The sequence below is a fragment of the Varanus komodoensis genome, unplaced genomic scaffold (genome assembly GCF_004798865.1).
Source record: "Varanus komodoensis strain SLA01 unplaced genomic scaffold, ASM479886v1 scaffold1, whole genome shotgun sequence".
Lineage (NCBI taxonomy): Eukaryota > Metazoa > Chordata > Lepidosauria > Squamata > Varanidae > Varanus > Varanus komodoensis.
In genome coordinates, this window is record NW_025335268.1 from 137,962,310 (window position 1) to 138,106,488 (window position 144,179).

Genomic DNA, 144,179 nt, shown 5'->3' on the forward strand with positions numbered 1-144,179 from the left:
GAGATTCTTTTTGAGCCTTTAGATCTGGAATCCTGAGCTGGACTTTTGTAAGGGTTCAAGGATGGTAAGTGTTAGCAACATGTCCTTCCCATTGTTATTAACCTCAGCTATTGGTTCAAAGCACCCCTTTTGGGGGCTAAGTGTCCTTTGTTCCCCAAAGTTTCCAAATGTGTGCTGTACATTTTCTAGAAATGGGGCCATACCACGCACCTCATGGATAAGATGTGTGTTTGCTAGCATGGACTGATCTATCACTGAGGAGTACCACGATTAGCTGCAGGGTGACTTGGACTCACTTTTTCCTTTCTGGCTGGAGGCATGATGGGAACAGATGAGGACATGGACAGTTGATGCATTTTAGTGAGGGCCACACCTTTACACCACCTATTTTCCAGGAATAATTTTATGGGTTGGGTCAATCCTGGATCTAGGCTTTAGAGACCTTCACCAGGACACTCTCCATGGCTCCCTCCCCCAGCGAGCCTACCTTCTCACCTCCAGCTACTATTGCTACCCGTCCTCTTTCTCACCATTGCTACCAGTAGCTCTCTTGACAAGCAGAGAGCCAGGGAGCAGGTAAGCAAGGGCATCTGCAGCTCCTTCTCATCTCAGCCACTGTCTAGGCCAGAATGAGAGACAGGTGAATGTGCAGGTTGCAGTGGTGAAGAGGAGGAGCCACTCCAGGTGCTCTTGCCAAGGGAACCTTGCTGAGGTGTGGGCCCTCAGCAGGTGCCCCATCATGTCTGCTCTTGCGACAGCCCTGGGCAGGGTTGACCGCTGAGCAAGGATGCTGACTAGGCTTTGCTTCTCCCATGACACACCAACTCTGTCTATTTTCATCCCATATACCAGCAGTATATTGGTATCAGCACAGAGGCACAGTACTGACGTGCTTCAGCTCTATCGGTGCAAAGAAACTTAATATTGATCTTTTTCTCACCCAGTTGGTGAAAGGCAAGTATAAGATTATGCTGCAAATATGTTTAAATATCAGCTCAATTTCATTACATCAAGTATTGCTTCAAGACAATTTTCATGATTCATAGCATCACTCTTCATGGTGTGTCAAGTGTTCGTGTATTAACATGCTGCTGAAAAGGAAATCCTCACACATTTTGAAAATAAAATTGGCAACTGTAAAGTAAATAATTTTCATTCAGTTTCATACTGTTGAAATAATTTAGCAGGCAGTCTTCTCACAATAAAATACATGGATCTAAACGTTTATAAAAATAAAATATATGCTGCATTAATCTTAGCTGTATTAGCCGCATTGTGGAAACTGAAGTTGTCTCTTTCAGTGTCAAGATGCCTGATAAATTTTCAATGTTCTTATAATTTGAAAAATAATAATCAACAGGGGTCAGTGCAAGTGCATAAGAGGATATGGAGGCAAGACTCTGGGAATGTAGTCCTGTCCACTTCTTACAGTCACACAGTGCTTGACAAAAACTAAGCTCAGAACAAAGCAGATACTTAGAAGCTAAGGCACTATCATATACAGAGTTAAACAATCAATGCCTTAATGCTGTGTTGGCAGTTTTCCATATTTCCCACTTTGAATAATGAATCTGGAGCAGGAGCAAAAGATAGAAACATAGAAACAGAGTGAATCAGAAGGGGCCTCCCGGGCCATCTCATCTGACCTCCAGCACCAGCTGGCTTCACTCATGACATGCCCACCATGTGGACGTCCAGCTTATCCTTGAACACCCACACCGATGGGGCCTCAGCGAACGCTCGTGGAAGCCTATTCCACACCCTCGGGGTCCTGACTGTCAGGAAGTGCTTCCTGGCATCCAAATGGAACCTTGGCTCCCTGAGCTTTGCTCTGTTGGAGCACGTCCTGCCTTCCTTTGCAGGGGAGAACAGGTCTCTGCCCATCTCCATGTGACATCCCCTCACATACCTGTATGTCGCCAACATATCCCCTCTGAGTTTCCTCTTCTCCAGGCTGAAGAGACCCAGTTCCCTCAGTCTCGCTTCATATGGCATCCCCTGCAAACTGGTCACCAGCCTTGTGGCCCTACGCTGCACTGACTCCAACCTGGCTATATCCTTTCTGTAATGAGGGGCCCAAAACTGAACACAATACTCCAGTTGCGGGTGCACCAGAGTCATGTAAAGTGGTAGTAATACCTCTCTTGATCTAGAAGCTGCACTTCTGGCTATGCAACCAAGGGTGGCATTCACCCTCTTGACCACCGCATCACACTGCTGACTCATGTTTAGCCTGCAGTCAACCAGCACCCCAAGGTCCCTTTCACAAGTGCTGCTCTCCAGCCACTTGTCACCTAACCTGTACTTATGACAGCTATTCCTATGCCCCAAGTGCAAGACCTTGCACTTATCCACATTGAACGCCATCCTGTTGTCTCCTGCCTACTTCCATAGTCTGTCCAGATCCTTTTGGATCTGGAGTACCTGTTCCTCAGTTGTGGCCACTGCTCCAGTTTTAGTGTCGTCTGCAAATTTGATCAGCAGACTGTTCACCCCTTCTTCCATGTCGTTAATGAAAAGATTAAACAGGGTCGGCGCCAGGACAGAGCCCTGGGGGACCCCGCTTGTCACTGGCCGCCATCCCGATGATTCCCAGCCAATGGTTACCTTCTGCTTTCGGTCAGTCAACCATGCCCTAATCCACCGGACAGTGCTTTGGTATATCCCAAAACTCCTCAGTTTCTCCACCAGGATATCATGGGGCACTTTGTCAAAGGCCTTGCTGAAATCCAGGTAAACTATATCCACTGCATCCCCTCCATCTAGCCATCTTGAAACCTTGTCATAGAATTCCACAAGGTTTGTCTGGCAGCACCTGTTTTTGCGGAAGTCGTGTTGTGTGGCTGTCAGCCTCCCTTCCCTATCTAGCATCACTAGATCTCTCTCTATTATGAGCCTTTCCATTGTTTTTCCTACAATGGACGTAAGGCTAACAGGTCTGCAATTCCCCATGTCCCTTCTACTACCCTTTTTGAAAATTGGGACCACTGATGCCACCCTCCAGTCCTCTGGAACTTCACCCGTTCTCCACGAGGCCTCAAAAATGGAGGCCAGCGGGCGTGAGAGAACCCCTGCCAACTCTCTAAGTACTGTCGGGTGTAACCTGTCAGGGCCTGGAGCCTTTGTAATGTCCAATGCCCTGAGGAGCCCCTTGACTTCAAGGGGGGTGACTCTAATCTGTGCCCCTAAGTCCCCAGCCTCATCTAATCTATGCGGATATCCCCCGTTCTGCTTTGGGGAGAACACAGAGGCAAAATAGTCATTTAGCATCTGTGCCTGTTCCCTCCTATCAGTCACTGGATCTCCTTCCTTCTTATTTAGTGGTCCCACCATAGTCTCCCCTTCCTCTTCCTATTTACATGCTGAAAGAAGCCCTTTTTGTTGCTCTTGATATTCTTGGCAAGTCTCAGCTCGTACTCAGCCTTAGCCTTGCGAAGAATCCTTCTGCAACGGGCATCCTCCTCCCGGTATACCCTTTTGTCTATTTCAGACAACCCAACAAACCATGGCTATTTGTTTGTTTGTATCATTGCTAATAAGTTGTGTTGTCTGAACCTAGTCATGATATTTCACGGTTGTATGTTTGCTCTTTGGAAACAGAAAAAATGGTTTGTTCCACAGTTTCTCTGTATCACAGTAGTTTGTTGTGTTTTCTGAACCAAGAGTTATTTTTGTAATTGTCATGGTATACAGCTATCACAGAGTCCTTTGGAAAGAGTGGCAACTGTAGGACCCACTACAGCTAAGCAGCTATTCTCTTTGTGTGGACCAGTGAGGAAGAGGCAGGAGGCGTAGGTGAGGAATGGTGCACCTTGGGATTGAATCTCAAGCAAGTTGGCTGATTGGATGCATGCCAACAGTTGGAGGACTGAGCAGGGTCGATGGAAATAATGATAAAGCAGAAACCACTTCATTGGCTGTCTACCTGATTATGGTTAAAAAAGAAGAGCCATGGTGACCTCACAGGATGCTTGTATCATTGTATGAACTCCCCGCTTCTTAAAAAAAAAAGGGAAAAAAAAGAAGCTTCTTTTCTTTTTTGCACTTATGCAGAACTAAGGTGGGAAATGCCAGTTTTTTTTTTTTAAGGGCCATTTCCCTAGGCCCATCTCCTTTCCATCTCCTCCTATGACCATATTTGTGTGTGACACAAGTTAACACTATCAACACAGTGGAAATGTATTCATTAGTATGTGTTCCTAGAGTGGTAAATCCATTTTGCATCAATACCATGATAGCGAAGTAGCTCTAATGTAGATTCCACCTTTAGTTTTCTTGCATCAAATAGTTTCAGGTTTCTAGCCACAATTACCAAATGAATTGGTTCAGTAGTATTACGTCTTGCATAAGTTCACTTGAATAATCATTTATTTCCATAGTTTAAATGTTTGCTTTAGTAACGACCATAACAGGAGACAATAAAAGTGCTCACTTAACTGCCAGGGCAGGGTTTACATTCAGAAGGATGGTGCCTGTGGGATGCAAAGTGAAAACTCTAGATTGACTCTGATATAATATTGCTTCTCTACACTGGCTGAATACCTGCATCAAGCTTTGAGGTGAAGGTCAGAAAAGATTAGTGAACTTGAATAGTTAGTTTATGGAACAAAGCCATTTCTCATGTGCAGCAGAGAGTCTTTTGGCACCTTAAAAACTAAGACATTTATTCTGGCATAAGTTGTTATGGACACTGGGGAGAAATTTAAATTGATGCATGATACAATAGTCGCCCGAAATTCGCGGGGGTTATGTTCCTAAAGCACGTGCAAATTGTGAAAAACCGCAAATTTGGTGCCGAGGATGGGCGCCGGCCACCAAGGCAGTGCGGGTGGGAGGTGCCGGCCGGGCAGGGCTGGGGGGCGGGCGGGCGCGCGCGCACAGAGATCGTTTTCTCTGAGTGAGTCCAAACTCGGAGGGAACGATCTCCTTGCGAGTAAGCTGGCGCATGGTGAGGCGCCGGCTTCTTTGCAAGCAGATTGGCTTGGACTCGCTCCGAGAAAAATCCCGTGAAAGCCTGAAGCTGCGAATGCTGAACTGCGACTTCACGGGGGTATAATGTGTAGAGAAAGTGGAGAAGGAGACATTTTCCTGGCTCTCCCAAAGCACTAGAACCCGGCGTCATCCCATGAAGCTGACTGGGAGTTTTAGGTCTTCTGCAAACAACTATTTATTTATTTATTGCATTTGTATGGCTTATGGGAAGTGGTGATGGCCACTTGGACAGCTTCAGAAGGACAAATTCATGGAGCAGGAGGTACTAGATGGGCTGGCTATGTGTTCCCTCCTTTGCCAGAGGTGGCACGCCTGCATTCACCACTCGGGTATACGCAGATCTTGTATCTGTGCTTCTTGTGGAATCCTGTGTTCAAGCTCATTTCCACTGTGTGAGCAGAGTGCTGAACTGGACAGACCTCTGGACTGATCCAACATGGCTTTTCTGATGGTGTTATGGTCCCAATAGTTGCCAGGATTTTGCAAAGTTTTTTTCCCATTATAAAAGGTTGAAATACTTCTTGTTGTTATTATTTTTCATTTCATTCCCAATAGCCAAAGGTTTCTCCCATTGCAGAGCAGGAGAAGCAGTGGGAGATACAGAGTGGGAGACCCTTTGCCTCCTTACTCCCCTTGCTCAACATTCTTGCAAGATGGTGATCTGATTATGATTTCTCAGGGGAGGAGGAAAGAGGCTGCGGCAGGATACTTTGGTTCTTGGCTTCAGGATACTTTGTTCCTTGGCTACCCCAGTCTCCTCCTCTCCCTGTCCCCTGAAACACTTTCCTGACCTCAGAGAGCAATTGGCCATTCTTTCCACACCAGCTGCAAGGGAGCTAGCTCGGATTCCCAACTCCAAAGTCAAGGGACTTCAGAGCTGAACATCCAACCTCCTCCAGACTACCGCCATAGGAACATTCCCATTCTAGTTTCGGACACACACTGTACTTAAAAGTGCAGCTACCATACTATATGCAGGAAAAATGCAGTGTTCTTGGTGATATAAAAATGTGGGTTTGAATTCTGGAAAATTCTACCATGGCCAAAACATGGATGGAATACTGAAGGAAGAACAACAGAGATACAGTATTGAAGAAAGTCTCATGATATGGTAGGTTTATGCTATGGCAGTTATGCTATGACAATATTAACCAGAGAGCAACTAGGAAGTGCTCTCTCCTCAGCCACAGACACTTCCAGTATTGGACTGGAGTACTGCCCAGCCATCTGTGTTCTTATTTTGAATTGCTTACATAAGCACAACTTGCACTTGAAGTTGTTGTAAGCTTCCCCGCAAGCTGCACAACAACACCCTAGATGTGTTATTGCATAATTCTGTCACACCTGTTGCGGTGTCCGTATGCCAAGTTGTGTCGTATGATCATCTGTTGCTAAACACAAACATTATTTGCTTGCCCTGAGATCCCAGCCTCACTGCTGGGAGGAGTGTGCCATAAAGCCAAATTAAATCAAAGCCTTTGCTAAACATTAGAATATTTGCTTTTCCAGGGCTCCCACCTTCACCACTGGAAGGAAGGTTTCATAAAGCCAATTAATTCATTGATTATGTTGGAGCGTACCATGTTAGTCTCTAATCAGAAGGTGAGTAAATAAGTATACATCAACAAAAAACAGAGGTAGAGAAAACTTCTTTGAAATCCTCCTAAACTCAGTCATTGATATATCTTCCATACCCATAAAGGGGATAGCCATAATAGCACATAGAAGACTTTGTCACCAGTCTGGGATGTGATATCATAGATGTCTGCCTTTCTGTTCCCCATATGACTAATAGAGGGGTGAAGAAACAATATCCAGATTTCTTATTCATGATAAGAAAGCATCTTATTCATGCTATTCATTCATTAAAGCATGACAAAATTGAAAAAGCATCCTCAAATATACACAGGGATTGAGATGGATATAGAAACTGAGGTGTGCATGGAAAGAAACATACTGCAGACCTCAAATCAGTTGTTCTTGTTTGCAGCATTAGCATCAAAACATCAGAAAATATGAATGGGGGGATGAGGAAAGGATAAACTCTCGTGGGGGAATGGTAGGAGAAAAAATGGAACATGCTGAGCCAGAGAGATATATGTAGTCTTTCCTAGACAGAAACAGCTTGACTGCAATGGTAGGGGCAGTAGTGGATTACCGCAATACAGTCTGTATGGGGCTACCCATATGGCTGGTCCAGGAATTGGAGCTAGTGCAGAATGCAGCAACTCATCTGTTATCAGGAACTTTCCCCTTTCAGCATACACAAAAAAAAAAAGTTCCTCTTTGCCGAGGAACTGCACAGGCTGCCTCTTTGCGGCTAGGTTTAAGGTTTTAGTACTAGTGTACAATAGCACAAAGGCACCCGTCATCAAATAAATGATTCTGGCACATAAGTTGTGTATCCCACACAAGGCACTGGCCTTGTCTAGTAAAAAGAAAAATAAGTTAGATAATGGACAGACTGAGTTCTTGGTCATATTCAACTTGAATATAGATACTAGGAATAGTTGGCTACTTACATGCCTTGGTTGACTAACAGCAGAACCCTAAACATGTTTTCTTGGAAGTAAGTCCCATTGTTGTTCCGTGGTGCTTATAGCCTTCAAATTGTTTTTAGGATTGCAGCCTAAATAAGCATTAAGCACAGATGATTGGAAGGAACCAGCCACTATCCATTCGCAAATTAACTTCCCACTGTTCTGCCAGACCAAATTAATCTATATAATGTAGACTGGATAATTAAAGAAAACACAATAAAGACTCTTCTGGCTCCTTCAAGGCTAACAATCGATTGTGGCATAGACATTCTTGGACCAGAATGAAGAACTCACTTAGTCAAGTGCAGGAAATATTGTTCTCAGCTGGCACAAACAAACACATACTGGTTTAGACCATTAAAGAACGGAAGGTGTGTTATTACAGAGTATGGCCAGAGGCCCAACAGTGCAAGAGAAAGGAGCACACACAAATACTGTAGTCTGCACTCCAATGTAGTACACCAACCTTCAGTATTCCTGAGGCTTTGGCTTCACTTTGGAGTCACATTGCCCTCTGTCATTGTGTGTGTAAAATCTTCCAACTAACAAACTCAGCTCTGCCCACCTGCCCCACATCTATAAGCCTTTAAGGTGTGCTTGCACTCTTTTGCACCAACCAGCTTCATAGACCATAGTGCATCATGAAAAGCTGGCAAGAGCAAATACGACCGTGTATGATCCTCAGGATCCTCAGGATCGAGACATTTGTGCCTTCAGGCACAAATCTAGCCACCTGTACCCATATACATCATGCAGAGAAGGATAATACGTGTCAGTTTTGCCCATAGTGTTCTACTGAATAAGCATTTGGCCAAATCATGCCTTGGGGAGTGAGTCAGTACCACTACATTTTACAATTTACAATGGCAACGGGTCTCTCCCTGTCATAAAATTAGTGGTGCTGTGGCTCCCCACAATCTCATCTAATACATTTCATTTTGCTTGTTCTCTTTGGCAGAGTTCAGTAAGAAGCAATGTTTGTTTGCCTGCCTGCCTGCCTGCCTGCTTTCTTGCTTGCTTGTCTGCCTGCCTGCCTGCCTGCCTGCCAGCCAGCCAGCCTTCCCGCCCGCCTGCTTCTCTCCTTCCCAAGAGCCATCATCCTGCAGAGGAGTTGCTGAGGCAAATGGGGCATAACATTTGTGGACCACTGCCAAACCAATGCATATCTTGTGAAAATGCCTGTAAAGCTAGTTTCTTTTCTTGCCTTGATCTTGAAATACATGTTCCTAACTGAATGTATTCAGAACTCCATGAAGTCAATGAGTTGCTTCCTCTGTACTCCCTCAGGGAATCCATGTGAGCATAATCTGACTCTTTTTTCTGGCCTTACTTTCAAGCTCACCTGTCTGCTCTTGCAGTTTAGTACAGACAACTTGGATTTAGGGCACAATCCTATGCATGCTTGGACAGAAAAAGTCCTATAACTCCCTGCATAACTGGCTGTGGCATGCTATGAGCAGTAGGACTTCTTTTCTGTCTAAACATGCATAGGATTGCACTCTAAGTCATTTTTATCCTTCTGTTCCTGCTTCTATCCTGTTAATTATCCCTGAACTTTCTCATAAATACAGTGGAATTTTCTAAGATGTTAAGTCTCAGGTGGACCTATTCAGGATTCCTCCCAGCCAGACAACCATCTTTCAAAATATTCATTTTGATCTCTCCTCCCTAGATTTTCAGTTTCTCTCTCTCAAAAAATAAGCCATTATTCTGGCCAACTGAGCCAACCAGCCATCACTGGGTGTTTTGGATTCCCCATCCTTTTGCAGGAGGAGGTCTCCTTCATTATACTTCTGTAAGGATGGGATTCCTACATGTCTGTTGATAACAACTCCCTCCTGCATGAGTGGCTGGTGGCTTTGGCTCCACAAGATCCACAGTTGGAGAATGAGTTCACTACTCAAACACAGGATTTACTTAACATTTCATTTCCAGATTTCTGATGTACAGGGACAGGTTACTTGCCCCCACCTACATATCCACAGCTATGCAAGTGCTGCATAAAAATTGAACTCCTACCAAGTGTCACAACTATCCAAGCCCTCTTCTTACAGAAGTATCCTTTGAACCGTCTCTCCTGTTCACTTAATCTGACTGCTGCTGTTTTGGCAGCAGTAAATAGTCAGGATGAAAGAAAACCTCTCCCTTTTCTGGTGCCTGGCAGACTATACAGCACCGTGCCATGCATACATGGGGTTAGCTGGCATGGGGCAGAGGTTGAGGTGGCTGATGCATGAACAACTGGTCCTTTCCATACCTCTGAGTTTCTACCAAGGGATGTAATCAGCCAGCTATCCCTGTTACTGAATCAAAGCTAAGTTTGTTTTGGGTCCCACCCTTTACATTTTCTCATTTTATTTTTCTTTTAATCAGATGATCTCTACCTTGTGTGGGGTCTACTTGCACCTGGTGCAAGTAGCCCTTGGGAAACGTAAATTCCATATCATTAACACACTGCAATTTCAGGTGTATATGTATATTTAAAACTCCCTGACGAATGTGTCCTTGCTCTTATGCAAGGCCAGCTCTTGCATTTCTCTGGTGTTTTTCCCAAAAACTACAATGCAATCTTAAGCATGTTTACCCCAAAATTTATCTATTTTTATTGGGTTTACACATAGTGCCTGTAGGATTGTAGCATCTGCTGAAAATAACAGCATTTCGTGTGTCTTACAGCACATTCATTAGATGACAAATGGGATTTCTTACTGTTGCTCTTGGATCAGGGTTAACATAATTATAACCCTACAGACAAAATCTCCTCTTTTTATTTGTTTGCAAAGGCCTTCAGATGGTATTTAGATTCTAAATACATGCTCAAATATTTTCTTTTGTTGTTCTAGGAATTATATTTCTTTGGAAGAAAATATCCACTGATTTTTTTTTCTGACCCATCCCTCCTACCATTGCTTCCTCCTTCCTGCTGCTTCCCTCTGTTTTCCCTGGAAAAGGCTCCAGGGTAGGGTAGCTCACAAACAGTCATGGCTTTCAGTCACCCGACCTTGGAAACTTTTCAAAGAAAATAATAGAGGTACTACCCCCAGGGCCTGGAGGGTATCTTCTACCTACTTGCTACTTAATTACCCACTGGATTCACACTTCTTGATTGCATCCTCCATTTTAACTTTTAATGCCTGGAAGTACCTTTGGGATATTCCTTTACAGGTGGAACACACCTTTGTCCAGTCTTACCTCCATCCCCCAAACAAGTCAACCCATGTCCAGAAAGATAGAGTTGTATTAACTTGGGCTAGAAATGCTCCAATGGATCCTTTACTAAAATATTCTTCTATTTGCCCTAACATATATTATACATAAGCAAGTATCTGTAGATTCCCCAATTAGAGAGGTTTTGACAAGTTGCAACTCAAGATCTCAAGTCCTTTGGCAGAAAAATGGGGCCAGCAAGACCTGTAATTGCAATCAATGCCTTGGCAGGGCTGCCAGAAACACAGAAAAATGCTTTGAACATGCCTTGTGTTCAGGGTGTGTCTCTAGTTTTTAGGGCGTGCATCATGACTCACAGCATTATCACGTTGGACCGAGTGCACAACATGTAGCATATGTGAGTCTGAGCACTTGAGCTGTGGCTTCTTTGAATTCTTTCAGCGGCTCACTTCCCCTCTTGCTGCCATAATTTTTCATGTTTAAGGCACTTAAAAACTTTGTATAATATAATATTGCTTTCAAAAGAGCTGGAAACAAATATTTTCAATGGCTATTGCTAGCAGCCAAAGAAGCAAAAATTCAACCCTGAGTTTAAGCCCCACACGTGACTGAATCAAGAGCTCATCTTTCACAAATTCAAGGGTGGTGGGGGGGGGGGAATCCATACAGATTGGAGGGAAAAAAGGGTCCTTCATGTATCCCATCCATACAGAAAATATGGAGTTGGTAGAAATGCTGGAAAGATATTTATTTACGGCAGCATGTAGAACTCCCTGCCTCAGGAGATCGTTTCTGTCCTCTTGGATTACTTTTCAGTGCCTCTTGAATACATCCTTGCAGAAGTCTTTAAATCTATCTGGAACATTTGGTTTTATCTCTGATATTCTGCCTCCCTTGTTTTATCAAAATTGTATTTTAATTGTGTGATGCTACACCTTATTTTGGTCTGTTAGTCACCATGGGCATCTCTGATGTAAAAGTAGAATACGATTTAGCAAAAGTTAATACATATAAATAACAGTTTGTAGGTCCCTGGTACCTTGAACTTTGTTCAAGCCTTGCTCTTGTATACATGGATTTACTCTTTCCTATTTTTAGGTATGTATACTAATGAAGCAATAGCATTTTCCTTTTTAGTTCATCAACTAACTTACTTTTTAGGGCCAGATGTGTACACACAGACACTCCTTCTTGCATTCAGTAAGTTCAGTAAGGGTGAAACATTTAACCCTAGAATGAAGCCTGGTGACAGCAAAATCTGAATCCAGTGTCTCATGCTGCCATGCAGCTATTGAAGTAAGAGAAAATCCTATTTAAATCAGGACCTGGCAGCCCTATTCTTGTGGTGTCTGTTGCCCTCAGTTTTCTTTGCTGCCTTGCTGGAGAATTTTTGTGGCATATAGTTTATAAAGTATGTTTCCAAGCAAATTTCTGTAAGATGAGCTTTCCTTTTGCTTTTAATATTAGAAAAGAAAACATGGAAAAACATGGAAACAGAGCAAGTCAGAAGGGGCCTCCTGGGCCATCCAGTCTACCATGCACATGCCCAGCCTATCCTTGAACACCCTTACCAATGGGGCTTCAACCACTTCCCGTGGAAGCCCATTGCATACCCTTGGGGTCCTAACTGTCAGGAGGTACTTCCTGGCATCCAAATTGATCCTTGGTTCCCTGAGCTTTGTTCCATTGCAGCATGTCCTGCCCTCCTCCATAGGGGAAAACAGCTCTCTACCCACCTCCAAGTGGCACCCCTTCACATACCTTAGTTTAGATAAAAAATGTTCTTAACCTTCTAACCCTTTTTGTCAGTAGTGCTATTCCCAGCTCCTTTTGGCTAGTGACCCAAAGATTTTGATGCTTCTAGCCTAGCACCTGTCTTAAATTATCTGTTTATTACATTTTTGCACCATAGCTGAAGCTCACTGAGTAGTTGTGAACTGCCTGAATTACTTGCCTGGATTGCTCCCCTGAATCATCTCGAGTTATTTGCTCTGCTAACTCTGTTGTAAATTGTTCAGCAAAATACTTCCAGACACAACAGAGAATGATCCAGATTCTGTTGGATGATCTATGTAGGAAACCATTCCACCGTCCAGCCATGAATTAGGCTAGACAAGGTGTCCTTCACCTGCATTATTTTAAGATGTTACACTTTTACTAGAGCAGACTAAAGATTAGAGCAAAGTGACAGTGGTTACATGTGAAAATAGATTACAGCAACATCTGGAACTGATAGAGCTGTATATATTGGAAAGTTTTATCGCTTATGGTGACCCTATGAATGAATCTGGTCTGAAAAGTGTCTGGTCCTTCACAGCTCTGCTGTGTAAGCTCTTGTAAACTCAAGCTCTTGTAAACTCAAGGCTGTGTTTTTTGTTTTAAAAGGGAGCCATCTCATAGTGGGTTTTCCTCATCTTCTGCCTTTGACTTTCTTCAGTAAGCCCTGCCTTCTCATGATGTACCTGAAGCCTCATCTTCCTCACTTTTGCTTCCAGGAAGAGCTCTGGTTTGATTTGATCCTCTTGTTTTCCTTTCTGTCAGTCCAAGGTATTTGCAGAGCTCTCCTCCAATACCATGTTTGCAATGCATCCATTTTCTGCTTGTTGGCTTTCTCCACTGTCATGCTTTCACATTCATACATAGTGATCAGATGTAGAATAGGAAACACACACATACATCTAGTAGATGATACTGGCTTTCATTTCCTGTGAAATGTTCTTGTACTTGATGATCACATCATATGCATTGTATTTCTATTAGAGATGGCCATATACAAATCAGAAAAACTTCAAGGCTCATCAAGGTTCTCCAGATTCTATCTTGAAGCTCATTTGAACTCATGTCCATTGAAGATGGCAAGCATTGTTCTTTCTCCTTTTGAACAAAAATCAGTGTATTTTAATGCACATTTCCATAAATATATGCATCAACTGGGCACTTTTAATTATGCATTCTCCCCTGTTGATTTAAGTATGCTATCTTGTAGGTCTACCTCTGTGTAAATACTGCAATTATAAGAACTAGTAGATTTTGCAGAAACTTTTCATTTTGAGTGCCTATATGGATCTGAATTTACTGAAATAAACAATTCAACATTTAGCTTCATTGGAAACCCATTTACTTATTGTTTTCACCTCTTTACATGCTGCTCTGAGAATTCTTTGGGATGAAGTTTCAGGATATAAGTACCTAAACCAAGAAAACATAGAAGAGAGGAAAGACTGGTAAGGCAAGAATAAAAGGATTTTTAAAACTTTTTGCATATTATCAGACTGGGACACAATGCACTTTGATGCTCTCATACTCATTGTCAGCTTGCTCACCCATTCATGAGCGATGATGTTGTTTTATGAACTTTTCCCCCAGCTTGATCTCTTCAATTCTGGAGATTATATTTACTGAAAAAATAAAGTCCATTCCTAGGCAGTAGAGAGCTTATTTTTATTCATCAAAAGGAAAGAGATAAAAGACAGAAAAACAATAACTTTGCCATTGGAGGCAGGGTTTTTTGTGGCTGTGTGTTTTTAGAAAGCCTTTACAAAGATCTGTAATGCCAACAGACACATAGCTAAGGTTGACAACACACAGAGTCAAACATACTGGCATTTCTGGGTCTGCTCTAGAGAAGGCTGTGGAACTGGAATGTTCTCAGATTAGGAGCACACAGTGGCTTCTTTCCACAAAGCATTTCTGGTGTGTTTGTGATTCTACACATATAGTAGTTTACACATGCTCTACACAACACAACCCTCTTCCTCCATAACTTCTCCCATTTTTTGCCATTTACATAGCATTAGGTGTGCTATTGTATGGAAATGGTCAAATGAACCAGAATGAGATCCTTCTGCATGTGTACAATTCTGTTATACTGATATATCACCTAGCTGTGTGTAAGGTAATATGGAGAAAAGCAGTGAAAGAAAAACTCTGGAAAAACTATGTGGTCAAGAGCCAGTCTCAATTCCATGAAGAATCTAGAAGCAGAAGCCTCAGTAAAGTGGGAGGTTAAAAGCCTCATGCAGAGAATCTCAGTGCACTACTAGATAACTACCCGGCCAGTGAAGAAAAAGGAAGCTACAGCCCTTATATCACTTACAAAAAGGAAGCTACAGCCCTTACTTCAGTGGTAAGCAACTTAGTCCTTCTAGATAGTTTGGCCTTGTTGTTGTTAGTCGTGAAGTCACGTCCGACCCATCACGACCCCATGGACAACATTCCTCCAGGCCTTGCTGTCCTCCACCATCCCCCGGAGTCCACCTAAGCTCACGCCGACTGCTCCAGTGACTTCATCTAGCTACCTCATCTTCTGCCATCCCCTTCTTCTTTTGCCCTCAGTTGTTCCCAGCATTAGACTCTTCTCCAGGGAGTCCTTCCTTCTCATTAGGTGGCCAAAGTATTTGAGTTTCATCTTCAGTATCTGGCCTTCTAAAGAGCAGTCAGGGTTGATCTCCTCTAGGACTGACTGGTTTGATCACCTTGTGGTCCAAGGGACTTGCAGGAGTCTCTGCCAGCACCACAATTCAAAGGCATCAATGCTTCAGTGCTCAGCCTTCCTTATGGTCCAGCTTTCACAGCCTTACATTGCAACTGGGAAAACCATAGCCTTGACTGTACACAACCTTACCATCGGTTATGCTGGCTAGGGCTCATGGAAGTTGTAGTCTAAAACATCCAGATGGCCACAAGTTGCCCACTGAAGAGTTGTTGCTCCTTAACCTCAGGATTGTGGCTGCTTTTCCCCTCCAGTTGCATCATGACATTCCATACTCCTCTGCTGTCGAGCAACTAAAAAGCCATTTCATCTGTTTTCTTACTCGGCATGCTGCATGGCAGCAACTGAAGCCCTGTACTAATTTTTGTCTGCACTGGGAATATGATCCCACAAACTTTGAGAAAAGTTGTTAGAATCACCTCTTGCTTTTCCAGCCATTCATGAGCCTTGAATGTTGCTTCAGCTAAAAGGGCAGATTACTGTGACCTTTTGCTCATGAATTGCTCTTTCCTTGTAGGATACAGTCTAATTCTTCCTAGTTTTGCTGGCCTCTTAAGGGACAATCCTCTGCATGTTTACAACAACAAAAAAAAAAATCCTACAACACCCAACATGCTTCAGCCAATATGCTCCAGCATAGCATTGTGACCTAAGCAATAATTTGGACCCTAAATCTATCGGGGAGAGATTTCTCTATTCAGAGTAATTGGATAGGATGGGAGATTCAGGGAAGCCACAAACCCCTGAAAAGTGACCTTGTTTATCCCTGAAAACAATAGGTCTGAAATTATTTTGTGCATTGGCAAATAAATGGCTGATTCCTAACTACTGACATCATGCAAAGGAAAGGAAAGAGAAAAATGGTGCACTGAGGGGGGAAGCATATTAACAAATTGCAATAAGAGAAAGCTGGCAAGAGGGCCAAATCCCCATTCAGACTGTTGTTGGTGGTGTTTTATTAATCAACCATGTAAAGCCAAAAAGAAAATGATTACAGGGGACACAAGTCCTTCTCTAGCTCAGGACTGGTCCTTCCAAATCAGAAAGTGCGACAGCTGCCGTAGGCAGTAGATGCCAGGCAGCTGCCCCCACATGCTTCCTGAGCCCCTTCCACATGTGAGTAATTTGTGGGTCAGTGCACCAAGGGGGAAGAAGGCCAAAGCATGCACAAAACTACTACATTTACTGTATCTTCTAGCATATATTATCTCTGGTCCCACCTGACTTCTTTGGAATCTGAGGGTTATGGAAAGATGAGACAGGCACCATAGTGGTCTGGGCTTTGTTGGTCCTCTCTATGGATCTATAATGGTGGAAGTGTGTGTGGGGATCTGTTGCTTTGCCTCAGCAGCCAAACGCCTCCAGCCGGCCCTGCTCCAGCTGTTACTTTTGTTGCCTTGTTCTCTCTAGCTGCTACCTGCCCCATTCACCTGCAATGGCTGCCTTCTTACTTCCAGAGAAGCTCTGAGACAGCCAGCAGCCCTACAGCACCTGGGCGAGTGCCTTATGCTGCTTTGGGATCTGCAGCCCAAGTACAGCAGTGGGTGTGTGCACAGACATTAGACGGAAGGCTGTATATCCAGTCTAGCCAAGGGCGTGCCTGATCACTCACACACCGGAGAGCAGAGTGTGGGGAAAGAGCAGCTGTCAGCAGAGGGACGTATGGCAAGGAGGGCTCCCTGACGCTCTTCATTAGATCAAGAAATTTTGCTACTGCTGTTTTTGCTTTTGAAGTTCCAGAGGACAACAGGCAACATCCAACCTCACCACTACCCCATCTCTGCAATCATGCTTCACTCTCCCTCTCCACTGAAAACAGCACTGGCATACGAGTGCTTCCAGGATCAGGCCAATTCAACTCTAGCATTGCCCTCAGATCACAAGCTGAAAATGAGGGGCACAGGAAAGCAAAGGGTCCAGGAGCAGGTGATGATGACGGTGAAACGACAGAAGCAAAAGTCCTCCCTTTCCTCGGGGTCAAATGTGGCAGGGCTCTCCAACCGAGGTAAATTCCGACCACAGCACTGAATAACGAAGGGTGCTCCTTGTGTGCGATAAATTTGCCATTACAGGGGCTGGTTGCCCCATCAGGTGTCTCTGTGCGCTTAAAAATGGGTGGTTTTCTTGGACCTTCGCCCGCCTTAGCCATCTGTTTGGTTCTGTCTGCAGGATTCTGTTGTGATGGTGGAGACTTGCAATTAGTGAGCCTTGCAATGAGGCTTGCTAAGTGCCTGATCAGGCATTTGGAGACTACAGTTCTGTAATTTAGTAGTGATGATGTGGAGAAAGTTAAAGGAATTTGATTTGATTATGAGGGTTGATTTAGAATGGTGCTGGTGCTGGTGGGGCAAAGTTTAGATGCTTTTGGTTTGAGGATCGGTGCAGATATGGCCTGTGGCATTTCAGCCTCAAGGTTCTGTGATTTTAATGTGATTTTGTTCTGATGAAACTAACTGGGAAATAATAGGACTCCCCAGACAGAGATAACCACCTTTAAATCTCCCTGATTTCAACAGCAGCACAGAGTATTCCCATTTAAAAGTCAAGCACCTCTCTTTGGAATAATGCAATTTATAGAACTGAAATCCAAGAGTGTGAGATTGTCTGTCTGGATTCCCAAGCAGCTTTTCTAAGTCTTGGAAGGCTGTACAGTTGGAATTTTTGGATGTGCATTGGCTGTCAAGATGAGAATCTTGCTATTACTTATGCCTGCCACTAAATGACATACTCAGTAACTTTCCAGGTTTTTATTTTACAGCTCTTGTGTCAACTTTTCTATGATTTAATCTGCAAATGATCTTAGGGATGGAGGGGTGCTGGGGTGAAGTGTATTATCCCACTGCTACAAATTCTTCAAAGTTTGCAGCTTTGTGCTTTGGCTGTGGCTGTGGCTGTCTTTCTACAGTGCCCTAAGATTATTCAACAAACCTGAATGCCTGGCCTCTGAGCCCCCAGTGAACCAGCCTGGCTAAAACTAATTTTTTAAATGCAGCTTAGCTATTTATGAGTCAAGTCTTGATGAATTTGTACTCAAAGCAACTCACAACAGGTAGTGAAAAGCAACAACATCAGTTAGGAATGAAAACATGAAACGGCAGACTAGACAGCTGCACATAACACCCTTGGTGGTCCTTATGGACAGCCCGGAAGACTTGCTGCCGCTGCCTGAAGAATGCAGAAGATTTGTAACACTTCCCTGGACATGGAATAGCCTGTATCTCAGACCTGACAGTCTTCTGTATGCCAGACTTGTAGTCTTGTACGTTTAAATTCTTTTTGGAAAGGAAAAAGAAAGCATTTCTTTAACTCTTTATGGGAACATTAGTCACATTCTTTGCTATCTGTTCCTTAAAATCCGGGACTTACCTGATCAAAATGACACAGGTTTCTTGAAAGAAAGGTTAATATTTATGGAGGAAGCTGTTTTGCAAATGAGAGATTTTAGAAAGGCAAAAACATTTGCTCATGGTCACTCAATAAAGCTATGCAGAACTGATCACAGTAAGTTTGTCCATGTTCCATACTTGGACCTCCAAGCAATCCTTCCAGGATGAAATAAGCTGGTTGCTCTGCTAAAAGTGTGTTCTCTGCCATTCAGTTCTTCTGAACCAAATCTTCCTGTTTCTCTTTGAGCAAGATCTGAGGTGGGTTTTGTGACTGGTTAAGTGTTCTTAGAAAGCAACTTAGCCAATTTTCAGGGAAGTGACTACTTTTATCCAGGGGCTAATTGGAGCATATGCACCAGTCACTTGTAATCTGGATTTCACTGTTGAAATGAAGCCGATTGAGTCTCTTGCTTTCTTTTTAAACAGTGACAAGATTTATTGATTTTAATTATTGTTAGGGCTCCTTTAAGAGACATTTTTCCTCTAAAGAAAACTCTGAAGAGACTAGAAGGAGATAATTAACATTTAGCAAAACAAAAATTGATATTAACAAGGGAAATAAATATCTGTTTCTTTTGTTTCTCAGGAGTATTTTTGCACATGTCCCCTGTTGGGACAATGAGACAGATATATTTATTCTTGATATATGCACCAAGGAGACAGTGCCTGCACATTTAGTTACAGACACGATCATTTACATTGCACTGTTTCCCCAACAAATATATTAATCCCTGTGCTGGAAAAGTTATACTAAGTGTCCTTCAGAAGTTTGAGGTACTTGATTGGCTCTGAAGGGCTTGTACAAGCCTGCTGCATCTTCATAATGAAGCAGCTGCAGACGGCATCAAAGATCGGAATCCCTCAGCACTGGCTTTGGGTGGCAGGCAGATCTCGAAAAAGCATATCTTGTGATGTGTTGCTTATCAAAGGGACATAGTTTCATGTCTCCTTTTCCCTGTGTTTTTAAAAAATAAAAAGGGTCTTAGAAGGCTACAGCAGGGAATGGAAGAGCTACTTCACATGCCCTGATCAATCCATTCCTCTTCTTTTGTAGAATTACTTCCCAAGATGCTTTTCCATCCAGTGAGGAAAAGTTATAGGGGAAAGATTATCCTAAAAACTACTTCCCTCTGCTGATTTATCTATTTTTTGTTAGATTTATATCCTACTTTTATACTGAACTCAAAACGAATTACCTCATTCTCCTCCTCCTGCCCCCAGTCTTATCCCCACAACAACAACAACCCTGTGAGGTAGGTTGGGGTGAGTGTCTGTGCCTGGCCCAGAGACACCCAGCTGGCTCCATGGCCAAGCAGGGACTAGAACGAAGAGTCCCAGACCCACGCTCTTAACCACTACACCACACTGGCTCTCGATGGTCCCCATAGGAGCCAATATACAGAATTCCTGTATTTTTTTCCTAGTGGAGTTTGGGGAGGACACTAGGCACAGAGGGAATTACAGACAAGGGATGGGTAAGCAACACTTCCCTCATCACTCTTCCACTTCCAAATGTAGCTTTGCAAAGCAGCTTTATTTATTTATGTATTTATTTTGGTTTTTTACCACCCAATAGCCAAAGATGTATCTGAAAGGTAACTGTCAACATTCTGACATTCCAAAATGCTATATCTGATATTATATTGGGAAGACACACCTAGTTTTGGTAGATCCTGACAGTCTTGTTAGCCCAAGCAAACTTGTATTCTTCATGGTTTAAATTAATAAAAGGATGGACCTAGCCTACAGACCTAGCTGATAAACCTACTTTAATTTTTAAGAAATCCAGTTGTTGTGATACTGATATCTTGGGAAAATCCTTTAACTGAAATTTTCCATGGCGTAGGATTGTGCTTCGCTAGCCCCCCACCCCACAATGTTTTCCTTACAAACAGTACCCATTCCAAATCTGAGTGAGTCCTTTTTTCCTCACCACTGCTCAGTCACTTGTCTTCTCCGTCTGGCCCCCATCTGCCCAGCTGCCCAGAGGGAAAGAGCCAGTGGAGAAGGACATTTCCACTCCGTATTCTTGTCTTCGCTTACATGCCTGGTTCTCAAAGATGACAACATTAAGGAGGAACAAGAACGGAACCAGAGTACTCTAGGACTCTGAAGTGCCCCCCAGAATTGACGTGGGCATTGATAGCTGCCCACCAATGCTGACTATTGATGCCGGACCCACTTCTGCATGTCTTGCTCCAAAGAAACATTTTAAAAAGTCTTGATCTTTAGCATAGAAATAGCTCAGGTAACAGAGAAGTATGTGTCATCTTTAAAACATCAAGATGCTAAGCAGGCAAGGTCTTTTCAAATTAATTGTATGCTATAAATGTGAGATATGCAGCAAAATAACATGCATGTAAACATCATAGAAGTATTGCATAAGTAAAGGGGTTCTTGGGAAAACTGACATTTGAGCAGCAATAAGTTGCTGAAACCAGATGGTAATCTCTTGAGAGTTCTGATGAAGCCCAGATAAGTAATTAAAGAGAAATAGCAGCCTGCCTAAATGAAAAAGTCGCTAATATATTTCCAGTAGGTAAAGAGGCAGAAGCAAATAGTCCTAATCTGAGTATCTATCATCATGGGGAAAATTATAGCAATAGGCATAGATGACTGACATTGTTTTATAAAAGGAAATAACGCAGGCTATAAATGTTAATGGGCCAATAAAATCCTTTCATTATGGTTATGTTTTCGGAAAGCTCTCATACGCTTCCATAAACATTTAAGAATGTTTGCATAGTCCTTGGGCAATAGACCCCACTAAACAGACGCCCTCCTGCATCCATCACTTAGTATATTTCCAGAGGGATGGCAATGCAGAGTTTCCAGTTGAAAGTCATCGTGACACTAATTCTACTTTCCATCCTAAATGGATTTGTTCTGGCACGGAAAAAGATAGATGTGGCAGTGGGAAAACATGGGGAGGGTGAAGAAGATAAGGATGTGTTCAGTCCATGAAAAATTCCAGGAATGAGGCTGTGCGACAACTCAGTCAGCCTGTGTTCTGGAAGTACCTTCCTCATTACAAGCAAGAAACTGAGAAACGCACCACAATATTCAACAATATCTGTCTTGTTTGACACATCCTGAAAAAAGGAGTGGTTGGGAAATAATTATGCTTGTTTAAAGCCCATGAAGTAAAACTATTCATTAGTTAAACTCAGCACTGATTATGATACTTTTAATGAGAGACTCAAAGACTGGCAGCTTTTGGCAGTTCAATAGCAAACAGGGTGCGTACAATGTAGTAAATGCAAGATATGGAAATCTAAAATATATAATCTTGACTGTGTTTATATTTGCTGAAGTTTATTTTTTATCGGCTTTGCTCTTGTGCACAATCTGTAGAAGAAAGTAAGATAGTCCTCTGCTGAGACGTGCATGAAATATCTGCAGAGAAAATGTGGATTTGTCTTCAGAAGGCATCAGTTTTTCACAAAGGCAGGAGAGAAAAACAAGATTATGTATGGTTACAGCAAGTAAAAGATGATCTCAGGTTAAGGAACAACATGAATTGATGCTAATAATAATAACGATAATAATCACACAAGGATTGTGCAATGTTCTTTGATCTTTTTATGCTGAGAAAGACAAAATTTGGGGAAAATGCTTCCTTTTATTTTAAGGTGCTCACTATCATTAATCAGCAGACTCTCGGACCCACTTTATGCATTACACTACCTGGCAGATGGGTGTTTCACCAGTGGTCCATCTTGTCTTCCTGAAGCATGTGCTCATATCAAGCAAGTGTTAAGCACGTATCTGATCACAGAAATAAATGGGGGTTAGAAATGCTCAAGACTCGTTCGATCCTTCCCAAGAAGTGTAATAAGGCCCTTTACAGCAGTACTCTCTTGTGCTAACCTGGCTCCACCTTTCCCAGTGGAGCCCTATCTTGCCTCTCTGCAAGAGAGAGCACACCTAAAATTCACAGATGATATCACAGAATAAACTGGAAATTGCTTGTACTTATGCATGAGATGAACATTTTCTGGGGGTGGGGGGCAGTTCTGTGTTGTAGAATAGATTAGATTAGTATGTTTTAGGAGCTGAAGGATAACAGCGCCTGCTATTCTTACATACATAATTTACGCATATAGTTGTGCTTCTTTAATTTGAACAGCTGGGCACCAAATGAAGACCTTCCAGATCAACTGGGAGAGAAGAGGAGGATATACTAAGCCTTTATTTGTGGTTTGCAATGTTTAATATTGTGTATGTACAAATGTGGTGGGTGACCATTGGCTAATAGCATCCTTTAGTTGCTTGCCATAAAGACCAGCTGCTAGGAGGCCAGCTTGTGGGAAAAACATCTGCATAACATATAACTGAAGCTGGGAGTCAAAAGCCAAGGACCAAAAGTAGAAAATTCTTTGATTTGTTAAACATTTAAACAAGGGACCTAGTCTTTTAGGGTATGACACATGCATCAAAATTCAACATAGTACAGGTGCTCATCACATCACATCAGGTGTGCACAGCTGACTTAAAGGAGAGAAGGGCCATTTTTGTTGTTGTCTCCCCAGTGGTGAGGATATATTTTCTGCCCTTCTTCAAATATTTTGCTATCAGAATGAATTTTAGGCTCTTTTGGCAGCGCTCATTGCAATATTTTCCTTTTTTAATAGTAGACAAAGCACATAAGAGTAGACCACTGAGCAGAAGTAGAAAAACAAACTGCAGAATTGTAACTTTTGGAGAAGTAGGGTTATGTCTGTATAGCAGCATGTCTGTTGATTAACAGATCTTGCATTTCATTCATCACACTTCTGCCCAATAGCCAAAATTATTTGGGTGGTTTATAAAAAATAAAACCTTACAAATACAATATTCTGCATTTGTATAAAACAGTTTTGCTCCCAACATATAAACACACATATATACATACAAGCATGCACATATCCAAACAATATTCCATGCCCTGATTAAAAACCAATCACTGTTGACTGCTTGGGAATATCCGTTCAAGTCAAGCTCCTTTCCTACTATTCTAAAGAAAACCTATTTGCCAAAGTAGAGACAAATTAAAATTGTTCTGCAGTGCATACACATCTAGTGTTTGGGACATGAAATAGCGCCGTATGTTCATTCACTGCATTGCACTTGGGCTGGATGCAGTGCATCCTAGTCATGCTCCTCCAAATCAGGTGCAATGCAGCAAGTATTGATCCATATTTGCCCTATTTGCACCCAGGTATTACAGCAAGTTCATGAAGATCAGGGCTAGGGAAGGTGGGGCTGAGGCACTCATTCTGTTATATACCCTATGGATGAAGTATGAATTAGCCCTCTGCATACAGATCACTTTGTGTATTCAGTCCATTCAAGTGTACATTTAGACCAGCGATGGGGAACATGTGGCCTTTCAGACGCTTAAGCATTACACTTCCCATCATCCATCACCATTGGCCATCCTGACTGGGGTATACAGGAGATGGAGCCCAATAATAGCTAAAGGGCTATTTTCCCACCCCTGAGTAGATAAAGTAAGATCAGAAATTCACCTCTCCATTTGCTTCTTTGTATTTTCTGTCATAAGGCTATAAAATAGTTGATGTTTAAAATATAAAATTATAGCATCAAAAGCAACATAAAATATAACATGATACAAAATTTTCATCAACATCAAAATTTAAAATAGAGATTTTAACACTGAGGTGCCGAGAATATACCAGTTATTTTAAAGGCCTGGGGAAACAAGGAAGTCTTTACCTGGTGCTGAAAATGCTATAGGGTTGCTGCCAGGGTTGCTGTGTTTACCTGGGAAGGCTGTGCCACAGCTGCTGGTATGTTACTACCAAAAGGGCCCTCTTCCAAAAGTGGTTGCCATTCACATCACTTCAATCAGAGAAGGCACTCAGAATAGAACAACTGAAAAAGATCTCACAGTTCAGGTAAGTGCACATGGGAGAAGGGGACCTTTCAGGCAATCTGTTCCCAAGCCATTTAAGATGAAAATCTCTGCATGTTTAGACAGAAAAAAGGCACAAACTCCCAGGATAGTTGACCCAGCTATGCTGCCCTTTCATTCAGTGCTTTAGTGTTCCTGGATAGCTGATTTATTTCCAGCCATAAATTTGGCCATAAACTTCTCTGTGTGGTTTTGCTTCCCATTTCAAAGATCACGTTAGCATTCTTAGTAGACACATATCTTTTTTAAACAACAATAACGCAATGTACACACACATGCAAATGCTGCATACAATTTTTTGTTTTCAAAAATGTTGCCACCTTGAGCTTATTACATGTAGAAGTGTATGCAAAGTCTCTTTCTCTGAAGAGTAACTTTAAAAAAAAAATCAAAGGGATTCAAGTGAGGTGGGCCAGCCCTGCAGCATTTGGAGCACCCCCTCCCCTCCTCTCCCCTCATTTTGCTCAATGTAACGCTGGACCTCTGCTTTCAAAGCCTTACCCTGAATACAGTGCTGCAGTTCTCTAGGGAGCTGGTGGCCCTGTAGGCATTGCAAGGACTGAAAGATGGGGCGAGGGAAAAACAAGAAGCTAAAAGCATCAGGAGGGGGTTGATCAGCCTAGTGGAAGGGCTTGAGTTCTTCCCTGGGCTGGCTTCGTCAGATGAGTGGCAGTGAAAGCGTAATCAATATTCACGTGTGCATGCTTAGCTCCTGTTTCTGTAATTCCTGGTATCCAGAATGGGCCCTGGATGCCTGAAGGAGCACTTTCTTTCCTATATGCTGGCCCACCCCTTGAGATCAGAGGCAGAGACCCTTCTCTGGGAGCCCTCTTTGAAGGAAGTTAGGAGGGTAGCAACCCGGAGAAGGGCCTTTTCAGTGGTGGCACCCCAACTTTGGAACACACTCCCCAGGGAGGTTTGCCTGGCGCTGTCACTTTATTATTTCCTGTGTCAAGTGAAGACCTTTTCTATTTTCCCAATATTTTAACATTTGATTGTTTTTATCTTTGATTTTATCATTATGGTTGAATGCAGTGTGTTGTGTGTTGTGAGTTGTATGCGGTTGTTTTGTTTTTTGTTTTTTGTAAGCCGTCCAGACACTTTAGTATTGGGCGGCATATACAAACTTTAAATATATAAGTAAGTGCTTGCAGTTTCTGGGTGGACTGATTTGGAACAATTGTCTTAGGTTGCACCAAAAATGAATATAAGAAAAACAAGTCCTATGTCGTATTGGCATGATTAAAAAGTTTAAACAGGTAATGTGATTATGAATTAGTCTGAGTGATCTGGTATGAGTAAAATGATTAAGCACATAAGGTGATTATAAATTAGTCTGGGAAGTTTGGTTTGGCAATGTGGGAAAGAGGGCCTATCTTACTGCTATCTTGGAAGCAAATGATGGTCACAGAACTACTGCAGGTAAAATGACAGCATTGTTTCTCCTGTGAGGACTCAGGCTTTCGGGTATGTGTAAGGCCTGTTGCTTGACATGTGGAAACCTGAAGAAATGACAGGAAGACCAGTGAGTAATTACAGTATGCTTATAAAGGAAGCATTTACAATAATGCTACCTTGTAAAAGTGTTCCCAGTAGACTGAGGAAAAGAAATCTGTAAGTGTAGTTTGTCATGCTAACCTATTTATAGTACATCTGTCACAGAAGAGAATCGTGAGGAGAAAATGCCCCCAAAATCCTGTGCCGCTGTGCTGAATTTATAGCAAAGAAATTTGCATTTGGGGATCATATTCAGTAAATACTTGGAGCCAATAAACTGTAAAACTGTTGCACCAGTAATGCAAGAGAGTTTCGTGTGTTTTCACTTCCTGATGAGTGGATAGGGAGACATTTTCCTCTCTCTTCCATAATGCTAGAACCCAGGGTTGTTCCATGAAGTGTGGGAGATTCAGGACAGATAAAAGGAAGTACTTCTTCACACTGCACATACTAATGAAATTCACTGCCACAAGATGCAACAAGGGCCACCAATCTGGACAATTTTAATTGGGTTAGGGGTTTAATTGGACAAGTTCATGGATAAGAAGGCTATGAATGCCTACCAGCCTTGATGGCTATAAGCTTCTTCTGATATCAGAAACAGAACATCCGTGTGCTCCAGTTCCTGGAGAACTTGGGCAGGATGGTGCAGTTGTACTCATATGCTGTTGTGGGGTCCTGTGGGTAGCTAGTTGTGAACAGAATCCTGGACTAGATGGACCACGGGTCTGATATAGCAAGGCTCTGCTCATGTCCTTATGAGCCTGATGCTGTTCATTTGTGCAGCAGCATCTGGAGAAGAACGCTTAGAACAGCATCTTGACAACAAGCCTGTGAGATAGGCCAGGGTCCCAGTAAGAGATAGGACAACAACTAGTTTATCTGCTGGCTTAGTCACTTAATGGTTTGTGTTGCACTTGTGCTTGTTATACTGGTGTTTGCTATGCAAATACATAAAGTGTGGTGCAGATGCATTTTACTAAGCACTTGGCGTGTGCACACTGTGTATGTAAAGGCATGCATTTCTTTTTCACACTTCCTGGGTTTACTGTAGCAAGCAAAGCTTTAATCTTGTTGTATGCTAGACAAATATGCCTACCGCATAGATTGTGAAGCAGGCCTTCTTTGAATTGTGTGTTTATTTCATAATGTTTATGTTCTATCTTTCATCCATGATTCCAAGGTAGCTTCCATGGACCTCGTTGCCAGCAGTCTCCCTTCCAGGCAGCACCCAAAACAAGGCCATAGCATCCTGTGCCCTCAGAGAGTAGAAACCTTTCCCAATACATAAGCATTTCACCATTCCTATCCCCAAGCAGCTGGGGCTGGTGATAGTTATAGTCCTACACATCTGGAGGGTGCCAGGTTGGAGAAGGTTGCTCTGTTTGGCTACGATTCCAGCACAGTCCAGGCACTTTTCGAGTACAGCAACCTGGGCTTCCTTTTTCTGGGTCGCACTTCTAATTTCAAAAGGGGTTTTCTTAGTCTCATTGAGCTAAATAATACATGTTCAAAAAGCAGTTAGAAAAAATGCTTAAGGCTGGGGAAACTTGCTAAGCTGGTAATTAAAGCTAACCTCTCCTTCCTGTTCTAGGTTAAGAGTGTGCTCTAAGCCATAGAACAACCTCACAGGACAACTGTGTGGCTAGAGGTTTAATTAGATTAATTTTTAAAATGATGACTATTTATCAGGAGCTGGGAGTGCAATCATGGAATTTCCAAAAAAAACCCAACAGCTAGCACAGAAAAGCCCTCACATCTTAGCCCCACACCGCCCTAACAAACTCTGTGTGGATGCCTCTTCAACTCACCACAAACACTTATCTGTTTGGGGTGTGTCCATAAAAGTTTGTGTTTTGTGCATCTCTAGAAGAAATAAAATAGAGAATGGAATAATTGCTGTGCATCACATTCACAATTAGCTTGATTGCACAAAGATCTGTGCATTGAGTCATCACTTTTCCCATAGATTCAAAGATAAAATTCTCATTTGTGTTGAGAATTTATACAAAGTGGTAAGTTTGCCATTTTTGCACCCGGAGTGAAAAAAATAGGTTGTTTAGACCCTCTTTAAGACTCTCTCAGATGTTTTAAATAAATAAATAAATAAAAATAAAATATACTTAAGTCAACCTTTATCCTTCTTTGAGTGGTTTGACCTTAGAGTGGTCCCAAATTGATCTTCCTTTTCTAGCATGCTTTTATATGAAATAACAACTGGTAGTGAACTGAGATTAAGAGTGCAATTTTGCACATGTCTTCTCAGAAGGGAGACCCATGGAGTTCAGTGCTTACCTCTAGTAACTAGGCACTGTATCACAACCTCAGTCTCATATTCAGGGTTTCTCCATACCTTATTTCATTGCTTATCCTTGCAACTTGATGACTATGGTCAATTTTTGGCTTCATGCATGCTTCCTCTGATGCATTTATTGCGCACCATTATTATAGAGTTCTAAACAAGGAAGAGTATTTCATGTAATCCAATTGATGTTTGTGGAATGGTATAGAAATGTATTTAGTATATTATGTTTTAGCAGTATTTGCTCTCTGAATCCTTTTATTATTTGCTGCTGGTTACACACCATTTTATTAGGAACTAATCTATCCTTCCCCAGCCACTATTTTACAATGTGCTTCTTCATTGTAAGCTACTTTTTATTGTTTTATTGTGAAGTTCTATCTTATTTTTAATTTGCCTTATGCATTACTCAGAAAACGTTAGAAATTTGACTGTCTAAATATGTAATTAAAAGACAGTGTAAATGCACAGATAAAAATAAATGGTGAGCTTCTTGCATACATTGTTGAAAACAAGGATGCTTGTGTCACTGCCATCATAGGTCAGATTGAATTTTAAGGTGCTGCAAGAATGTATTTCATTTTCTTTTGGCTGATCTACAGTCACATGACAACTGTCCATAATTTGTCAGATAAAGGTGAAAACCTTTGCTGATGGAGATCACTGATAAGAAGTAGAAGTGGTCAGAAGGCTGACTACTTCTTGCAGCAATAGAACTTGGACCTCTAAAATATAATTGCCTTGTCTGTCTTTATGTGTTTTTCTCCCTCTGGAAACATCTTGCAGAGGACCCTCACTCATAAAACTGTAGGAAGGGTTCAATAAGATGGGTGCAACCATCAAATCTTATGTTGATGCTTGTTGCTACAAAGGAACCTACAGCTTTGCTGCAAATTACCTTTAAGTCTTATCTTAAATTCTTTCTGCTCTCTTAAACGAACTCTTGGGCATCTACTGTTGATGCATCTAACGGTAGAGAAAATTTTGTAGGACAAAATTTTCTCATCATTTTAGACATCTATTGCCTTCTGCATTAGAGATTAAGAATTTGATAACTTCTGACCTTTGTTGCAGAAGTTGGTAAACAAAGCCTTGGTGACTAATTGTATACTATGCAAACATTCAAAGGAAGCCAAGTGAGAATACAAGCTCAAAATTAAGGTGGTTGGAAAAGATTCCATGAGGAGAAAGTTTTGTTACAAACTTTGTGAGAGAGCAATGTATACAATTCTGCTGCTCCATGTTCACAAATTAAGGGATTGGGTTAGGGTTAGCCTCCAGAGGAGAGGAATTTCAGTGCTTTGGGCCAGCCTCTAAGAAGACCCTCTCCCATGTTCCCACCAAGCATGACTGTCAGGGTGCTGAGACAGGGCCTCCCCAGATCTTAGTGCCTGGGCAGGCTCTTATAGGACAACAGCCTTTCAGATAGCCTGGACACAGGCAACTTGGATTTTATATGATAGCGGTGATATGAGCAATTTATATTGTTGCATTTGCTTACCCCCATCCAGTATCTTATATTTAAAAAAATAATACGAATAATAATTTGCCATCTTTGTCATGAAACGAATGGTAAACTGAATGAGTTTTCTAACTATCAAGTTGAAATAATACTATTTACAAGCTCAAAATCTGGTAACATTTCAGATTCAGATTCAGCTTTCTGAATTCTTCATATTTTACCAACTGTCTTAACCCAACAGGAATCAGATGAATTGGGTTTCACATGCCAAATCTACTTAGTGGGTCCCTTATAGCCCTATCCATAAGGGAAGCAGCGGTCTTCTCCTTGATGTCCATTAATCTTATTGCTCTTTCACCAAATATGGAGGAGAAATAATTATTTCCCTGAGAAAGTAAAATGATTCACTTGAATCAGGGTTCAGAACTCTCCTTTTCCACACCTAATACTGTTGCTCTGCTTGCAGGTTCCATGTATGATGGCCTGGCTGATGGTTACAACTATGGAACAGCCCGTGGTAGCTACTATGCCAAAGCTCACACAGGAAACAACTGGGGCCATGCGGTAAGGTTCTTTCTGAAATCCATATCATGGCACACCAGTGGGGTGCATGTGTGCAGGGGAAGGGGAGCCGTTCTGTTACCCTAAAGCAGGGTATTGATCAAGCCCTGCAGTCCCTATTCAGCCTTCTGGGATTCTCCAGCTGACCATGATGTTGAAGCCTCTACCATATTTTTCCTTTAGTTCTACCCTTCAGCACAACCACTGAATGTGTACAGAAATAAGTCCCAGAACAGAATTTATTTATCCTACATGGAAAAGGAAACTTACCTTATCCCCAAGGTGCAGTTAGCTATCAAAGCTGACAGCCTGATGAAGGGGTTTGTAGTTTACAGTAGCTGAGGAAACAATAGATATTTTATTCCTAAAGTTGCTATAGGATTATTTTAGGCTTAAATGTTCTGGGATGAAAATGTGTGCTCCTTTCTGTTTTCATTTTTGTATATCTTCTCCAGGAGATCTCTGATATATGTGACTGAAATTTTCATCATCCATTCTTAGAGTGACACATATGCTCACACAAATATGGCAGCAGAGAGTAGTTGATCATATACATTCCTTCAACAGGCCATCAAGTCACTAATCCTGTATCAGATTCCTAGATATCAGCTGTTGCATTTAGCCAATTCCATCCAAGCCATTCTAGCAAGTCAGACTGCAAACTGAGTTCAGATGATTTCCTTGTCCCCTATTAAGGTAGCAAAATGGTTAGCATCTCCTACCCAGACTCCAATGGGTAATACTTTCCAAAACATGAGGAGTGTTTCCATTATCAGGAAAATGTTACCTTTAATTTACACACACACACAGACACACAGACCACAGCCACATCTACACAGATAACATTTCTAGGGCTTTTTAAAAAATTAGAAATAATTAATTAGTCATGAAATATCCATTGTTGAAGCATGTCAATGCTTTTGTAAGGAAGGGAATTTGCAGGCTGGATATACAACTACTCATTGCAGAGTACACACCCAACAATGTGCTATATAAACTCAGATCAGGAGGTGCTACAGACAGATTCAGGCAAAACTGAGAGAACAAACATGCTCAACAAATAATAAATGGGGACAGAAACAAAAAGAATAATAGAATCCATTGGGTGTTGGTTAAATCCATTTCTGTATGATTTTCTTGTGACCCAGGTCATGGTATGGAGCTGCTGTTTACTACAGTTCTGAGAAAGAAAAAGATTTGGCAGTATTTTCAAATGCCCTTCTCCTAAAGGCATAGAATGGAAATCCAAATGCAATCTCTTTCATCCTCTCTCTCTCTCTCTCTCTCTCTCTCTCTCTCTCTCTCTCCCTCCCTCCCTCCCTCCCTCCCCCCCCCAAGTGTGTGTGTGCATGCGTGTATGCTTAGATAAGCATTGGCTACCCAGAGGTTTTCCCAGGTTACCCAGGAGCTACCCTTTGGGCCTTGGTCTGGTTGGGACTTAGGACCATAGCATGTAGCCCACACCCCAAAATTGGTATAGTCAGAGATGCATTAATGCAGGCAATGAGGGGCAGACTGACTGCTGGCTAAGCCACCATTGCGGATCTGGAGCTCCATGCAAATGCACTACACAGTTAAAAATGAAATTTGGATTGGAGAGGGCACTATACCACAGTTTCACCTTGAGCCTTAACTCATCCAACCAAATAATTCAGAGAAAGGCAAGGAAACCGAGGGAAGAGAAGAAAGAAAGTAGAACCAGGAAAATATTGTGGGTTCCTGGTTCAAGTTTCCATGTAAACCTAGCACACCACCTTCGTCTCTCAGCTCAGTTCTGGGAAGAATAAAACACAGTGTTTAACATCAGCAACTTGTAGCCATCATACTGCTTTCCCTCATGCCAAGGTTCCCTCATGTTCTGAGGCCACTGCACCCTGTATTGCAGTTGTGTAATCAATATGGAAAAACCCTTGGAGGTCCAGAGAAGAGAGCTTGAGTTCAAAGTGGGCTTGAGCTGCCACACTGAAATGGAACTGGTTTGTTTGCAGCAACGCAGGTTTCTGAGTTTCCCAGGCAGCGAGGCTCATAAGCAAAAGAGAAAAACCATGGCAATGTGGCTATGTCATCAGAGGAGGAGAGAGTGCATGCAAAGATCATAAAGAACTGGGCAGCTAGTTGGGTGAAACCTAGCCAGATCTAGCAGCTATGAGACAGATTGCCTATTGGTACAACATCCCATGATTTTAAAGTGCACGGGCTAGCTGGACTTAAGGATACCTACAGACTTAAGGTTGTAGGTAGATTGCAGGTAGATTGTAAGCAGAAACAATGCCTTTGTATGGGCTTAGAGTGAGATTGATGAAATAATAGATCAGTGTGGGTCTAGGGATGAATAGGAGATCACCTCTGGACCTCAGAGTCAAGCTGGTGCTCTAAGCATCACAAAAGCTTTATTCTAGGTAGAATAAGGTTTGCTAGCTGGTGCTTAATCTACTGTGATATAACCTGAGATGAAGGTACTTTAAAACTGGACCATGTGTCCTGCTAGGGCTTTAGATTGGCCTGTTTAAAGTTACCTTCATGGGTTGCTTGATCCAAGTGATCAGCTGGCATTTAGGAAGGAATGCATTATCTAGATTTTATAAGGTTTGTATATTACAAGTGGGCAAAACAGAGGACATACAAATCATGATCTTCGGTTATGACAGAAATGGGCAATTTCAAATGTTTTGGCCAACAACTTCCATTACACTCACCATTGGCTATGCTGGCTTGGGATAACAAGAACTGTAGGCTAAAACATCTGGAGGTTCACAAGTTGTGTGTCTCTGACCTAGAACAGGAAGAGCTATATTTAGTATGCTCACATTGCAGTGAAGTTTTTATGGAACTGGATCATGCAAAGAGTCAAATGCACACTCTGACTGCCAGCCAGGAATAACTTAGTAAACGTTATTATTATTAATAACAATGCTTTATTGGGACTTGTGTCAGATGGTCCCAATCAGGCTGTTCAAACACAGATCTTACTGCAAAACAATTAGAAAACTAGTGAGCATTCTTGAATCCATGTTCACATAAGACTATGAAAAAACATCTTCAGATAATTGATGAAGAGCAGAAGGCACATCCAATAAATAAATCCCAGATCTACTCTGTCCTTGGGAAGACTAGAAGGAATGGAATGCTATCAAAGACAATTTTACAGAGGAGGGCAGGAATATTTCCAACATGCAGGTTTTTCTTTTAGCACATTTTCCTCTTCCAGTTGTGTATAACAGGCTGCAGTGAATTAAATTTTCAAGATCAAGGGTGTGCACCATACATCAGCCAGGGTGGTACACCCTAATATTTTATTGCCTCGTTTTTTTCCCTCTGGCCTAAGAGACACTCCCTCTCAACGTGCTTGTGCAAATAAATAAATACATAAATTAATCACTCCAATGCCATCTGTACCTCTAGAAATACACCACAAGGGGTGTGTGCATGTTTTAATTAGTCAGCTCATTTGTTAAAAAGTTATTTTGCTAGCTGTAAAAATTAGAAACGCTGGTCGCTACATTCAATTTCCATCAAAGCCATTGTGCATCACTTTCTCAGTACTTGCTGACCACGTATCTAAAACCATAAAATGGAAAGTATATTATGCTCTTAACGGTTTTGTTAATCATTTTGCCATAAATTAAATTGCTGTAATACTCATTTGTTAGGGTTGTTGAGGGAGACTGAATTATAGTTCAAAAGTGGGGGTGGCTTGCAGGTGGCTTGCTGATTGGGAAGGTGTGCAAACCTGGATTTCTGACATTATCTATGAAACACTTTTGGGACCAAAGAAAAATATGATTGTTGTTATTATTATCTACATTTTCCATCTTCCCAGGCTAGAGTGCTTTAGGGACCTAACCAAGGTATGCTGATGTATTGCTGACATTATGACTTTAGCAGTGCAGCAGGAGTATTTGATTGCTCTGCCTGGATCTTCTTTGCTGGAGGAAAAAGCAGTAGTTTCACAAACCTGATCTCAGATTAGATTGAGTAAGCAAGTTGTGACAATGTGGATCCCCCATTTCAACATTTCTGATGCATTTTTTTGTTATTAGCTATATTCACCCATCATTTCTCAAAAAACTAGATGGATGCAAATAATAAGGGATATTTGCTTCTGGAAGTCATTGGAAATGGATACATATCTATAACTAAAAGTGAACTGACAAGCCCTGCATATTATTATTGTCATTCATAGTTTTTGTGACCTGAGATTAGGAACAGTAGGTATAGAGCTTGATCCTACACTCAACTCCTCCAAAGAAAATTCCTTGGCAACAGCGAATCATTATTAACTTAACCTGTCATGTAAATTCTCCCAAACATTTGTTTCACATCAAGCCGCAAAAGTTCAAGATATTCAACCTGCCTCTCTATTCTTTCGAGCATCCACTGTGCTACTTCAATGGTTATTCTAGTTCCACTGCTTGATCTTTCATCCTATCCCAAGCCACAGATTAGGGACTGGGACCAGTCTGCTCATCATAATTCTGAGTGAGTGATGCCTTGAGGCTGGTGCACCCAATTCCACTGTTACATTTCTACTGTAGTGTCAGCTTGAGAAATGAGCAGGCAACTCTGTGACTTCTAGATGCTGGTCCAGAGCTGTCCTCGCCTGTATCCAAATTAATTTTGGCTCTGTTCAAGGATGTCTCATCATGAACGCTTACCTTGGCCCTACTTTCTTTGATAGGTCAGCATTTGCTTTTATTTCAGCAAAAGATTATTAGTATTAGTAGCAGTAGCAGTAATAATAATAATGACATCATGATGATAGTAGTAGTAGTAGTAGTAGTAGTAGTAGTAGTAGTAATAATAATAATAATAATAATAATAATAATAATAATAATAGGCAGGGAGGACCCAAGGCATTTTCTGCAAACACAGACTGGCTGCTCTTTATGCATTAAAGACAACATATAATTTATAAGACTTATGCTTTCTTTTGCATTTATCTTATTTTATGTCTGGAAGGAGAATAAACTGAAATGTGTACAACATGTGTTTGTGTGCTCTGTTTTGTTGTGTTTACGAGAAGGAAATACCAACTTCCTTTCCTGCCGTGCATTTTGGAAAGCCAGACCACATTTCATTGCAATTGAGTTATCATAACATGTTCTTCCCAGTGAAGCCTGGGAATAGTAAATGACAAGTTATTTGCTCAGGGAAGCAGCAAGTCAGAGCAAGCACTGCTTGGGTGGGGTGAGACACACAAGACTTCTCCTGAGAAGATATGGAAAAACAGTTCCTTTTGTGTGAAAAGAAGCTCATGCTTAAAACCACTGCCTACATTTTCCTAGAATGTGGGACCTTGCTGTCACAGGGTTCTCCAACTTCCAAATTCCAAATCTTGTTTTTCCCCAAAATTCTAAGCATTGCACATTGCTATTTTATTCACAAACATCTGCAAGCTAAACATGAAGTCATAAATACTCTTCTGATGTGTTGTGGCAGGCAGCAGCTGGGAGATCACCTTTTCAAGGTTAACAGTAATGAAAAAGCTCTTTATTTTTCTCTCGCACACACAGAGTAACCCTGTACACATTGTCTGCAACATTCCTCTGGTGTATAAAGGGATAAAGCATGAATTAAGGTGCATTTTAACTAAAGACATATTCATCAGGGATAGATCTAAGGGAAACCACTCAATGTCAATGCTGTTAAGTGATGGTAAAGCAAATGTCTGCATGTGTATATAATATAATAATGATTATCACATTACCACTGTCAATTTACATATCCCTTTATGTATAAAAAGTTATTGGTAGCTATTCAGACTTGGGGAGGACTTGGATGGCATGCTGTCACTAGCGCTCCAGGCAATGAACTAGTGGAAACCAATGCTTGTTCTGAATTGGTTAGTGCAATTACTTCTTTTCACCATTTGATTCTTCCCTAAGGCTCCTGTCCTATACACACTTGCCAGGGAATAAGCATGTTATGACTAAACACATTACAAGTAAACATGCATAAGACTGTTCTGTAAGGCTGCAGCTTGGTGACTATAGATTTCTAAATGCAGAGACCAAATAGATACAGAACATCACCACAAGGAGGGAAAAATGGATGGAATTTTTATTGGAAAGTTCTTGCAATGTTGCACTGAACTTTGGCTAATATCTTTCTGATGAGACAGTAAGCTCTTGAGGTTCAAGCAAACCTGTGCTTTGGACAAATGTTACACGTGAGACTCTAGGCACAAATTTGTGTCTTTTATGAAACTCTTCTTCTGTAACTGGGTTTTAGAGATTAAAAAGTACATAAACTGGAGAGACTTCAGGATTTGACCCTCTCCCCATATGCATTCTTCCTCCCAGCTGTCAAAATGTTGTTCTCTTTCAAATACAAATGGTGCCCTATCACTTCGATTCCCTATTTTATATCTAGTGAGGGTTACTTTTCTTCTCCTTTGTGATGTTGAAGGGGTGGGGTAAGAATAAAAAAATGCAGTGCATAATAATGTGTAATGACGATGACAAATCCAGACAGTAACAATGACAAATTTCCAGAGGTGCTGAGTGATATGACCTGCTGCAATTTAGGGCTGATCCGGGCATAAGGGAGGATGAGACACCTCATGTCAGTAGCATGAATGGAGATGTAGGTGGGGGAGGAGAGGTTAAGGCAGGCACTCCTGGTGCAGCGACTCCCAAGGCTTCAGATCTATGCATACTCACCTGGGAGTAAGTCCCATTGAACACAACGGGGTTTATTTCTGAGCTCTTAAAGTGCTGGCCTTTGTGGGGATGGGAATCCTTGCTTTGTTACAGGCAGCAAAATGCCTGTCTGTCCAGGGGTGTTGCTAGGTCTGGATGCATGGGCATCCATCCCAGTCTCTTTCTTGAGCCCTGGATATGTTCCCCACAGCAATGAGTATCCATTCATGCCAACAGGAGATTTTCTTTTATGCTTAATTGCCCAGGGAGCATTTTTCCTATAGGGAGTGAAGAAAGGCGAGGTAAAGTCAAAAAGTGGGGATAAGACAGTAAACAATTGCAAATGAATGACACTTGGAGTGGAGCTACCAATTTGGGATAAAGCCAGGTGGGTTGTAAATTAATTCAGTAATTTATTTGATTTGCGATCTGGATGAGATATTAAATGGCTGTCCATCCCTTTAGTGAATATGAAATAAGTCTTAGTCAGGAGCAGTGCTAGGTACTAAAAAGATATGGGTTCAGGCCCACAGGAAAATATATATACACTGGTTTGCATATGCTAATTTCCATGTGGTCTAAAGTCAATCTCTCTCTCTCTCTCTCTGTGTTTAAAGTACCCTGTCTCCAAAGGACATCATTATTTGTAAAAGGACAAGGAAACAAGGACATTTGATTTCAGAAAAGCAACCAAAGCCCAAAAGATTCAAGTGCAGGGGGTGGGAGGTGTAGGAGGTGAAGCACCTGTTGACAAAAAGCCAGCTAAACCATGAGTTAAACTCAAATTCAACAGAGATAATCAGGCCCCTGCACCTTTATTCGGCAAGTGTCCACAGACAGCAGGGTGGTGGGGCAGAAGGCCTCCCAGAGATTCAGACCTTCAAATGATAGATTTGGGGCCCCAGCCCTTGTGGGTTGCCCTGAACATCACCTACCGACCTAGTAAGTATTTTTAAATTTGCACACACATATATTAGCATATACAAGTTTTACACAGTATTATGTCCTATGGGCTTAGACCTCCCATGTGCCTAGCATCCCCCGGGGTGGTTACATTCCTAACAAAGTAAATGAGCTGAATGTTATTTTTATTGGAGCAGTATTGGTATGCCTTCGGTAAGCAGCTGAAACCCCATTTGAAAAAGCTTTATTCATTTACTGTCCTATCCCTCAATTCTCCCCGTCTTCCACCTTCCCCAGATGTACAATGGGACCCTCAAAAGAGAGGCAGCAGAGAGCAAGCGCTACAGCTCCTATAGCCAAATGGATGGCTGGGGAAGCAGGAACTACAACAAGATCTGCAGTCCAACCAGTCCTGGTAGTGATTACTGCTTTTTGCAGCATATGAAGAGCAGTCGGAGCGAGCCAGATCTCTGCTACGACCCTCCACGGGGCACTCTGAGGAGAAACCAGAGTGGAAGCCGTGTGGGTAACAAGGCCAGTCTGAATCGTCACAGCCTGTACAGCAGCACATGCAACCAGCATGGAATTACAACCATGACAAGGACAAACAAGAGAGTTCCATTCCGCAGCTCCTCCTGCACCTCTGCTAACAAGCAGGATGTTCTCTATGCCCAGCCTGTCGCGAGCAAGCAGGATATGGTCTATGGTCAGGCTCGTTCCAGCTCAAAGTAAGTTCCTATGCAAGTCTTATCTAGCCAGTCTATTATTATTTCTTCTGTGCAAAACTAGAAACTAGTAACCGTCATAGTCTGGAAATAACTGTTTCCAAAGCATTTGTCAAAATCTATTCTGCTTGCCCTTAATTTCATCAGATCCTTATTCTGGCATTCTGATTTTTGACAACACTTCCCAATGGCATCTGTTGTTGTTGTTATTAGACATTTATATCCTTCCTGTCTTCCTTTTGCAAGGAACCCAAGGTTACCTGTCTCTCCATTTTATCTTCATAACAACAACCCTGTGAGGGTTAGGTTGAAAGCAAACCCTGTGAGGGTTAGTTTGACTGGCCCAAATTCACCAAGGGAGATTCATGACTGAGTGAGAACTAGAATACACACCTTCTAAATTCCAGTACAATGCTCTGACCACTACACAATCTTAAAAATAATTACTAAGGAATGCACCAAATTAGATACAATGGAGCTTCTGGGTAAACATGTGGAATGTTGCATGCTTTGGCTCTTGGTTAGGTGGGAAGAACACAGATCACAGCTGGTGACCCTCCAGATGTTTGAGCTTACAATTCCCATCATGCCACACCATAGTTATACTGGCTGACCAATGGGCTGATGGAGGGCTATAAGCTGCCCACCCCTGGAATACATACTTAACAACAAATGCAGATGTTGTTGACCATTTCTCTCTCATACAACTTGGCAGTCAAATATTCAGGACTGCATATAAATGCTTCAATGCAGTATCTGTTCAGTGATTTGGTTCTTCCTGATTCAAGACTACGTACAAAGATTGAAAACTTGAAATGGGAAATACTGGTTTTATTTTACCAGAGAACTGGTAAATTTTAAAATACTGAAACACAAGACTAGTACAATAGTCCAGTGCAAATTGGTATACTTCTATATCCCTCAGTTTTCAGCACTGGCTTGTTTTGTAGCGCATCAGCATAATATAAGAATGAATCTTAAAAGAATCTTAATGATAAACAAATTGATTATGGCATATGGTTTCATGGACTAGAGTCCATTTCATCAGACACATGAAGCATTATGCGATCTCTGTAGGTATAAAATTAAGTTTTGTATATACTTGCCAAGTGAAGATAACATTTTATGCATCTGATGAAGTGAACTTTAAGCCATGAAAGCTGATGTCATAATCAAAGTGCCACAAGATTTTTTAAACCATTTTTGAATATACTAATGCTGCTTCCCACTCTGCAGAGTAACTACTCCAAATTTCTTCCAAAGAAAGGCCAAATTATAGTAAAAAAAACTTAGATTACAGATCAAGGTTATTAAAAGTGCTATTTTAAAAACCAGCTTTGACTTCATCCCCAGAACAATTGTTGTATGGGAACATCCCCTGTGAAGCATCTCCTTCAGGAGTGCCCCCCCCCCACCCCGTAGCACCTTTTCTGATAGGGCGTGGTTTGCCTTGTAGAACTGGTTCAGAACTGGGAGTTGTCTGTCTTGGCACTGGGCCTGGCTGGTGATTCTTCCTTCCAGTAGAACTGGTTTTGGCTGGGGAGTTGTCACGTTCGTAGAAATGAGAATTTTGTATGGTCCCTGCATCACCAATTAGCACTTGATTTCAAAATACAGTTCTAACTAGTGACAATCTTCTTAACTATGAATTATGCCTTCTTACATGTAGAAAATACTTTTCTTTTTAATGTGGTCATGCATTTCAAATATTACTTTTCACTGAAATGAAAGAACACTAAGTGATACATTCACAACTCAGATATTGAACTCTAGAGGACTGTTTAACCGTAAAGAGTAGCTGAACCTCTCTTTTTTACTTATTTGTTCTATTGTTTACTTGTGTGTTATGCTCTTGTTTGTTCTATTTGCCAAATCAGTTAAAACAGTTTTCACTTTAGAGATTCTGCCTAAGATGCAGAAACACTTTGCCTTGGAGAAAAGACCATAATTGTCAGCTGCAAAAGAATTCCACCCTGACCAGAGATTGGACTGAATGTTCAAGTTCTGGGTTAGGCAGCATGTTTGTGAAGAATTACCAGATACATCAGAGTGTTCTAGCAGGTCATAAGCTGTACATACAAAGTTGCCTTATGAAGAATCAAAGAATTGGTCCATCTAGCTCAATGCTATCCTCACTGATTGAAAACAGCTCTTCAGGGTTCCAGACAGGTGTACCACTGAGCTGTGATCAGCTATCCATTATCCCTTAGTTTTCTCTGACTTGCATGGATCAGACCCTCTCCATCTCTCCACTAGCTAGTCCATGGAAACATTGAGCTCATTGGTCATGCCACATGATGTGCCATGCAAGTGCTGAAACATTCAGAGCATTGGTACAGGCAACTGTTTACACCATGCCCATCTGATTCTCTCCAGACAACTGAATCCAGCTGCAGAATGAGAAAATATGTGACAATCCGGACTCCAAATTCAAGTGGTGGGGTTTTTCTGAGGTTATCCCCCAGACTCCCCCCTCCCACTTCCCCCTAGAAGGGCATAGTTGGTTAGATAAATTGACTAACATTCAGGATAACATTCAGGAAGAACCTTTTCACTGGCATTTCAGAAAGGCTGAAAATTTTGAATTGTAGTCTCAAACCTTAAAAGGAAGCAAGCCTTTCTTTTTATAGTTTTGTCATTTGTTACTATGGGCAGAGTTGTCATCATTTTAGAACTAGCCTTGGTTAACAAGTTCTGCCTGAGCATAATGCTTTGTATGGAGCTGCTGGGCATGATCTCTCTGTGGGGTTTGTAGCAGGCGGAAGCACAAAGCTGGAGCCAGACAATCCAGTCACTGGTACAATCCCAGTTCCCAGCCTGGCACTTGGGGTAATGTCAGCATTTAGTGGTCCCACAACCTCTTCCTTCTTATTGTTGCATGTGCAGGAGAAATGCAGGCGTGATCTGACAACTAGGAAAGAACTTTTCTGAGCTGAAAAGTTGCCCCTTTGTTGCATTTTACATACATATATATAATGAATACAGTGCATTCACATAAATACCACACACTGACATACACACACAAATGCATACGCACAAGCCCCTTCTGACCTTCGGACCCTCAGCAACTGCCCTCCCATGCCAACTGTTATGCTGCTTCTGCAGTCATAATCGTGCCCCATAATTGTTTTTTAAAGTAACTTTCTTACTTGAAAAAAGAATGCTTACTCTTTTAAAGGGGGGTATAAATTTGCCCTAACCACAGACATTGTATGTGTTTGCGTTTTCTGGTGAAACACTGAAAGAGGGACTTGGGACAATGATCACTAGATAAATGTTCTGATTTCTTCTCTTTGGTGGATGGCTTGCTGCCATTCCTGCCTCCCTGGAAATCTATACATGTTCCAGCTCGTGCATTGTATAATAGACCACTATGCACCAATAGAATTGGGACTGGCTGGGATTGCCTTTTTTGGAAAATCAGTACCAGTTGAAACTTGAGAACAACTTTATCTGTGGATATAAAACATCCCAGGATAGGGAGTTATACCCATATTACCTGTCTGCATGCAACAGCAAGTCACCAGAGGTTAATTTATCCATGGAGCATGGCATTGCATGCCAGCTGCCATTTAAATTGAAGCCACAGTGGGGCTGCACTGCAACTTTTTCTATCACGTGAACTGGCATGGCTAATGAACCACCCATATCAGCAATGAGTGGTTTGATAGCCATGGCAACGACCCGCCCTGGCTGGGTTCACATGCCGTGAGAAGCCATGGCACACCTTCTCCGTGCTTGCCTTCTAAACATGGCAGCTGGCATGTGGTGACAAGCTCCACAGGTAAATGAACCAGTGTTATTACATGTGAACCAGGTCAGAGTATATTCCGTGTTCTAACACCTTCTCTGATGGAGCTGAACAGTCAGTTAATCTTCTGCTGGTAGACTTGCTTCTGCTTCAGAGTTTTTACAAGGCTGAGCAGAATGTTAAACCTTTAGCTTTTTTTCATTAGCCATTCTAAAACAGAACGGTGGGATGGGGAATAGTGGAAGCACAATTTTTTTTTTGGTGGCGGGGAGGAGGAGGGCTCCCGTATGTAGTTTTCTAGAGCTGTTTTCACATGGTGAATTTCTACCCCAGGCCCAGGTGTGCTGGCTCAGTTGTCTGGCACCCACAATTCACACAAATATAGGAAGTGCATTATTCCAAATCAGACTGTCTAGACCAGTATTGTGGATACTGACTGGCAGCTGCTTGCCACGGTTTCTGACAGAAGTCTTTCCTGCCTATGTAGAGATGCCAGGGACTGAGCCTGAGAACCTTTCCATGCAGGCGAGTTACAGCACACACACGAGCCTTGCGACAAACCCCGCCTGGCTAGGAACTCGCATGAAAGCACCCTCACATGGAGTGCTTTTCTCCCACGGTCCAACACTGAATGTAGCCACAGATGTGGGGCAGGTTTCTCTGTGTACAAGGATTTAGGGAGAAGCAAAGGAGCTGTGTTTATTGGGCTGTATCCAATACAGTCTTAAAAACAGGAAGAATGATTTCTCCTACTACTTAGGAACAGCCAGATTACTAAGGAAACATCATGGACAGGAAGGAGAAATGCAGACCTGGATGCACCAGTGAGAGGATGGCTCCTCGTCTTGCTAAGTCCTGGTCTCTCTCTCTTTCTCTCTCTATATCACTCACTCACTCACATGCACACACCCCATACTACCAGCAGCAGCAGCGGCAGCGGCATTACTGCCAACGTTACAAGGCAATGCTTAATTGCTAGGTTCAATCTTAACTTCAATCTTGAAAATTATAGTTTCTGTTTCGGGAGTTCCTTTGGCAGTGTGTGGCTGCTGGGTGTGATTATTCTTTAAGGAGGGAAAGGCAGCTTACTGGCCAGGTTTCCCCAGCCTGGTGCTCTCCAGATTTTTTCAGCTACAACTTCCAGGTTTCCTTGCAATCCTCACCAGGATTCCATGGTGGCTAGGGTTTATGGGACTTGCAGTCCAAAACGTCAAAAGAGCATCAGATGGGAAATGCAGCTTTTTGCTCAAAATCACTTGTTTTATCACTGCAACTGCCTGTCTTCCACCGCTGAGCCCTGATAGAAGAAGTCCTGGAAGCAGGACCTGTACCTTTGAAAAGCCCTGCTTCCAAGGAAGCTTGGGGTAAAGGACAGAAAGTTGTGATGAGCGTAGACAAGAAGTAGAGAGAATGGTCAGAAAAAGAAAAAAAACATGGAAAACGAGATGGAATGGTGATGGAAGTATTGGTTGGAAAGCAGGGAAAGAGAGGCCTGGAGGAGGAAAAGGGGCTCCTGCCCTGAGCTAGTGATCCAGCACAAGGGACTAATGGAAAATGGATGCTTGGCACTTATCCAAAATGTATGGAAATGTATAAATTTCATCAGGAATTTACAGACGTAATTAGATGCACGGAGGCATCCTTTCATTCATGTCCTGCATGTATGTTTCTGGAGGGCAGCTAGTGTGATGCTGTGTGAAAAGAATGCAACATGAGAACACAAGACAAACCTTATGTTCTGTCTACTCAGTTCTATGAGTTCTATGGTGTTTGGTCCCATGGTGCCGTGTATAGGAGAGCACTGCTGATGAATTCAAGCTACAAGTTGAATCATTTTGGTAAAAACTATGGGCACCCTTGATCAGATCAGAGTGCCAGTTCTTTGGCAACTATTCATCCAGGTAGGTAGGTACCATCTTCTTCACTGAGGCTTAGCTCTCCCCTTGAAATCATGTTGCTGTAATTACAAATACTTATGCCTGAAAGGTGGATGTGCTAATCATTTGCAAACAGAATTATACAGCACTGGCACTAGACTCGACTGTGCCATAAGTCCAGAGCTGCCACAGGTCCTGCCACTTTGCCACTGAAGTCCCCACCCTGCCACCCCAACCTCCCTTTGTCTCTTAACCTGGAGGTGGGAGGAAGGTGGCAGTGGCAGTAGCAGTGGCAGGTCCTTCTCCCCCCTCTCCCTTCCCCTGCTCTGCAGAGCACTGTGCAAAATGCTGTAGGGACTGGCCAGTCTTTCAGGACCTTGCATCTGTGTTTGTTTTTTTTTCCTTTCTACTTACCTTTTGAGTGGCAGCAATTTGCACCAGTCAGAAGCTGCCTTTCGGTAAGACCTGGCTACAGGAGTGATCTAATAACTGCCCTGTGCCATCATTACCATGTTGCCCCCCCCCCCACACACACATGCACAAAGGCAGTCCCATATTTGTTTTCAGATCATTTGCACTCAAAAGGTAAGAAAAATAAGGGCAAGGAGGATGCTGGCAGCTACAGCTGGATCTTCTGAACTTTTGGACCATTAGCAACCGCCCATCCATGTAGACCACTGACTCCAGATCTGGAGTCATTATCATGCTAACATAATACATTTTGGCTTTTTGGTAGAAGAAACCCAGGTGGATGATTTGACATCCTCTGCCTGAGGTTGAAGGCAGAACATCTGGGGCTTGTGACAAACATACCAGACAGACCTGCCTTTCCACCAGAAAAATTGTCCTCTTCCCTCAACATCCCACAGCTTCTGATGACAACTCTGAGTAGCACACATAGTTTCAAAGTTTGCTCCCACATTCAAACCAAGAAAATGGGTTTTTCCCCGGCCATGTCCATGTGTAGCTAGGCAACTCATCAAAATCTGGACAATGGAAAAAGATGTACAGGAAGTTGGGCAATAATGGAAAGTAGAGAATGGAATGGGTAGCTTATGTTATTAGTATTCTGCAAAAGAAGTCATCAAACAGTTGCCTTTTCTTTTCTGGAGGAGCAGCTTCCGGAGACAATCCAGCAGCTTCAGAGCCTCACTCGAAACCCTGCACCCTGAGATACTTTTATGATACAGAATGACTTACTAAAAGAAGCATTCACACCTTGGACAATCCTTCAAAAATGCCAGCTGTGTCCAAGCCTCTGCATTCCACTACACCCAGCTTTAATCAGTACAAATGCTTAGGAATATGGGAAGCTTCCTTATAACTAGTTAATTTTTGTTAAACCAAAAGCTAGTAATTATGAGTGGACGGGGAACCATATGGGGGTGGGGGTAATACTTTGCTCTGCTGCAGCCCCACCTACTTTTCACAAAGGGAGGAAAGGTTGCATGCAATGCTAAGCACTGAGGGAAAAGGAACTATGTTTGTTGGCCCTGTACCCTAATTGCTAGAAATCCCAGAAAGCCAGCTCCTGTATCTTTGGAAGTCTCACCAGTTCTTACCCATAGCAAGCCTATTTTCTCAGGTATAACTGCTACCCCATGCTTTTCTAGACACTAAAAGATGAGATTCCTGTGTTGCTGGACTCTCTGCTCAGTACTCAGTTGGGTGCCTTTCCTGTAACATTACACAACTGTGGAACACCCTCATTCTTGAAAACGTAGTTTCCTCCTTCTGTAAGAAAATGAATGGAATGGTGATCGCCCTTATGAATTGTGATGATGTTGAGAGGTACATGACTGTGAAAGCTGAGAAAAATTGATTCATTACAGCTAGATCATCAATACAACACAACATAATTAGAGGGATACTCGGTTTTTTTTTTTTTAATAATTTGAAAGGTTTTTATGTTGTTTTTAAGGACTGAACTTTCTCAAGTTGCCATATAACATTTAAAACAATGCAAAGCAAATAAAAAAACCAAATAATAAATATCCAAATACTATAAAATATATAACATCAATGAACATGGAGCCTGTGGACAATAGAAAGGGTACCGGCCTTCCTGAAGAGCAGCAGACAAACCCTGCTAGAAGCCAGCTCCAAGGGTGTGAGCTCAGCACTCTTCGTGCAGCAGTAGAAAGCCGACAGACTCAGCCACTGCATTAGCATGATAGGTGGATGCTTCCATGCAGAGAAGGTCTACCTGATAATACACTTGTTCCATTTCTGAAGTGAAGGCACCTCTCTTAAGAACTGGTTTTACATTGCACTTAGGAGTTCCTTTTACATGCATTCCATTTCCATAACTCTAGAAATTTATTTTTGATCATTGATCTGGTGGGTTGAGGAGGTGTGGTCTCAGTGCAGGTGCCCAACCATGCCAGCACTTGACATTGGCCCTAGTCATTTGGCCCTACAGCTCTCATTATCTTTTACCATTGGCTGTGCTGGCTAGGGTTGATGGGAGTTGTAGGCCAAAGCATTCAGAGGGCCACAAGTTGTCCACTCCTGTTATAGGAAATGCAATGGCCTCCATTAAAGCTGGATGGTCTGACTATATTACCTGCCTTAAGTATGGTTAGATAAGGTTGATTTGATTAATATTAGGGCAAGAATGGTTTTATACTAAAATGGAATTAAAAAAGAAACCAGGTTTAAGGAGGATACAATTGAGTTAAAGATTTGGTACAGTCCTTCCATGGAAGTAAACCATTTTCATAATGGGGAGTGGTGTTCTCCAAATATGATGCAGAAGGATGGAATGCATTTTTTGACAGGGAGGTAGTAGGAATTTTAATTTTTATGTAATTTATGTTGTTCTAATCTTAACATTTCACATGTTATATATTTAGAACTTTTATTGTTAACTCTTCTCTGTCATCAGAGCAGAGTAGAGTACCGTACTGTACCATACTGTACCATAGAGTTCAAAAGTCCTAGAGAGACATAGATCTAGTCATAGATCCCATCTGGTTTATGATGTTCTATCAGCAGAGTATATAATTATTCAATGTTATCAAGAAAGCGAATTGGAAAAAATATCTTAAGGCAGAGCTTGCAATATACAATTTTTGCCCTGTGCATAGTTCCTGTACCTTTCTATCAGTCTCTAAGCCTCTCTAGTGGATCTTATGCTATCTTGCTATGAAGCAACCAAGACACTGGTTGGTAACAATGCTGGTATGCTACCCAACATTGAGTTTTCTGCATTAATTGCAATAATATCAAACAAAAACAAAACATTGTATGCTGTAAAAATTCAGAACCAGCATACAATTAGGCAACAGATAATAAATAATAAAATTAGTCAAATTCAGTAAGATCTTCATGGAGCACAAGCAGATCTTAAAAACTGTAAACTCTAAATACTACAAGCTCATGCAACTTTTTGAATCTTCAGAAACCATTACAAAGTCAGCAAAAGCCTGATTTTTTTAAAGTCTTCATTTACCAAAAAAAAAGTATTACCACTGAGAAGGACTTCTGCCTGATAGCTTCCCATCATACTTCATTTGGTGGGAACAAAAGAAAAATGTCCTCCAAAGTTGTTCCCAGTCTTTTGGTGGAAATGTGTGGGAGGATATGATCTTTTAGGTTAATCACTTTATTCTATTTAGAGCAGTAAGGATTAAAGCTAGCACTTTGACTTAGGTACTGAAATGAAAAAGAAACCAGTGAGGAGATCAAAGCACTGGTATAATACGATTAAATCATCCAGTCCCAGTTAGTGATCCTGCTACCATATTTTAGAGCAGAAGCAGTTTCCAGATTATTCCAGTTTCCATTACACCCATCTTAATAGAAGTCTACCAGAGCATGGATAACTTTAGCAAGGCTGTCTCTGCCTATGTAGGGTCACAGCTGGTTTATTAGCCCAAGCTGATGACCCACCCATTATGAGCCACAGAGTCTAACCAAGCCTCCAACAGATAGTGTTGAGTCAGTCAGTTCACTCAAATTGTGAACCTTCAGGGGGAATCCAACCCTCCAAAGTGGAATGAAAATCAGTCAGGTGAGTGGATGACCCCCCACACTAACACTTCTTTGTTTTGGTTGAATCTTTGTTTATTGACCCTAATCTAACCCACTGCTATATATAGGCAGCAATTTAGAATGCCCACTGCTCTTCTTGGCTTTAAAAAAAAAGAGGAATAAACCTGGGTGTCCTCAGCTCACTCAGTGGTTTCATGTAGAAGTTAAATTGAATGGGGTAAAGAATAGAACTTTGCAGGACAATCGATATGGGGCTGAGCAGCATCTTCTAGAATCATTATCCCTATTTGGGTGGAACCAATACAGAGCAGGGCACCCAGGTCCAGACTCAGACAGTGTATTTATAAATAATGGGACTGAAAGGGACTCAGAGGCCTAAGACAGTACCAGGCAAGCTGGTGCCCTCCAGATGTTTTGGACTACAACTCCCATCAGCACCAGTCAGTGTGGTCAGTGGTCTGATTATGTGATTATTTTAAAATTGATCTTTTTTTCTTTCTGTATTTAGAATATGCAATGATGAGATTGATTATGGAGCAATGACCATCCAGAAAGCCATCCAACTCCTGTGTTCATCAGATGAGAAGTACCAGGCCATGGGTGCTTACTACCTGCAGCATACCTGTTTTCAAGATGAATCTGCCAAGCAGGAGGTAATGTTATCCTCAGCACAATGTTTCAGCTTTTTGTGGTTTTGTGGTGGATGCCTAAATATGTGGTATTATGTCAGAACTCATGTTTCCTGTTGCTCCAACAGAAATAGAAAGGGGCCAAATTGGGAAGAGGAATCTTGCCCTTTCAACAATAAGAGGTACTATAATACCTTGGCCTTGCATGCAATGGGTAGACCAATAAATACACTTCGAGTTACAGGAGCCTAATTTAGCTGTACTACTTACAACTGCTAAAAGCATCAACATCTTAGGGTAATTTCACATGTGACTATTTGAATTAAAACAAAGGCATTTATCTTCCACATGGAGAATTACATTAGTGGCTATTTTTAGGAAATGATGGTAACATATAGTTTTATTCATTTTATTATGAATTAATTCAACAAAAATCTTAAAATTTTGAATACATGAATTCTAAACTATTGGCAACTGTAACAAACCATAAGACAAATTCTGTACAGATGCATTCTTATATGTATTTAGACAAAATAAAATTTTAGACAAAAAGAAGAAGTCCTGGCTGGGGCATGCTGGGAGTAGTGGGTGAGGGGATGTAGGCCATTAACAAGCATAAGATTGTGCCCTGAATGTGTCAGCATTCACCTTTAAATTCAGTTTTGTACCTTTGAAGAAATTAGCTTAACAAGAGCCAGTTTTGCAAACCTTGCTGAAGGTAAATGAGGGTTTAGTTAAGCTCTCACAGAAAAGCTCAAATTATCAATATATGTTGACAACTGGAGCATGAGGGGAAAAATCCCATCAAAACAATTAGCTTAGCTATGTATATCATGCCAGAATAACATAAGCATTTTGTCTTCATGGACATATACCTTTTCTAAGATCTACTCAGGACAAACAGGTCAACAATTATCTGGCCCGGTTTAGGGAAAAAATCTGTTCTGGATGCAGATTTACTATCATCATTCTTTCCAGTGTGGAGCCATCAAACTTATCTGCTTGTTAGTAAAATAAAGCTACCTACTACAATGTAGTGGTTTCTGTTTACTTCTGGAACACTGTGTTTTCATTTTAGTATTTTTTCTTAATGAGCATAGTGATGACTGTTACCGTCAGGAAATGTTTTGAGGGCAGCAGCTGGAAGTGACTAAAGAAAAATGGCAGATGAGACAGAGCTTGAGCCCTTGAGATCTTCAGACATCCTAGGTAGAGGCAGAGAAATCTATCAGATCCGGGTTTTTTAAAGGTTTTTTGACAATGCCCCCCCTTCCTTGGTGAGACTACTTTCTGATCACCATTGCCACTAATTGCTCTGGCTCCTCATCCTCCTTGGCATCATTGCTCCCACTTGCCTGATGGACAAAGTGCCAGGGAGAAGCTAAGCAGTAGCATCTACTGCTCCTTCGCGGCTCCATCATTGTCTAAGCCAGAGCACAAGGCTGGTGAACACGCAAATTGCATGGGAAAGATGAGCAGCTCCATGACTCCAACTACTCTTGTCAGTAGTTCCCTGCTGGATGGTCCATCCTCAGCAGGTTTCTGGCCATGGCTACCTTCTATCTGGTGGAGAAGTAGAGCAAGGGGACGCAAACCATAAGCTGCATCCTATGGAGCATATCTCCAAACCCTCATTCCCCTCCCTCGTTGCCACCCCAAAGTGCCGCAGGTTTTTAAGGACTCTGACCACTTTGAAGTGAAAGAAACCTGATCTGAGGGGAGATGAACTAGGATTAGTAGAAAAACACTTTCTTTCCTTTGATCCTAACAAAGTCCCTCTCCAGAAACTTATTCATCTGTCAAGGGGGCAGAGCAGCTCAGAATAGCTTACAGGGATTCAACACTGTTAACACTCACGGGGTATATATCATGCTTTATGTTTAACTTTTAACATGGATTTTTTTTTAAATTGTAGAAAGGAACAACTGAACTTTCTATGGAGCCTTGTTTGATCAGTGAGCATTGTGATCCCTTCTTTCCTAGGTCTACCGACTGGGTGGCATAGCCAAGCTTATTGAACTTCTCCGTAGCCCAGATGAAAATGTGCAGCAGGCATCAGCTGGGGCCCTTCGGAACCTTGTCTTCAGGAATCCCACCAATAAGATAGAAACACGGCGGCAGAACGGAATTCGAGAGTCTGTGAGCCTCCTGAGGAGAACTGGGAACACAGAAATACAGAAGCAGCTGACAGGTACTTTCCCCACTGCAGTTCGACATCACAGAGGGTTTTGCTGCTACATCAACATCTGGTAATGTCAGTGATATTTTGGACATCTGAAGTTCTGGTGTTTAAAGTGAGGAAGGTCATTTATTAGGGTTATTCGTATATTTTTATGGTCTGTATGGGAGAGAGAGAACTGTCCTGAAGCTGCCTTCCCCATTTATATTTCTTGTATAAAGGCTGCTTTGCTGGAAGAAACAAAACTCTTTGTTTTATTGAAACAACTTCAGCTGCCTCCACTCCAACCTGGCCATGTAGCATAGGAAAGGGGATTAGCTTGTGCCTCAGCCTCTGGAGCAGTGCGGAAAGACCTCTCTAGCCTCTCAGCTTCGGCTTTGTTTTTGTTTTTACTTGGGATGAGGAGCACACAAGTATCCAAGTTAAGAGTCCCTTGGGGCAAGAACCATTGAATTAAAATACAACTCAGGGATAAGTGTCAGCTTCTGTTTGCATAATTGTTTATGATCTGCAGCCACTTTCCATGATCGTGTTCAATAAACTGCACATGACCTTTCAGACAAACCATTTTGTCCCTCCCTGATTATCCTTAGATCTAAACTCAGATGGTCTTGACTGAACAAGCCTGCGGGGTAATATACAAGCCTCTGAGCCTGCAGAAGTGAATGGAAATTGAGGTGCTGGTGGATCTCAAGAATCTATGTCCTCTGGCCCTCCTGGCCCACAGGCTCTCCCCAAAACACCCATTTGTTTCCCTTCCAAGGAAAAGGGGGCCACTGTAAACCTTAGGAGGAAGGCTGTGGGTGGAAAATCAGGTCATTGGTTTGGCAGTCTTGGAGGTATAAATCCACAGTATCCTAAACACCCTTAGAGAGTGTCTGAATATGTAGGATTGCTGTTTAGAACATTCATAATACTTACTAGTTTAACTATCTTCTATATCCTGATTTTTAGAAAAACACTGGCAGAGAACTGTAGCGTGTGCCTGTTGGCTTCTGTTCCTTCCCCCGTGCTGTCTGATATCTACATGGAGTGTGCTTTTTTCATTTGCTTTCCAGGATTGCTGTGGAACCTGTCCTCCACTGATGAACTGAAAGAAGATTTGATAAATGATGCTCTTCCTGTTCTGACTGATCGTGTTATTATTCCTTTTTCTGGCTGGTCTGATGGTGTTAGTAACAGATCAAGAGAAATGGTTGATCCTGAGGTATTTTTCAATGCCACAGGCTGCTTGAGGTAGGTTGGGGAGAAAAAAATTAAAGTTTCTTTGAACATATTGAAAAAAAAAACCTCAAGGTCCAATTGCTAGGGACATGTAGGATTTTTCCTATCCAAGCTTGCATAGAATAGTGCTTCAAGATGAATTTTGTAGCTTATCCTACAACTGCCTTCAGAAATATCTTGTTTTTGCATTTATAAACCTTTTATCAAACATTTCAAAGTGTTTTACAAAAACTGAAACAACAGTTTCAAAAAGCAATTTAAACAAAAGAGCATAAATTAACAAAGCATTAACTATATTTACAATACCAATGCCATCATCCAATAGATTGTGTTTTTTATTAAAGTGGGGGGGGGGGGCCTCTGGCCTTGGGGCTCTCCACCTATCCATTGCCCTGCCTGCAAGAGCTAGGCAGGACGGGAGGAGGACGGGGCTTATACCACCTCCTATTCTTCCATTGTTGTTCTCAGCTGTTCAGGTTTCTGAGCAGCTCTAGCTGTCTTTCCTTCTATAACTGCTCTGCAAAGAATGTCAAGGGCCTAGTGAATATGTATGTTTCTTACTATCTTGTTCCTGGTTGCTGCTGACCAGGAAGCCTTGCTGTTCTTCCATGGCTTTAATGTTATCGTGTTTTGATACACCACTTTTCTTTCTTTGTCTGTTTTGTCTTTTTATTCTTCTCCTCTCCAGAACCTGACTAGATATGGAGCAGTATACAAATGCCATTAATAAAATATTTAAAATAGCTCTAGGATACTTTTTTGTCTTTTTCTTGGGCTTCTTTAGAAATATCTATTGGCAGATAATCATTTCTTTAGAGTGGATATGTTTTGTCAGGGTACAATATGATATACACCATGCCATCTCTACAGATGCATTTGATTTCTAAAGAGAATCGGAGAGAATTATATTTAGACCTTGAATGTAGGCAGAGAATAACTACATGAGTTGCTTTGAATTCCCCTCCCTTTGATTTATTGAATATCTTTTCCTTGTAGAAACCTGAGTTCAGCAGATGCTGGACGCCAAACCATGAGAAACTACCCTGGACTGATTGATGCTGTAATGGCTTATTCCCAGAACTGTGTGGCAGCCAACCGACCCGATGACAAGGTACCAAAGACCCATACAACTATATTTGTATATGCTTCACAGCTGATATAGTTCCTGCTTAGTATTGGCAATAATAAACCCAGTTTCATTTTGACAGTGGTTGGTTGGATCCAAAGATTGCATGAGTAAAAGACCCCCACCCCCAAAACTGAGTGGGGAGAATCTTGCTCCATTGGAAGCCCTGCTCTCACATGGTTCTTCCACCTGATTTCAGGAGATTCCTCCATCCCAAGTACAGTCCCATACAGGAAAACTAACTGTGGTCAGTAGGTCCCTTGGCCCTGTGGAGACACTTTGGAGGGGGAGGGGGCACAGGAAGGTGCATGAGGGAAAAGATTAAAATGGGTTGAATAGTCTGCGTTCCATTCATGCAACCATTGGATACAACCCAACATCTTCCAAAGTTTTGAAAGTTACTAAAGTTACTATGTATGTTGTATATACATAGCCATGGGTCAGGAATTACCATATGCACAAATAATGGTCAAATTATAGCATTATTAGGTTCAGGTAAAATGTCATGAAATAATGAACATGATTTCAAGTTCTCCAGCACTTTTCTTCAGGCTGGATGGTAATCAAGCAACTACTATGATCTCTCTTGTAAATAGGTGCAATGCATAGTCCAATGCTGTGTGGAAAAATAGAGAATGTTTATTCCTTCCGAGGGACTGAATTTCTCATAATAGAAGAAACAGACTGGGAAGCATTAAATTCAAGGAATGTGAAAAATGCATAGGAAGGAAGGCTTCTCTGTTAGAACTGATATCCTTGTACTCAGCAATAACTTCTTATGTCATGATAGATGCATGGCATAGAATCAAATTGGGTGTAGGTATAAGCATTTATCTATTCTACTGAGCTTATCTAAAACTCTGACCTCATAAAGTTCTTTAACTGGAACTTGCTTTTTATGCATGGAGGTCGCTATTCAGCTCTAACCTCTTTGTATTGTGAGACCAGTCATCACTTATCTTAGTGCTTTCCTGAAATTTAGGAGTACAACTTCTATGAAGCAGGCTGGCTGTGGATGATGAGTTTTTGTCCAAAGCATCTGAAAAACTGACTTAAATGAATCACTTTGTCTCTCTCTCCCATATGGGAGTTACACAAAACATACACAGTAAACCATTTAGTATTAATTCCTAATATTTGGGGTAGCTCCAGGAATATGCTAAATGATCTTCTAGCAGGGAACTTGCAACGATTACTTCAATGGGACATCTATCCTTGGGGTAATGTAATTTAGTGCAACAAGGTTAGTCTTTAAACCAAGGTGGCCTCTGAAATATAAGGATGTAACTGCGGTGTGTAAGGCATATGTGTGCTAGTGGTCAGTTAAGATAGTGATTCTGAAGAGGGGAGGGAGAGGAGGCAGATATGAGGGTGCAAGTGAGACATTAATGGTTATTGTTGTTACTTTAGTCAGTGGAAAACTGCATTTGTATCCTGCACAATCTGTCCTACCGTCTGGATGCCGAGGTGCCCAATAAATACACACAGTTGAACCACATGGCCAGAAGCACCTACACAGACAAAAGCCTGACAGGTTGCTTCAACAACAGAGGCGGGAAACTGGAGGTAAGAACCAGAGCTTGGAGCTGTTTCGTTTACAGATTGCAGAATTCCCTTTCCTACTTCTTGGTATTTTATCAAGTCTCATTATAAAAATAACACAGCATAAAAAGACACTTTAAAGCAATAGGGAAATTTAACTATTCACAACCAGATATTTGGTAAAAACCAGTAGGTTCTTGGGGGAAATTACTATATATCCCAAGCATTATTATTATTACTATTATTTTCATTATTAAAGTATTATTATTGCATTTGGATACCATCTGTAGCCAAAGCTCTCTGTTTGGTTTACAACAATAATCATAGAATCATACAGTCAGGTCATCCATCCAGATTCTAACCAGGCCTGACCCTGCTTAACATCTGAGATTAGACAGGATCAGGCACTTTAGGCTATATGGAAGCTTATATATGTCTGCCATTTATGTGCATCTGTGCTTGCCTAATGGATGAATCTGTCCATTTGTTTCTCCTGCATTTATTTTTATTAAAACCTCAAGTTGTTTCTATCCAGATATGAAGATGTCCATGAATGCTGGTAACTTCTCATCACAAATAAGCTGAGCAAAATTCTAGCCCACTCACAAGAGCCACATTCAATAGGTATTGTTGCCCTCAACATGGAGAGCACTGCATTGTACCTGCCTGCTGTATATTCTCAGAAAAAAAGAGGGCTCACTAATCTAGCCCTGACATGGCTAAGTATGTGAGGATTCAAAACCAGACTTTTAAGAGCTAAGCTCTCCAAGCCCAAAACACAGATGGACATGTCTGTGCATTTTGGTTTCTCCAACATTCATTAAAAAACTGAATTCTATCCATCCCAAATATGAAGATATTTCCTAAATTTGGTAAATTCTTGCCCAAAAAATGAACTAAAATAAAATTAATACCCATCCCTATACTTTTTATCTTTTCACCAGGCAGGTACAAAGACACACGCTGATATTTTCCTGACAGGTTTAATCATCATGGGGTAATCACATCTGAATCATATATGTAATCACATATCTCACTGCCTCCACCAAATTGTGATGTATCTAGAAAATCCCCATAGGATTCTGATCCTTCACTTAGTTCAGCCTTTCTCCAGGACTCCCCAAAACACCAGCTGCCATCACCTATTTATTTATAGGCCTCTCCTCTTTACATCCTTAGCTGCGTGCTCTAAAATGATGCAGTTGGGTGAGATATACAAGTCAGACCAAAACAAACATTTTAAAAGATGTAAAATATATTCAGGTACAAAACATGTAAAATCTGGAATGCACAGTCACCGGATAAATAGTAATAAATACTAGTTCGAAAACCCAACATGGCACCTGTGCTTTCAATAACTCTCTGGCCTCCCTCCAACCCATACTCCCATCTCTCACACTGACTTTTCCAGTTGCTCTTCTCTCCATCTTTCATTTTATTCTGGCCCTGATCGCCAATCAGTCTTCCATTCATTCTTCTGCTACAGTTGTTCTCTTCATAAAGCTTCAGCTTCATTGGTGTCTCCCTTTTCTAATCCTTAGTATGAGGAGTATGATCTACCTCTTCCTGAAGAGGATTTGAAACCCAGAGGGTCCAGCTGGTTGTACCATTCAGATGCCATCCGCACGTACCTGTCTCTAATGAATCAAAGCAAGAAAGATGCCACTCTGGAGGCCTGTGCCGGAGCCCTGCAAAACCTGACTGCAAGCAGAGGATTGGTAAACAGAATATTTTCACCTCCACATTTGGGAGAACAAAGTTGCTCGCTTTAATGCAAAGACAAAAATGTGGAAATGAATCTGACAGCTAGTGTGATCAAAACCCAGCAAAATATGAAACATGTCTAGCCCTTGGTTCAGCCAACATACTGATAGAAATAGGGTATTTAATCATTCTGGCACAACTGTTCACTTTATTTAAAAAAAAATCAAAATTTGATCAGCAAAATATTCCATAGGAAGCTCAGTATTTTTCATTTACCTTTGTGCTTTTAAAAAGAGAATTTTTCATATAATGCCTTGGGTGTGTGCACAGTGTTCCCTTGAGGTCAGGCTGCATAACATGTCAAATATGATTTGCAGTTTCCAGAGGTGTAATTGTAAATTTTAGAGTGCAGGTACTCATCATGGCAGTCCCCATAGTTACACCCCCAAGAAGAATCCAAAATTCCAGACAGTTGTGGAATTTATGTTTCTATCTCCACAAGGAGCATATCTTTAATCGGATTTAATTGCCTAGTCAAGACTAAGCCATCCAAAAATACTCAATGCTACAACAGGGAAAAATGTACTATTGCTGGAAACATTAATTTTCTTGCAATGTTGTGAAGGTTGCAGCTAAACTCAAGGAAACAGGAAGTTTCAGGGATGGGGATGACAGAGAACATCAACACCCCTGCGAATCAGAAGTGCTGATGATACATCCCTGTGCATCTTGGCTCCACTATAGCACCAAGCATTCCCAACAGATATTTGATTGCTTTATTCATAAGGGAATTCTGGATACTCTACTCTTCTTCCTAATTTGAAATAATGTAGCTTTTCATTGGTTTCATATTTTCATGAGAAAGAAGCAAAAGCTCTGGAAAGTATTCTGAATGCCACTTTCTTTTTCTACTAGATGTCCAATGCAATGAGCCAGATGATTGCTTTAAAGGAGAAAGGTTTGCCCCGTATAGCTCGACTCCTGCAGTCCAGTAATGCTGAGGTTGTCCGTTCTGGCACATCTTTACTGAGCAATATGTCTCGGCATCCTATAGTCCACAAAACTATGGGTAGGTACCTTTAAAAAAAAAAATCCATGGGCATATCTGGAATCTTGTCTATCTTTATACACATTCTCCACTTCATAATATATTTTAAAGCGTACAAGTCGTACTGTGTTATTTGATATCCATTTTTAATATTATTGGTATCTTCTCTGTCAGAATAAGCATTTTAAAAGGAAAAAGTAATAAAACCAATTCAGTAGTCAGTGTCTTCCTTGTTCTGTCTTGCTCATTTTGCTGTTTGAAAACCTCTCCTTGCTTATATATGCCCTCTTTGCTCAAGATCAACTATCGTTTAGTGCTATAGAACTAGGGATGGGGAAGGAATTGGTTTGGTTTAATGTTATTGTGCGCTTACCTAATTTTGCAATTTTGAATTAGTTCACCAATCAAAAACTGCATTAAAAATGCATATGTCAGGGGAAATGATGTGCAAAATCTGCCATATTGGGAAAATGGATTGCAAACATGTATGTCTTAGCAATTCATACAAAAATGCATGTATTAGAAGAAATGTGCAAAAATGTTTATGAATTTTCATGTGGAGTTGTATTAAGACTGCAAAAATGTGAAACTGAGAGGAACTGCAATGGACAGCTTCTTCCATTCTTCTACAAAGCACACTAAACCAGAGTTATATAAGCATCTCTGGGTCATGCTGCCTCTATCTTATGTAAAATAAAGTTTCCAGATTTTGCAGGTTGGATGTAGAGTATGCCATCATTTAGGTCAGGTCTGAATTTCACCAGAAATGATACATAAACTAGTATGTCCATTTTAACATATGTGGAGCCACATTGCTTGCAGCCAAACCAGTCTCTGTTGTGAAAGCTCTGCAGATGACTAACATTTTCCAAAAAGCCTGACTCTAGACCAGATTTTGTCACAATAGTTTTATGTAGCTTTTTAATTTCATGGTAGTGTTGTTTCCTCTTTTTAGCTCACCAGGTGCTTCCAGATGTGACTCGTCTTCTAGCCCTCCAGGCTCCAGGTTCCAGCAACTATGGAGACATTATGACATCTGCTTGCTACACCCTGAGGAACCTACTTATGTCCAACCCACAAATGGCCAAGCCGTATTTGACAGGCAGCTTGTTAAATAATGTAGTAAGCCTGTGCCGAAATGGGTGAGTGATGGTGAGGATGAGTGGATGTATGGGAAACTAGCAACCCAATGAATGAATGCCCTCCAAAGTATCCTGTCTGATACCTCTGTTCAGTTTTTCCATACTCAAGAATGTGGCTTCCTCTATATTTGGCCTTCCTTTTCTTCTTCTGTCCCCAACTTTCTGCAGCATTATTGTCCTCTCCAGTGAGTTTTGCCTTCTAATTATGTGCCCCAAGTATGATACCCTAAGTTCATCATTTCCCAGGAAAAGCCCTGGCTTAATTCCATCCAGGACCCACTTGCTAGTCTTTCTTTCAGTCGAGGGTATTCACAAACTCTCCTCTACCACTATGTTTTGAATATATTAGTTTTCTTCCTGCCAGCTTTCGTCACTGTCCAACTTTCACACCCAGACATAGTAATCAGATCAGGAATACAATGCAGTGGATGACCTTGGCCTTCACTGCTGCCCTTCCAGTCTATGGTCTTCTTTTAGTTTCTTGGCCTTCTGGCAGCATTGCTCTCAGTTTCTCAGACACTCTCAACCACTCCCCCCTGCCACTTAGTGCTTAGTGGGACAGCATAACTTTAGTTAATGTAGATTCTCAGCTTACAATTTCTCTATTTCAAATGTATTTCAGAACAGTGTTTGTAATAAGCATTATATGAATGCTTACTATAAAAGCATAATACACATTTTAATATTTGTGGTTTTACATATTGAAGCAATGTCCTAAACTTTGTAATGGGCATAATTGGAGGATTATTAATACCATGGAATGGTGTCAGACCATGACTAATGACAACTTAGTAACGCTTTATAGTGCTTTATAGCCATTGGGTAACCTTGTAAACTAAGTTTAGTTTACAAGATGTTGTGAACAGCATCTGAATTGGATCATAATCATGATCAAATCATACACATCATAATACAAACATCGTAATACAAACATGTACAATTGACTAGATGCAGATGTAGGCATGCGCAAGAAGGCTGGTGAAGGTGGACCTCCTGCCCCTTCTTCTCCACATCAATCCATTTTGGCTCTCCGAAGATGCTACATAGGCAGCTGGGGGACCCTGCTGAATGGGATAAGCTGTGATGGATGGGGCTGAGGGGGACAAGAGGATTTTCAACAGTTGAATAGAACCCCTTTCCAGAAGTGGTGCTCCAGTCATGGAAGGTGCCTCTGACTGTGTGCCTTGGGAGCTGTCTGGAGAGGCTGCCACATGGAAGGGGGCAGGGAAATCTCCTTCCACCGGCCCAGATATGCACAGCTACCTCTGCATCCAGTTCCTTGCTTTTCTTATCCATTTGTAGTATTCAGTTGCTGAGTGACTGGCCCAAAGTTGCCCAGTGAGCTTCACAACTGAGCGGGCCCAGAACCTGCTTCTCTGGCTACCAAGTCCCCTGCCCTCACCACCTTGCCGCACTGGTTCTCATGAGTTACTTCCACCATTCTACTTGCAGTGATGGAGCCTGACATTATTACCGCATCCACCCAGAAAAAATGTGCTCACTATTCCACCTGTTGCTTTTTAATGTTCAGTGAAGATGGAATATAGATCAGAAGGAGGAGAGGAAAAAAATATCAGGGCTATTTATCAAAAGCACAAACAATCATCAGTAATCCAAGATGAACTTTTCAGTTTTAGCTAAGGGCCTTTCAAGTACCATTATGAGAGGCCTGGTTTATAAGATGTGCAGTGTTAATGCCAGCTGTCGTTTTTGATGATATTTGATGCATTTTTGCCTCTTTTCTTGTGTACAGATCCTACCCAAAAGCAGCTGAAGCGGCTCGTATGTTATTGTCTGACCTATGGTCAAACAGGGAGTTCCATACTATACTGAAACAGGTAAAAGAACAAAGTGCTGTTTTTCCCTGTTTTATTAGTAATAAAATAATGTGACAGCTGGACAACACCACCCAGTTAAATAAGAAGTTTTGCTAAACCTGTGGAGAATGTCTTCTAAAATAATGTAAACAGTATAGAAAAGAGGAGTGAAAGTGCTTGTAAGAGCATTTTTAAAATAAAGAGTCTGTTTTGCTTAGTTTCTGTACAGAATGCTTGCCACTGAACACAGAGAGGCATGCACCCCCATCCCTAAATATGGCTCCTGTCACATCCCATCATCACTAAAAGCAAGATAAATTTGTTCACACTAAGCTTTCCAGATGCCTTCCACTGAATTTTGGCTGCAAACCATCATTTTTTTTCTTTCTGTTTGCCACAATGTAGGAGGATGCAATCCATGCAGGTCCAAGGGGAGTAGAAATCCACCCCTGGACCACCTGAAGCTGCACTCACCTGCAGATATACCATTTCTTCAATATGTCTAATAAGTTGCATATTTCTGTACAATTTGTATATGCTCTGCTGCTTGCAGCATTTTCAGTGGAGTGTTTAGGGTACTGCTTTTTCTAGAGCCTTTTATGTAGAGTTCCTTTTCTCTGCAGATGAGAAGCCATGCAGAAGGAAAGAGAGTTCCATTTTTAATAGATTCAGGATGTCTGGACACAGTTAGTACATGAATAAAAGACCGTTTAGGCCTCCCATGTGTTCTAAGTTCCACCGCAAGAAAGAAAATAAAATGTAGCAAGTAAATGAAAACAATAATTACAAAACTGGGACTTTATGCATGCAGAAACTTCACAAAATGCTTGTGCATGCTTAGATGAGATCTACAGGTTAATGGCTTGAAAGTTCAAACCTTTCCCACAGTTGCACCAAGTGGTTTTAGAGAAATACAGCATACATAGCTTGCAAGTAATCCCAGATTTTCACCTTCTAGGGAAATGTTTCTTTTGGCTTACTAATATTAAGTGGGTCTTTATTTTTTCTTCTTCTTATCTGATCCACTACCTTTCTTGTTTCCATGGTTCCTTCTTCAGCAAGGATATGATAAGAATATGATGGGATCCTTAACAGGAAGCTCTTTCAGGACCCTGTCTTCCAGATTCTAGGAAGAGATCTTTGTTGCATGGTTTCGATTGCAGGTAAATAATGGTGCACATTTTCAAACTTGGAGAAAAGCAAGACTGGCAGCTATGAGAGACACAAGTCATACTTCAGTCATGTCTAGATTAAACTAGAATGATGTGCTATACGTGGAGCTTCCATTATGCAATGTCCAGAAACTGTAACTGCCTTAAAACATGGTGACTTGTGTGTTGTCTGATGTATGGATCATGTATACCAATTTTGCTACATCTTTATAGGCTTCCCGGGTAATTTTCAGTGATGCTTTTTACCTGGGCCCATGGTGCTTTAAGGACTCCTTGTTCCCATGTGACTTTACTTACCTGTTCAGGTCTTTCTTGGATGGTGCATGGCAATCCAGGACAAGGCCTTCTCTTCAGTAACACTGAAGAGCCAAAGTATTCTCTCTAGGGGAGTTTGCCAGGACAATGCACTTCTCTTCCAGATTGCCAGGATTATTTATTTATTTATTTAGAAAATTTGTAGGCCATCCATCACTGTCATCTCTGGACGGCTTACAACATTATTTCAAACCCTAAATAAAATAAATTAACTATTCCACAACTGATCATAAAACTAACCTATTTAAAATAAATTAAATCTAATGCAATTAAAATTACTTTATGTTAAACTATTGGTCAAATAAAAAGGTCTTGACCTGGTGCCGAAAAGCATATAATGATAGCACCAGCCTGACCTCTCTAGGGAGCACATTCCAAAAAGGATTACCTTTTTCCTGTTTATCTACTAATTAGTATTTGATCATATATATAATTTTAAATGTAAAACATACCATTTTTAATCAAAATGAGGTTTTAGTCAAAAGAGGAGAGGATGATGTTGGGGATTATGGTTTCAGAGGGAAGCAAGACCCATGATGTCCTTTGATGCAAATGCCATTGCACTTATTTTCCAATGGTATAGATGGTACAGTTTGTCCCAATAACATTGCTTTGCTTCAGATTGTACAATGGAATAGAGCTGCAAGTTCATTTTGGAAGCTAAAACACAACTGATAACTTTTCAATTGAATTGCCTGATGTTGCTCTTTCTTGTCCAACTGTAAAGAGCTCCCTGAACCAGCCTGCACTGCAATGTGATATACCATCCTGCCAAACGTATACACTTTTTTCTAATTTCTACATTTTCTACAAATGTATACTGTTTTCAAAGGCAGCAATTTAAACACATATTTAACTTTGGCATGACCTCGTCCATGTTCTTTCAGAAACCTCTTGTTTATCAGTCCTACTGAACAACATGGTTGCAAACATTGGCAGTCGCATGCCGCATTTTCTGTAGAGTGTATAAGAGCCATTTCTTGGGATAGAGTCTAGATGTGGATTGCAATTCCACTGAGGTTTGAGTTCATCAACTCTTTCTGAGTTTCACCTCAAAGCTAAGTCCATTGCTACCCACTATGGGATCCATGTGACAATTTGCTACACAAACTCAGACCAATTTTCCCAGGGTGGTTTGTTCATGGGCAACAAGCCCCCTCAGCAATCCCTGGGCTATTGCAGGGATTGAACCTACAAAGGATTATCATGCTGACCAAATCTGGATGACTGACTCCATAATGTGTGGGGGGAATCTGCTATGGAGCTGCTTGGCAAGGAGAACAAAAAAGCAGCAAGCGGACTGTGAGAGCCAGCGAGCTCCAAAGTGCCCAAGTGGCAATTTGAGGTGACTGGCACTGGGTTCCCGCTATACAAGGTGTTGGAGCCAGCAGGAAACCCACAGTGCAGCCAGAAACATGGGTGCAACTATGAGCAGAATGACAGAGAATTCCATGGAGAATTCCTCTTTTCTTAAGCAATTTCCCTGGCTGTACATAGGCAGCAGGAGCAATTTGCTTGTTAAGGACCTCTGGAAGGACAGGGGCAAGTAGCTGACTCAGGGGGCAGAGGGGAGTTCAATAGTCTTCCATTCTGAATATTGGCCAGTACACTGTCCACAACATGTGTGGCTGCACAATATTTGTGAGGACAGCCAAAGAAAAGAAGGCTCCACTGGGTCATGTGCCGCTGGTCCTCCCACATGCACAACTGGTCATTAAAAACCACATGTCAGAATTTTACAGTGCATAAGTAATAATCACATTGAGATGATTAATTTTGCAGATATTTTCCTTTTCTTTCAGAATTTCTAACTGGTTCCTGTCTGGAGACCTCAATCTTCAAGGAATTAGTTAAGACATTAAAAGACATACACAGTTTTGAGAGTTCAATTCAGTTGTAAGACTAGGCATGACCATTTGGTTTGCCTGATTATAAGGACCTTATTTTAATGGATGCGTTTTTTTGTTTTTTTCTTTTGTCTGGGGCAGGGAGGGAGGGAGGGTGGAGGTTAATGATAGGTGATGTAAAAATGTTTGAAAATGGGGCTTATGGAGGGTATGTTGGAAGGTATAAAGAACAAGTTAGGTGCCTTCCTCCCCAGGTGATATCAAATTGGTATATTGGGAAGAGTTTTAGGGAGATTGTGTCTAAAGGTTTCACAAATAATTATTTTTTTCCTTTCTCTATTTGTGTATATATTTAGTCATCATCTGTATAGAGCATGCTTCCCAAACCTTAGGTCACCAGATGTTGTTGGACCACATCTCCCATCATTCTTGATCACTGGCCATGCTGGCTGGGACTAATGAGAAGTGCATTCGAATCACATCTGGGGACCTAAGCTAGAAGAAAGAGAGAGAAATATGCTATCACAAAAGGCATTTCGGTGCCATATGCAGAGCTTTCCAATGTGTGTTTACATAGAAAGAAGTCCCACTGAATTCAGCGGGGCTTTTTCCCATGTGAAATGCGCACGGGATTGATGGCCTCAGAAGGCTGCAGTTAGGCATGCTGCCAGATAAACATGCATAAGGATGTGCTTTAACTCCTTTCCAGTCCTCCTTTTCAACAAATCATGTAAGATACTAACACCCAGCATGTTTATTTCATTGTTAGTGGTAATTTTTCATAGATATTTAGCATAATGCTCTTCTTTCAGATAGGGGTTTTTTTGTTTTTTGGTCTAAACTCTACTGGCATCATGGGTGTCTCTTCTGGATTAATTACTTTCTCAGGTCTGCTTCATATTCCACAATGCAGATTACTGCTAAGCATTTTTTTTCCCTTTTAGGCCACTTAGTTTCTAAATGCCAAGAAGCAAATTCATTTCAGGGATTTTTTTCCTGAATAGATTCTTGATAATTTTTAAAATCTTTATTTTTATACTGTATATGAATAACAGTTTGTGCAGAAAACAGGAAATTTCCAAGTAATGCTTTACTAAGGTTGCTTTACAGATGACTGCTTGTGGCTCTTAGAAAAGAAAAAAGAAGGAAAAAAACATTTACTTAATAAACATCACTAATCTTGCTTTTAAAAAATAAACCTGTCAGCTAAACAAATCTGTCAAGTTCAAAAGCTCAGAAAGTAGATAAATGGCCAAAGTACAGAATCAGAGTCATTTCCTAAGAGTTGTCAGTAGAAACCACAATACTATTATGAACAAGTAACCAATGGAAAAGAGCTGCTTATCTTAGGACAATTTCAAAATCTTGCTGCATAATAAGATTTGCTTCTCTTCATCTTAACCAGCGAAGAATGAACCCTAGAAGTAAAGATGCTCGTAGTTGTTATTAATGATGTTGTGGTTGTTCAAACTAACTACTAAAGCAGACTTGTCAATTGCTTTCCAAATATGATTTCACTCTTCATTCCTCATGGAAACATTCCATTTTGTACACTTTTCAAGGCTATTTTTTATCTGATCAATGTGCCATTTTTGCTCAAATTCAGGCACACAATAAGCCTTGAATAAAGAATGAAGGTAGGTTTTGTGAAAGCAAACTGCAATAGATGAAACAGGTGTTTTGTTGGAATTAAAAACAAAACAAAACCCAGAATCAGCCTCTAAACCTAAGATATTATGCATACTTTAAATATGTGTCTAGCAGTTACATCTTCCCCCACCATTTTTATCTTAGAGTATATACAGAGAACCCTAGTGGGGAGCCAGAGGGGGCTTTTAAGATCCAGATCTAAAGTCAACATGATAAAGAGATGTAACCATTAGATGCAAGTTTAAATAGATGTCTGTTCTGACAATAAGCTGAATTAATTCAAAGTGCAGGAAAGGAAAGTTTTCCATCACCTCTTCCTCGCTGCAGCCATGTGTGCCCCCTGAAAAAGTCTTTCTGGAAAGTCAGGCTTTCTTGAACCATGTGTTATGGAGCAGGATGTAGGACCAGCTGGAGGTGATGAGAATTGCCCTGATTTGGTGGACCTACTTAAACAGATATTGAGTAGACATTGAGAGGCAAAGCAGGGAACTAGGGAAGGGACAGCTGGGATGTGCCTGAGGTAGCACAGACTTAGGGAAGCAGTGGGGAATTGAGCAGAAAGACAGGAAAGCAAAATGATACACGATAGAGAAGAGAAGATGTTGAGAAATAAAAGCACGAGAGGGAAATGGATACTAGAAAAAAGAATGGGCAGAGAGAAGAGGTGTACGTGGCTGGGAAATGCAAAGGTGAATGATGAAATTTGCAAATTTGTCTGCAATAACCAGCTGAAATTTTGGCAGTTGGTTTCTAGTATTCTTCTGTCTTAGCTCTTCGAGAGATCACTCATGCTCATGACGGCTGTTACAAATGAGTCCAGCTCTACATCTTGAGGGCCTTTGACAAAATTGTCCTCTGCTGGGCCCTTTACATAAACTAGTCCAAGCAGTGGTTGCGAGAGTAGCAGGCAGCAGCAGCAGCTCTCTGAATAGAATTCAGGGATGCCATATTAATTTCCCACAATGTCCCTAAGGTAATATTCTGGGCATTGTGGGTATTTTAAAAAGTGGTAGATAGAGTTGATTCAAACCACAAGTCACTGGGGAAATATTTTTAAGTGGGGCCTGGTTCAGGGCATGCATCGGTGCCAGGGGACTGGGGTCCAAGCAGCTGATGATGCCAGTAGTATTTATCATTAGATACTTTGTAATAATAAGCTAATAATAGTTCTACTGGCATATACTTACATACTAACATTGAATGTCTGTATATACATTGGATTGGTCACATAGACAAAGCAACGGTGATGCCAAATTCCTTCTGTCTCTTTGTGTTAATAGCAGACTTTCATGCAACTAGTCAATGACCAATAATCAATTACTACCACTTATCTGTGCTTCCCATCTCCAAACAAGTTTCACAAATGTTTGACATATGGTAAAAGCATCATTTGGACCAGTAGAGCTGTACTATTTAGGAAGCCACTGGTTTTGAAGGGATATACATCAGAAATTTATTAGCCGCCCTGAGGCTTTTGCGAATGGGGCGGCACATAAATGTTCCAAATAAAATAATAAATAAATTATGTCAAAGGCTCTGTGATGGTTCATGTTCCCTGAACCATGTCTCCCAACCCATCTTGTATTACCCAGAAAAGAGCTCAGTCTGTCATATATATGGCTTCCTTGTGTATATCAGATGCTTCTGAAATAGTATTGGGGAGGATGGGCCACACATTCCTTTGGGCATCGCCACCTGAAAAGCAAGATGCGACTGTTATTTGTGTAGGCTATGACTCATGTAAATAAATAAATGCTACAGCTTGTTATGAGTTCGACCTATGGTGTGGTACTTTAAAAAACATCAGGGGTTGCTTAGTTTTATGGCTTGTAAAATGCTAGCCAAAGGATGTCATATATGCCCAATGAATAATTACAGAAGGCTTATAAACACAACTGGAAATGAACTTTTATGCCTCTGTTAGAGTACTTACTTTTTATTACTACCAATGTCACTAATTCATTTATGCAGAGCTACACAAAATGTTCTGTATGATATATGCACAAAAATCTCATGTCAACCATGTTTTTACTGTATTGTGTATTTGCTTCATTGGAACAGCTGAAACCAATAAAGTGCTGGAAGGTCTTTTAACCTGGACTCTTTGTGATTAATTCCTTTCTGTCTGCCGCCATGTATATCGATAATCATATACAACTTGCCTGATTAATTCAATGTTCTCCTTCAAGAGTCTCTTTTACTCTGATTAGCATCCAGTGTTTAGCAAAAGTTCAGTCCATTCCCAAACACAAAGTTACAAACAAGTATATATGCTAACCCAATGCTGAAAGGAGGAATGTCTTTTAAGAATACAGAGAGTGTCCCTGCATCTCATAATCAAGAATACTCTTCAAGCAGAGAGAAACCCCACAACGGGGCTCTTTACTTTCTGTACAGCTTACAAACTGTTCCTGAGACAGGTCTGTTGCATGACATTGTAAAGCAAGTAGTTTGACCATCCTCTGTAGAGGGGCTCCAGTTCTCCAGGAAAAGTGTTCATCAGGCTTCCTTTAGCTAGGCATCGCTTTCCTGAAGTGTAACTATTAACTGATCCACACATTAACTTTAAAACTAGAGTTGTAAGTACATTAACACCTACAGAAGGGTTGGGCAGTTTGTAATTTTCCAGGTATTGGGCTGCAATTCCCATCAACCTGAGCTTTAGCTATGCTGGCTCAGGAAGATAGGAGTTGCAGATGAACAGCATTGGGAGGGCCACATGTTGTCCACTCCTGCTATAAATGAAGCTGATAAAAAATAAGGGAAGCAATACATGCAAAAGAGAATAAGGGGCCCAGACAGTCCAACGGTGTCAGTGTCCTCCGTACTTCGTGGCAGCCTTCTCCCACCAGATGCCCCTTGGATATTTTGGACTACAACCTCATCAGCCCCAACCAGAATGGCCAATGGTCAAGAGTTCTGGGAGTTGTAGGCAAAAACTTTTGGAAGGTGCCAGGTTGGAAATTCTGTGGCTTCTCAACAAAAAAGTGCGATGGCGTCATTCAGGTGAGTGGGTGGTAAGGTAAAGAGAGAACAGTTCAGAAAAAGAAGGTAAGTTGTTACAAATGCAGCATCTTTTGCCTCATTCAGTAACTACATGTGAAGACAAGACAGCTCAACCTGTGGTTTCATGGCAAGCTCAAACATGATCCACATTCACGTCTCCAAGGAAAGGGCCCCATCAAATAAACAAGCACAGACTGCTTTTAAAGAACTGTGATCATTCCTGGTCTTGTCAAGCTTTTCTAAAAATGTCGCTTGAAATGGATGAATTGGAAGATACAGAGAGAATCCCTTGGGCTAAAATCTAGTGTACTCAGATATAGAAGAACAGATCCGCAGTCTTTAGTCAAGAGCAGTCTAAAAGATAGACTTGGGAAAAACAGCAAGTATCTTCGGGGCCAGTCCAGTCATGAGACATTATTAAGCAAGCACCTGGAGCAGGGAGTGGTGATGTGAGAGCAGAACAGAGACTTGCATGTTGTGTGGCCTGCTGTAGCCCTGCACACCTTGCACCTGAGCTAGCCATTTCTTTTGTTAAGGATGCTCAGACAAAGGTTGCTACCTGGGGAATGAGCACTGATCTTCAAATGCACAAATCAAGAAAGAACTCAGGGCGCTCCAGCCTTTTCCTCTCCCAGTGATTTGGTTCACCTTCCTCCTCCTCCTCCTCCTCCTCCATGTGTCATAGAGCCAACACCCACAACTGCAGGTGGAAAGGAGGGCAGACTAACATCACCGGGGGAATGATGGGCAGCCACTACTATCTCATCTTGTATGAAATAAGTGCATTTAAAGACAAAACCTTGCTTTGTGAGTTGCAGTGCAGGAATCTTGGGCCTGGCATTCACTCCAAGAACCCACAACTTGTGATATGCTTGATCTGCTGGTGACAGGAAGCTGTTAAATCATCCCAGGCAGATGAATTAACCCTGTTACCCACCCAGTTGGTGCTATCAGTAGCATCCAGGGAGCCTTGGTGATTGGGTGGTCTGAAAATGAAATTAATTAATTAAGTAACCTACTGAATCCCTCTTTCCTGCAAGGGACAGCTGCCACTCCAACAATGGGAAGGTTCAGTGCAGAAAGACTTGTGCATGCTGTGTATTCATTTCAGAAAGGAGTGGTGGAAGGCATTGAGATATGCTGTGATAAGAAACTGTAGCATTGGCATCTTTTGCAAAGGAGACTCCCCACATGCAAGCCTTCTTACCAAACTGGCTTACAGACACTAGTTGCTTGTGGAGACATGACCAGCTGAAACAAATGCATATGAAAACATAAATTAATGTAAGAAATGAAGAGTCCTCCATTCTGATTGGCCACTCTAATTTGCTCTAGATTGCATCTGGTTTCACTCCAAGGATAGGAGGGTATAATTGAGCTGAAGATACACCAAAGCTTCGAACTTGCAGCTGCATGTCTGTTGTGGCGAGGCAGATACAGTGAGAATGTCACAATTTCAGAGGGAGGTGTGAGTGAGCAAATTGTGTCAGAAATTCCTCCTCCTCCTCCTCCTCCTCCTCCTCCTCCTCTTCTTCATCTCAAATGAAAGACAAGGATAGCCAAACAGAGAAGCAGTAGACCGAGGGCTGAGACCTTGATTGAAATCCCCCTTAACGAGTTGCTTAGTTAATCAATACAGAATAATTGGTCTATGATGCATGTTTTTTCTATCACTTGCTTCTTGAGGCTTCTCATTATGGCCAAAGATAAGAAATTAACATATGTACTAATGCAATGTAGTTGAAAGACTCAACACAGATGAGTAAAAAATAAGACAGACTTACAATCCGAAAGACATGACATGAAAGGGAAAAAGGATAGAAGGAAAAGGAAGAAACCCAAATGATGGCAAAGTTGCCTAGTTCTTCTAACAGAATAGGAAACCATTCCGGTAGCCTGATGAAATGGCTGCTGCTAGGGAACAATTGAAGGGATCGAAGAGTCAACGGCAGATGGTCTCTGAGCAGAGCTGATGAAATAGCCCTGCACCCTTCCTTTCCCTCTCTTGCAATGGAATGGCATAGCTCCTGCCAGATGACTGCTGAGGGAGTACCAAAAGAGCCATTGGAACACTCTTTTACAGTGTCTGCAACATGTCACTTGCATTATCTTGCTGCAAATCTTTGCAGGGTCCTAGTAAGGTGGGTCGGTGTACCCTTCCATTCCTTCAGAAGCCAAACAATGAGAGACAAACCTGCACCTCAGAGAGAAGGCCATCTCCAAAGCCTTGGAGCCATCGCTGTAAAGGTCCAGCCACAGTTCAGATGTCCCACACTAGTGGAAAGCAGGACCTGATGTGAAGAGTGTGGTTGGTACGTGGCTTAATACAGAGAGTGTGAGAACTTTTCACAGATTTCTCTCCAACTGTTCATGATGAACACATGGAGAGGAAAGCAGAACTATGACCACTGGTTTTTTATTCCAAATGTATTGCAGCTTTGAGCTTTATATTGTAATTCTATCTATCTATCTATCTATCTATCTATCTATCTATCTATCTATCTATCTCATTGCTATACCACCCAATAATGTAGGGAATGACCCTAGGACCCCTAGACATTGTCTGAGGGCACACAGAACAGTTTGGATTTTCACATCCAAGGAAAGATTGGAAAAACAACCTTGCAGAAGACATAAAGGAAGAGATTTCAGAACGCAGCTTCATGAAGATGCTGCAGCCTCTTCCCCTGTGATGAAGAAACATTTTGGCTTGGTAGCTAAAATCAGTTATTTAGCAGAAAAGCAGAGCTGTAGGAGTAGCAGAGGTGAAGATCACCTCTGTTCTCCCCCCACTCTGCTATGGATGAGTATGAACCTCTGAGTGTGGGTGTTTATGCTCATCTCCATAGGATCGTGTAATTCACAAATGTATAGAGGAATATAAATTCTAAGGGGACCTTAGAACCTTGAAACCTATGCATTTAAGTTCTATCCCAACATGGAGGATCAATTATAAACCTGCCCAACTTCCTTCCCTTAAGAATAGCCAAATGCTTATGATCTTTGATGTGCAACTGTCTTAATTCTGTCCAGTGTATTCTTTAGTCAGGATTGGTCAGAAACAGGAGTAAAGACACCTGATTCTTTGAGTTATCTTTAGTTATAGCAGGACATCTATCACTCAGTCTTATAGTTCCACTGTGAATGATATAGAATTTATAAAACTCTGCTATTGTATGGTTGAAATGAAACCACTTTCATGATTTGAAATACTGTCAAGGTACTTGGATGTAAGCATTTGTATAGTTCAGTGTGATTCTCTGCAAAGTAACCCCAGAATAATACACTGATATTTTAGAATAGAGCAATTGCCAGTTTAATCAGTGCTGCACAACTTCAACCATGACTATATAATTGAAGTAAAGGTGAAAAATGAGACAAGACAGAAATCATCGTGCATTTTTTTCTGCTAGAAATGTTTTAAGAGAAGGCATCTATGGAGAATTACATGTAGTATACTTTCTTTCTCAGCCTGTTATTTATCCATAAATCTTAAGTAGCTCATCACTGGTTTATGAGAGGCTTTATCCAATCCTTCTGTTTTAGCTGAGGCACTGTTTGGGAGTTAAGACATGCAGTTAGGTTAAGGTATCACAATATCAAATAGGACAAGTACATAGAACATTTTACCATATAAAAAGTAAAGCCTACAGGCAGATATGTAAATAGGCCAGGACTGCAACATTTGTAAACTGCTGACATATAGATTAAGACAGCCACCCTTGGGTTGAAAAGCATATGATCAGATACTGTCAGTCGATGCTGCTAAGAGATATTAAATGCCCCACGGTGTGATGTATCATGTCCTACCAGTCCAGCTTCAGTGAATAAACCAATGGTGTGATCTTCCTCACCTGCAAGCATCCATGAAAGAGCAATTCCTAGCAGAAACATTCCCAGCCACAGGATTTACAGGAATTTAAACCCAAGATCTGCCTTCCATGAGAGGAATGGACCTTCTGTGAGAGGAAGGGCTCCAAGTCATGAAAGATCCTTCGGCTTAATTTTGTGGGATCCTACCTCCTGATGCCACAGCTCATTTGACAGGGTCAACTTGGCTTCTGTGGAACATTGCATTGGGCTGGAGAGGCTGCCATGGGAAGGAAGGGGTGGCAAAGTCCACTTGCACCACTGCAATTGATCCAGCTTTTATCCACAGAGGTTATTGGGAAGGGAGGTGAATCCAAAACAAGTGGATATATGAGGAGGTGTTCTTTCCTGGTCTGGGTCCCATTTTTGGAAAGTCCTTGGGCAAGACACCTTCAATGACGCCCCTCTCTCAGTGAGTCTACCTTCATACCTCCATTTTCATGAGCTACTCATTCTTTTTCCCATTATCTCTTCCACTTGTTTGCTTGAAAGATAGAGAGCAGCTAAGACAGAGCATCTACTGCTCTTTCTCATCGCCACTGTTATCTGAGCCATCAGGTTACAATGAGCAAGTACAAGTCCTCTTGTCATGGAAGCCTTGACAGGTCCCAAACCATGTCTATTCTTGGTGCCCACCTTGCTTCCCTGGTCACTGCAAATGGGAAACTGTACACAAATAGTACTTGCAGTGAAACAGATCTTATGTTATAGAAAAAATAAAAAGCAAGCTCAAAGGGTCTTTAACCTTAATGAATATCCAACAATATAAATGCTAAGAAGAATTGGGTTAGTCATTATCACTGGATATGCTTACTACATTAGTTGAATATGCATATTGATACACGTGGGGACGAGGTCATGAAGTGCAAACTGACTTACACAAGAGCATCACCGAGCATGAGATGCAGGGATTGCTGGGGGGGAATCTGGGGTTTTATGCTATTAACAAGATAATCTGTGAAACCATATCGAGGCTACTATGTGCCATAACCATGGACACAATCCATGGGGAAGTTCTGAGAAAGCAGACGTGGACATGACGTGCAGCTGCACAGAAATGGGATGTTCCAACAGAGTGAACAAAAATTTCTGTGTTAATATCTGGGAGCTCTCCATTTTACTCTGAGGAACTGTCATGATTATTTCCTTTCTCAACATGGAAAAGTGCATTCCTCTGCTCGGATGAGAGTTCTTTGAATGGAGAAAGAAAAGAACAAACAAAGGAAGGATCAAGCCTAGTTACAATTTAAGAATAGTTACCTCTTGAATTATGCAAAGAATTACTCAAAGTTGCCTATTGACATTTTTCAAGTTTCACTGAAGTGATTCTCCACTTATATCAATGCAGTCATTAATCTACAAGAACAGGTTGTATGTTTGAAGGCAGATGTTACCGGGTGGCTTCTAAAGGAAGAGCAGCCATGACTAACTTTTCACAGATTGTATGGATCCACACACCAATAACCCATAGTATGGGCTGAATATAGGTTGAATCATAGGTTGTTGTTACCCAGAGTATGGAATGAATAACAGAGTGTGGCTGAGTGTAAACCCTTCACTACAGTTTAACTGTAGGTTAAATCCATTATTCATCAACTATGCAGGATTCAATAAGAACCCCTGCTCTGAACTACTGTTATATGCAAACGAAGGCATCACAGGACTGATGGCATTTCCAGCATCTTTGAATGTTTTGGTTGTTATTTTTCTTTTTATCATCTAGTCTAATGAGGAATTCTGGACAACTTGAAATCCTGCATATTTTTGTGGAATTTTAGTTGGTTCTAATAAAGGAATTCCTTAACTGTTGATCAATTAAAACTGTGTCTGTGTGATTTCAGGGCTGCAGTTCAAATTGTTAGAAATAATTCCTAATGCAAGGAAGAATTTACAGCAAAAGAAGGGTTAAAAGACTACCAGGGGTGGAACAGGGGATTGTTATTACACTCTCTAAAGCTATGACTTGATGGGGTGGGGTGTTGCAGAACAAAAGACGCACCCATGTGGGCTTTATGTCTCAGAAACCAGTCCTGTAGGAGCTCTTGGAAGAGACTTTCATGTTCTTGCTGTGGTTACCTGGCATGGGAAACGGAGGGATAAAGAGGACTCAGAGCAGGCCCTGGCACAGATACAGATCCGGATGAATCACAGCCACACTTCAATCAAAGAGAATGTGGGAAAGCAACACACAAAGACAAGCCGAGAGCCTTGGCATTTGCCAAGTCAGCACTGCTTCCTTTCACTTAGACTGAGTTTGTTGATGCAGGATTAGACCTTTTACAGGGTGGCTATATGGGGATCTCATCAGCATGACAGCAGAAGGTCAAGTCAGACCCTGCCTTCCAGTCCCTTACATTGGGATACTGCTCACCCAAACATGGCCAAATAAGCAAGCACAAACTACTATGACCCAAATATTTTACCTGCACCCTGCCCAATTTCTCTACCCTGCCCTTTCCCCAGCACCAAAATGCCAAGAACTTTCTAAAGCCTCTTTCTCTACTCAACAATTTCTTAACTGTCAAGGTCAGTTCGATTAAGAATCATCTCACTGAAAATACCCAACACAGATGCTTTCCAGTCCTTTCCTGGTCGGGTACCTTACTGTTGTAAAGGCAGTGGGAAGAGTGGAGGTAGAACTGGCCGATGAAGCAGAAGGAAGAGGAAACATCTTTTGGCTGATTTCCTTCTGGTTCACCATCTAAATGACTGATTCCAAGTTGTTCCAGTGGTAACCCACTGAGCTATAATCCTGCCATTCAGTACCAGGTTGCAAACTGACAGGAGCACTGTTATCCACATGATCATGGATAAACAAGCTTACATTTGTGACTTAAACCTAGTTAAAATGGGGCGGGGGGGAGGGAAAAAATAGATCCCACTGTGACTGTCATTTTTCAAGTGTAGCACCAACCAAGGTTTGATTGATGGCGAGGTGACATCTCAGTGACCTATTGTGAATCCATCCCCTACTGAAGGACAACATCTGTTAGTCTCCAAGACACAGTAGCAGGACTGGTCTGAGATTCTGTTCATGCACAATCCACACCACTGCCTAACTGCCTCCATGCTGGAGCTAGTGAAGTTGGTTGTAGAGGGGGTGCTGGTTTCCAACCAGACCAGACTGTGTTGGAAAATTTCAGCAGTCATGCTAAGGCTCCATCATGAGCAACAGTCCAAAAATTCCCAGTTTCCATAGCAAATATGCACTTGCCCTGATTAACATCTGGCCCTCCATGTGGCAGGACACACACTGATCTGATTTTTGCTAGTCAGTGTGAAGGGGCCCTGTGGGTACAGGAATCTGAAAGTTATCATTGAAGCAGCACAGCCTAATACAGTGATTTTCAGGGATTCTCCTCAGGGATAGAAAGTCTTCTAATCTGGTTCATTCTCGGAGTCAAATAAATGCTGAAGGATCCCTAATATTCTGGGACAATTTCTCCATGTTACAAATGGAAGTCTTGCTGAAGCCCTTTTCTGTAGAATAGGGAGGCTATCTGGGCATCCTCTACTCGGGTGAAAAGCTCAGGTTTTCTTAGCAATGAAGCATCTGCATAGACAATTAGCATGATAATGGAGAAAAATTTGGGCCAAATATGACCAAACATAAAGCCCATGTTAGGTACTATTCCATGGCAGTGAAAAAGTCTACCTTCTCTGTTTCCATTGCATCAGCACCATGTTGGATACTATGAAGGATTGGATTTGGGTGAGTAAACTGAGCTTCAGTCTAGATACGTCAGAGATTTCACTGTACAGTGAGCAAATCAACCTGGGTTTACAACTGTTCTGGATGGGATGGCTCAGCTTCTTGAGTGTAAGGTTCACAGCTTGGGAGTCTTCTTGGATCTACCATTGTTCCTGGAAGGTCAAGTGGAGGCAGTAGTCTGATGTACTAGTACCTTATTCCAACTGGTGCCTCAGCTACCTTCTTCCTGGAAAAGACAACTCTGGCTTTCCATGTATCTTGAACTCTGGTGTTCCATGTATCATTTTTAGATGATTGTAATCTCTTCTATGTGTAACTGTACTTGAAAAACGTCCTGAAACTACATCTAGTGGAAATATGACTCTCAGACTGCTGTCAGCTATATATTTAACAGAATGTGTAACACCTGTCTTGAATGAGCTTTACTTGTTCTTTCTGAGCCCAACTCATGGTGCTAGGTCTTATCTATAAGGTCCAAACAATTTGGCTCCAGATTATCTGAGACCACCTCCACCTGTAAGAACTTGCCCTTACCTTACAATAATTCTCAGAGGTCCTGTTGTATGTCCCACCATTTAGAGACACTGGGGTGAAGAGTACATCACACTGAGCTAATCTTTTCTGTATCAGCATCCCAGTTATTGAAATTCCCTCCTAAAAAGAAAAGATTGGACCCACTCTTTACCATGCTTCAGATGGTCATAAAATCTATTTTTCCAATCAGCCTTAATAGATTTTAATGTTCAATCTCAGTTTCATCCTTAAGAAGATCCCCATTTTAAATTTTCAATTCATAGCTATAATGCCAGGCATAGCAATCCTATATTCTAGGATCTTTCTTATTCCCAGATCCAAGACTGGAAAACCTCAGGGGATGCATTGGTGCAGAGTCACTCTGAATGAGTAAAGGCAAATGTTAATGGGTGAAACTGAAAATGAAAAGCAGGCATATTGATACTAGGATGCTTTTTACCTCTTGTGTATTGCTATAATAAGTGATAAAAATGAAAATACTAAAACTTGGTAGTCCTTCTAACAGTAAGTGCTAAATCATATTATTAAAATGGAAATTATTACACATGTCCTTTAATATCATACAGTGATAAAAATAACAAAGGTTCTTGACATATAGTAATTTGTTTAATTATGCAGGGACAAAGAAACTCACACTGTCTTTACTGCTCCAAAATAAATTTCAAGGTATCTGAAGGTAATAACATCTCCAGGGGAAACTGGTGTCAGATGAAAGTGAACAGTTCAGTCCCATACATCAAAGCTAAGTCCCATTGAGTTCAGTGAGGCTTAAGTGAATGAGTCAGTGGATATAGGATTGCAACCTAAACTTTCTTCAGCAAATATGAGACAAAATCCCACAACTGATTCACTTTTCACTGCAGAATTTGCACAGCTGTAGTTGTTGCTATGTGCCGTCAAATCATCTCCAACTTCTGGCAACCCTGTGAATGAGGGCCCTCCAGAATGTTCTTCTCAGCTCCTGTAAACTCAAGGCTGTGGCTTCTTTTATGAATTTGAGCCCTCTCACATTTGGTCTCTCAGTTTTTCATCTCCCTTTAGTTTTCCTTAGCACTATTGTCTTCTCCAGTGAGTCTTGTCTTCTCATGATGTGCCCAAAGTATGACAGCTTCAGTTGCTTCCAGGGCAAGTTCTGGCCTGATTTGATTTAGGATCCGCTTGTCTGATTTCTGTCAGCCCAGGTTGTCTGCTAAGTGCTCCTCCACCACGATGGAAGAGCATCAATTTTCTTCCTGTCATCTTTTTGCACCATCCAGCTTTCAAACCATACATAGTGATCAGGAATACAATCATGCTGACCTTGGTCTCCAGTGAAACATCCTTATACTTGATAAGCATACATTTGATGATCTATATAACCCAATAAAATAATACCTCTAGGACATTATCATCTACACAATAGTAAACTGTGTCACCAAATTTCAGCCACTTACCATTTATAGTTTACTTTCTTAGTGTCTGGGGCATTAAATATCCTGGGAAATCCACTGAATTTTGCAATTGGAATACTCTTTTGTCCCAGTCAGTGGCAAGTGGTGCAAAATAAAATAAAATACAATAAAAAAGTGAAGCCAAGCCAAGCCCAAGAGACTAGTTTGTTTTTGTTTCTGTTTTACACAATAAGAGGTTGAAAATGAAGAGGAACACTCAGTACTGCCACTGTGCCTCATCTAGTCCTCCTGTGCCTGTGGGAACTATGTTCCAAGAGTACCACAAGAACTAATACTACCAAGAACAAATCATAAATTGTTGGGCACGTTAGCAGAACTCTCTTCTGGCAGCTCCACTGACCTACCTCTTCTTTCTAGCGGTTGTACTGCTTCCTATTACCTGGGTGCAAATGACACAGCACACAGGATATTGCCCAGATTTGCCAGTCAGGCAGCCGTGTGCCTACCTGAGCAGTACCATCCCCTTGCTACTCACTCATCTTCTTGGCCTCACCAGACATCCTGGTAACCTCCACCAAAGAAATCCCTGTCCTTTCCCTTTTCTTGCCAATGGTCCACAGCAACCTCCTCCTGACTGTGGCTCTGTGGTGGTCCAGCTGTGGTCCTGAGGTAAGCCCCCCTTCCCACTTCCAAGTATACCTGCACATCTGCAGAGCTTCCCAGTTACTGCAGTTCCCACAGAGATTTTTATTAAATGAATATAAACAGTTTTGCTGTGATTGCACCCTGCATTCTCCCTCCATGCATTTTTACACTGTCTCTGTTTCCAAAGTAACAGTCAGCCAATGACAATAACATGAGTATTGACTCATTTGTTGCTAGGGAACAGAAGGCAGTAGAGTTTGAATGCTACAAACAGCTGCTTCTATGGCTGCTCTTGTCAAAGGACTCTATGGTGTTTCCATACCAACAATGATAAAATGGTGGTCCCGGGTCTAGACAGCTGAAGGCATGGTAAAGTGTGGAAATTTACAACAGATCATGAATTCATTCCATGGCTTCAGAAAACTAATCCTACCATGCAGGAACTCCAGAACTGGGTCTAGACAACACAACAGACCCACAGCAAGAAGATTCCACCATGCCTTTGTGTGTTGTGCTAACCTGCCCACTGTGATAGTAGTGAGTCCTACTTTTGCACCGTAGCACTTGATACTGAGAACCTGTTCTACCTTGAAGCCTGAATTCATGATTATTCAATAAACCTTTGTAGAACAGAGCCCACTTTATCACTCATAAGAGTACCATTTTGGGTTGGTAGTTCTATGTATACATTTGAGTAAAAAAATGGAAAGTATTGCTAGTGAGATCAGAAGGAAATGAAGTATATGAGAAATGAGCAGGGGTAATCACATTAGCGCCAGTGTGGCACTGAGATTAGAGCGCTAGAGTGGGACTTGGGCAATCTAGGTTCCCGTCCCCACTTGACAAGACGCTTACCAGGTAACTTTGAGTCAGTCACTGATGCTCAACATAATAGAAGGGAAGATTGTCAGTCATCTTTAGTTCCCTGCAGGAAAAATGGTGGGATATAAATGCAATACGTAAGTGTTCATTCGCAAATAGCATTTGTAAATATGTTGCCCCTGATTAGTCAATTAGAACCTGTAGTTTCTGATGTGTAGTGTCTGTAGTGCGGTTAACTTACTATTAATCAATGTATCAGTACTTGTTGTGGCATCCTTTAAATCTGCATTCCACAGAGCATGTATCAAAGCCAGAAAAAAACAAGTGTGTTTAAAACTTAAGGATGTGTCTGTATGTAAAGCACATTTACAGATCTATTACATTTCTATACCACCTCATCCCTGAAACTCTTGCAGTTGAACGACTGTAGTAGGGTTTCCACCAATCTGTAGGGCTGATATGTTGTTTTGCACTGCTAGAGCTACAGAAAGACTACTGCCTCTAGGGACAGTTCATTACATCAAGCCTGAAAGAAAATGTGACTTTCTGGACTGTACTGGATTTTCACTGGAACACATTTTCTCCGTTGCCTTAAATCCATGGCCTAAATGCTGCTTCCTGCAGCTGCAACATGAATCAAGTGTGCCCAGGAGCTGTTTTCAGGTCAGGAGCCATTTTGAAGCCAAGAAAGGTCTCCATTATGTGTCGCACCAATCCCAGCAGAGACCAGGCCTTCCCTACAGTTTTTATTAGAATCTTCAAAGAGCACATTGCAGCAGACTGAATGGTGTGACATTTTGCTCAGCACTTAGTCATCTATTTCTACTGTGGCTGCTTTAATGGGTTTGTGTTTTTGAAGTTCTTTGAAGTTGAAAAGTGCTAGCTGAGTGAGAAAGATGATTGTCTTGTAATCACATCTATAATCTCTGGCAGAAATGTCTTTAAACAAAGCAAAATTAAATCCATCTCTCATGATCTGGAGGAAAGATTTCCTTTGAATGAGCACCAGGTTCTTCTGCATTTACACTCAGGAAAAATAGTGTGGGTGTGTACATGTGTGCATGTGTGCATGTGACCCACAGAAGTCACTCTTGCAGCACTTCTAGTTACAGGACTAGCGACACTACCAGTCAAAAGGTCTTCTGCATCTTTTCCTCTGAACTGATTTTTTTAATGGAAGAAAGAGGACAGAAAAGACAGCGGGAAAAGCATGAGACAATTACAAGTGCAAGGCAATGATGTCTGCAATCCTCCTTAAAATTTGATGGAAAAGGATAAAAGTCTCAAGTGGATGCCCTTCCAAAACAACAGGTGGGGTTCAAGGGATCACCAGCAACTCTTCATCTCTGGATCTTCATCTCTTCATCTGTGGATGACCAGCACCAATCACACTTCCCGTGCTGCCTGTTGTATTCCCACATTGTGGGAACACTGGAAGTTCCTACAGACTGGAAGTACAACTGTTCCACCTGCTGCATGACACGCCGCAGCACGGAGCTCCTCGAGGCTGCTGAGGCGCTCCCCTGAATGAGCTGTGTTGGGTTTCTGCCACAGAGTGCCACAGCAGGTGTGCCATGCAACTCGCACACATGGCAAACTCATTCCCAGGTTCAGCAGAGGCTGAAAAACAAGTCTGTTTTGTGGTTGCATGAATCATTCCTAAGGAGGCTATTGAGGGGGTGAAATTACAAAAGAGAAGAAATTAATAAGACATGAACAGTGCTTTAAAAGGCCTTGATGCATTGTAGCAAAATCCAGTCTCTGTGATATGTTACTCAATGTGCCATCGCTGTTGAAATAACTTAGAAATGAATCAAGAGCAAGCAGTGGTGCAGCTCTTTGATGGTTATCTTTGAATGTATTCCTGACACACAAAACCAGTCATGCCCACATGGTGCTAAGCCCTAGTTTAAATGCAGAGACTCTGTATTCAGATCAGGTTCAGCTTAACTTTTAGAGCAGGTTTACACTGCAATTGGTGTTTCCCGTTAAATACAGTTCTGTAACCATTATGCTAACTCTATGGCTGCTTTCATGGGTTCCATGACTGTGCTACCTACCGTTAGTAGAACAGATAGTAGCTTTGATATCAAGATGAAATAAAGACCTTTTACTGTATACTTGTTCCCTTCTTATGATTGTTTACAAATTATATAGAACAGTGGTTTTCAACCAGAGGTCCATGGACCAGCACTGGTCCATGGGAGATTTCCTGTTGGTCTGGGGAGGGGCTGCATCCTGCATGCTGTGGACCGGCATGGAGGCTCACTGTGCTCCACCACCTCTTCCTTGGTTGGCACTGTATTTGTAGGAGGTGTGCCAGTGCCCTCAGGGGGGCAAGGAAGGGGAGAGATAACTCAGTGGGAGCTGGCTGGGAGATACATTGTGCTGATTTTGGTATTTTGCTCTTTTGCTGGCATTTTTTGTTGCTTTGTTTCTGGTTGCTTTGGAGAACTTTCTTTCTTTCTTTTTTTTTGTATTGTGTCTAGCAACTAATACACAGAATACTGTATTATGTGTATGGTGCTTTTAGTTTCTTCCTCAGTATTCCCCAAGGTGGTTTTCCTGTTCTCTCCAGTCCCCAACTGTGGAAAGGTTGAAAACCACTGATCTAGGCAATGACACCATCCTCTAGTTTCGCTTCCATTTTAAAGGTAAGTTTTGATGAGATTAAAATGTGACATTATCTCTAAAAGCAACATCTCTCACGTGTATATTTGCACTATTGCATTATACCAGAATGCCAGCTAGAGGCTATATAGCAGAAAGAAATACTCTGTGTGTGATATTTAGATTGGAATAAAACTGAAAGTAGATTTAGTGGATAATCACACACAATGGGGAACGCAATATGAGCAAATGTATATCACCCAGTAATTGAAGCTCCCTAGGCAACTCACAGCAATGCATAAAGGTACAATATAAAATATGAACAGCAATGAAGACATGAAAAAGATTACCTTACAAAAGTTTAAAACTAAATTTTAAACAAATATAAAAAGCTATAGCAGTTTATAAAAATTAAATCATAAGGCCTGTTTAAGCAGTAACAAAGTCCCGATATAACAGTAAACTAATTAAATGTCCTGTGGTAGAGGACAGTCTTAACCTGGTGCTGAAAAGATATTAAAGCTAGCTATAGGCAGCCTCAGTGGGGAGCTTGCTCCGTAACTGAAGGGCCACCACTGAAAAGGCCCTTCTCCTTATTGCTACCAACCAAGCTTCCCTTCAAAGGTCAGTTGGAGGCATGACCCAGATCTTGATTGTAATGTCTCAATGGCTTGTGGTTGGGAGAGGCGTTTCATCAGGTATTGTGGTCTCAAGGGCTATGGGATATATAGGACTTTTTGGTATATAAGGATTTCTAAGTTAAAAGCAGCACCTTGAATTGGGCTTGGAAGCTAGTGGGCCAGAATTAGCATTATATACTCAGATTCTCTAGTCCTGGCTGCCACATCTTACATAAGTTGCAGTTTCTGAACAGTCTTCAAGGACAGCACCACATAAACTGAATTACAGTAACAAGTTTCAAGATTACCAGAGTATATATTACAGAAACCAGGCCATCTCTGTCCAGATAGAAGCATAGCTGAACCACCAGCCAAAGCTGGTAGAATGCACTCCAAGCCAGTAAAGCCACTTTGACAAGTGACAAAGATGGCTCAAGGGGGACCCCCCAAACTAGGAACCTGTTCCTTCAAGGGGAATGTGACACTATCTAGAACAGATAGTGCCACTCCCATGACACTCAGGAGGTGCCCTTAGAAAAAGCAAAACAAGTGCTTAAAATTATTGCTACACACAAGCATACCACCTCCATCTTTGATGACTTTTCTCATTACTAAAAGCACCAGGAGGAGGAAGAGGTGGTGAGAAAGGTAAACTGGCTTTAGAATATTTTATTAAATGGGGGAAGGAAATACTGGATGGTGGGTTAGTCTAAGGGTGCATCTCAGTCTTCTCTGGATTTGAGCTTCAGTTTATTAGCCCTCATCCAGTCCATTGTTGCACCCAAGCACCAGTTTAGTACATCCACAGCTTCACTTACTGGAAATGACACAGAAAAATAGAGCTGTGCATCATCAGCATGCTACACTACAAAACACTGGATGTTCCCACTCAGTGGTTTCATGTAGGGGTTAAGTAGCATATTAGGAGAACTGACCCCTGAGGAACCCCAAACCGGATAGTCGTAGGGGCGGAGCTGCATCACCCAAGCACCACCTTCTGGATCCAGCCATCCAAGTAGGAGAAGAATCATTGCAATGCAGCACCTCCCCGCCACTCTCAACTCAGACAGTCACTCCAGAGGGATGCCACATCCAATGGTATCCAAAGGCACCAATTATCCAGGCACCAATGGTATCCCGGCACCAAGAGGTCCAGAAATACTAACACCCGCTCCCGTCCCCCACCATGTTGCTCCTGGCATGGCCATCATACCAAGCACCCAGGACAGTTCCATGCCCAAACTAGGCCTGACACCTGGCTAAAATGGATCCAAATAACCAGTCCCATCCATGAGTACCAGGAACTCTCTAGCTCAAGAATCTTGCCTGGGAAGGGAATTCTTGCCACAGATCTAAAATTAAGATCACCTCCCTGGCCCAACTGACAGTTCCTTTCCTGCTAGCTTGTTTTGGCCAGAGGGGCAAGGATCAAGTACAGATGCATACACTGCCTAGGGAGTCCCATGTGGGACTATTGGGTGTGGGATATTAAATACAAACAAACAAACAAACAAACATGTTTGCATGAACTTCCCAAGCTCCTTGTCAGCGTTCTCAAGTGGTATTAATTGGAACTCATCCAAACAAAACTGGCCGGGCTGTGATCTGGATCTCTTGTCTGATTGAACTGCAATGACATTGACTCCAAAGGCCAGGCCAATGACAGAGATTTTATTCTGGAAGGGCTTTCCAAATATATTACAGTGGTTCTCAGATGGCCCCAGTATGTCCTCAGGACTGGCATGTAAGCCCTGGAGAACCCTAGAGTGTTCCACTAGGCAGCAGAGAGAAGATTGAATGGAGACAGTCAGTTATTGCTTCTCTGCTGCTCACACTGCCTCCACATATACGTGGCTCATATCTGCTAGTTTTCCTCCATCTGTACTCAAGCCATTTCTTGAGGGCTCTTTTTATCACTTTCAGCTCTGGGAGTACCATGGAACCATATGAGCTCTACTCCAGAGAGAGCACTCAGGGACAACATGTCAACTGCCCAAGTCATCTCTGTAATCCAGAGACCGACCAGGGATTTGACAGGACCACCATCCACTTCAAGTCCACCAGAGCTCTCTGGAAACCATCTGGGCCCATCCGCTGTCAGGGATGGACCATTCCCTTGCAAAGGGGAAAAGTCTCCATGACTCAGTGATATAGAGTCATTTCATTTTTTTCGGAACAGCGGTCTGTGTACTCCTTGTCCTGTGGATAGGGCTACATGCTGCATTTGCTCATGCCCCATGCCTGTGTGTGCACGCAGCTGTGCAAGCAGGATGTGCCTGCATCTGGATTTGGATAAGTGGGCATGATTTTGGCTTGATAGGAATACATTATGCATTCATATTTCTGTGGTGTTTCCACATAATTTGAATTTTTGTTGGCTGAAGTTTCAGTTTACAGGGTTTTTAAAGACTTCAAACAATCTTCAAACAGTTGCAATTCTGTCCTGTGAGGAGTCTGCCATGGGTTGGCCCGGCACCTATTCCCAGGCTTCTCAAGTCTGTGGCTAGAGTTCACACCACACCTTTTGCTGAAACAAAGGAGCCACGCAGACCAATCTGTTGGTATCTGTCATCAGCAAGTGAGCCTTGTGGAAAGGCAGGCGTGACTCAGAGGCAGCCTAAAGAAACAAGCTCCACTCTTGAGGCTCCTCTAATGAAGGAGAAGTTTTATTTGCTTTGTGCACCTCAGGAGCAGACAAAACCATTCATCATAAAGAAACCACCAAACCTGGTGACTGGGCCAGTGGGAGTGGCCTTCTCTGCCCTTCTCCCCATAGTCGCCTCATCACTCCGGGAAACCTGCTCAGTGTGGGGCAAGGCGGAATCCCCAAGGCTCGAAGGTGCCTCCCCCAGATTTTGGGAGCTCCCACCTTTGCCTGCGTACACATCTTTGTCACGGCCAACCAAAATGTGGCCAATAGTGTGCTGAGTGGCCTGCCCCCTTAGGTTTTCTCTGCCCCCTTAATTTTATCTTGCTATTTGGTCTTTGAAAGACCTGCAAACCAGATGGTCTGTCCTATACTTTTTGGCAGAACATTTAGCTGGTCTGTGAGCCTGGTCATTGCTATTCAGCTGGTGGCACATCTCAGCAAGTGCCTTGGTGACATCCTGTGGGAGTTCTCCGTATGGGGCTGCCTTTGAAAAGCATTCAGAAACTGCTGCTCTTCCAGAAGGCTACAGCTAGACTCTTAACCAGGGCCAGTTACAGGGAGCAAAAATCCCTTGTTACACCAGCTTTCCTGGCTGCAGGACTGTTTCTGGGCATAATTCAAAGTGCTGGTTATGACTAATTAAGGCTGGTATGGCTTGGGATCAGGCCACCTGAAAAACTGCCTTCTCTGTGATAAGCACACCTGAGTTTTCAGATCTCTGAGGGTTCTTCTGTCGGTATCACCATCATCACAAGTACATTTGGAGGGCCTTCTAGGTGGCTTCTCCTTGTCTTTGCTGTCCTTGCAGCAGCAGGCAAAAACTCTATCTTCAAACTGTTAGGGTTTTCTTTTATTGTTGCACAGAGATTTAATGTTTAATGTGTTTTTATTGTTTTTAAAGGTTTTTTATTTTAAATTTGGTTCCTCTGAGTGGTTCCAGCTGCCTTGAGTGGTATTTCCTTGGTGGAAAGGTGGGCTATAAATAAAATATTAACATATAAATAAAATACAGAGTATGTCAGGTATCATCTCTCCCCTGGTATTTTCAGCTCATTCTCCTTATAGGCATCAATGGGATTGTGCCAATCAAAACTCACACGCCCAGCCTTTTCAAGTTCAGGCCTGATTCTGAGAGGATACAAAGATCCAGCAATGCTCAGGAATTCTAGCAGAAGGTATGGGTCCTTGGCACCTTAACTCATGTTGACTGACTTTATTAATGCTACTTCAGAGCACTCTTTTTCCCCTCTCTAGCTTTGGTGTGAAAAACAGAAGAGCACTTTTACATGAATTTGCATCAGATCCATGCAGAAAGATGTGAGCTTTCTTAGCTGGTCCTCCCTGTGCTTCTTGACTCATCTTGGATCACAGGTGCAGTGTACTTCCCCCTAGATTCAGGCTCTTCCTCCTTTCCAATCGCCATGGCCAAACCAAAACATTCTGCTGTTGCCTTCCTTCTCTACCTCCACCCAAGCGAAGGCAAGACCTGACTGCTACCTGGGCTACCTCCTCCCGCCAAGGCCTCGCTCTAGGGAAGAACTCTTCACGTTGAAGCAACTGTGCCCAGCTTTCTGGAGAGCTGTGCTGGCCATACTCTGCTACCCACCCAGTGCTGTACTCTGGGGGTGGGGGTCCTCAGTAGGCAACAACTGGCAGCTGGCACTCCAGAAAGCCATACCACTGCCATCCTCTCTCTCTCTCTCTCTCATTCTCTCTCTCTCTCTCTCTCTCTCTCTCTCTCTCTCTCTCTCTTCTGGCAAAACTGATAAGGCTAGGAGAAGATGTGGCAGCTTCACTCATCTGAGTCCCTCCTTCTCCACTTCAGAGGGTATTCAGGCCTTCAGAGATGGTATGCAGATTTAACTAAAATGCAGGCACTGCTGACATTGGCATGAACACTTGACAAGGATTTCCCTTCTCTTTTGTCAATTTCACCAGCCCCTTCTAGAAAACCAAGCAATTACCACGCCTGCCCCACCCCAACTTAATTCATTTCATCAAAGGATGATCTAATGCTTGGACAAGCAATTGGTCCCAACTGCCTTCTCCTGCACATGTTAGAGTGCAGCAGCATTTAAAGGAGAAAAATCACTTATTAATATTGATAATGTGAGCAACAGGTGAAAGATTCTCCATGTATGCATGATTTTTTTGTAAACTATTGCAGCTGACACCAATGGGAGGGGAATCAAATGTGCTTTGTATGGTGACTTTGCAGGGTCTCAGTGAGCAATTTGGCTGTCCATTTTCAAAGGCAGACCTATGGATTGCAATAATCCAAACTCAAGGTTACCAGACCATGAATAAGATTGCCTAAAGTCTCTAATCTCTGCCTAAAGTCTGCAGAGTCTAAGCCTAAGGGGATGGAGAGTGCTCAGGGCCACCAAGGCCACCCATGGCTTGAGTGGCCATGATGAGAATATGATCCTTTAAGGGGACACAAGTCCTCCAAGACAGGTTGAATGCCAGTTAATGGAAAAGGCTGGCCATGCACAAAAGTGCCCCTTCTTTGTCTGAATGCATGTGTGCGTGCTTGCATGCCTCTCTGCATGTGTATGCATGCATGTGTGCAGATAAAAGAAGAGGTGCTCCTGCTCTTATGGATGAAGCCTAGACAAGGATAGGGATGGAATTTTCAGGCTGACCATGAATCCTGGCACTTCTTGTGCCACTTCTTCCACAGGCTCCTGAGCTAAGCACAAAAACAGCTCTTGCATTTAACAGGTATACACAAAATGGTGACAAGCGGGAACATGCAAAGCACATGACTCAAGAGCTCAGTTCTGTTGTGAGACTAACAGCCTTTTTCTTTCGGTGGAACCCTTTCTTTTACATGCCAGTTGGGACTGATCAAGCAGGTCTGACAGGACAGTTACATTGAATTGTTGTGTGCTGGGTCACAACGGGAAAGGCTTGATTTAAACTAAAATGAAGCTACATATGCATAAAAATTATTTATGTTTAAGAAGGTCTTATGCAATCAATCCATACATTATATTCATGTACCAACTTGAGATGATTAAGTAATTAATGCACAAACTTTCTTGTTGTTCACATGCCAAATGCACACACACAAAAATGTGTGTGTACATGTCCGTGTGCTAGAGGGAGTAGAACAGAAGGAAGCAGAGTGGCTGGACCTTGTCTGGATCCACTTCTGTGTACTGTAACAAGCTCCTTGTGTGCCATTAGAGACCTCTTCCATCCAGAATCCCAATCTTTATCAACTGGGAGGAAGAAAAATAGAATAAGGAACCAGCCTGGGTGCATAAGATGTGATCTTTAGACCGGGAATTTTAGACCTGAGGCCTTGCAGATGTTTCCAGATGACTGGCCATGCTGGCTGGAGCTGGAGCCCAACAACATCAGGAGGCAAGTTCACCACACCACACGTCTGGACAAGGTGGCCTTAAAAGCATGAAAAGTATTCTAGGCTTTTCAACAACTTTGCCTCTGCTGTGGGAAAATCAGGCACAAATGCCAGGCACATGTTGCAAGTCTGTAGTAAAAGCACAGGTGCTTTCCGAGGAAACCTTTCGCTATAACAAATTAACATGCCTTGCATGGATCTAGCAGTATACCCCAGGTCTGTTTGTTACCTTCTGCATCCCCCAACTGTCCACAGGATCCCAACCAGGGCATGGCAATTTGTGAATGTAAAGGGCACATCAACATTATTAAAAGGTTAATAGAGGCCTTCTAGAGGACAGCAGAAAAGAAAGCTTCAGATGTTGGGTAAGTGCTGGTTTTGAGACTTGGTGCTGTCTCCTTCTCTGCTCACTGACTCAGCTGCCCGATTCAGCTCTACCAGCAGGCTGAGAGGCAGAAAGAAAGCTGACGCATGGCAATACCATGAGCTTGGCGTGGCTGCTGAAATGCACAGTGAAAAGCAGGGGCATGGAAAGGCAAAGCTGGAGAGAGAGAGAAAGAGATGTCAGGGTGCCACCTTGTGACAAGGGAAAGGAACTATGTGGTGATGTTTTCCCTCTGCATCTAAATTTCTGGTTCAGCAGGAAAGCAACAGTAAGGAAAATATTGGTCTATGTGTTGAACTTTTCTTTCTTTATTCCATATGAAGAATGGAATGGAACATGCTGAGCAGCATGTTCTCTTTCTGACAAATCCATTTTATGCAAATTACTTTGTGCTCTCTCTTGCTCTCTCTCACACACATACAGATAGAGAGAAAGGGAGGGGGAGAGAGGGAGAGAGAGAGGCTGATCTAGGGTGAGTTCACTTTGATAGTCTATTACAAGACTTGTACTAAAGAACCAATGATTTATTGTAGAGTACTGGTTAATAGCATGGATTATGCACTCTCAAAGGGAAAGCCAGTATTTCATACATACGGGGATGATGCTGAGCTATTAGTCAGGGTTGCTTTAAACAATTCAGAAATGTATGTGCGTGCAACACTTTGGGCTGAGCTGAGAGAACCTTACTGACCTGGTTCATATGCAGCACGAAGTCTCCATAGATGAATTTCCTTGTGGGCTTCTTGCTGTGGTAGTGGCTGCCATTTTGAATATTTAAGCCATGGTGAAACTAAGTTGTAGTTTGTTGATACATGAAAGCACCAAGAAGGTGCATTTTAGGTATGGTTAATAAAGAATCTGCAATCCTAAAACAGGTAGCTAATCAACCAACCTAGTAACCTACACCAGAAAGATTCACATGTAACAAGTTATGGTGTGTCCCTTGTTGTTGTTATCACGAAATCATGTCCGACCCATCGTGACCCCATGGACAACATTCCTCCAGGCCTTCCTGTCCTCCACCATTCCCCAGAGTCCACTTAAGTTCACACCAACTGCTTCAGTGACTCCATCTAGCCACCTCATTCTCTGCCGTCCCCTTCTTTTTCCATCCATTGTTCCCAGCATTAGGCTCTTCCCCGGTGAGTCCTTCCTTCTGATTAGGGGGCCAAAGTATTTGAGTTTCATCTTCAGTATCTGGCCTTCTAAAGAGCAATCAGGGTTGATCTCCTCTAGGACTGACTGGTTTCATTGCCTTGAAGTCCAAGAGACTCGTAGGAATCTTCTCCAGCACCACAATTCAAAGGCCTCAATTCTTTGACGCTCAGCCTTCCTTATGGTCCAACTTTCATAGCCATACATTGCAACTGGGAAAACCATAGCCTTGACTATACACACATTTGTCAGCAGGGTGATGTCTCTGCTTTTTAGTATGCTGTCTAGAATTGCCATAGCTTTCCTCCCCAGGAGCAAGCATCTTTTAATTTCTTGACTGCAGTCCCCATCTGCGGTGATCTTGGAGCCCAGAAAAATAAAATCTGTCACTACCTCCATTTCTTCCCCATCTATTTGCCAGGAAGTGAGAGGACTGGATGCCATGATCTTAGTTTTCTTAATGTTGAGTTTCAAGTCAACTTTTGCGATCTCCTCCTTCACCTGCATCAAGAGGCTCTTTAGTTCCTCTTCACTTTCTGCCATTAGAGTGGTATCATCTGCATATCTGAGGTGTGTCCCTACCATGGCTTAAATATTCATAACAGCTGCCACCACTATAAGAAGCCCCAGTGGCAAGCTCACCCATGGCAGCTTCTCATTACTTGTAAATGCAGCCACTTCTTGTAAAGTATATTTAGTTGAAATTTCATTTACATTTTCAGGGAAGCAAGCCCCCACTACACATGGATGACTTATGTCTAACAACCATATATTCATTGGGATGCACACCTGTGCCACTTTTCTGTATATTTGAAAAGGCACCGTACTCAATCCATGGGAAGAACTTAGGAGAGAAAGGATCCATGCAAGGGCAATGTTCTGGGACAGGATGCTAAACTTGGATGAGCATCTGTGTGCACCCAGTTGGATGAGGATTCCTTAGCCCTGATGACTGTTGTTGGCACCTTCCACTTCAAAACCTCCATCAACTATCAGAAGCCCCTGAAAGTCTGTGCATGTGCTCAGTGCCAGAATGCCTAAGATGCCTGTTGCCAGACATTATGGCACCCATCTGCACCTTCTCTCTACAAACCTCTTCCCCCACACCTGCCCCACTTACCTTCTCTTGGTCCACCTGGACCTGCTGTTCTCCCACCCAAATAGCAGTCACAGTCCATGGTATTTCCCATTCTTGGTCCCTCCACCTATTTGTCCTCTCTGAAATTTAAGACATTATTGTATGCTGGGCTGTAACCAAGCCTATGGACCTGTAATTGAAATAACCACATAGTCTTCCTGTCCCTACCTATGCCTCCATTTCTTCTTTCCCTGACTGGTTGCCCATGTCTATTTTAGAGGGTAAGCCCTTTGGGGTAAGGAGCCAGTATAGTTCAGTGGTTACAGTATTGGACAGGGAACCCTGGAGATCTGCATTCTGGTTCCCGCTTGGCCATGATGGTTCTTTGGGTCAGTCACTGACAGCCTAGCCGACCTCTCAGGGTTCTGGTGGGAATAAAATGGGGAGAAGGAAGATCATAGAATATTATAAGGCTAGAATCATGCAGTTGGAAGGGGCCTAGCAGGCAATCAGGTCCAACCAATCTTTAGACTTTTTTTGCCTAAACTTTCATAGGATTGTGCCTTCAGCACAGTCCTATGTATGTACTGGTCAGGTGTTTAGGGGGCTCCTTTTTATTCCAGGTTATAAAATTATCCGGGGGGGGGAGGGGAGGGGAAGGGAGAAGAGAGGAGAGGAGAAGAGAAGAGAAGTTGCTGCATGATTTGCTTTATTTACATACACTATACTCTTAACTTTGGTGACACAGTAATCTCCACACAGCAGTGTGTTTGCTCCATGTGCAATAGTGCTTCACACACAGCTACAGTTATTCTACCAAGTGAGGCCTTTGGAAGGTGGCTTGTTCTGAATAGTCTGGAAGAGTTGGTGCTTTCCTTTGGATGGCGCAGGCTGGCACGTTGAATCAAGAGCTGGCCAAAGCAAAGATATCCCCAGGTGAGGCATGAATGAACTCTCACTTCCATCGACCACCAACCACAGGTTTTCCACGAGCAGCCTTCGAACTGTTTGGGAAACAGAGAAGGAGAGGACACTTCTTCGGGTGATGCTGAGATCAAAAGCAAACGGAGATGGGAAAGAGCATGCGAGGGTCCACTTTGCTCTGGGCAAAGGCTGTATGGGTGCTTTAGAGTAGGAATTCTTTTACGACTCATACACATGCAATGGCACCCACACTAAGCCTGGTCACAGCCCGACCTGATTCCTTGGCCTGCATAGCCATGCCCAGGATGGGCAGTCCTCACAAGAAAGATCAATACGAGCGTGTAAGCTGAAAGTCATGGAATATTGCCATGGTTTTTTCCTACACATTAAATAACGAGATGGGTACCTAGGAAATAGAAAACATGTAAATGTGATTCTTTCTCACCAGAGAGCACCATGGGCGGTAGTTTTTGGAAGGGTCCATGAGAGTTAAACTAGTATAAAGCAAATGTAGGTATATCTTGCAGGTCTGCCTCATCCCTCAGTGGCTACACAGTAGAGGAATGCCCAGAATACGTTGAGACACACAACCTTTCTTCAGTATTAAAACTTAGATCAGTATTAAAACATCCAGTGAATGATCTTTTCTCAGCCATTGTATGTTTCCATTGAAAAGGAAAACCTAGCAAGGCAACCTGAGGTTAGCTGGATGAACCTGGTACATTAATCGAGCACCTCAGCCCCCTAATCCCACATCTTCCCTATAGCCTCTGGGTTTGCCTTGCTGTTGTTTTATGTAATAGAGTTATAGCCCATCCTTCAATAGCAATTATCAGGGCAACTCAATACGAACAAGAAATCATTCTGGAATAGGTAATAACCAGAGATAAAACCTTGCCCATGTCCTCTGGCAGGTGTGATGCTCAAGCAAACAAGTGGTATGCCTTTGTCAAGGAGGACTACCTGGGAAAGCCCAACCAGTGGAATTGGGATCCCAAGCTAGGCTGGAGTTAGCCACAGATCTGAGGTTCTGCACCCCTGGATTAGGGGGTGCTTCTGTCCGTGCAATTTTAGACTGTGAGCATTTTACTAGTCCGGGACTATCATTTATATGAGGAAGTCCTCAAGGGGGCTGGCTTGTTAAATAAACAAAGTAAGGTGTTGCCTTGGAAGGTGGCACAAATGAGGCAGAACACAGGGCAGAGAAGCTGATACATCACTCAGGTTTGTATTAGCTGAGACTCTATGTCCACTGAACTCATGGTTTAGCCAGCCGGGCCATTTCTAAATATCTGCCTAATTCCCAGCCCCCTGTAACTGGCCAGTGCATCTCTTTGGCTCACTGCACCAAAAAGAAAGCAGCTGCTCCTAAATTTGGGCTCCTCACATCATCAGATTAAGAATGTTAGTTATTTACTTTTCTCAGAAGGCATGTAGAGAATACCTCAGCCATTGGTATTCACTTCTGATTTCTGTCCTCATTTATTGAGCTTACCAATCTCTCTTTTCCTCCACCTTCTGTATGGCTGGATTCCCCAGTGACCATCTGGCATTCAGGTTCTCTGCTACTTAAAATCATGATACCCTAACATGCAGCGTAAGAGATAAGGTGCACAACAGCAGTCTTGGGTTCGTTACCCCATAGACATGCAACTCTCTGATGAGCATACTGTATTAAACACTGGGTTGTCACATTATACCTAACATATAGTTAATCCTATGTGCACTCTTTAAAAAGGAATGTGTTAAGAGGCTGATAATCCGAGATATAGATGTCAGGCTCTTATATGATTGCTTTTTGGTATATCCTTCAGCTCTCAGGTAATAAAGGGTGTGCCTTGTCCCTACTCAGCCATAGAAATGACATAGACTGAAGCATCCCTAAAAGAGAAACTCAAGACATAGTTTGGGGTGCCATGTAAAACCGTTTTCCCTAATTATTTGCATTGCAAGCCATCACAGCACACCACCACATCCCAGTGGGCACAACATGTTACTCACCCTTTCCTGAAATAGGCAAGGAAGGAACAAAGAAGAAATAACATATAAGTAGCACATACATCTTGTAGCTAACCAACAGATTTGGTCTAATGCACCTAAAAGGTGTCTCAGGAAGGAGGTCAATTGGCAAGATGGCTATTTCTCTTGTTCACATCACTGGGCCAAAGTGTGGGCCATACAGTGATTGGAATTGTTGTTCAAAGTTTGGATGATGATCCATGCCCCCCTCTGGCTCAATCTACATATGTGACATAATTTCTTTAGTTAATCTGGACCTCGGTTCTGAACTGGAGGTCATTGCCAAGAGCAAGCATGATGGAAAAGCCACTTGAGTTATCTGATAATTTATGCAGAAAAGGCAATTTGACAGAAGAGGTACTGCCACATAGAGAAAAAGGCTGGCTATTCAGTGTCTCAGTGGTTAGATTACAAAGTTTGTAGTGGATAAATAGTATTCATCCAGAGGCACCGGTGCTGATATTTCAGGAAATTCCATTGTGCCGAGCCTTTTCTGATATGTTTTAGAAGGAGACACATTTTTAGAAGAGGAAGTGCAACAAAGTGAAATGAAGACAAAAGTCTGAAAAGAGGTGATAGAGTTCCAAAATTAGAGGAAAATTAGCTAAGCAGAATGCAAATGGTATACGGGGGAAGAAAGGAACTGAAAATAAACTTGAGGATGTGTGGCTGGTTAAAGTAGCAAATGGAGAAAAGCAGAAGTGTACTGTAGAAGACGGATCAAGAGAGAAAAGGCTAAAAAGTGGTGAGAATAAAAGGCACTGGGTTGGATCTAAACTTAAGATTGGTGGAAGGGGTGAGGAGGTGATCCTTCTTCCTCACTGCAGCCCCTTCTGCCCCCAAAAGAGTTCTTTGGAGGGTTTGGGGGTCTCTCCAGAGCCACATGAGAAGCAGTGTGAGGGACCACAGTAGGAAATCAGTGAAATTGTCTGTCCCCTCCTACTCATCTTCCTTCAGCAGAAACTCTCAGCTAAATTTATTCCACAAATGGAAGGAGTCCTCCTGTTCATGTAACAGGCAGTCTGGATCCAACCCAGGGAAGAGAAAGGGGAAAATAAAGGAAGTAAAAATTAAAGTCAGAAGACAACAAAAAAGCAAATACCGAGTGAAATTAGGAATGGAAGAAGAAAATAAGAAAATGATAGACGTTTAATCATAATGATGACAATGATAAAACGGCTGTGATCTAACAGTATCATTTCCATGGATAGCCAGAAATGCTTGATCCATCATTCTTGAACATCAAAGCACAGAACATGGTCATCATTGACTAGCCATGGATTGCTAGAGCAGAAAGCAAGGACAAGATGTGAAGGGCAAAGGGCTACCAGGCACTAATAAAGCAGGAGAAAAAGATTTGAGGCAAGAGAGCAGCACACAGAAAGAGTCCGGAAGCTTCACCACTGACAGGCATTTCACAGAAGGGAAGGCAAAAGGAGAAGTGCATCTAATAGGAACGGTGATTGTGGAAGATCTACTGAGAGTGCTCGGTGCCATGACACAAGAGGGAAGTTCTACATGGCCTGAGTACTTACACCTTTTGATGGTCGCTAATGCGGTTCCGTAGAACATTGATCTGCAAAAGAAACAGATATGAGAGGAAGCTTCCTGGTGATGCTTCACTGTGTAGAAAAGAAGAGTACCACTGTGGGACAGAATGAACTGCAAGGAAGAAGATGAGGCATGGAGTACATGAACCATGCAAAGTACCATCATCAGGAGGGCTACAGAGCGGGACTACAGATGTCAAGTTAATGTCTTGTGGATCGTTGGAATTTCCACTTGCAGAAATGGGAACCAGAAAGAACTGTTCCTATTTACTTACCTCAATCCCTATCCTTTTTCTTTTTATTATAATGCTTGAGTAGCTCTTTTCTGCCATGAACTACTCTTTCCATATGAAGGAAATGTAGATCTAGTTGACTAACAAGAAATGTGGAATGGGTGATGGGGGAACTAAGGCAAAGCCACTCTCTTTCGTTCCTAAAAATCTTTAGGTATATTCATGAGTGCCTCTCCAATGTGGTCCAATAGTGACCATGGCCAGAAATAAAATCATCTGTTCATACATGCCCTGCTCATGAAGTTCCCACAAATGTAGAAAGGTATGAAGTCAGAGCACAAATCCATGTAGATACCTAGAAATGCTTTTTTGTTTGTTTAAGGTTCCAACTCATTCTTCTCTGGTATAAGCACAGAAGAAAGGTTCCAAAGGAGCTGCTGAAATACTTACCCCTGTCCAAGGTTTATCAGATAAGGAAAGTCATTGGCTGTACTGCGTGAACTGATTCTAGAAACCATTTCAAACCAAGCAGGACAAGCATGCAAGACAACAACAAAAAAAGTCTCAAGGTAATACTGGGCCATAAAAGGGCAATATGCAGAGCAAGGCTTTGCACACTGTATATAACTCATCACTGTACTTTATTTTTGGCAGGGCATGGGCCATACTTACTACTTGCTTAACTCATCACAGCGTGCAGTGAGTATGGAAATCTGGTTAGGATTAGAAAAAGTAGAATATTACTAGTAACAAAGGGAATGTGATCAGAAAGAAGGTGGTGATATTGAGAAACCAAGCTTCAATATGCAGAAGTGCTAAATGCCCTTAATGAGAACTGTAGGTGACAAGCACTCATCCTATAAACTACGAGTAAACTTTTTTTAAAAGAATGCCAGCTCTTACATAACCAAAATGGCACCATTCATGTGCAAGAGGAAAGTATTAATAGGCTTGGGGGAAACTCAAGACTTGCCCAAGTCTCCTTCTCAAAATTAGAAAATGAACATTTTAAGATCCCCCAAATTAGTCCATACAGTGTGGTCATGGAATGCTTAGTGTCTGTTGGGGTGGAGAAAATAGAAAATTAAGAGGGGCATTTCCTGGAAACAGTCATGGCTAGCTGTAATCCCAAATGTGCACTACGGGCATAGTTTTGATAAGCAGCAAAAGCAGCTCAGAAAAAGTCCTAATGTATGGAATTAGGACTTTATCTAATGCAGAAAGGGACTGGGAGGTATGATGCAGTGAGCCAACTAGATGTCTGTGCCTATCCCACAAGAGGCAGCAAATAGGGGACACCCTAAGAGTCAAGAGAACGTGAGTTTTCTCCTGACTTCAGTGTGGCTCTTGGGAGAGGCACCCTGGCATTACCTGTAAAGGCCTTTGCAGAGCTGGCTGGTGGACAAGGGGACTGTTCTAGTCCAAATCTTTGGCTGCAAGGTTTAAAACATTCTTCCCTATTCCAGAACCCTCCAGATATGCTTGTGTTGCATAATCAAAATGTACATGACTTAATTATAATAATTAATAATTATATATTTAATGGTATATTACTAATATGCTAATTGATAATAATTATTCGCAGCCAATACACTCAATGGCTGCTCTGAAAAGAAACCAGAATGAGGACATCTGTTCCCACTTGCAAAACCTCCACTTGTCTTTGAGAGTTGAGTGCTTAATTAAGAAGGCACTTGAACCTCTCAGAGGAGGATTAAGTTGTACTAATGATATCTAGAGGGTTATATTTCAGCTATTTGCCTGCCATTTTACTTCCTAATTCAAGAACAAAACCTGAGGGGCATTATTTGCCAATTTTGCTGAGCGGGTAGAAAACCTGAGGATGGAAGTCAGCTTGCCCTCAATGGCTGAGTTGGCAGCCATCTTGGCAGCCATCATCATCTGCACCTTCCCCTCCTGATCCACTCCCAGAATGCCTTGGCCTCGGCATTATACTGAGTCATTCTGGGGGAAAATGAAGGCCATCTTCAAATAAATGGGAAAACACAATTTCTTTTGTAATGCCCCAGAACACTGTTACTACATCTTAATATCCATTCATCTATATGTATCTATCTAAAGTTAATAATAGGAGCCTCATTGCCACTAAAAAAAGAGACTAAAATACCCACAAACACACAAAATGTTAAGTCAAATGACTGAAAATTTTCACTGTCACCTTGGCCCTAGTTTAACAGTTTTGCTCAGTTAGTGAATGAACAATTGGAATAGAGTAGTGAGACGCTATCTTTCCAGCCAGTTTAAGTGCAGATTAAATAAGCAGATACAGCACAACTTTGCTAGATGCAGCCATGGTTGACCAGTAGGAGATGACAAAGGGAATGAGACCTACAGATATGGTATCCTAAATACAGATACTTGCCTAAGAGTGAACCAGGCCAGGCCAGCTTTCACAAAGTCTGTTGCAGCTTAAGGCACATTTTGTGGGGTTCTGAACCTTTAAAAGCCTACCCTGATTTTTTTTACCCATAAAACTTCACCAGTTTAAAGAGTCATTTGAAGCCCATGGAGATAAAGTTAGCTTCAAGTGAGTCAGGTCAAATTAATCAGACTGTCTGTCTGTACAATTTCTGAGCAGGGAGGAAGATGGGAGTTAACTTGCAATAATGATAGAGAAGAAAATGATACATAAATGCAGTGAGGATTGTGTTGAATGTTCAGGCTTCAGGGCAAAAGGATTATTTCTAGAGAAGGGAAAATATTTCCTGGGAAAGCCCTGATGTTGAGAAGCTTCTTTTCCCCACCCCATCCCCCAAATTGGTTCACCATAATCTTCTCCATCTGCTGCTACTTCAGTGTAATTTCTCCTCCACCCATGCCCTTGACATGACAGGCTGTTCTTTCTGAGAAAAGTAGTGAGGGTGATCCCAACCAATCAGGGCCTGTGAAGTGAATGGACCATCCTGATGGCCCTCAGAACAAAGGACTGTAAGGGACATGCTCCCCAAAGAGGTCCGCCTGGCACCGTCGTTACTGGTTTTTCGGCGCCAGGTAAAGACCTTTTTATTTAAACATCATTTCAATTGTTAAAACATATGATCTGGCCAGGGCAACTTCTTCTTCCTTCTCTTTCTCCTCCTATATTTTTATTTTATACTGATAATTTTAATTTTATATTTGTAAATCAATGTATTTTTTGTATTTTTGTATTTAATGGTAATTTATTATGTACTATTGTATTTCAATGTATTTTATCATGTTGTAAGCCGCCCCAAGGTTTCGGCAAGGGGCGGCATAGAAATGTTATAATAATAATAACAATAACAATAACAATAATAATGCTTTGGGTATTGGTCACATGAGAGATCCCAGCCAACTGGGGATCCTATAACGATAAAGATGTCAATATGTCGCCAGTCATCAGACTTGGCTCTACTGTAATGTCACTGAGGGCAAATAAAACAGCTTTCATAAAGCATTGTATGCCCTTCCATACTTCACATTATTTTGATATGATGCCTAAAGAATTGTTGAAAGGGCAATAAGGTTTTTCGACACTGCTGAAAAATGCTTGTGAAAAGTGCCCTCTCATTCAGCTTGGCTTTAGTAGTGATATTTAATGGCACTGCATAGAAACTGAAGATGTAGAAAGCCAGATATTCCAACAGGCATTTAGACTCACCTCATATTTCTGCTTCTTGAACTTTTCCTGCAAGTCAAACTTCTCAGCTTCCAGGTCATGGATACTCTGCCATAGTTCCTTCGCTTTTTCCCTGGTGTGAAAACACGCAGCATCAGGCAAGGTTGTAGCCAGTGATGGCATGCACAGAGGAACATGGAATGTAAGCATGTTGTTCTAAGCAGCTTTCCACAGCCTGGTGCATTTTCACAACTCCCACGGGCATATTGGCTGGGGATGATGGGCACTTTAGTCCAACACATGTGGAAGCTGCTAGGTTGCAGTGTGTTCCTTATTAATATGTAGGGGCTATATGTTGTCCAGCAATGTAAGCAGATGGTGTGTGTGAGAGAAAGATAGGGAGAGAGAGAAAGAGAATGAGAATCATGTGAATTGGTGTGCACGTGTTTAAAACTTAAACCACAGTAAGGTTTTTCTCAAGCACACTACAACCACAACCAAACACAGAATATGTGTGTAATTCTATTGTTCTCAGTAACTTAAAATATACTAAGTAACAACACATGGTACACACACATATTCATGTATTACAGCATATATGTTGAACTCCATTGCAACCGCACAAAGTATTTTTCAAGACTGTGTGTGATGCTCTTCTACATTTGGAGGGTGGGAGAGGGGACATGTTGTTGAGTGTATATATGTGAATGTACACAGGGTTTTGGTTGTGGTTGCACTGTGTTTCAGCCTGTGAATATGGGCATATGTACTGCCTGTTGCTTTTATGTAGTGTTTAATGTCCTCTAAATTTATGGAAGTCCCAACAGCCAGTCACACACCCTCCAAATCACTTATGATCTTTATTTTTTATGTATTCTTAATTAAGTAAACTTATTGACTGAGTCCTGCTTTATGAATGCTAATGCTGATGACTTAGCTAGAAATAGGTTCTCTAGCAAGTTTGGAACAACCTGGATAGAAGTGAGGGAGCATCCATCCACCTTTCAGTCTACCTGAGCTTTGAATTCCACTCAGTGTGCTTGTGTGTGCTCATCGCACCCTCCAATGGTCTATTCCAGTGCATTCCTGGGATTGATGCATGATATTTGCATGAGCAGCCTTATGAAGCACCTTATGTAGGACTTATTGATATGTAACTGTTCGGCATATAAAGCCCTCTGCCAACACTAAAGGTGTGTTAGGAGCAGTTTTATATTTGCAGTAGTGTTTACATTTCCAAGTGAACATTATGGGAAACATTATGACAAGCTAACCTGGACTTACATTATAGCTATACCCATTTGGCATCTCCCTGTGTTCACTCATTACTCTAAGATATACAACCCCACATTTTATAAGAAGGATAAAGCGTTATCCTTCTGGCTTTTCTAGAGAAACTTTAAATATGGGAATCAGATTCCGTATAATGTATGTTGTTAATTATGAAGATATGGAATTGTGGTACACACAGTGCATTTCTCCTTCAATCATTATCATATCCCCATTAATAGTCCCCACTCTTATTCCAGCCATATGAATTTGGATGATGAGTTCGAACAGGATTACAATAGTTAGGATTGCCAGTCCTCTCCTGGATGCCACACTTATAGCCTTCCCCAGCCTTCCCCAACCTGCTGCCTTCCAGAGATTTTGGACTATAACTCCAAGGATCCCTGGCCATTAGCAATTCTGAGCTGAAGTCCAAAACATTTCATGTAGGCCAGGTTGGAGAAGGTTGGTACCTAGCAAGACACCAAAAGAGGAGGCAGTTGATGTACCTCCAGGCCCCTTCTGCCCCATGTTGCCTTACTGTTATCCCACAGCATATGGGGGACGTTTAGAGATCATGGGATCTGTAGCAGAATGGATCAGGATCAGGTACAGCCAATATATATATAAGTCAGGCATAGCTAAGCTTTGCTTGCATGCACAAAGCGCTGAGTACCCTACCAATAGCTCTCTGGAGTAACACTTCTTACCTCCACTTCTTGTTCATGTTGGTGCTATTTAGATGTTCAGGGGGATGTTCAATCCACTCTTAAATCTCGCTGGTGGCTTCCTGTTGCAACCCTTCTTCCCTTGAGTGTGTGTGTGTGTCTGTACGGGGTACTAGATGTGGCATAGCATCATCCGACATGGTGACATTGGTGTCAATAGGGAATTCCACCCACAGTGGAAATACTAGCTTTCCAGGAGAGGACCTCTTCATGACTGTATCAACCAACCCCCATGGTGCTATTTGCATTCTAACAACAAAACCTTGGCATGCTGAATGCAAAGACCAGCATTTAAGATCAAGTCTACTTTCATCCTAAGCAACAATTCATGCCTGACATGCAATCTGGGCAAAGCGGTTGGCAAAGGATTGTGCTTTTCTTGGATTCCTTTTTTACCACTTCTCAAGTCTGATGGAGAAAAGCGTTCCCTACTGGCATCTGAGCCTCTTTCTGCTGACTGGATTATCAGCCTCCCTGCTCACCTCAGTTTGTCTTCATTCAAGTGATCAATATTCAGAGGTTTCCGACGCTCACTGAGGATCTTTTTCTTTTTTTCCCGCTCTGTTTGTTTCTTCCCACTTTTCTTCTCGGTCTAGAAAAAGCAGTGCATGACTGGCACCAGTAGCTTATCATTTAACCATATCCTGCCTCCTCGTTTGTGGTTGGCTTGAGAGCTCATAAAGAAATCAGACTGACAAAAGGCAGGCTGTGCTAATTGTGTAACTTGTATCTGAGGCTTGTTTTAGCATTCACTCTACTAAAAGGGCACAGGGCCTCAGTCACCATCAGGACCATCATACACTGGGAGAAGGAGGGTTAATCTTCCTCCCAACCACTTGTTTCATGAGTTTTCCTCTCTTTTGTTTTTAACCCATGGGGTAATTTCAGGGGGGAATAGCAGAGCATTAACTCTCCACATCTGTAACATGCTGGTCTCAGCCCAAATCAGGGCAGTGCACACTTAAACTGGAGCAAACCATTCCAGTCTCAAATGGACATAGAGTGAAAACACAGAGACAGATATTTGATATCCCTCTGCTGAAATGTATGTATAATTGATAAAGCTGGGTTTATGCTGCTATATGGATATATGTGTGTGTGTGTGTGTATAGTGTCAGTGTTTTGATTTAGTTGTTGTTTTGTTTTAATGACATTCAAAATATAAATAAGCTAGAGTACAAACCTCCACTACATGCTACATAATTAGCATCAAATGCTGTTGGGCTCATAGTATACTGTAGCACTTTAAAGAATCAATCGGTATTTCAATGGGGCAATAATATTTCTGTACAACAGCCCATTTCATCAGGCACATGGACTGTGATTGGGGACATTGAAAGTAATACACAGAGATAAAAATGAAGGCTAAAGGTCCCCCAAAGGTTGTGCAAGTGTGATAATGTCTCAACATACACCAGCCTTTCCAAGCCACAACCAGGAGCTTCTGTCCCCAGATATATTAAGGTGACTGTGTGTCTCACTTTGAATAAGACAGTCTTCAGTTTGAAGATTTGTTCAGCTCAAGTCTGCTGCTTTTTTAAGGTTAAGAAGGGAGAGCAAGGAGACTTGGACAGTTCCATCAACAATAAACAAAGCAGCTGGTACTCAGGTTACCTGTTCACAACATTCTCCACTCAGGTGGGATATATTGTATATCTATTTAAATTAGAAATTTGAATTTATTTCTTAAAAAGTGAATTTATACATGCATATTATCATGAGTACATTTAAAGCAAATCTTGTGCCTCTTTTTGGTGACATATTTCCTCTCCTTTTTTTATGTATTAAGTGGCCTCCCAAAGCTTGCACAAGGACACTCAGCCTGAACAAATACCTTCTGTAGGTAGCCTCCAAAATGAAGCATGTTGGAGAAAGCTTTCTTTTTCCTGGCATCCTCTTCGGCCCTCTTCCTAGCTTCCTCTTCCTCTTTCCGAGCTTTCTCTTCCTGTCAAGGTCAGAAGCACAGCAGTGTTTCAGAATGGGCACCCGGAGAAAGAGGATTTGCAGGAAGGTCAAATGCAAACCTCGCAATGTTCAGGACTACATGTACTCACCTCAGAAAGCATGGCTTGCAGCTGCTATGGACTACAGTGTTTATGGAGCATCCCTCAGTGCTATTTGGCATTCAGGAAGAGTCCCCCAAATAGTGGCAATTCCGAATTGGTTCTTCCTGGTTTTGTTTTTTGTTTTCCTAGACTTAGAGGCAGGGCACAATTTGGCTGTATGCAACAATTTGGCTGTGTTTATATTATAAGCTGTGCAATTACAATCTGGTTTGTCTGGTGCACAGAAAACCTTGGTAAGTGATATTACTTATGTCTATTGCTCCCTGTTTACTGGAATAGTACCCAGATCAAGGCTTACACTGTCTAAATATAACTCTTAGGGCTGAGCTAAGCATTCTTTTACTCCAAATGGAGACGTTTATCTTTTTTCCTTTAACCTTCTCCCTACACAGAGGGTGGAATTTGGGAGCGGGGGTAGAAGAGAAGGTTTATACATCCACCCAAGTGTTGTGGTCTTAATCTGAATCTGGATCATGCATGGTTATACTATCACACAAGACTGTACCATGCATTATTAACAGAATGTTGAGCATGTTCCTCATATAAGATGCTTGGTAAAGAATTTGTCCCATACATGGATGGGAGGTTACTAGACTCATTTTCTTTCAAACACTCAAAAGTTGAAACAGACATTATGTTTGGGATATACTCACTGCCAAGCGAGCCTGGCGTTCTTTCTCTCGTTCACTACGGATCCGTTGTTGCTCAGCTCTTTCTGCCCGTCGCTGTTCCTAAAGGAAGAAAGCCCTGCACCATTTAGAGCATTGCTGATATCTTTTTATCGATTGAACATAATGAGACTTACTTCTAAATAAACAGGCACAGAATTATAATGCTAATAAGTAATTAATAACATGCTTCCTCATACACATTTTGCTTTCTGTGGTACCTTTTTTGCTACCTTTTCCCAGTGATCAGGTCAACCCTGTCCATTCATAGTTTCTGAATTTTCAGCCTCTTACTGCAAACAAACCACTTCTGGAGATCCACATGTTGGGAGAGGAGGACATGATCCACACAAGCCGCAAGGTCAAAGACAGCAGCAGGTGGAATTCTTCTGAAGCTCAGCATTTAAGTAAACCATTCCTGAGATGCACACTGAAACATATGTCCAATAACCTTTCATCCCTGCTTAAGTAAAGGACTGCAGCCTAAGCTTCAGTCCTATGTAGATGCCCATAACCCTGCAAACATGGGGGATAATGAGCATCCTATGGAGAATAGCAAGAACATGCAGGTGGAGGTCCTTTCACATTCTTCTCACTCTGCAAAGTTCTTTGACAGCCTGTTTGAACTGACTAAGTGTGACACTTCAGAGCAGAAGAAACGAGGCTGAGGATATGTCGTATCTTGGCAACAGTGGTCTTCTCCCCTCTTCATCTCCTGGAGCACCCACAAAGCCATTCTATATCATTTCGTTTATAACCCTGGGGAAGCAACAAGCATTGTTCTTTCTGCACTGGTTGCTAGGGAAGGAAGGTGATCTGAGCAAAGATATCCAGCTTCGAGATCAGAGCAATCCTCCACCTCCTTGCTAGGAGAATGAAAACTCCCATGGCCATCTAGACATTGTCTGTTGGCCATGGGGTTTGGCTGATAGATTCTAATGTTAAATACCATCTCCATAAGTTTCCCTGAACAGATTTCCATGGTGCCTATGGACCCTAATCCTGTACAACTGCTCATGACCTTGATAGTAGATCATGAAACAATCAAACTAGTAGCAGCACAACAGAGGATTAGGGGACTAAACCTGACTGCTAGTAGAAGAACTGGACCTATCCATTAAAGATGCCTAATTAATAGTGCTGAACCCTTTGACATACAATTCTGTCCTTAAGGAATATCAGTTCTTCTTCTTCCTTCTTCCTGTTCTCAAAATGAGCTTCAATCAGAGCTTGCAGCTCATTCAGATCTTTCTCCATTCGCTTGCGATGAATGTCCTACAAGGCAAAAAAAAAAAAAAAGACACCGCCAAACTCTAATACACTTCTCCCAAAAAGAAAGAAACCTACCAATGATGAAAGAACTTGGTTTGTTGAGATAGTAGTGCTTATACTCACATCAAAATCTACTCTTTCCCCATCAGGGATCTTTGGAGGCACCAAATTTGGCATAAAGAGCCTGAAATTCAATGGGGAGGGAATAAATAAAGAGGCAACCTATTGGTATTACAACACTTGTTTTTGTTAGCCTGTTTCTTTTTGTAAACCTAAGTATATATTGAAATTATCTTTCTTCTCACCGTAGCCAAAGTATGAAACAACACTTAATCAACCTGTTTTAATGGGTGCCTGACTCTATGTTTGCAAGTAAATGTGAACAAGATGTAAATGTGACCAAATCTTCTAAAGGTTTTCTTAGCCTGCTAAATTAATTGCATCTCCCCTATCAGCATACTACTAGAAAATTAACATGTTGGAGGAAGGCTATAACTGCAACCTATCTTCCTAACATCTAGTTTCCTCTGTTTTGTTTTATTGTTTTTAATATGGGGTAGTGTTCCATTATGTGATCCCAAGACATGCAGTCCAACTGGAATAATCTAGGAACAGTTCAACAGTTTTACCATAGGGTGAGTTGTTTGTCTAAGCTGGACCACATGACAGCTTTTCAAAGAAACTATAATACTAATTTCATAAATTCTTAAACATCTTAGGTGAATAAAAGTATTGTGAGTATGTGTGTTTATTCCTCTTGATTGACAGTGGTCTAATAACTGAATCTAAATGCTCTTTAAAAAGCATCTGTGGTATCTGTGAGTGGACTCTTTCTATGAAGCAGAAAAGATCCTACACTATGGAGTGATAAATGAATGAAACCCAAAGTTGTTACTGTGAAAACCAACCGCAGCTCATATCAGAAGTCACTGTACACTTTTTATTTAAACTGGTTGTCAATGTGGATGTACTTCCAAGCCAAGGGAATAATTTATGGCTTGTTTGAGGGCGCCATATGGAATGTCATCATGAGCTTTTACAGCCACACCTGTCACTGTGATCTTATTCTCCTTCGCTCCACTTATATGAGCCAATGAGCAGCTGTAACAACTTTATATCTGGGCAGGCTGGAGTAGGAATGTCATCCTTCAGATGCTTCATATCTGTTTGTGAACTTGTACACCCTGTTGCATTGTATAGTGTCTCTGCATTTGCAAGCACTAGAATAACTTTTAAAAAATATTCTACTTAATTTTCTACCAGACAAGAGATCACATATCTGCTCCTCTGATTTTTTTTAAATTTTAAAATGCACTTTCTATTAAAATTACAACATTTGAATGCTCAATAGATCTTATGCCCAGATAAGTGCACACCAGATTAGTGCCTTACAGGACAATCCTATATGTTTCTACTCAGACATTTTATTGAGCTCAGTGGACTTACTTCTAGGTGAATCTTACTTCTAGATGAATCACCTTACTTCTAGGTAAATCTAAATTGTATCTTTATATTGTTGTTATCAAAGATGGCTTCTAATATAGATAAAATGTAGATAAATACAAAGTAAACATTAAAAATAGTAGGTGCAGGGAGAAAACACAAGAAACATGAAGCATGCTACAAATCTTTCATGAATTTCCTTTGGGGAAGCTTAACAAACTCCACTTTATCTTCCAGTTAGTTCAAGCCTAGAGATGTCTGCATTGTTAGGGGACTGAGTGTGGCTATCGAGATTCAGCCTGAAGTCTGTGCTCTGTTTCTAGGTGAGTTTGGAGAAAGCACACTATCCCAGCTAGCTTACTATATAATAATGTAGAGACCAATCTGCTAAGCTTTTGTGAAAGGGCAACATACAAAGATAAGATAACGGTTGGGAAACTTAAGGTAGTCCAAGTTAGGCAGCAAGACTGTTTACAGGGACTGGTCAGTATAACCTTATTATGCCAGTGCTTTGTGATTGTCACTGGCTTTGTGATTTGCCCTGGTTTCCAATGCATTTCAGAATCCAATTCAAATGATAGCATTAACTTTCATACCTACTACCCAGCTTTTCATCTCCCAGCATACATGTACCCTAAGATCATTTTTGGCAGCCCTGCTCCAGATGCCCCCAACAAATGGAGTGATGTGGGTGGCTTCTAAAAAGAGGGACTTTTCAACTGTGGCACCTCAGTTATGGAATGCCCTCCTCAGAGAGGCTTGTCTGGCAGCTTTGTTGTAGTTTTCTTAACACCAGGTAAGGCTTTTCTATTCTCCCATGCATTTTAGTTCTTCCTTAAACCTATGGATGTATGTTGAGGTCTTTACACTGCTGGTGGTTTTTACTTTTACTTTGGCTTTATACTGTAGTTCTAATTTAAAAAAAACTATTTTGTCAGGTTGTTGTATTTTCTGGCTTTAATTGTCTTGAAGCACACACAGAACTTAGCTTAATAGAGCTGTCATAAATAAATAATAGTAATAATTTTTACATGAAGTACTTCAGAAAACCCAGATGCTTCCATGGGGTAGAAGCCATTGTTGTGGCCACCAAAGACAAGTGGTGAGTCAAGTTCTGAGTCCTTTTCCAGACAAGGCGGCTTATTCACTATGAATCCACAGCATCGACTTTCAGTGTCATCACAGAACTGAGATGTGAGCACTACACCACTTCCTTTCCAGCTTTTCTGCAATTTACTTCTAGGTTAAATGCTTACCATCTCCTCTGTTTTCTGTGACAGCTCCTACCTCAGCAACTGCATGATTTACCATAACATAAATAATGCTATGACAATATACTTACTTGGGCTTGGGTTTTGAGTCCCCTGCAAGAAACCAAATGAACATTTGAAAAGAGAAAACAAATATATTTATTTGTTCCCTCAGATAGGACTTTCCGTATTCCCACAGAATACCCTTACGGCCTATAGAATAGTTCAAGTTTCCAAGTTACAATATAACTTTTCTTACAATCTTTTGTCAACTTCTGGAGACAACCACATAATTTCTGCTTCTTTTCCATGTTTATCTCCAGGGCTGGCCCAAGATGGCCCTTGCTTCAACGCCTGATGGGACAGCTACCTCCACTGGGCCAGAGGGCAGCAGGCTAACCTATGGGATGCAGGACAGGCTGTATGGCAGAACCAACATGACTTGGTTCCAGGGCAAGTGAGATGATTGGCAGGTTCCAGAGGAATGTTTGAAGAGCTGCTGCTCCAGTCCCCCAACCAGGAGAAGCTGGTGAGTCCCATGTCAGTGGGGCTCCTCAATCATTGCAGTTTTTACTTTGAGCTGCACAGTAACTTTAGAAGAACTCTCCATGGTACTGAACCACATCTCCAAGATAGGTCTTCCACTGTGGAGAAACTGTCAATAGCTCTGCTTAGCAGTTGGCTCGCTCCGCCTAATGACAGCAACAGCCTTCTCTCTCTCTCCCTCTCTCCCACCCTCCCTCTCTCTCTCATCTTCCTGTGTCCTTTTTCATTCAAAATACTTCCCTGAATGCTTGCAGTACCAGTCCAAACAGAAGGAGATTTCCTTATGCAATGGTTCCCGTTTCCATTTACCTTCTTCCGGTTCTTTAGCTTGCTCTTCTTGTTCTATTTAAAAGAAGAGTGAAGAATTTTGATTAGCATTCTACCACACAGGCAAAGTTGCACCAAGAATCCCCACTCCCTGCTGATACATTTTATTTCCTCTAAGCGGTGCCTGTCATCATTCCTAGCATGCTTCATAGTTCATCCAGTCATTGCTGGAAAGGTTCACATTGCCAGCATTCTCCCATTTGCGGATCAGAGACAGCAGTCTCCCCTCTCCCGAAAGTTTATAACACCATAATCTACAGAACAGACTATGATGTGAGGTCAATGTTATGAATACAAAAGCACCTAGCCACCCCAAAGGAGGTGACTCTGCACACCTATGAAAACTAGTACTAGTGACAAAGAAACATCATTTCCTTATTTGCATTTTATTATACTCACTTCCCAACCCCCACCAAAAAGAAGTGCAACTCTACCCGCTTTACAGTTTGACCAGAAAACTACAATATTCTTTATTTGTTTATTGCATCCAGAGATCTGAAAATGGGAATCAATATCACAAGATTTGTATCAGCCTGAGCTGGCCCACCAGGATGTAAATACATGCCTTCTTCTATGGTTTCCTCTGCATCCTCCTTGTCTTTCTCTTCTTGTTCTTTGGAAAGAAACAGCAAAAAGACATTAACTCCTCTGAAGATTTCAAGTGTAGGTTGACATAGCTCAGTATAAGACAATGAACCCCAGCCATGAGGATGTCAAAGAAGAGAAGCATAAACCTAGAACATGGGAAAATGACACAATGATCACTGAGGACTAGCATCTTAGATTGAAGACTTTCAGGTTTGATGAGTTAACATTTCATTATATTCTTAGGGGGATATGAAATGTGCTCCATCAGCCTTCCACATGACACATCTCAAATGCAGAGGCAAGTTATTCCAGCTGCTTTTGAGTGGAAGCTTCCCACATTCCTAGCCCATCTTTATAGTGTTGAGGTCTAAATGACAAAAGTAGCAAAGAAGAAATGGGCAAGGAAAAAGCTCTGTTGGTCTGCACACTGCTTTCCATACCAGAAAAAGTTAGCACATTTTTGTTTGTGGATAAAAGGCAGTTAAGGGGCAAGGGGGCATGATAAGTTTATAATGTGATGCACAGCGAGGAGAAAACAGCAGAATGGGGTCCCCCCCCCCGTCTTATAAAACTTAAACTAATTTTCACCAGTGAAATTGTTTCTGCAGCCAAGCAATGTTAGTCCTGTATTCATCCTGTAGGGGGCTCCTTTAGGGTGGCTTTTTAATACATTGGTTGTGAGAAACACAATTAATCTTTCTCTTTGCCTCCAACCACAATTCCATGTTTTTCAACTTCTTCTACATTCCTTATATCATATATGTTAACATGATCATCAACCTTGTTGAAAATAGAAATATTTCTATGCATAGTCGAGTACAGACTTGCATTAATTTGAGATTGCTTTATCATTTGGCCTTCCCATAAAGAATTCTGATAAATGCATTTTTGAGCAATGCAGAGAATTCTGTGTTTGAGGTGCCTATTTATTGGACTAGGAACCATAATTTCCAGAGTGCTTTAGGAAAAGAAAATAGCTCTCAATTCTGGCTATGTTTTGTAGGTAGATTTGCCTGTAGGCTGATGCACTGCATATAAAGGCACATGTTCCCACACATGAATCAGAAAAGAGTAATTGTAAAGAAATGTTCTACTACCGTCTTCCACCTCTATCCATTCTTCCTCTTCTTGAGCAGGGCAAACAGGGGTGGTGAAAGGGAATAAGTAAAGAAGATTAGCAAGGGAGCACAGTAAGCTGTGGCGTCAAGCTCAAACACCTACACACAGCACAGATTTCTCCTCCAGTGCTGGTCTTTGCTTCACATTTGTGCAGGTGCTAAGTGCTTAGGAAGCCAGACATTAGTAAAGACACGAGGATATTAAACCTGGAAATTCCAGAATATAGAAAGTCACAGATTCACATCAAAACAGGCATTGGTAATGATGTTCACATTCAAATATATGAAAGAGGAAGCATGCAGGTACTAACAAATTGCAAGGCATACTGCAATTGCAATTGCAATTGCAATTGCATGTAGTAGAAAGCTTGTTCTGTGGGAAAGCTGATTTCCAAACATATCAGTATCAATCTGGTTTCATAGAACTACTCTTTCCTGGTTCCAAAAAACAAAAACCCTAATTATGCCTCAGGTGAGCAAATTATGGCCCTCCATGTGTTGTTGGACTGCGGTTTTCACCATCATCACCCTTGGCTATGCTGCCCAGGGCTAATGGGGGCTGCAGCCCAAGATTTGGAGAGTCCCAGCTTATGCCAAGCAACTCCTCAGTCACTCAGTCTTCAATCGTCTTAACTCTTTGTTATACCAAAGTGACATACTCGGGAAATTTATCTTAGATATCCTTAAAACTATTTGTATAAAGTAGTTGTGTCCAAGTGTGTTTATAACTGAGCTGGATCCAGTGCTGGTCATTCACTGGCACAACAGAAAACATCAGTGGAAAGATTTCCCCTCGTCTCTGCAGCCCCTGTGCAAACCCTTATTGTCTCCAGAGTGTTGGAGACCCTCTGTACCCTATTTCAGGGGTGCAAAGGAGACTGCAGAGAGAGGTGAAGAAGGGGATCCAGGTGCACCTGCAAAAGTCACACTGCGTGAACAGGCACCTACTCACACAACTGTTGGAACCAGCCATTATTCACTTAAAATACCTTGTATAACTTGCTTTCCCCCCACTCTGCAAAAGAAACACTTAAACTAGTTCAGTTTCTATGAAAACATAATAAAACAAGAATTAGCAACACTAATTTAAAAAAACGGTTAAAAAACCTGAAACACATCAGCCGCTACTGTATAAGAGGAGAACCAGGCTAAGAGTAGCGTGGATGAGAGCTAAACCATGGCTTGGCCAAAAGACTTCTCCGCTGGAATAGAATAGTGGCAAAAAAGGAAATAACCCAACCACATGTGGCCAGGAATTCTACACACATGGCGCCACCACAGAAAATGCCCTCCCTCACTTGCTACCAGAAGAACGAAAGAGCCTGCTCAGATAAAGAGCTCATTGCTAGCTACATTGTAATGCATAGTTACCACCATGGGAGATGATGAAACAGTAAGGCAGACCACCATTCCCAGCTGTGATTTTGCAGTAGCAATGGAAGCTTACCTTCTTCAACACACTCTTCTGTGACATGAAGGAAGAAAGGAAAAGAGAAAGCATGAACAGAGCTGCAGTGTTTATTTTGAAAGCGTCTTGAATGTTATTGTTTGTTGTTTCTTACCTTCCTGTTCCCTGTAAAGCAGAAGAGAAAACAACTAGGTTAGAATAATATCTGACCTTTCAAACAAACAACTTGTTTTAGGACAACAAAAACCATAGTTCATGTCCCTTGCATATATATTTGGAAGAACATGATAGAATTGTCAGCCAGAAACAACAAAAAGTCTTGTGACATAAAAGTTTATGAAACCATTAGGGCTTCACTACACAAGACTTGTAAGCCTTTGCTTTACTGAGGTCGCTGCGTCTGGATCTTACTGGGATTAAGGCCTGCTCTTTTACACATGCTTTTTGGCCTGTTCCCCTGGGTTTTTTCTTTCCCTGTCTTTCTGTATGGTCCATTAAAGAAACACTGTAACACTTCCTACCTGACATATTGCAGAATTGCATGAATGCATGAGGGTCTTATTCCAGTTCATCGTTGCAAAAGGTGGGAGATTCCCGGGAGGACGGCATCATCATGCGAAGCACTCGCAAACTGTGCACATGTGAGGAGTCTTGAGAGCCACAAGATTCTCTCCCCAAACCTCTTTTTTGTGTTAAAGTAATTCTATCAGCAGCTCATATACCACCACCCAAAGCTGTAGCAGCTCTTTGGAAAAACAGATGCCTGGGTTACCTCATATACCTTTTGCTACCACTAGTCAACATTTTATTTTATCAAAGGATATTGTCGCCCTGCATGGGCACCAGAAGATGCTTGCTAGGTCTGTTGGCCTTTGAATTTGCCTTGCCAACACTGCTGGGAAGTGGGCACACCCCAGTTCTCGACATGATATATTTCAGCTTCAATCAAAAGCAGAAACTCAGTTCATTTTCTGGTGTCTTCCCCATTGACAATAATGGGAATATCAACAAGTGTCTTTAACTGTTTTTTTAAATGGGCAAGCATAGTTATTCCTTCTGAAGGGATGTGTTTTCATGAGGAATTTGCCGTGTTCTTTGGTGTGTTGCTTTGAGATGCAGAAAGAGAACGAGAGAATTCAAGTAGCTCTACCATCTTGTTTGCCTCAGACAGTAGAGAACTAGGTATTTTTGGACCTTGTAAGACCATTGCAAGTTCCTCATTAGATTGTCTTGTGTAAAACTTCAGTTGTGCAGTATAGTATAGTATAGTATAGTATATACTTCAGTATAGTATAGTATATAGTACAGTCTATAGTATACTATAGTATATACTTCAGTTGTGAATTATAGCTAATATTCCTTCTTCCACAACCATTCCATACTTTATCACTGTGTCTGTATGCCCTGTATGTTTAAATGTTTACCATCCCTGCTAAAAATAGCAATAACAACATTCACGAGCATATTCAGGACTTCATTTTATTGTTAGTTACACCATAACATCATCATAAGTACAGGGCTGATGGAAGTTGTAGTTCAATAAACATGGAGTGCACCAAATTGAGGAAAGCTGCTTTAAACTGTTGTTCCCAAGACCGGATCCCCAGCTGTTACTGGACTACCCCTCCCATTTCCCAGCAATCATGGTCAATGGACAGGGAGGATAAGAATTACAGTCCAACAATATTTCCAAGGTTGGCAACCACTGCTCCAGGTGTACCAGCGTGGCTTCCTATACAGTCAGACAGTCACTGTGGTTTGAAGCTCCTTTTGCAGCTCCGGGGTCACAAAGCATCCATCCACACACCAGTTGTCTGTTAAACCATAACTTTCCCCCTAACTACCCCAAAATTTCCCTGAGCACTTCCAGCATAAACCTGGGAACATGCCTGAGCAGCCATATCCCTAAACTGGTCTTCTGGCTTCAGTTTTTTCTGTATTTCATTTCTCCCTCTCTCTAGGACTTTCTCTAAACATTGTATTTACCTTGAGTGGGATGCCAGAAAGAGACTCTGGTCCTGCAGACCCTGGCAAGACTCTAATGTCTGTGGGGCACTAATGGATCTCATTATTAGTACAGAGTATGCAAATCACTATCAGGAAGGAGGGGTGCTGATGCAGAAACTCTCTTGGGGACAGTGGGAGGGGAGAATAGATGGGGAGCATCTCATATGCCACTGCTGCAGAGGGAATCAATACCAATCTGAAAGCTTTCAGAGCCTCCACAGAAGAAGTAAAAGATATGGACTTTCTCTTCAGCTGTACATCACGGCTGTCCTTGTCCCTGTCTGTGACCTGGTATTGCCTAATCAATTTGAACCAAGCCAGGACAAGTTCTTCCACAGTGCATTAGACCACCAGTGTGACTTCCCCTTGACCTCAGCCTATTATTATTGTGTGATTTGAGTCACCCCAAGGGATGAATTTTCTACTATGAACCTTCTTTCATTTATGCATTTGATTTCATTTCTATATAACCAAATAGCCAAAGCTATCTGGGCAGCTTACAGCAACTCCTAAAAGCAAGACATAATGTAGTAAAAACAATCATAAGCATTTTCCACACCACAAAATTTTAAAACAGTTTAAAATTCAAGACCGAGTAGACATGTTACAAACAGCAAACATGACTGCCTCTATCAAGCCACTGAATGCCCTGATATATATGTAAATACCTCAGCACAGAGGGCTGCCAATCTGGCACTGAAAGGATGACAACATTGGCCCCAGGTTAACACAGAAATTTAAATAAACTGCCAGTGTGGATCTTCTATGTGGACCATCTATGTTCTAAGGACCCTCATCAACTCTTGTTCCCAGCAGATAAGATTACCTCTGATTTGAAACTGGCTGGGCTTTTAATGGCTCACTTCTAGGCTGGGTTTGTTGGAAATTTGACTAGAATTAAATGAACTGGCATGTAGATTGAGGAGCCCTGTGCTTTGGTGGAAGAGATAGGAAAATACTTTATAAGTAGCATGTGGACAAGTATTAGACAACTTAATGTATGACTTCATGTTATGCATCAGCTGGAGATGCAGCTCAAGTAACTGTAACAGGTGCCGTGAAAAGCAGGGGGCTGGTGCCTACGCAGAAGGAATGAGGAGAGGCTCCAAAGGAGTATTTTTCAATAGTCTCTGTTGGGTGAGTCTTTGGAGTTGAAAATTAGACTATGTGAGAAGCTGCTGAGTGAGTTGTGGGTATGTAGGAAACTGAGAAAGTGTGAGGCATGGGGAGTGACAGGGCGTTCAAAAGGTATGAAGGATGCCTAGCATTGCAAGCATAGTCAGGTCACAAGAAGCCAATGCCATTCAGGACTTGTATGCTTCTGTACAGTTCCTACTTTATTTCTTCCTGTATCCAAAATCTTCCAACCAAAACGATTTTCAGACTAGGAGTGGCTCCTAGCACATATTGCCCAGGTCATTGAGTCCATACAGTGAATGGATTCACAGGACACAACACCCCATTGTGAGTAACAAGCCATGTCGGTTGTTATGCTAACTCAGAGCACTTCCCATGGTGTGGTTGGTTTGGAGGGTATGAGGCCACCCCGACAAGCCATAACTTGTTCTAGGAGTTGCTAGGCCCATCACAGGTGGTCATGTCATCGAAAGCTTAGTGACCAACCCCATCATGGGGCCTAGAAAGTGGTGATTGAGGCACTCAGCAAGTTTTTTCCCCCAACCACAAGCCTTTTTGTAGACACCCTGGCTTCCTCCACCCCTGCTTTTCCCCCATTCTCCTTCAGAGATCCCTTTTCATGATTTTTGACCATTGGAAGCCTCTCTATAATGCCCAAGCATGACATTGGAGGGTTTTTCACTGGTTTGCCTCTTTTTCTTTTTTTAAAAAAGCACCCCAAATGTGCACAAATATTTGCACAAGTGTTCACCCTAAAAGGAAATCATTTGGACTTACAGCTGCAAAGGACTGTGCTTGTACAGAACTGAAACCGAGGCCTTGCTTGACCTGCCAAAGTACAGTAGCAGTAGCCGTGGGCATTGACTTCGAGAAGCTGCAAATTGGGTTACATTTTTATTTTGCATTCCTGTGACAGCTGTCAAAAGGTAAGCTATCAAAGGAAACCAAATCTGTGATCAACCCCCCAAGCAGGAAACTCTATTGGAGAGAGAGACAGAGAGAGAGAGAGAGAGAGAGAGAGATTGGCTGCATCTGACTCTTCTCAGTTTCTTGCATCTTTTCCACCCTTTCCCAAGACTCTTAAGTGTTCAGAAAGGTGAAAACATATGAGCCACCCCTTTTTACAGGGGTATGGAACTTTGACACCAGTCAAAGCATAACTTCCAATTAAAATGAAGGTTTCAATAGGGATAATCATGGTTCTTTTTGACAAGAATATATGCATATCAATCTGGGAGACAACCAAAGAAGAAGGAATGGTGGGAATAGCCCACTGGACGCCTGATCACCTGATCACCTGAGTTGCAGAGCATGATTTGTTGTCTTGTGCAAACCCAATCGGTGACCAACTGCTTTGAAAACCATTGAATGGGCCTATATACTAAGCATGCCTGTCAAGAGGACAAGACTTATTGTATACTGTTATATGTGTTTTATATTGTTAATTTATGTATTTTAATGTATTTACTTGTAAGCCGCCCCGAGGCTTTGGCGAATGGGGAGGCCTAGAAATTTTCTAAATAAATAAATAAATAAATAAATAAATAAACAAACAAACAAGACCCTTTGCACCCGCAAAGGTGCCTATGTAACAATTTGAGCTGTATATAACATGGCTACCTGCAGAGTTACTTCCAGATTTCTGATGGACCTTGGGCAAGTAACCCTCAATGGGGTCTCTCTTTCAGTAAGTCTACTTTCTCACTGGTCTTGGTCCTCATCATATTTCCTGCCATCACTACCATTTGCTTTCTTGACTAACAGACAGTCCATTGAAAAGTTTATTTATATGCATCGTTGCACATTTTTAAATGGATATGATTTAAATAGAAATGTAATAGTGCTGGAGGTGGGGAGAGGGAGATGGTGACTCGTGTGCCTGCTCCATCTGTTGTCCAGATGTTCAGTGTGGATGGACAACTTCAAGGCCTCTGTTCTCAGTTCTGATAGTTAAAATGCATAGGGAGACACCTTTAAATGAAGGATACGAGAAAGCAGGCTCCCCGACAGCCCTTCCCAAAGAAGACTAAATTAGGACCCGCAGCTTCCCTAGTCAGGGGTTGCATCATCAGGCAACAGCCAATGCCCATGCGCCAGTCCTTGGACCCTCATGACCCTCCTCTTCTTTCTCCTCGTTGCTTCTTCACTTGCCCGCAGTGAGCAACTGACCAGTGACAGGAGCGAGAGAAGAAGTTATAACCCACCTGTCCTGTTCTCACTCGCTGGAAGGTGGTGTGGGCTGGGCCCAGCATGAGAGGTATCCACACTGACGGTCAGTATCCATACTGATGAGGAGGAGGAGGCAAGCAATGCTTGGGTGTGGGGTCCTTCAAGAGTAAGCCCTCCCCACCAACCCCACCCCTGAAAATAGCATTCTTTGTTACATATCTATCTATCAACAGTATTCAAAAAATAGCATAGGAAATTAAAGTGGTTTGCTGAGAATTTTGCTGGGTCGGCAGCTATGAAGAATGATTTTCCCAGGTATCAAATTTTTCTCCAGCTTTTTGCTATGATAGACCACTCCAGCCAATCAGGGTGGCTTTGTTATACGCTTGCCATAATCCCAGGAACTTGCTGAGTAAGGATGCATGGCATATCTAAGCAGTCAGAGAGCCATACCGGTCACTGAGAGTGTCAGAACAGGCATTGAGCTACCACCTGTCGCTCTCCTGGCTTTGGAAGGGAAAGAAATCTCTTTGAGCATCCCCCAGTACTTACTCTTCATATTCCTCGATGATCTCTTCAGTATCCGACATTTTTGGTTACCTGCAAACAAAGCAAAGCAAAACAAAACAAAGCAAAACAGAGGAAATGTTAAAAGTTGCAGTAGATCCACCAAAACCAAAGGCTTAATTAGGCATCAGACTACTATCTGAAATAGCTATGACATACCGGCTGTGAAATGTTGGGAGTTGCAAGTCCTTTTTCTGCCTAAATAGGCATAGGATTTTTTTCCCAAATCAGAGATGCAGAGGAGATCAAAGGGAGTCACAGGGCAGATCCAGTGGCCAGAGGAAAGTACATCATTGTAATACATACTCTCTAACATTTGTCAGATAAAAATAGTTGCACATGCTTTACATTAAATGAGAAAATAGCTTGTCACAGCAGAAGTATACACAACTGGTTTCTGAGGGGTCTATTTACAGATGCACCCCATTAAGCAATTCTCGAACACTGCCTACCTTTCCAAGGGACTCACTTGACTATTCAGATAGCATGTACGTGTACGCTTTCTGTGTGTCATGGGGTTGCCTGATATGAGAAATATTTAGATACCTTGATCTCGCAGGCATGTCTGGCACAGAGGACGTGATGACTGACCATTCCATCCACAAGTACAGGCCCAATGACTGGCTGTCATTTATGAGTCTCAGAGACTTAGAAGAAGGTCACATGACTGCATCAGTAACTGCAGGCTGTGTCACATGCTAGCACTCCAGAGAACCAGCCAATGGAGTCAGTGGGCAGCAGCATCAGGCGTCTGCTGAGTCCCATGTTCCAGTAAGGGGCCCCCAGCCAAGCCCTGGGGCCTCCTGGCCACAGACTTCCCACTGTTGCTGCTTCTTCACCTGCACTTAATGAAGAAGTGAACAGTGGGATAAATGAAGACTAGAATCTATAACTGTCAGTTTGCTCTGAATGATGCTGCAGATTGGGCCCAGCTTGAGGGGAAACCAAACAATGACAGCAAGGAGGAGGAGGAGAGAAGGAGGAGGGCATGCCTAGGGAGTGTGTGTGTTGGGGAGGGGGGAATCCACTGAGTACATCTTCTGCAAACAACATTCAATTCTTGGAATCAGGCTTTGCTAACTATATCCAGGGTAAACGACTGGAGTGCCTTGCATTTTAACTTTTGAAGCATCCCAGATACCCCTTTTCTTGATTTCCTCATTTCATAAACATCAGGTAATAAATATTTGAAGTAATTTCCCACATTTGGGGAATATGGCCCAGGATTCGGTACAAATGTTGCATATGAACAGCAACTTGTGTCCCACATAAAAATAGACTGAAGGCTTTCTTTCTTTCTTTCTTTCTTTTTTTTTTGCTGAAAACTTGTGGAGAATTGGGATAGGGGGAACATCCAGACATTAAAGAATACTCAGCAGACAGTTTCTAGAGTGAAATATTTGAGGTACAATTGTGGGTCCAAGCAAATAAATATTAATCAAATGGTTTGGTTCATGCTCATTTCATATTACCCGTCTTCTAGGATTCTATTCATTATGAGCTAAACTATATATAGTTTCACTGAATATCAACCAAGATAAAAATCAGATGATTTTCCTTTTCAAAGTTCTGCAGACCTGCCAATGGGCCAAGGAATATTTGTCATTTTGTGAAATAATGGGAAAGTCCTATAAAATGACTGTCCATAAACAGCCAGGCAAACATGGAGGTTATTTTTGCTCAGCCATCTCAAATACAGTTTAAGGGCATACAAAAGATATATATGGCCTGGGGTGCCTGATTCTGCCTAATCTTGGAAGCTAAGCAGGTTCAGGCCGGGTTAGGATTTGGATGGGAGACTTGAATCCTACACTGAGCTGGGGTTGGACTTGATGACCTTTCTTGATTCTCTGATTCTTATGAACTGCCCAGAGAGCTTTGGCTATGGGATGTATAGAATTGTGATTAATACTAATTATAATTGCACTCATCTCATATCTTAAGCATGTATTTCAGTGGCTCCCTGTTAAGTGCATTGTATATCTAAAGACTACATAAAAGGATGTTTCCTAGCAACATCAAATTTCAGCTTGAGCTACCTAGTTTCTTCTACTCTTTAGATTGCGCTTCCTCTTTTTTATTCCAAACATTTTTATAGGCAAAAATTGGTGCACTACCAGCATTCAGCAAAACTGCACATGTTCAGTAATGCAAAGAAAAAAAGGTTAACCGAGGACTATGTTCTCAGCTGCTTCTATACATAATCTAATAACTACTTGTGCAGCCGGGCATCTCAGGAAGCAGGTGTTTTTGTTCAGGCTGTTTTTCTAGTTTCCCTAATCGAGGAGGTGATGCATGTGATAGGAAGGAGAATGCTCATGGCTCTTCTGTGCACAACATCTAGGAACAAATATCTAGAATTTTGTCCTTGGTTGCTCTTCACTGGGGTGTAGAGGCTCAGGCCTGGAGTCAAACAGGGCCCTCCTGGGTCCCATTCTGGCCCCTCTGACATTCCTCAGAAGGAGATGCCCACTTCTCTTGCCACCACCCCCTTTCCCCCATCATGTGATGGTGGACTGGCTTTTGTGCAGATTTCCTCCCATTCTAAAGGGCTGAAGTATTCTTCTGTTGGCTTAATAGATTTTTAAGCCAAGACAAACTGGGATGTTTGGTTTTGGGGTCCTACCACTTTTGCCTGCAGCCCCTGAAAGCTTGTCCAAAATGGAACCCTGCTCCTGGGCTGTAAGAAGTCCTGCACTCTGCCCTGGATCCTTGGAAACGATGACAGCCTGAAACAAATTCAGATCCTTAGATCCATCCTTTTTGGATACTTAACACCTTTTGCCTGTCTACTACTATGATGACTATATAGGATGTCTACAACATTGTCATTTTGGGTCAGATGTCAATTTCTAAAGGACTTCTACTGGTCCAGGATCAAACAACCAAGGGGCAGGGGGTGGAAATGAAGGATTCTGACATGAGTTCTGATGAAGTCTAACCTTAGGCTGAAGGCTGAACAAGGTGTTTTGTTGTTGTTTGTAACCTTCAGGTACTTAGTTCACACAAGCCTTATATTACCCACTTCTGGAAAGGAGACAAGGCATTAATGAGGAGTAGGAAGGCAAAGGTTTAGGAAAGCAGCAGCACCATCTATGTCTATCTGCACAACTTCTAGCTGGAAGCCGTTGATCTTGGCTCGGATTCTGAACTCATTCAGTTGCTTGATATAATGGCAGTGGAACTGGGCTTTTCCTCCATGGCTCTGTGGCTTAGCAGCATACTTCTCCTAAAATAGGTGGCAGATTAGCTGGATCTGATAACTAAGAGCAAGCAGTGCTGTCTGCTGTGAGGGAGGGAGGGGTACATACACAGTGATGCAAAGGGATGCCTGTGCTAAATGAAGAAAAGAGATATCCTGAAGGAGTCATGCAACAGTAGGAAAACAAATAATTAATCTAGAGAAACAGGATTGTTGTGCTTTACTTTTCTGTTTTTCCCCTTATGAAGGATAAAAGCCTTTGCTGATGCCTTCATTTCACATCTTGGAAAAGGAAAACAATGGTTATGATCTTATTATTATAGCCCAGCACAATGTGGTGTATTGCCAATCTGAAGTTAGGGCATATTCAATCATATCTATATGCAGTCATCCTCAGGTGTCCTATATACAGTCTTCCTTCCTTCCTTCCTTCCTTCCTTCCTGGAAAAAAGTATTATTTATCTGCCGAAAATAGTAACTTCAGCTAACAGTAACTAACTTCAGGGGTATGGTTTAGGCCAGTGGTCAACAATGTGGTGCCATCCAGATATTTTGGATGGCCACAATCCCTGATCATCAGCCTTGCTGGCTGGGGCTGCTGGGACCTGTAGTCCAAAATAGATTGCCTACCTCCCCTTTAGGTATTCCAGGGATACTAGTAAGGTTTTTAAACACACATCTGAACAGAAGCCCTGTTTTCAGAAAGTGCCAGCTACAGCAAGCAGAAGGTAAAGAAGGGCTTTATGCTCTTAAAGCCAAAACAACTCAGCAAGAGATACAAATTACCGTATTTTTTGTTCTATAAGACTCACTTTTTCCCCCCTCAAAAGTAAGGGGAAATGTCTGTGCGTCTTAAAGAGTGAACATGTGTGTGCAGTAAGTCTGTCAGATGTGCAGCCCATGGGGAGGTGATGGGGAATGTGCCTGTGATTATGTGCTCATTTGATTCAGAATATTTTTTCTTGTTTTCCTCCTCTAAAAACTAGGTGCATCTAATGGTCAAGCGCGTCTTATAGAGCGAAAAATACGGTACATCAACCACAGTCCAGTCCTGGTGGTTTCTGTGGTAGAGATTTAAACTCATGCTTAACTCTCACAAGCAGTCATGAGGACCAGATAATGAGTAACTTTGGTTGGGATATGTCCTTTGCACTTACTGATATGAGAAACAATACGAGAAAAAAAGTCATCACTGGAGAACCAGCTCCATTCTTCATTTTCAAAACGTTTGTGTGCCTACATTTTTAAGGGACATGCTTTTCTCTAGTCTGTATGATTGCAGATAAAATTTGGGGAATAATAGAGTCATTGTACTATTGCCACCTTATTCCTACATGCTTGATATACTTTACAGTATACTTTACAGTCTTACCAATCCTCATAACAACTCTATGAAGTAGACTACCTTACACTGCACTGCAGCTGGGGCCTTTGCAGACCTTATGCATAGATTGAGTGCATGGACATCTCCTGACCCACACCCACTCTTTGTGCACCTCCCTGAAGATCCCCATATTGAGGGCAGCTTCTGCAAAAGGGGTCCTGGTCACACAGAAGCCTGAGGATATGCATGTTGTGTGCATGTGTAGAGGGTAGGAAATTGCCCTCTGCATATCCATGGGGTGGAGGCATGTAGCATCGGGACCAGAACCAAAAGATGCAGCCCTGATCCCTATCCCTGTATGCAGCCCAAGGGTGTTTTCAGATGATGGCTCCCCACACTACAAAGCAACTGTGTAGCTATTCCTTTTCTTCCTTAAAAGATTCTGGGGAAGAAGAAAGAAAGGTGGAAGGTGCAGTGGGAAAACACCAGAGACTTACAAGCTGAAGATGGTAGTGTCTGAAGTCTATGCAAAATTCCATTAATCAAGTGGTATGAGGGCCTCATTCTGAGCACCAGCATCTGTAAGGACTTGGTGAATAGTGATGAGCATTCAAGCACTGGCTTACACATGTGAGCTGCTGAGTTGATCTCTGCAGCGTCAAACGGTAACTCATACATGGGGACAACCTGTTAAGAGTATAAGCCCCCCAGCCAGGGGGCCCTTCATATCCCTGGTGCTTTTCAACAGAGTCCACTCACACAAGTAGCTTCAAGTAATGTATAACCCCAAATGGTGCACATGCATTTGTGAACTTCAGTCATAAGTTATGAACTTTGTTGCTCAAAAGCAATTTCACAGGCCATAAAGCAAGTTTACAGGTGTAAAAAAAAACAACAAAAACATCTCTTATAGGACCAGGTGCAGTGCCCTGTCATCAGGATTTACATGCCCCTTCAAGAAAGACACCTTATGCATACTCAGTGCTCTTTTCATCCTTATCAAATGGAAGTAAAAGTTCTTAAATTTATACACTGTGCTACATGCTTTCAGGTAGGAACGCTGGCAGCGGGCCTCTGGACCTATGCCATAAGGGTGCTAGGCACTAAATGCTTGTTTCAGTGGTAATAGGGAAAGAGGGGCATGCAGATTATAATCAAATAATTTTGGTTCATACTGTGGCGTTTGTAGGTTAAAGGATGTCTTTACAGTTTGCCATGCCATGCATATATATTTGACTAAGATCATCCCCTCCAAAGCAGGAGTCGGCCAGCATTGCTCACTGTGTCAAAGAAGGGCAGCATGTTCTCCTGGACTTTCTCCCAGACAAGATTCAGGTGATGCAGTTCATCCACTCATCACTCATTGTAGCAACCAAACTGGGGACAGGGGTAGAAAGTCATGTTCTGGTGTCTGCTATGCACCAGTCCCTCAAGCCCCATGTGGGTCTTGAGCAGAAGTGGACACTGGTACCGCTGTGCACCACCTCAGCATACCCCGAGCATGGCTTGGAAGGCAACATGTGGCAGAGGAAAGCCAATGACAACTGCCCAGAGTGCTGCTTGGGTGCTTTGGCTGTCTGTCATTGGAGCCACATGGGGTTTCATCGGGCCACATTGCAAAATACAGGTTCAGACAACATGGCAAGCCCAGGGGTAGCTACAAATTCTTACAGTAAGCCATGGATTGTTAGGGTGCCTTCATTGGCATAAAGAAACCACTCCACGGGGGCTGTTGGGTTCAAGTTACATGTCAAGTTACCATGACCAGAATTACAGTGGCTTAGTGTGTCATGTGATCGCCGTCACTGACACTAAACAAGATCACCAGGGCTTATGTGGAGCTATTCTGTTAACACTGCCATGAATTGTTGAAGCATATTAAGTATAATATTATATCTTTGGATATGTGCAAGTGTTTTCCGCCCACCAGTGATGTACTGTATTTTTATTATTACCAGCATTAGACTAGTAAATATTATTACCAATAGCAATAATTTCACTAAGCAGTCTAGAGAATTTTTTGTAATCAAAATATAACAAGATAACACAAACAAAAAATAGAACAAAATCCGAATAAAGCCACCAACAAGGGAGAAAAAGCAGTAGCACCTCAGGTCTAAAAAGCATTAAAATGAGTTTTTAAAACTGAAAAGCTGGGGAAATAAAAAGGTGCCTAGTAGGCCCCGGTGGGAATAGCAATCCACAGGTGGGGTACCAGCAGAAAAGACACTCTTTTTACTAACTATGTGCCACAAATCCTTTAGAAGGAACATCAAGAGAAATGTCTTTTGAGCAGAAACAGATGTGAAATCATTGGATAGATTATAAAATCAGAAAATGGGACTCAGGTTGGCTTCAGCCCACTACTTTTAATTCTAGAAATTAACTTTAATTAAGCATAAAAGTATCTTCAGATTTTGGCTTTTTGGTATCAACCCGTCTTGGTCTTGTGCTATTACTGCTTGGAACATACTACTTTGAGCAATTTTCCTGGGATCTTGCTAGATATTTTCCTGGAGACTTAGGGTGAGCTGTTTCTGGATAACTCCAGTAGCTTCTTAAATCACTCTTCCATCACTTCTACCTTTCCTTTGAACTGTCATAAATGCCTGCTTTTTCATACTTTCTCCAGGCATTTTAGTCTTCCAATTACTTCCCATACTGTATACTGTCATCATTTACTACTAAATGCTAAAAATTATATTTTTATATAGTTCAATCCTAAGCATATTTACTCAGAAATGCATCTCTTTGTGTTCAGTGGGCCTTACTCCCCTGTATGTATGTTCACTATTGCAACCTAAACAAAATAGGAATATTTTATACAGGTTCAGAACCTAGGCAAGAGTTCTAGCTGGATCACTATTGCAAAATGGTTTCTCAGCACTTCAAATTTTATGATGGACAAAATTTGAAAAACAGTGTATACAACTTTGGCACACATGTATTCACACAGCCTGTAAACATGCATTGAAATGCTATGCAGATGAAATATGGATTTTGCACTAAGACAAAACAGATGTAAGATTTATTACAGAAAATAGTAGCATTTCATTGACCTGGAATTACACTGAGATGATATTGAGAATGGCAAACCTCTTGATAAAAACAACATGCTATGTAAGTGAGGTTACAAAAATCATCCATTGCATATTTTTACAAAGAACTTTAGGGAAACTTGAGGATGGATCCGTAGTTCTGCCAGATTTCTGATTACAATGCATGCTGTTTAATCTTCAGTGCCTATTCTATGGACTCTACAGAATCCTAATTGAGTTGCCTTTTCCTCTCTGATCATCAAACAAGACAAAACAAAACAAAACAAAACAAGACAAAACAGATGTAGCAATTGTCTAAATGCCACATCAATACTCACCATAGTTTAATACTATTTTCTATCAATGTATCATTCAACAAAAACAGTTTTTCACACTTCCATTGTGTTATCCTATCAATGTGATGTCTATATATATATTGTATGTGTAGACTGCTGAATGTACTGTTTTCACATTCCATACCATCCCACACCCCATCTTCCAATGGCACACTTTGCATGCAAATCTGAATTTCTTTTGTTTTCTTTATTTTAAAAAAACCTGATTAAGAGCAGAGTGTAATTTCTCTGCATTTTAAAAACCCCCTAGCAGTGGCCTGACATCTACAAGGAAGAGCTCACTTTTCACTCCTGGAAGGGGTAGTTCCTGAAGATTTGGGATAGGGAAGGTTGAGGGCTAATTTCAAACAATGCCCCTTTCCCAGTGGGTATTAATATCAATTATTGCCAGGTATTTCAAGCATATACCTCAGATAGCTTAAGAATGAGTAATGTCAGCCAAGGTTGGAGCCTTACCTCTTTGCGCTGAGACAACAGGTGAAAAGTCCTTTTGGTGCAAATGAGTGTGGTGCCTGAGAAATGCAACTTTAAAGAGTGAGGTTTTAACAAGGGCAGTCCACCCCAGCCCACCGCCCCCAGGACCAGACGCTTGATTGGAGGAATGCCAGCAGGGGACAGCTTGGAATGCTAAGCTTTGCAGCTATTTTGGCAGCATTCAGCTGAACCCTCTTGTGCAACTCTCTGCTTCCCCACCCCTGAGCCCATATAAGCCCTTGCTATTGTATGGCCTCAGAGAACTGCTATTTTAAAACCGAGATATACAAGTGCCTAAGAGTCTGACACAAACCAGCCAGCTGTCATTCGCAAGTGTCCTGGAACTCTGATATGGAATGTTTTTTGCCTAAGAGGGGTTGGGGTTGAAATCTAGAAGGCTAGCAAATGAGTCTTGACACATAGCTTTGTTCTCCCTGCCCCCAACCCTTTTAATCAGAGTGCCACTGAGACTCACACTGTCTGCACAGCTGTTTTGGCAAATGGGTCAAGAGAGAAATGATAAGGTACCGAAAAAAAAAAAAAAAAAAAAAAAGCTTGGGAAGCCACCATAAAATTGAAGCTTTAAACCAACTGAATTGGGCTCGGGGTGAAAAAAAAACAGAGCTTGCTCCATCATACCTGCAAGGTTTCTGGTACATAGAGCCCAGAACCTCACTCCATGTGTTTCATCTCATATTTCAGTGAAAAGGTAACAGAGAAAAAAAGCATTGTTATGCTGTATTAACTGCTTAGAATGTAGCTAGAACACTTCCTGGGAGTACTGTTCCTCCATCAACTAGGAATTCTGACTTGGGTTTTGCCACTAGCCTCCATCTTTCCAGGTTGTTTAACTTCCAGTAGTGCCTTCCAAATATTCACCATTCAGGGCATATTTCTGGTACTGAGTTGTCTGCTGAGAACCCCCCGAGAATTGTCAGATCAAATCTTATGAAGCATGCTTTAAGGGAACTTATCCTGACCTGGTGCCTTATATATATATCCTACATATCCTGACCTGGTAGGCAGTCCAGCTGTGTTGGACCACATACCTGGATACGTTCTCATGATGGAAGTTGCAGTCCAAAAATCTGGAGGGCATCAGCTTGGGATAGGCAATTCAGAACAAAACCAGATCGATCTCCTGAGCCCAGTCTGAGCACAGCATCACTGCCCTGGAGCTGCATGTGGGCTCACTTTCTCTGAGGAAACTTCTCTGCCATCACTTACTGATCTTCTCACTGAGGCATTCCAGATAAGTTTCCAAGGAAGTTCATGGTCCCCCAGAGCATACTTACAAACTAAACCACAGACTTGTACAGTGTCTCACTGTTGGCCCCAATGTGCTTCTTTCGCTGTGGTCATCTACCATCTTCTCTTGCTCTGATCACCACACAGGAGATAGATGCTACCTCCAGCCCACTTTTATCATAGCATAGATATGCATAGCATAGCATAGATCATAGCATAGCATTATCTTTTTGCAGTGCTGTCAAGATTCCTTCTTTGCTTCCTTATCCACTTATACACATCTCATGCTGGAGTCTTGAAACATCTGCACCAAAGTCCTATTCCCATAATGGCTTGGCATGCAGTAGATGTGGGGCGGGGGGAGGCAGTTTGTTGTGAAAGATGTTCAGGAGCATGCCATGAGCTTCACATAGCTAATTTGCCACAAGCTGTATCCCATGCTTACCTTTAAATGCAGCTGCCGTACACCTAATATGATGGTCCTTGGGGAAGGAATCGTCACTTAATGTGTTGCGTGATATGTACAAGAAGGGGAGTTAGGTTATTCTATCACAGGCCCCTTAAAGAACAACCGGGTGGGCTGTTGCCTGTGTGTCCGGCGTGTGGATATCCTGAAAGATTCTGGCTAGCCATGGTTGGAATCATGGACTAGGCTAGATGAATCCCCAGGCTAGTTTAGCAAGGTTCTGGTTGCATCCTTAGCAAACCAAAGTGAATAGACTAAATAACAGTCAGAAATGACAAGTACTGGAACCAAAGTTATGTTTATTATGAAATACAGTAAAAGCCAAATCCACCCCATGACCAATGAATCTAGAGTAAGGTCTTTGTAGCCAAATAAGGTAAAACAAACAAACCAAAATACATCAAACAACTTGACTTTTGTTATACTCTGGCTTTGCATACAAACCTATGCACCTGTTAAAATCAGCTGTGGACTAATTAGGCTGGACTCTTGTATGTACCTACCTGGGTGGGGTCCCTTTGAGCCCAATGGACCTAGATTCTAATTAGTGGTGCACAGGTTTTCACTATAACTCCTACTGAAAATAATGGACTCATGAGACGATTGTTTCATTCGTTTCAGCAGGCCTTAGTTATGACTAGAGCTGAACTGAAGCAGAAGAGTGCAGCCAGAGAATATATTCTCACCAGTATGTCAGTTTTTCAGGAAGGCTTTTAAGCTATTTTTTCCCATATGGGGTTTCTGCAGACAGAAGGCCCCCAAGACATATTCCAACAGACTGCACTCTGCTGCCCCCCACCCCACACACACATGCACACACATGCACACCTATCACCCCATTTCTGATATTCAGGCAGTGGCAGTTCTCATGGCCCTGATCATTTGCAGGCTTGGCACAATTTTTCTCCTGCTTCGTCCTAGTGACCTCATCATGCATCATAGACAAATTATGTGGTTGTGTGATGACATCATGGAGAGCTGACAAACCGGCTTGTTTTGCTTTGTTCAGTAGCTGGTGCTTGTAGGTATGAGAACTAAATGGTGGATCCTGTTAGAGCATCCGTCATGGCAGAGGCATAGCATATGCATGATCCAATGAATGGACTGTATGTTTCCATGCCTTCAACTTGATGATAGAATGTATGGCTTTAGTATTTGGGGACTAGAAGATGTAGAAGTAGGAAGGGATATAAGTGGATTTGGAAACAGAATTTCTATGTCATAAGTGTCAATTATGTCCCATCCACCAATCAGAAGTTCCCCCCTTTTTTTGCATCACCAAGAAACCCTATCCATAAAAAGGCACAAAAGGCAGGATGTCTGATATTGTTTTCCAGGCAAATGGCCCTATGCAAGGGAATAGTCTGAAACCAAGGGAAGCAGAAGGAGTTCAAGTGGTCCAGGCCTTTGATTTAAATGGAGAGGAGTTGTCCCCAGAGCAGCTTGTACAGGCGCATCTGAAAGATACAAGGAAGCATTCGTTTGGTACAAGGGAGCAAGAAGGTTAAGAGGGATGCTAAATCTGAATATACAAAACTCAAGGTCGGCCTGAGCATTAGGCCTATATAAGCACTAGTTCATATACAGACCAACTTATTTAACATGTTGCCATAAATATTCAGGTTGCAAAATGATTATTATTGCACATTCTCTTTAAATTGCTATTTTGTAAATTTAGGTTCCACTGTTCAGTTCCAGATGGAATATGCGCCTCACCCGCTCTGTTTTATCTTTACAATTAGTGCTACAATGAACTCCGTCCCCTGTGTTTGAGATTTTCCCTCCTTGCAAAAAATAAAATAACATTTCCTGCCTCTTTTTCAGGGAGGAGAATTTTAAAGTCATGTCATGTTAAAGTCATGAGAGTTGGGGAGCAGTTGCTTCATTGACCTTATCAAGAGTCCAAGGGTCTTCTACCTGTTTTTATTTTATTTTATTTTATTTTATTTTATTTTATTAACACCACTTACTTTTTCACAACATTGCAGAGCTCTTTTTTCTTAAAACCTTAGGGGGAAAAACTGCTTGTTACATAGGGGGCTGTTCTCAGACAGGTTTTTAGTCTGGCAGCAGTATCTACAACATCCATGTGAACATGCGAATGATAGAAGCACATAAGGGGTATTTTTAAAGTCAAAACTAGACAGAAGTCCCTTCAGACACTTAATGATGGAAAGAGCTTCAGACACGCTCTTAACGGAAGCTGTGCACTCCAACTCACTAGTTTCACATTTCTTTGCCTCCTCCCCTCCCCAGTCTCTTCCACATGACTTTGTCTCTCCCCCACCCTCCATGAATTGCCAAAAATAAAAGTATTTGGCAGAAAACTACTTGCAACAGTTAAGCTGAGAGATAATGACCCAGTTTGCACTAGCAACTAGTCAGGGCCACACGGGCAACAAGTGAGCACTTTGTCTCCCACCTGCTCAGCACTGCCACATTTCATCTACTTTCTCAAACGACCCAGGAATGCCTCATACTGGGAATGTTTGGTTCAGCATGCAAACACGGAACTCTGGGTTATTGAGGGTCAGACATGCTGGGGTTTGAACCCATGGTTTGCTGTTGTGTTAACACTGAGCTGTTTATTACACGGGGCTGCTGGTCCCTCGACAAATCCTAGTTTTGATTTTGCATGTTGCATCAAATGTTTCAGGAAAAGAAAACTGTTTATGAAAGCAAATGTAAAGCAGGTTAAACAACCCATTCATTAGTACTGCATACAAAGCAGGTGGGTCAAAGTTAAACCTGGCTCTCTGGGTCTGACACTTTAACTACAAGAATTTCATTCAGAAAACACAATAATCCACACTCAAGGTTGAATGTGAATTGTTGAAATGCAGGATGTTGTTATAAACAACCCATGAAGGGAACCCACGGTTTGTTGTTGGGTTGTTAACTGTGAGTGATTTGCCATGGTTTGTTATCTTACTGGGTTAAGACAAAACAATAACCCATGTTTCAAGGGCAAATCATGGGTCAATGGCAACCCACACTCCATCACTAAGTGTGGATTATTGTGTTGTCTGAACTTAGTCAATGCAATAAATGAAATGAAATGCAGCACCGGCCCTGGAAAGATATAATCATTTTTACAATAATTAACTCCTCTCTACCAGCTGCCCCTTGAAGATCTGAAGATCATTTATATGCTCAATCTTTAGCGGTTATAACTGTGAGGAATCTCTGCCTTGCTCTGTGGGTCAGCAACTGCTTCAGCTCTTTCACTGGATTTATATCTTGCCCATCTAACACTGAATCACCAACATTAACTGTCAGGTTGGCTGGATCCATGCAGAATAGCTCCATAATGCATCCATCCCAGTAAGGCATCTATTCTAATACTGCTCAGTCCTTATCAGCAGCACTGTGGTAGCACAATGAACATGTGTTGAATGAGCTGCACTCTGACGTGCCAAACAACTGCATTACTGTTTGCCCCCTACCCAAATCCACTCAGTTCAAAAGAACTTGCTTCACGATCAAAGAGAAGGTTATTTCATGACTTAATTCACCTCCTTTTGCCCTCACCCTGGTTTTCTTTCAGGAATCATTGGACTGTTTCTCCCATTGACTCCGCTGTGAAGTGTTCTCAGTTCTCCGAATGTTCTGCAGGAAAACAAAGGGCAGGTTTTAAAAAGTTATTCCCATAGAGGGCCACTGCTGGCTATTGTTTGCTGATCTAAGCTTGAAATAGGACTTGGAAAATGAGAGAGTAGGGAAAGTTTTTTGGCCCAAGCGCTTTCTCTTTCTCCCTCCCTCCCTCCCTCACACACACACTCACTCACTCACTCACTCACTCACTCACTCACTCTCTGCAGGTACACTTTGTTCCTCCTGAAAATGCCATCCCCATGCTAGGAAGAGTTCTTCAACTAGGCAATTCTCTTGCCGCAACCAGTTGCTGGGAGGAGGCAGGTACCTGAGAAAAAGCTGGTGGATTAGCTGTGGACCTCATGAGGGTGAGAAGTTCGCCTTCTCTGATTTAGAGCCATGAGGTTCCAGTGAAATCCAGACACACCACCTGGATCTTTTTCCATTATGGTGAAACATTTAATGTCACTCCAAGTAAAAATGTCTGCAGGCGGAGGTGTGAGATAGTTGTTTAGTTTCCAGGTGACCATGATGTTCTTTTGAACAACTTTCAAACTTCAATAGGTGATGGCAAAAGGCACACTAGAGCAGGGCAGAATTTGCGTGGACAGGAACGGTCATGTGAGGCACAAGAGATTAAGAGGAATATAGTTTTGAGCAACTCCATCTTCAGTCAGGAGCCCTTAGGGAGGTACATATGACCCACCCCATTCATGTTGGAAGACTGCAGGAGATGGGCACAGGGTGGCATGAAAAAGCTCTGCTCCTGCTGAAGGTGCCTGCCTTGGCCTTCACATAACTGCTTATGGAAGAATTGCTTCCCCACGGTCTACACATTCAGCTGTCTATGTTCCTCACATGCATATCAGTGCGTGTTAAAAAACTTTTGTGTGAGACACACACAAAATCACCAATATGCAAGGAGCATCCTACATACCAGGTGAGCACATGGGGTGTTAGGAAGTGCTTCCCACATGGATAGCAAGCATAAGGTTTGCAGTAAGGGTGTTCATCAGTCATGAGGGTGGGGCTAGTCCAAGCAGTCATGTAATCCCTTCAATGTTTCTCCAAAATGTGGGTACTAGTGATGTGAATTGCCCTCTTGGCAGTTCCAAAGGGCAGAATAAGGGAAACACTTCAAGTTCCTGAACCAAATGAACAATGAGCGAGAGGAATAAAGTCCCTCTCCCATCCCGAGACTTTATTGGCTTCACCTAAGCAGGAAGCAATGACAGCAGTGGTGTGCAAGCAGTTAACCCCTCTAAGTTGCCAGATAGAAAGTGATGCAACACACCTTGACTCCTTCATCCTTGCTAGGCTCCTGTGTACGACTGATCCAGAGATTGATGCGAGATGAGACTCCCCCTGGGATCTTAAAACTCTCCTAGGAACAGAGAACATTAAATGGAGAAAGGAATGAAGAAGTTCCCTATTACTGTATTACTCCACAATGGCAGTTCTCGTTTAGTTTGTCTGGCAAATATGAATCCTTTCAAATTGAATAGACAAAAAAGAAAAAAAGAAAAAAAAGAATGCAAACTCAGTGATAGGATCAGTTACCAGTGTTGCAGGTCGGCAAGAAAAGTAAATGCTTGTTTCGAAAACAAGAACTTCCTCCACATTATTTTAGAACTTTATGAATTTGTGCACTTGTACAAGTTCATTTTTATTCTTTCTAGCATAACTTTAGTTTACCCAAATGCAGATGTGAGAGTAAAGAATCTCTTTGGTGACATGCCTAGAACTATGATGAAATATTGTAAGTTTGAAGTGCTGGCTGATAGGGCCATGGAGACAACAGGTGGCAAAATCTATGCCTGCTTTATCTCCTGCTGCATCAAGAGATTCAAATATATAAGATTGTCCGGGGAGACCTGCAAGTGACACCAGTAGGGGGAATACAGTGAGGTCAGGGAAAGGTGGCATAGTTATCTGGACTATGAGGCACTGCACCCCTAAGGTCCTCTGGCTTGGAGTCTGGTGACCATTCTGCTGCACAACAGGGTTGAGCAACTTTACTAGGGCTGTGACGAGATGGCCCGCAACTTGAGGGTGCCACTTACCTCTGTCCAAACAATCCCTACTAACTTTTGTGGAGTTCAGCTGCTGAGCATCACTTCAAGCTCAATGTTTCTCCCTGTGCTCAGTCCTTACCTTCCGAATAAGAGTGGTAGGCTCAGCCCGCACATTGGTTTCAAAGATACTGCGCTTACTGGCCACACCCTCAGAGGATGGTTGGAAATTTTTCCAAGCAGATGGAGACAATTTGATTGATCCCGATCTCTGGGAACAAGAAGAAAGTCAAGCACCAGAACAAGTTCAAATTGCACAGCTGGGAGATTCTCTTCTTAGAGAGTCCCTGGTGGACAAGTATCTTCCTTTTCTCTTCATATGTATTCTTTTCCTTTCCCCAAAATGCTTAATTGACTTTTATTAATCTGCTACTCCCATGATACATAGAATTCCTTCTCCCTTCTTTCCCCAAGGCTACATTTTGGATTCATTTATTCCTCATGCCTTGGTGTACTGATCCAAAGCTTCCTGAGAATATTCATATTAGACAATGAATATTCTCTTATATTCTCTTCTATAAGAGTCTAGTAAGTTCTACCTAACAGTATTTTAAATATATGGTGCAGGAGTGGCAAACCTCCAGCCTACAGATTAAATCTGGCCCACTAGCCTGTCCTCCCCACATCCACCGACAAGGCCTCCATAGAGGTTTCTCACTAAAGCCTCTTAGAGAAGGAAATGGGGCAGTAGAGCAACTCCCAACTTAAACAGAGATCCTCCCAGAAGCAGCTTCATCAGCTTCACTTGCCCTGCACCCTTCCTGCTGAAGAAAGACAAGAGTGAGAGAAGCCAGCTCAGGACATGTGCATGAATGGGAGGAGGGTACGCACACATGTGTGAATGGGATGTTGGCAAGGGGCAGCACAGCAACAGTGGGGACTAACACATCACCTTCCTCTGGGCAGGTGGCCCCTGATGTGCCTGCTCAGAACTAATTCCGCCCTCTGGCTGAAAAGATCCCCCACCCCTGAGATCTAGGGGAAACAGTGATGTCATGAGCCAATTCTTCATTTCACTGCATTTACCTGCACGGCAGATGTATATTTCTCCCGCTTCTCCTCTAGTGTAGCACTGCATGCTGGGAGCCTCATGCTGGCACTAGAGAAGCAGAGGCAAGTAAGAGAGAATGTGAAAATTTGGTGGCAACAAGTGATCTCGAGAGCATCATTGGGTTCTCATTAGAATTGCACGAGAACCTAAAGATGAAATGAAAGTTCATACTAATTTGATATTCCAGAATACCAATTCTTGAACATTTTCACATTTTGCTTTTGAAATTTCAGACTGAGAGAAATGTAATGTTTTAAAAGGGTGTGCAAACCACTTAAAATTGTATTATATAATGCATTATATAAGAACCATAAATAAAAAATAAATATTATATTTAAGGCAGTCATGTACCAAGCCTCTCATTTTATACCTTTTATCCTTCTTTGGGAATATCTATAACTGGAAATATTGGGAAAACACAATTTTTAAGTTAATTTTTTTGCAAGTAAATTGAAAGTAAAGGAAATTTAATATTTCCACCTTCCCTCTGTTGAATCTCTGGTCTAGTCATGGCTCAGGTCATTGCTCTGTGTAATTCCATTTGTAAAGATTTTCACAGAATAAGCCTAGGATCTCTAGAGAGCCCTTGGATTTTTCAGATTCCAAGATCCAGAGTCAAACAGGAGCTCTGACCTCAGAGCTGGGGTCTGCTACCACTGCTGCCACAGTTGGTGCAGAAAAAAAAACAACACTGGCAGCTTCTCTGAGGTCGTAAGAGTGCTCTTAGAAGAATGGTAATGGAAGTGTGAAGGTTTCCTGGAATTCCCATTGGACTGCACCCCCACCTGCTTAGCACTTTGAAATACCATGAATGAGTTACCCAGACATGTTTCCCACCCAAACATTTCAAATTCTGTTTCAGGTAATAAGTTTCAGCTTCTCCCATATGAGCCTGCCAGGTTCTGAAGAGCTTTAGGAAAAGCCCTTCTTCTGAGACCACTAACTTCAGGGGCATGTGTGATGGTGACCAGAGGGGTTTTTGGGGGGCCTTCCCAGGCTACCAAACTCCCTCCCGAGGGAGGTTAGGTTGGTGCTCGCTCCCGCTCTCTCTTTCTCTCTGTGCTGTCTTTCCGTCAGCAGGCAAAGACCACTTCATTCAAGACATCCTTCAACTGTAAGTGGGTTCTGTTGGGCTAGATGCTATCTCTTCCTCCTCCTGTATTGTTATGCATATATTCTGTTCCAGTGCATTGTTTTAATCAATTTTAATTCTGTTTGTAAGCCACCCTGAATAAAATTTTTGGTTGAAAGGCAGGTTACAACGCACATCAAACAAACACACAAACAAATAGTCTAATGGTTCATTCACACAACCTTCAGGGTAGATCATAGTTGCTTGCATTTCACTGATGGAAATCTGAGAGAAAAATATGGGTACAATCCTGTGATAATTGTTCATTTTAGCCCTCTTGGCCAAGCCATCTCCATTCCAAAACTCTGATTGGATTTTGAGTAATCAGTTTTCCCAGAAATCCTTCATCACAATTTCATGCCAACACATTGTTTTCATGTTATTGGCAGATTATCAATAATCAGTTTGAACTGATAAAAGGTCTGTGTGTGTGTGTGGCTGGCCCGGGGGTGGGGGGGGGGCAGGGAATCTCTACAGTATATTGTAGAAACAGAAAACAATTACTGTTGCCATTTCTTCCTTCCATTTTTGAGCACCCAGCACAAGAGACTCTAGATAACTTAAATATTTGCATACTGAATTTTAAACACTTGTGAACCAAATCACCAACCATGTTTGCTTTGTGTTTCTTGTTCTGTACCACTAGAGAGAGACAAAGACTATGTTTGCGTTACAGCTTACAATAGATTCTGCCTCCAGTGGCTAATGGGAGAATTGTAGCTTTTAAAATAGAACTACCTGCACCTAAACACATTTACAAAATAGAAACAAGCTCCACTCATCCAAGAGCCACTGCAACACATCTTTGAGATATGAGTATGTTTTTACTTCTTCCTACAAGCAAAATCAAGATTCACTTTATTGCCAATCCAGTGGGTTACCACAGGTCACTGTTATTGCTCCATTTTATCGTATGAGACTTGTGCAGATACAGGAGGGAAACTGGCCTGCTTCAGGTCAAGTGAGATCCCTTTCTAGAGAAAAGGGGGAGAGCCATACTTACAGCCTTTTCCCATCCCTTCCCACCCCTACACCGAAATCCAACAATCTTCCTAATATATTGGAAATATTCATAACAAAGAAAAGTAACCAAATTTCATGAGTGCTAAGTGTCCTGAGCAAACAAACAAAAAGAAATAACAAAAAGAATGGTTAATATCCATTTACCTTCTATGTAATTTATCTTCTTCTTTATCTTTCCTAGGGACGACCTAGAAACAGAAGAGAAGTGCAGCCCTGAGTCAGAAGGGAAGCATTAATATCAGGCTGAGCCCTGGCAAAAGGACACTTTCCAATGTGGAGCTTTAAGGCTGGGAATGATCAAGCAGCCAAATGACTCAGAGCACTTGGCAAACTCTGATCTGCCCCCTGGGTTCCCAGAAATGTTGATAAGCTAATGGGGAGCCGCACAGTCCTACGCATCATGAGACTGAAAATGCCCTGTAACGCCCAGCATTCCCTAGCCAGCTTTGCTTTCCTAATCTGGCCCTTGGACCAAAGGTTGTCTTCCAGCACCTCTAACAGTTGTGCAGAAAAGTGAATTTCATGAGGTGCTGCTTGTCATGCAAATGGCACAAAGAGGAATCCCTTTGTTGTTTCCCATTGCAGGCAGCATAGGGATCCATCTCCCGCCAAGGAGTGGGCAGTGCTCGAGGAGGGTAGGGGGAGTGGCCCTCAGCCTGCTCAAGTCTCAGCAGGCCAGTCTGGGGGCAGCAATGGCTGCATTAGGCTCACAGGCTGAAGGGCACCTTCCCATGTTTCACAGCATCGCTGCATCAGTTAATTATAAAAGTGTACGTGTGCATTCTGTACAAATCCTTAATTTTGCCTAACAAACCATTTGCAAGCTGGATCCTAAAACTTCAATGGGCACTGTGTGCATGCAGTTTCAAGCATATACATGTAGAAATAAAAAACATGAACTTATTTTCTAAAGAATTACTGACTCATTTGATATTTTTGTTTAGACTAATACTGTAGCACCAAAAGGAACATATGTGTTGAATAAAAGGACCTAAAATAAATGAAAGGATCTAACTGATAAAAGCTCTTGCTTCATCTTTAATCCATACCAACAGTGGGACTCTAAAGTATCCTACAGACCAAATGCCAGCTTATTTACTTACTCACTTTGATATGATGGCTTCATAGGTAATTCTATGATCAGCTACATGTCCCTTTTTACAACAGCTAGTAATATCAACTGCAGCATGAAATTTGGCAACATCCCCACAGAAAAACAGTTGCAATCCCCAAGCCTAAGTGCTGAAACTGAGAATGTTGATTCCAGAAATACCAGACCTTCAAAAGAACCAGTATTATTTTGGTCTTTCACAGAGGGCAGGTGGGCAGGATACAAGGAAATCCACTGAGAATGAATTTTAAGAAGAAGATCAGGTCTGAAATTCAGTATTCATCTGAAAGGGACTCTGCCACTGTGTTTGAATAGGCTCAGTTGCTCCAAATTGACACTGAGTTGTTGGTGTGCAAGTTGAGCCTGCTCGTGACTTCTATCTCTAAGTATGTACATCTAAGATTTCTTTTCTCTAAGTCCTCATATTTAAAAAGAAATCACTACAGAAATCTGCACATACCAGAGCTATGTACTTTCCAACTTCAGATTTGTGCAAATATTGCCAAGTGCAATATTTCCACAAATTGTTTACCAATTTGAACAAATGGGGCTAATTAGTGCAAATTATGAAATTTGGACTAATCTCCTTAGTGTTCTTGGTTTAAATGCACAAACCATGACCTGTCTGAGAGATGTCCACCAAAAAAGCCCAAGTCAGGAAGTTCATCAAGCTGAAACAAGCCAAACTTCCCAGCATCAGTACGTCCCTACTTTAAAATAGTCTGTCCTTTTCAAGTGAGGGATCTTTTGCTACCTTGGTAATGAATGCTTACCCGGAATGAGATTGTCCTTGGGCTGGCCCGTTTCAATGAGCTCCCATAGGTAATCACAGGGTGGGAGATTTGTAGGGGACTTGCAGATCCATCTCGGGGAGAGGAAGTGCTTCTTTCTGTCGCCTAGAAGACAAATGTGAATCAAGAAATAATAGGAAGGCGGACTGAGATAAGTATCATAGGCTGACCCAATAATGTAAGATTTACTTTTTTTTTAATGGAGTGAAGAGTCCCTTATGCCAAGCTACAAACCTATGCAAATTTACCTGGGAGGATATTCCACTGAGTTCAGTAGCACATCTGAAAACACATGTGTGGGATTGCATTGCGCATCTGACAGACCTTGTCTGATTGTGTCTTCAATTTCTGAGTAAAAGTGTGAGGTTTTGAGCATTCCTCATTATTTAACTCTTCCAAGCATGCAGTAAATGCCTGCCTAATACATCAGTTGGCAGCCTGGGTGTGGAAAGTCATTTCTAGTTAGGCTCACGTGACATTTTCTTTATGGTCAACTCGGCTGAAGTCAAATTGACTTTTTACTTCTCGTAGGCCTTACAAATGCCTTCATTCTTAATATTCTGAACCACCCTGTGGGCTGTATATTTGTTGGCTATTGGCTTTTGTCTCCAAGGAAATACTTCTGCCACAATTATTTGAAAATATTGCATTTTAAATTGCATTTTAAGCAGAGAACAATGCTATTAGTTGGTTTATAGAAATAAAATAAAGAAATAAAATAAAGAAGTTGGATGAGCGCCATTTGGTGTTTGACTGGACTAATCCTTTTTCTGCACCCCATACTCTGCCAGTGTCCCTTGGGTCCTCTTTGAGCTCCCCAACCAGTCCTCACTGTATCCAGCTCCAATTTCAATTGCTGAGTGAAACTGTCTACTCTGAAGACAGAAATGAGCCGTGACTCCATCTTTTCAGCTCACTTCACCAATAATTTGTGATACACAAGTTTAAACACATATCTCATACACATATGAGAGACACATCTCATATGCGTATGATACACATATCTCATCTCATCTCATCTCATCTCCCCACTAAAAACACAACTGAGTACCTGTGGCACAGAGGAAGATGTAGCTGCAGCAGCTTCTGAGAAGTTCTTTACTCGTGACTGAATCTTCACCTCAAGCCGACTGATACTCTTCCGTTTCTCTGGTGTTTGTGTGGCCACCTCATCCTGGACTGCAGCAAGTCTCTGAGATTCATGTGTATTTGGAGCCTTCTGCTCATCACTAAAGACCTCATCTGTGCTCTTCTCTTCCTTATTCAAGTTTTCATGTTTCTTCACTGTTGTCGTCTCCCTTTCCTGACCCAGACTTAGATGCTTTCCTTCTGCACGGCCTTTTTGCTGAACCTGAACTTCACATTTTCCCACTCCTGGATTCTTCTGTTCTTGGGGAAGTTCTGAAGATGACTTTACTTTCTCTCCAACAGTTTCCTTTTCCAACTTCCTAGCACCCAATGTCTTCTTTGTATCTTGTTTTGCATTATTTAAAATTGCCACTTGCCTTTTCACCTTTTGGTCTTCTTGCTTATTTAGTATGTCTTCCAGTGTCCTCTCATTTTCCAGTTTTGAGCTCTCTAGCTTTGATGGTTTGGCGTCAGAGGAACTGGAGAGCCTATAACGGAAGAAATGTGAAACTTTCAAAACTCTAGAAGTGACACTGGGGGCACTAAAGTGTTAGGCTTTATGTATGCTTTTCCAAATGTGTTATCCTGGTTCAGAGCAACTTATACATGGGGTGGGCAGCTTCCATAAGTCCTAGTCAGCACAGTCAATGATGAGGGAACTCGGGAAATCTTAACCAAAGTTTGTGGAGGCCACAACTTGCTCACCCCTGTTTATAGAGTTGGAAATTCCAAACCAGGTTACGGCTAATCTCACATTCACTTGTCCGTCCGTCTGTCCGTCCGTCCATGCATCCATCCATCCATCTATCTATCTATCTATTTATTGGATTTTGGCCCATCCTATTAGCCACAGGGCTCCTGGGCAATTTACAAACAATAAAACCATATTAAAAACTATACACAACATTCAAAACACAATATTAAACACTTAATCAAATAATAATAAAGGTGTTCCTTTGTCACACCTTAACAGAACCTACATTTACATAAAGGACATAACCACACTCTATATTAAAATATGCCACCATTAAAACCAAACCAACAATTATGATACTAGCAAAATAAAAAGATCTTTGCATGGTACCAAAGGGAATATAAAGAAGGCACCAGGCACACCTCTCTGAGGAGCTCATTCCACAATTGGGGTGCCACTCCGGAAAAGGACCTTCTTCTTGTAGTCACCCTCCTCAATTCCTGAGGAGGCAGCTCCTTCAGAAGGGCCTTGAATGCTAATCTAAAGGGCTGAGTAGGTTCATATGGGAAGAGGAGCCCCTTTAGATACCCTGGCCACAAGCCACGCAGGCCTTTAAACACTCATGTTATCACCTTGAATTGGTTCTGAAGCTTAACTGGTAACCAGTGGAGGTGATAGCAGACTCCCTTTATAGGATTATATCTGCCAATCCTCATCAGCAGCCTAGCTGCCCTGTTCTGGACCAACTGAAGTTTCTGGACCGTCTTCAAGAGAAGCCCCATGTAAAGCACATTGAATCAATCCAGGCTAGAAGTTACCAGTGCATGAGTTGTCCAGTCCTATCTGTCCAAATAGGGCCACCACTGATATATCAGCCTTAGCTGATGGAAGGTGCTCCTAGCCACCGAATCCACCTGGAATTACAGTGACAACTTGGGGTCCAGGAGCACCCCCAAACTATGAACCCTGTCCTTTAGAGGGATTGCAACTCCATTCAGGACAGGAAATATGTTGCCCATCTGAACAGATGATCCTCCCCACCAACAGTATCTCCATCTTGTCTGGATTAGGTTTCAGTTTACTGGCCCTCATCCAACCCATTATTGAGGCCAGACATGTCCTTAAGAAAAGTAATTGCACGGGTTGAGTGAGTCAGGCCCAAATGCCCTGGTTTGCTTTGGAAATTTCAGCCAGAGACCTTTACATTCCAATTAGAAATGGATGACCATTCAGATACTTCCTCTGGTTTGGGATAGATGACAGCCAGAAACAGCTTCAGTTTGCATAGCCATGCCCAATCTTATGCACACTGAGTAACACAACCCACATACCTATTTGCTACTTGACTAGTTGCATTCTGTGCAGCACAGGAAGCTTCCTCCTTTGCTTCCGAGGCAGAACTTAGCTGTCTATCTCTTCTCCTGCGCTCTCTCTTCTGTTCTTCCTCATCCTCAACACTCCACTCTCTTGCCAGGCTGGAAGGGAAAGCATGCAAGAAAGACAAGTCATTTTTACTCAGAATCTTGCTCAGAGATAAAGAAGACTATAAGTGCAGAATTCTTTTGTTACACTGTGGTGGGCAGCGAGATTCTGAACCTGCCTGATGTGGGCAGCATCTTCTGCAGATTGTACAAGCATTTGAGGTTAAGATAGGTGGGAGCCCAAGATTCAGTGGGAGCGACCCACCTTTGAAATCAGCACCAATATCAGAATCTATTCCCTGATATATGATAGATTTTTAATGCATCAGTTAAATTGTTTTGGTTCTTTTGTGGATAATTTTTAATGCTATGTTAAATGTTGTATGTTCCGTTGCACTCAGTCTTGTTGTTGATGATGAGAAAGAGGCCCACAAAATTGTTGTTATATCATTTTAAAATATGTTAAAAGCCTTGGGGTGAAAATAGGAGCAATACAAATACAGAAGGGTGCCCCTAATTTTCTCTGCAATATGTTGGAATGTATCTTATTGTAGCCAATAAATATGTTTAAAACACTTCAATCCTATTCCAGTCTGGTTTAAGAATTTCACATAGAGCACTCTCCTATCTAAAAATTATGCACTTTTCATCTACCACATGTATTTTCTACATTCTCGGGTGCCGCACTTACATGAATAATGCATATCTGAATCTGCTCTGAGGACCTGCATTTGGATTGTGAGAATCTTACAAAACCAGTTGAGGGAGCAACTGCCACAAAAGAACCACGTAGGGATGAATTAGCACTGCCCACCTAATGTTGCTCCTTAGTTTATGCATCAGCATCTTACCCTGAATACCTGCCACCCCTTCTGGACAACCTGACCATAGTGCATGCCTTACTCAAGGCAACCAGTCCAGATCCTAGTCTTATATGTCTCCCTATCTTACAGTTTTCTGGATGTGGAGGAGTCACTGTCCCTCATACTACAGGTGTGCTTCTGTGAAAATTTCCTGCTCTGCTTGTATGCACATTTGCCCATAAGCAGTTGTGTGGGAGGCTAGCCCTAAGGAATTAATCATATGCAGCACAGCATTTCTCAGAGCAATATTGCACCTCCTATAATCTGCAACACCTGTGAGCACAGCCCCACTCTCTAGACAGCACCAGAGACGCAGAGAGATTAAAAGAGGCCATGCCAGGGCACCATTCACCTCAAGCAAAACTGAAATCCATGAAATGTTCCAAGAGAAGAAAGCATCTCAGACAGCAATGTGTTATCGGTAGCTACATGGCCCTGGTTGAAGCTCCTGTGACCGAATGTCAGCTCTAGACGGTGGCATGGAGGTGCCCAGCTTTCTGGCACTCATGGAAGTTGCCACTCAAGTGTGTAGCTATTCCATGGTGCTGGTTAATCATTACCACAGCAGGGATTCCATCGCATTTTTATTTCCAATATCAAGTTAAGCCTTGTTGTTTTCCACTCTGAGGGAGGGTTATGCAAAGGGGGGTGGGTGGGGAGAGTGCACATAACAAAAGATTGGAGGGAAGAGAGAGAAAAAGTGAAGATACAGCAGCTTTTGGCATTTAATTTTTAAACCGTATTGGAGCAGGGGATAACCTGCCCTTAGCAGTGAATCCAGAAACAGAACTAACCTGCTTGGGCCATTCATGACCCACAGGCTCTTCCCTTTGGTTGTTTTTAGATCA

At 42.0% G+C, this 144,179-nt stretch overlaps 3 protein-coding genes across 8 annotated transcripts in view; 1 reads left to right on the forward strand and 2 right to left on the reverse strand.

Annotated features, from left to right (window-relative positions):
- Positions 1–16,980: 16,980 nt before the first annotated feature.
- On the forward strand, positions 16,981–61,751 carry PKP1 (plakophilin 1). The gene is made up of 13 exons (XM_044429633.1): positions 16,981–17,197; positions 30,223–30,320; positions 38,159–38,589; positions 48,719–48,863; positions 50,823–51,030; positions 52,077–52,254; positions 53,239–53,353; positions 54,779–54,934; positions 56,452–56,628; positions 57,530–57,683; positions 58,618–58,804; positions 60,558–60,642; positions 61,680–61,751. Exons 1-13 carry the CDS (start codon positions 16,981–16,983, stop codon positions 61,749–61,751), a joined length of 2,223 nt encoding a protein of 740 aa, XP_044285568.1.
- Positions 61,752–92,145: 30,394 nt separating this feature from the next.
- Positions 92,146–126,831, reverse strand: TNNT2 (troponin T2, cardiac type). Of its 6 annotated transcripts, XM_044448020.1 has the most exons (17): positions 126,720–126,826; positions 118,329–118,376; positions 112,618–112,628; positions 112,503–112,520; positions 111,035–111,064; positions 109,915–109,962; positions 109,332–109,364; positions 108,569–108,590; positions 105,907–105,967; positions 105,670–105,786; positions 104,497–104,574; positions 103,612–103,722; positions 102,260–102,369; positions 99,823–99,913; positions 95,932–95,972; positions 94,379–94,384; positions 92,196–92,457 (listed from the first exon to the last, which is right to left on the reverse strand). In XM_044448020.1, the coding sequence occupies exons 2-17, from the start codon at positions 118,364–118,366 to the stop codon at positions 92,409–92,411; spliced, it is 864 nt and encodes a 287-aa protein (XP_044303955.1). In that variant the 5' UTR covers positions 118,367–118,376; positions 126,720–126,826; the 3' UTR covers positions 92,196–92,408. The 6 variants fall into 6 exon arrangements, with proteins under 6 accessions (XP_044303940.1, XP_044303930.1, XP_044303948.1 ...); XM_044448029.1 differs by lacking the exon at positions 94,379–94,384 and having other exon boundaries at positions 126,720–126,829; XM_044448005.1 differs by lacking the exons at positions 94,379–94,384; positions 95,932–95,972 and having other exon boundaries at positions 92,146–92,457; positions 111,035–111,061; positions 126,720–126,831.
- A 1,902-nt stretch (positions 126,832–128,733) lies between these two features.
- The window catches only part of LAD1 (ladinin 1), an 18,625-nt gene continuing 3,179 nt past the window's right edge, over positions 128,734–144,179 (reverse strand). The window contains exons 2-10 of the mRNA XM_044432130.1: positions 142,379–142,522; positions 140,277–140,841; positions 139,208–139,330; positions 137,468–137,511; positions 135,144–135,216; positions 134,200–134,328; positions 133,340–133,429; positions 131,983–132,060; positions 128,734–129,908 (exon numbers count right to left, since the gene is read on the reverse strand). Of these exons, the coding sequence (XP_044288065.1) occupies positions 131,995–132,060; positions 133,340–133,429; positions 134,200–134,328; positions 135,144–135,216; positions 137,468–137,511; positions 139,208–139,330; positions 140,277–140,841; positions 142,379–142,522 (1,234 nt within the window). The 3' untranslated portion in view covers positions 128,734–129,908; positions 131,983–131,994. The remainder of the gene's footprint in view (positions 129,909–131,982; positions 132,061–133,339; positions 133,430–134,199; positions 134,329–135,143; positions 135,217–137,467; positions 137,512–139,207; positions 139,331–140,276; positions 140,842–142,378; positions 142,523–144,179) is intronic.

What these genes read in the sequence shown, in the direction of transcription:
- PKP1 (XM_044429633.1), top strand. Translation starts at nt 16,981, where the DNA reads ATGCTTCACTCTCCCTCTCCACTGAAAACAGCACTGGCATACGAGTGC. An exon ending in TGACTGCAAGCAGAGGATTG is followed by an intron (nt 56,629 to 57,529) that starts GTAAACAGAATA and finishes TTTTTCTACTAG; the next exon opens with ATGTCCAATGCAATGAGCCA. An exon ending in TATAGTCCACAAAACTATGG is followed by an intron (nt 57,684 to 58,617) that starts GTAGGTACCTTT and finishes TCCTCTTTTTAG; the next exon opens with CTCACCAGGTGCTTCCAGAT.
- TNNT2 (XM_044447995.1), bottom strand. Translation starts at nt 118,366, where the DNA reads ATGTCGGATACTGAAGAGATCATCGAGGAATATGAAGA. An exon ending in ATGGATAGAGGTGGAAGACG is followed by an intron (nt 109,963 to 111,034) that starts GTAGTAGAACAT and finishes TTCTTTCCAAAG; the next exon opens with AACAAGAAGAGAAAGACAAG. An exon ending in AGAGGAAACCATAGAAGAAG is followed by an intron (nt 109,365 to 109,914) that starts GCATGTATTTAC and finishes TCTTTTAAATAG; the next exon opens with AACAAGAAGAGCAAGCTAAA.